The sequence below is a fragment of the Saccopteryx leptura genome, chromosome 9 (assembly GCF_036850995.1).
Source record: "Saccopteryx leptura isolate mSacLep1 chromosome 9, mSacLep1_pri_phased_curated, whole genome shotgun sequence".
Classification (NCBI taxonomy): domain Eukaryota; kingdom Metazoa; phylum Chordata; class Mammalia; order Chiroptera; family Emballonuridae; genus Saccopteryx; species Saccopteryx leptura.
This window is the reverse complement of record NC_089511.1, coordinates 24,229,332-24,372,220: the sequence shown is the minus strand read 5'-3', so window position 1 is coordinate 24,372,220 and position 142,889 is coordinate 24,229,332. Positions and strand designations below refer to the sequence as shown.

Genomic DNA, 142,889 nt, shown 5'->3' with positions numbered 1-142,889 from the left:
AGGGACAGACAGACAAGAACGGAGAGAGATGAGAAGCATCAATCATCAGTTTTTCGTTGCGACACCTTAGTTGTTCATTGATTGCTTTCTCATATGTGCCTTGACCACGGGCCTTCAGCAGACCAAGTAACCCCTTGCTTGAGCCAGCAACCTTGGGTCCAAGCTTATGAACTTTTGCTCAAAGCAGATGAGCCCGCGCTCAAGCTGGCAACCTCAGGGTCTCGAACCTGGGTCCTCGGCATCCCAGTCCAATGCTCTATCCACTGCGCCATCGCTTGGTCAGGCCACATCACTCTGTTTTAATTCTCTGATTGGTGCTTTTTACTTTCTAACTTCTTGTAAGCTTTTGAAGAGAAAGAACTTGCCTGATTTCTTCATTACTATATCCACATCCTCTAGAACATGCCAGGTTTTTCCAAAAATTTTTATATACCTGGTGTTGAGTGATGAGCTGAACATAGGAGTATGTTTGTTAAAAGAAAAATCTTCCTCAGGTGATTTGATATGTGTCCCTCTTTCCCTAGAGAAAGTCATTGCTTTATCTATCATCTGGTAGGGAGAATGACTTACAAGACAGACACAACAAATATGAATGCGGGAAATCAGGGTGGATGTTTGAGCTGGACCCTGAATTATAGACAAAATACCGACTCATAGAAAGAGAAGAGCTGCCAGCCCCAAAGAGGGCGCTCATTTCCACAAATGAGGAAAGTGACAGAGGCAAGACAAGGTGGGGTGTTATTAAAAGTAATAAACCCAGTCGGTCTGCTCCTCTAATATGTGGGCAAGAGTTAGAGATACAGTTGCAAGGTGAATTGAGATCAATGGCAGAGAACATTGGATTCTGGAAGGAGTGTGGGTTGTGGTAAGCGAGCTTTAGGAAAAATGTTTAACTTGGCAATGGTGTGTAGGGAGTACTTAAATGGAAAGAGACTGACAGCGGGAAGGCTTCTAAACTGTTATAATTACACTGGTTTATTACAGACAAATGCAAATGAAGACTACATAATTCCTATCAGATAGGCAAGCAGGTTCTAAAGTTATCAGATTCTAATGTTTGGCTACATGCTCTGTTGACTGTCCTGTGTTACTGGTGGGAGAGCTGAAAGGCACTACCTCAGTGGAGAAGAATTTACCCCTTAACCCAGCAATTTCACTTTTAGGAATTTACCTGGAAGACACTCATCACCATATGAAAATAATGTGCATATGAATACTCATTCTGGAATATTTTGTAAATGCTAAATGCCAGTGATAATCTAAACATACACATGCAGAAAGGAAACTAGTTTAATAAACTATGTTATAGGCACACAGTGGAATACAGTGTGTCTGTAAAGTCATGGTGCACTTTTGACTGGTCACAGGAAAGCAACAAAAGACGATAGAAATGTGAAATCTGCACCAAATAAAAGGAAAACCCTCCCAGTTTCTGTAGGATGATGTGGCAGCATGTGTGCATGCGCAGATGATGACGTAACACCATGTATACAGTGGAGCAGCCCACGGCTATGCCAGTCGAGATGTGGACGGTACAGAGGAAAGTTCATTGTGTTCTGTGGCTCCCTAAATTCGAATCCGTGACCAAAGTGCAACATGAATATCAGCGCGTTTATAACGAACCGCCACCACATAGGAATAACATCACTCGGTGGGATAAGCAGTTGAAGGAAACCGGCAGTTTGGTGGAGAAACCCCGTTCTGGTAGGCCATCAGTCAGTGACAAGTCTGTAGAGGCTATACGAGATAGCTACCTAAGGAGCCCTAAAAAATCTGTGTGTGAGCCCACATCAAACTGCACTGAATAGGTATGAAACTGGGAGAATTTTCCTTTTATTTGGTGCAGATTTCATATTTCTATTGTCTTATGTTGCTTTCCTGTGACCGGTCAAAAGTGCACCATGACTTTACGAACACACTGTACTTTGAAGCTGTATGTAGAAAGAAATGAAGAAAATGAATTGATAGGAAGTGATTTCTAAGCTATGTTGTTAACTAGAAAAAGAAAGGTGCAGACATAAAGAAGTCTATATCAATGGATAAAGAAACTGTAGTATATATACAATGGAATATTACTTGACCATAAAAAGGGAAATCTTGCCATTTATGGCAACATGGGTGGACCTTGAAAGCTAAGTGATATAAACAGAGAAAGACAAATATTTATGATCTCACTTGTATATAGAATCTTTAAAAAAAAGAAAGAAAGAACTCACAGAGAACAGTTTGATGGTTGCCAGAGGTTGGGGGTGGGAAGGTGGGTGAAATGGGTGACACAGTGACTATAGCTAACAATGCAGTATTGTATATTTGAAGGTTGCTAAGAGCAGAGATCTGATCACCAGAAAAAAATTATAATTATATATAGTGGCAGATGTTAACTGAACTTATTGTGGAAATCATTTCACTATATATACAGACATCAAATCATTATGTTGTACACCTAAAACAAATACAATGTTATATGTCAGTTACATCTTTTTTTTTTTTTTTTTTTTGAAGCTGGAAACGGGGAGAGACAGTCAGACAGACTCCCGCATGCACCCCACCGGGATCCACCCGGCACGCCCACCAGGGGCGACGCTCTGCCCACCAGGGGGCGACGCCCTGCCCCTCCGGGGCGTCGCTCTGCCGCGACCAGAGCCACTCTAGCGCCTGGGGCAGAGGCCAAGGAGCCATCCCCAGCGCCCGGGCCATCTTTGCTCCAATGGAGCCTTGGCTGCGGGAGGGGAAGAGAGAGACAGAGAGGAAGGAGGGGGTGGGGGTGGAGAAGCAAATGGGCGCTTCTCCTATGTGCCCTGGCTGGGAATCGAACCCAGGTCCCCCGCACGCCAGGCCGACGCTCTACCACTGAGCCAACCAGCCAGGGCCTGTCAGTTACATCTTAAAAAAAAAAAAAAAAAAAAAAAAGGTGGCCCTGGCTGGTTGGCTCAGCATAGAGTGTCGGCCCAGTGTGTGGGAGTCTGGGGTTCAATTCCCGGTCAGGGCACACAGGAGAAGCACCCATCTGCTTCTCCACCCTTCCCCCTCTCCTTTCTCTCTGTTTCTCTCTTTCCCTCCTGCAGCCAAGGCTCTACTGGAGCAAAGTTGGCCCGGGCACTGAGGATGACTCCATGGCCTCCACCTCAGGCACTAGAATGGCTCCAATTGCAGTGGAGCAACGCCCCAGAGGGGTCGAGCATTGCTCCCTGGTGGATATGCTGGATGGATCCCCATTGGGCGCATGGGGGAGTTTGTCTGTCTGCCTCCCTCCACCCCCTGCTTCTCACTTCGGAAAAATATAAATAAGCCCTGGCTGGTTGGCTCAGTGGTCAAGCGTCAGCCTGGCGTGCAGGAGTCCCGGGTTTGATTCCCGGCCAGGGCACACAGGAGAAGCGCCCATCTGCTTCTCCACCCTTCCCCCTCTCCTTCCTCTCTGTCTCTCTCTTCCCCTCCCGCAGCCAAGGCTCCATTGGAGCAAAGTTGGCACAGGCGCTGAGGATGGCTCTGTGGCCTCTGCCTCAGGCGCTAGAATGGCTCTGGTTGCAGCAGAGCAATGCCCCAGATGGGCAGAGCATCGCTCCCTGGTGGGCGTGCCGGGTGGATCCCGGTCTGGCGCATGCGGGAATCTGTCTGACTGCCTCCCCGTTTCCAACTTCAGGAAAATAAATAAATAAATAAATAAATAAATATAAATAAATATGTATGTGGGGCCGAAGTAAGGGTGTGGATAAAATAGAAGGATATATACCAAACTATGAATAGTGACTACTTCTTGTTCAAGAGGTAGGATTGGGGGACCAGGCTAGGGACATGATGGCTGGGAAAAGTCTGGCCTGACTCACTCTAAATCAATCTATATTATGTAACTCTTTTCTTTAGGTTTGGGTCAGGCTTACTGAGGTATAATATCCATACAGTAAAATTCACCTTGATTAGGTAAACAGTTCTATGAGTTTTGACAAATACTGTACATACAGTCATATTACCACCACCAAAATCAAAATATAGAATATTATCTTTGTCCCCAAAAAGTACCCCCTGCTCCTGGGTAATCAGTCCTCTCCCTCACCCCTAGCCCTTGATCGGATTTTTGTCCTTTGCAGAATTTTTATATAGTTATAACACACCTGTGTACCACTTGTGTAAATAAATATGTTAATCTAAATAAGGTCATTTCCCCCCACCCCATTATCCACACATGCTTGTTTCAGAAAAATGAGTATGAAACATAAATGTGGAAATTGAAGGTAACTTCCAGTAACATTGGCGCCTATTCTTCCACCTGTCTCAAATAGCCGAGCCAGGCATCTCTGCCACGCTTCCCTAATATGTGTGCCTCCTACTTTCCAAACTGACACACAGACTTTACTTTGCCCTAATCACTAAGCCAGCACCCTTTCTTGAATGAAATAACGTGAAGTTCCATGGTCCACGTGAGTGATGTGAGGATCTGTACCCGAAAGGTGAAGGTGAGGTGAAGATGAGAGACATCTCAGGGATAGAACGAACACAATTCAGCGGCTGATTGTTTTGGGGAGTGTGGGAGAGGAGAAATAAAAGGGGGTTCTGAGCTTCCTCTTCGGGAGTATGAAGTTTCAGGATGTCACTGCCGATACAAGAGCAGCTGGTTTTTTGAGCAAGATAAGGGTTTTGGGTTTGGCATGTTGGGCATGTAGGAGGCTCACGTGTGGTCAGAAATACCTCTCTGGACTGAAGAGAGGGTCAGAGATGGAGCTATGGATTCAGAATTCAACAACTTGAAGTGGTTGTTGATGTGAAGGAAGTGATACAGTCACCAACGGAGAATATGGGAAAGAATGAGACAGAGGCCACCTCATGAAATAACTCTACCTCAGAGGTACTGGGGGAAAGATAACATGCCAATGGGGGAATAAAAAAAGGTGCCATAAAAGAGGCTGGCAAAGAATTAGTAGTGTGAAGGAAGGGGCCAGAATCTACAGGGAGGTTGTATTCAGCAGTGAGAATGGAGCGAGAGCTGCCATCATTAAGATGCCGGTAGACATATTTGCTTCTGCGCACTGGGGCCAGCTCAGGTCTTCAGCAAGTGAGTAGAGAGGACTCAACTCTCTATGAGGCCCAAGACTCCATGGCTCCGACTCCCCTAGCTCCTTTTTTTTTTTTTCAATAAGAGAAAGAGAGTGAGAGAGGGAGAAAGGAAGGGAGATGAGAGGCATCAATCTGTAGTTGCATAACTTTAGTTGTTCATTGATTGCTTCTCATACGTTCCATGACCTGGGGGCTCAAGCCGAGCCAATGACCCCTTACTCAAGCAAATGACTTTGGGCTTAAGCCAGTGACCCTGGGCTTCAAGCCAGCAACCTTTGGGCTCAAGCCAGCAACCCTGAAATCATGTTGATGAACCCGTGCTCAAGATGGGGACCCTGTGCTCAAACTGACAACCTCGGGGCTTCAAACCTGGGTCCTCAGTGTCCCCAGGTAGACACTCTATCCACTGCCCCACCACCAGTCAGGATCCCTTGTTCCTTTCCCATCTTTGATCTGGGGAGTGAGCGTGGGAACATGGAGGTGGGTGGTGTGGTTGGTACCATCATCTGGGTGACAGGTAGAAAAACACACACCAACTGTGTCCCAGCAAGTGTGTAGATGTCACAAGGATTGGATGGGGACCCTGACCCCTAAGCCAATACCCTGGGATTGTGAGAGAAATTTATACCAATCTTCTTTCCTTTTCTAAGTCTCCTAAGCACTCTCTGCCCGGAGGCCTTTTCTATTTAATTCCACTGAACTATCATTTCTTTTTGTTTTTCTTTCTTTCTTTCTTTCTTTCTTTTTTTTTTTTTTTTTTTAGTAATTTTTTTTTTTAAGATTCTTTTCTTTTTTTTCAATTTTTTATTTATTCATTTTAGAGAGGAGAGGGAGAGACAGAGAGAGAGAGAAGAGACAGAGAGAGAGAAGGGGGGAGGAGCTGGAAGCATCAACTCCCATATGTGCCTTGACCAGGCAAGCCCAGGGTTTTGAACCGGCGACCTCAGCATTTCCAGGTCGACGCTTTATCCACTGCGCCACTACAGGTCAGGCCTCTTTCTTTCTTTTTTTAGTGAGGGGAGGGGAGATAATGAAGCAGGCTCCCACATGCACCCCAACTTGGATTCATCTGGCAACCCCCATTTGGGAGCAATTCTCGAGTACCAAGCTATTTTTAGTGCCTGAGGCTGATGTGCTCGGACCAACTGAGCCATCCTCAGCACCCAGGGCTGATGCTTGAACCAATCAAGCCACTGGCTACGGGAGGAAAAAAGGGAGAGAAGAGAGATAGGGAGGGGGCAAAAAGCAAATGGTCGCTTCTCCTGTGTGCCCTGACTAGGGATTGAACCTGGGACATTCATATGCTGGGCTGATGCGCTATACATTGAGCCACGGGCCAGGGCCTGAACTATCATTTCTTTTTATTATTATTATTATTATTTGTATTTTTCTGAAGTTAGAAGCAGGGAGGCAGTCAGACAGACTCCTGCATGTGCTGGGATCCACCCAGCATGCCCACCGGGGGTGTTGCTCCGTTGTGGCCAGAGCCATTCTAGCACCTGAGGTGGAGGCCATGGAGCCATCCTCAACGCCCAGGCCAACTTTGCTCCAATGGAGCCTTGCCTGCAGGAGGGGAAGAGAGAGACAGAGAGGAAGGAGAGGAGGAAGGGTGGAGAAGCAGATGGGCACTTCTCCTGTGTGCCCTGACCGGGAATCGAACCCAGGACTTCCACACGCTAGGCTGACGCTCTACCACTGAGCCAACAGGCCAGGGCCTGATCTGTCATTTCTTGATGTATATATATATATATTCTTTCTGCTCTCTGCACTTAGCACCATTGCACTTTAGCCAGGTTTTGTTTTGTTTTGTTTTGTTGTTGTTTTAGTGAGTTGCTTCACAAATACTCTTCAGTTCCACATGTTCTTTTTCCTTTGTGGGGAGCATGTGGATGTTATCTTCCCCTACTTTGCTATCCCACTCAGGAGCATGTGGGTACTTGGCCAAGAGGAAGGCAATGAAGATTACCCTCTGTGCTGCCGTTTGGTCTAGTATCGAGCACAGAGGAGTTTCTCAATGACCCAATCACTCATGCCCATCCTACCTGTCCAGAAGCACCCTGCCCAGGATATTTATTTAGATGTTATTCCACTCACCTGTGAATAACGCAGACCCAATGGTAGCAAGGCCAAATGATGACTCAGAACCCCAAAGCAAGTTATTGTCCTCGTAGATAATTGGCCCTTTTGTCCCGATTGCTTTACCTGAAATGGCCACACATGGACTTCTAGATTCAGTTGTGAGCAGCTAGCCTCCACTAAACCTGGCACTGGGCATCAGGTGGTTAGCTGGCACTGAGGGAGGGGCAGATGAACCTGCCCATAACCATATCCATCATCCTGACCATAGCATAATATTTCACCACCAGCAACTCCCATTACACACATGCATGGGACCGGGCAACTCACAAGGTGCTTTTTCATGTGTTCTCATTTGGGTTACACAACAGCCCTAAGGCAGCCAGGCCAGGGTTTTGTGGGGTTTTTTTTATCTCTTATTTTACATAGAAAGAAGACAACTATTCATAGCAGCTCTATTCACAATAGTCAAAAGATGGAAACAACTCAAATGTCTATCAACTGATGAAGGAATAAAGAAAATGTGCTATATCCACACAGTGGAATATTAATCAGCCTTCAAAAGGAATAAAATACTGCCTGACTGGAGGTGGCACTGTGGATAGAGTATCCACCTGGGATGCTGAGGTCCTAGGTTTGAAACCGCGAGATCGCCTGCCTAAGCGTGGGCTCATCCAGCTTGAGAGTGGGGTTATTGACATGATCCTATGGTCATAGGCTTGAGCCCAAGGTCACTGGCTTGAGTAAGGGTTCACAGGCTCAGCTGGAGCACCCAAGTCAAGGCATGTATGGAAAGCAATCAGTGAACAACTAAAGTGCCGCAACTAGGAGTTGATGCTTCTCATCTCTCTCCCTTCCTGTCTTTTTCTCTCACTAAAAATAATAATATAATAATAGTAGTAATTTTTTTTAAAAGGGAATAAAATACTGATACGTGCTACAACATGGAGGAACCTCAAAAATGGTGCTAAGTAAAAGAAAGCGAACACAAAAGGTCACATGTTTTATGATTCCATTTATATTAAATATTCAGAATAGACCAATCCATAGAGACAGAGAGCAGATCACTGGTTACCAGGGGCTGGGATAGGGATGGGGGTCAGGAGGGAACGGGGAGTGACTGCCCATGGCGGAGTTTCCTTTTGGGGTGATGAAAATGTTTTGTAGAGGTGATAGTTGTGCAACCTTGTGAAAGTACTAAATGCCACTGAATTGTACATGTCAAAATAATTTAAATGATACATTTTATGTTAAAACAAAAATAAACTTATAGATACAGACAACAGAATGGTGGTTACCAAGGCGATGAGGGTGGAAGGAGGGCTAATTGGGCAAAGGGGGTCAAATATATGGTAATGGAAAGAAACTAGACTTTTGGTAGTGAGTACGCAATGGAATATACAGACATAGAATTATACTATTGTACACCTGCAATTTATATACTAGCCAATGTTACCTCAGTTTAGAAACAACTAGATGCTAGGGACACATTTATTCTTTTTAAGTGTTGAACCATGTGAATGCATGACTTATTCATATTACTTGTTTAATAATGAAACAAAAAATAATCTTGAAAAAAAAAAGAAGAAACTCTTGTTCACTAACTTAAGAAATGTGCTCAAGTCACCAGCATCATTGTTAGGACCCACAGTAAGATTTAGGGCTTTGGACTCAAAAATCAATGCTTCCACTTCTGGTCATCTCAAATCTGATCTTTTTTCTATGAGTTTGGGCTTTCTTTAAGATTCCACATGTAAGCGAGATCAAGCAGCCAACAAACAAACAAAAACCCACAAAGAAATAATAAACAGCGCTTGCTTTGGCAACATATACACTAAAATTGGAATGATACAGAGGAAGACTAGCATGGCCCCCGCACAAGAATAACATGCAAATTCGCGGAGCCTTCCATATTATTAGGGGGGCAGAGGCAGTGTAATGGGGGGCATGTTTTGGGGGTGAGGGTGTTATACTGAGCTGGACACTTGAATCCATGTTAACCCAATAAATTAAAAAATTTAATAAGCCTGACCAGGCGGTGGCGCAGTGGATAGAGCATCGGACTGGGATGCAGAGGACCCAGGTTCGAGAGCCCGAGGTCGCCAGCTTGAGCGCGGGCTCATCTGGTTTGAGCAAAAGCTCACCAGCTTGGACCCAAGGTCGCTGGCTCCAGCAAGGGGTTACTCAGTCTGCTGAAGGCCTGCGGTCAAGGCACATATGAGAAAGCAATCAATGAACAACTAAGAAGTCGCAACGCGCAATGAAAAACTAATGATTGATGCTTCTCATCTCTCTCCATTCCTGTCTGTCTGTCCCTGTCTATCTCTGCCTCTGTAAAAAAATAAATAAATAATAATAATAAATAAAAATTTAAAAATAAATAATAAACAATAAACATAGGATTTGTCCCACAATGAATTGAGGTATAGATTCAATAACATGTGGAAAATAGAGATACATTTTACCTTCAGATTTCCTAAGGGGGTCCTCCGGTTATGACAGTCTCGACATAGGATGTTTCAAGTTTACGACACTCACTCCCATAAAAACCTAAAATAATTGAGACAGGAGTGGTTTGGCTTACGCTATTAGCATCATACTTACAGACTACATGGTCAAACTGGTTTGGTTGCACGGCAGAAGAATACGCAATAATGCAAGTATGAGTGAGGGATTTGGTATTCCCCAGTATGTTTACCTATGCCGTTTTAGACTGTTAAAAGTGCAAGTGTTCCATTTGTGTTAGGCTTAACCACGTGTTTCGACTTAAACCAAAATTTGGGTTACATCGCTGTCGTAGGAACGGAACCGTATCATAACCCAAGGACCCCCGTCTATGCAAAATGTTTACTGTTCAAAAGAGTGTTTAAAATATATGCATATATGTGTGTTTTCTGTGTGTGTATGTATGCTAAAGGGGAATTTGTATTTATATTTACTAGTATAATTATTAGTAAATATTTGTCAATTTTCTACTGTGTGCTAAGTGCTAGAGATTCAAACTAATGTGAGAAACACCCTACCCTCAAGCACTTCCAGTCTAGTTAGGGAGTGAGGGTGACAGGATAGGGCACTGTATGCCTAGGGCAATGAGAGTGTTACAGGCAGTAAAGGAATCAGAGAAGATTCTTTGGAGAGGTAGCCCTTGAAACTAGGGGTTAGGCCTGCCAGGCCGAGAGATACAAGAATATTTCCATCTAAAGGCGGGGCAGGGGGAGGGGATGTTGAAGAGGTCGTTAGGGCCTGCATCCCAGGTTTAATTTGGATCTCATTGTTTTTGCAAGCGAGAACATTTGACAGTTTCTGAACAGGGTGATGATGTGCTAAATTGAATTTCAGATCTTCAGTGGTGTTGAAAATGAATTGGAAGAAGTGGAGCTTGAAGGAAGAGAGATTGTTAAGTCACTGCGCTAGTTTAGGCATGAGAGGGACATCTGAATTAGACAGTGGACTTTGATTTCAGTAAATATTTTTTAAGCACCTATTTTATATCACAAGCTCTGTTAGCCTTACCAGATATTAAGATTTATTATAAAGATATAATAATAAAAAGAATGTGGTTTTGGCAAAGGGAGAGACAAACCCTATTTAGACTTAAGGCTAAGGATTTTCATGTATCTTTCATGGAATGTAAAATAGTACAACCACTTAGAAGTTAATTTACATTTTCTTGTAAATAGGAACACTTGCATACCCTATGACCCAGCAACTGCATTCCTAAGTATATAGGCTATAGAAACTCCTACCCTTATGGACAAGAGTGCTTATAACAGGCAAAAAACAAAACAAAACAAAAAAACCCTCGTACCCTATAAGTAAAAGAAAATGAGTAAAATTCATATAATAGAAATGACACCACAATGAAAATTGATGAACTACAGTGACTCTCAACAACATGGATGAATCTGAAAACACTATGGAGTAAAATAAAACATACAATGTCACATAAAGCACAGTACAGTATCATACCGTTTTTATAAAACTCAAAGACAAGCTAATCAAAATAACATATTGCATAGACATAACAGAGATGTAATAAATATATTAAAAATAAAAGCCAGGGAGGGATAAGCCCAAAAGTCAGGACAGTGATCATCTCCTGGGAGGAGGGGAGTGGTGGAAGTTTTGGAGTATAGAAGTAGGTGCATGTTTTTGGTAATGTCCTAGATCTTGCCTGGGGAGGCAGATTCATTGAGTTAATTAGACTATTTTTGCTTTATAACTTACATACACACTTTTGTTCGCATTAAAAATATTTTTAAAGATTAAAGAATTAAAAATAGCAAAATAATTGTTAGCACACTATACACACCATTCTTGTTGGTTTCCACTTACAGTGTCCTGGAGATTATTCCCTATCAGTATACATAAATCTATCTTATTCCTTCTAACGGCTACATAAAGTTTAACTCTCTGAATATACCATTTGGTTAATTAGTCCTCCCTAATGAGGAATATTTGGGTTGTTTTTAGTCTATAAACAAGGTTACAATTAATATTATTATGCATACATCTTTATATAGTGTACCTTTAAAAAAATTTTAAATTGATTTTAGAGAGGAAAGGAAGGGGGAGAGAGAGAAACATTAATTTTGTTTTTCTACTTATTTATGCATTCATTGGTTGATTCTTGTATGAGCCCTGACCGGGGATCAAACCCACAACCTTGGCATATTGGGACGATGTTCTAACCAATCTTTAAGATCAAATTTCTAGAAGTGAAATGAACTATGGCAAGAAATGTGATACAATTCTGACTAGATGGCTAAATTGGTTGTTTGACTTGAGACAATAGGAGTTTAAGGCAATGGTGAGAAATCCAAACTAGGGTGTCCTACAGATATTATCAGCAGAAAGAACCTGAGGACACCTACGAGAGTGTGTTTGATTGCTTTTGCACACGCAAGGTATTTAGAGCAGAGCAGGTGTTGGAAGTGGTGTAAGGGTGACTATGTATTTGCTACTTGAGAGAAGCAACATTAGTGACCTAAGGCCTCCAGGACTGTTGGGCAGTAGTTCCATAGCAGATTCATGGGCTAAGCCCAACTCTTGCCTACTTCCTGAGTGTGAGCCGAGAGAGGCCTGGAAGGCAGAGAAGGAAGAGACAATTCTCTTCCTGCGTCTATTATTGGCAGGCTTCCCCCACAGTGCTTGCCTGGCATGGATGCTCAGCCCAGGGGAGCATAAACAAGGGTGTCCATGAAAATGTCATTTCCTGAGAGAGACTGAGGCCCGCTGCGTGGGGCAGCCTTAGTACCAGGACTCTGGTTACAAATCTTGAGTTCAAAGGAGATCCCCAATTGCTGGGCAAGTAACATTGTGTGCATTTCTTCTCTCTTGTGAATAAAACTGGCAAGCACACTGTTTTCCTTTCTATTTGTCATGGCCAGTGGGCTTTTCTCCTTTAGGTTTCTCTTTCCCCTGTGTAACAGAGACAAGATTCTCTGTTTTCTCTTCGGTGCCACCCTCCCTGCAGGGTGAGACCAGAGTGAGACAAGTGAGGCAGTTGCTCTGGGTGCAAAACCTAAGGACACTCCCAAAAAACTCAGTAATGAGATTAATAATATTTTATTGCAATATTTTAAAAATTCAAAATTATTTTTTAAAACAGAAAAAAAATAAATTCAAAATTAATGCAAAAAAAACCCATGATGAACAAAATCCCAAAACTTTATATATTAAAGACAAGATCCCACCCTTCCCTTTTACCATCCTGCCTACTTACCTAACTAGTCCCGGTTCCAGTAAAACTTTAAAGAAACAGGTGGCTAGGCTGCAGGTTTTGGTTGCCAATATGATTTACTTTAAAGAAATTTTTTATAATATGCATTTTATTATAGTAAAATATGCACAATTTTAAAATTCACAATTTTAACCATTTTAAACTTTACAGTTCAGTGCCATTAAGTACATTCATATTGTTTTGTAATGATATGACTTAAAATATTGCATTAAAATGTTACATTTTGTAATTACTGAGTTTGGCGACTTCTCCTTAAATTTTACTCCGAAGGCCAGTGCCGCACTCGCTTTACTTTAGCCCTCGCCTGCTCCGTCCGCCTGCCACGCCTGAGCCTGAGGATGAAAAACTGCAAGTTACTCCCATAAAGCAACAGCAGATGAGTTATCCCAGTGGTGGTGATCAGGCCACTGAGGATGTCCGTCCGTCCTTTCAGACAGCCACCGAAGACAGAAAGACTAGCTCCGTCTGCATCCGCCCGCCCCATTGGCTTTCCTCCGGCGACGGGACACACCTGGCAGGCGCGCCCTCTACCTGCCCAGGGCCACCTGGTCGGCGGCCGGCAGTACCGGGCCCGCCCCGCTCGGGTCTGTCAAGCTTCCCGCGGGCCAATGGGACGGCGGCCCCTTCAGGCTCGCGCAGTGTCCCGCTGAATGGCCAATGGGAACGCGGTATGCAAATGAGCAGGTGCGGTGGCGGCCGGCCCGTCAAGGCGGCGAGGCTCAGGGGATGTTAGAGGCGCGCTGGGCGGCCGCCGAGCAGACGCCCGGGCTTCGAGCTGCGAGCGTTGGTCTCCCGCCATGGCCCCTGCTCCGCCCCCCGCCGCCTCCTTCTCACCCGCCGAGGTCCAGCAGCGCCTGGCGGCCGGCGCTTGCTGGGTCCGCTGCGGGGCCCGCCTCTACGACCTCACCGGCTTCTTGCGGCAGCACCCGGGGGGCGAGCAGCTGCTGCGTTCACGGGCTGGCCAGGATGTTAGCGCCGACCTGGACGGGCCGCCCCACCGGCACTCGGCCAACGCGCGCCGCTGGCTGGAGCAGTACTACGTGGGAGAGCTGCAAGGAGACCCTCAGGTACAGCGGGACCCGGGGTCACAGACCCCTCCCCCCAATCACCTTCCTCCAACTCTCCACTCCCCACAAGCCCCGTTCACCTGCCCTCTAGGAAGACTCAAGGTGACTGCCTTCGCCCTCACCTCCACTTCTCTCCGGCAGGCAAGTCAATGCCCCCCGACATCGGGAGTTTGCCCTTCTCCAGCCTTAACCCTGACTCTCTGTTATCTGCTATGTCTCCCACCACTCAAGTTACCCCTCCTTCCTATTTGTTCTTTCTGCAGCCTCTGCCATCTGACAACTTGGATCACCTTTTCTCAGCCCCTCATCTGCCCCGTCTTTCCTTCCTCTTCCGTTATTGGCCTTTCCCTCTTTGCCACTGCTCTTTATTTCTGTTGGAATAATAGCTTCCAAACTCACCTGTCCTCCCTTCCCCATCTCACCCTCCCCCTGCTCCTAAAAGGCGCAGCTCAGTTACCCTTCTCAGTAGTCTGGATTTCCTGGTGCTGCTGGATGGAATCTGGCTCTAGGGCTCCTCTGGGTGGGTGGAAAGGTCAGGCAGCTACTTGGGTGGACTCTTTTATTCCTTGTTTTGCCTACTGGCACGGGTGGCCAAAAAGGTGAAATGACAGGGCTAAGCCAGTTTTGCTGGGGAGAAGGGATCAGCACTTTGAGCTGAACGCCGCTATGCAGTATAGGTTCATTATGGCAATCAAGCCTCTAATTGAGCCTGAGATAGGTTTTGTCACCCCCATTTTAGGATGTGGAAACTGAGGCTTCAGGTGGCTCTGTAATTTGTCCAAGGTCAAACAGGTAGTGGAAAAGTTAAGTGTATGATTCCACAATCAATGCTGCCTCCATCCAGAGGATCCTTGGGCGTGGAAGCTAGCTCCCATCCACAGGACTCCAGGCTGGCTCAGGCCAGAGGTCAGAATGATTCCTTGGCTTTCCCCAGGCCTGGCTCTAGGACTGGTGACAGTGAGGCCATCATGCTTGGACATAAACCAATAGTTGTTCTCTCCTTCTAGCTCTCTTTCCAGATGGCTTTAGCAGTGTTATTAGATCTTTGGGTGAAAGGACTTGCCTCTCACTGTTCCAGGTAGCTCCTCACTGGCCTGTGTTGCCTAATTCTTCAATCATTTATTCACACACTCACTTAGTCCCTTAATGGTCAGCAGCACCGAGTTAGGCACTGAGGAGGCACCAACAGATAAAACCTATACCAGTCTGTGTGGCACTAACAGGCTAATGAGGAGAACAAGGAAAATGTACTAATTGCACAGTAATTATTTAATTATCTGGTGCTCTCAGAGAATGGATCTAGAGGAGAAGGGTTCAAGGAGTGGATTTCTAAGAAAGTGACATTTATATCAATGGAGAGGGCTTAATCAGGTGAAGTGTGGTGGGAAAAATCATTTCAGCCAGGAGGAATAGCACATGGGAAGACACTGAAGAGTAAGGCCCTTCAGTGGCATAATCAAGGGACAGAAATAAAACCTATGTGACCACAGGCTGGTGGGCAAGGAAACAGAAGTAGGAGGAGGGCAGAGATCAGGAGGGGCCACGTTCTCCTAGGCTGTGGTCAGGATTTGGAACTTGATTCTAAGAACAATGGGAAACCAGGGAAGGGATTCAAGCATAGGTGTGTCATGGCCAGATTTGCATCTTTGGAAGAACACCCTGGCCGCAGTGCTGAGAAGGAATGGGGGGATCTCAAGTGAGTGTGAGGAGACCAGGCGGGAGGCTACTGCATAGCCCGAGGTGAGGTAACAGCTGCCACTGTGGTGGCTGTGTCTGAGGAGAGAGGGGTTTTGAATTTGGGAAAATTCATAGGTATAGTGCAGGAACTCAGCATTCTTCAATGGGAGCCCCGTTTAATTTTGGAAGTTGACTTTTGGTGTCAGCTCATGCCGAAGGATCAGGTTTAGCCATAGGTATAACTAAAGCTGAGTGCAGGAAATGAGAGGTTGGGGCCAGAATACTAGAGACTTCTAGGATTGTGATGGCACGTGGGAGCTATCCTACGTTGTACTGTGTCCTAGAAACAGGAGCTTTAGGGCGTGGCTTCTCCTCCCTGTGCCATCATGAGCATGATTCCTAGCCAGCTGCCCTAGATGGCTCCACCTCCCGGCTCTGCTGACCAGCCAGCACTGTAGTTTGATTTTGCTTTGCTCTTCAACCCTCAGGGATTGTACTCAGGGAATGCTAAAACCAAACTTGCTTCCAACCCCTGCACTTCCTCCAAGAGTCCCACTGTGGTCATGTTGCAGGCATCTTTATACCTGAGCACCAACCTGAGGATGTGGGAAAAAACCAAAAAGCTAACCTGTGGCCCATACTTGGCCAATACTTGACTCACCCAATGCTCCAGTGGCCTGTCAGCTTCTGTCTACAAATGTCTATTCTAGAAACTAGTATAGGGTTGTCTTTAAATTAAGGGATCGAGGCAGTCAGAGGATATACTTTCAGAGGGAAGCCCTTTTCTTAAGGCCTGAGTGGAGATAAGACATTTCTGTTCTTTTTCGTGTCCTTCTAGACAGTTGCTTCTCCACCTCCCTTCTCTCCTGCTGGAGCAGGAGGTTAGAGCACAGCTCCTGTAATGTGAGGGGTTGATAGCCAACTGGAGTGTTATAAACCACAAGCTACTGAAGTTCGTTTGGGGCTCATTTCTGAATGGCACCCCTCCTAGGGAGGGTCTTTGGAGGGAAGCCTCATGGAGCTCTGCTATGAAATTTCTAGGGAGAAGGCCTTGGCCCCACTGGTTTCCCCTGTCCCCCACTTTGCCACACCCCTCTGGGTACACAACTTACACACACATTCACACTCACACAAAGGCACACACACAAAACAAGTCAAACTCGTTCGAGCCTGCATACTGTGGAGATGAGACAAGGCCCGTTGTTGCCATTGCCTTGGACTTGCAGAAGGGGAGCTGCTCGCCTTGTGCAGTGAGAGAGGAATGACTGAGCAGGGAAGTAAGGCCCTTGTCTCGCCCTGACTCTCAAGGGCCCGTACAGTCAAGCTCCTTACTCTAAGCTCAGGTAAGAGCAATATTCTTCCAACTGCAGCTCACATTGTTAGTGGGGCATGAAGTTCATTTATGGAGCTGAAACCAGCATCTAAAAAGAGAAAAATAGAATAGGAAAGAACTTTGGGTCCTTCCAAGACCATATGTACTGTGTTTCCTAGATTTGGGTCATCTGAATTGGCATACCACTTGAAGTACCCCAAAATCATCTGCATACCCCCTAAATTCATCTTGGGCGCCACCAATGGAGTATATATCACAATCTGGAAAACATATGGAGCAGAGCTTATTTTTTAATTTAATTTTTCTTTTAAGGTTTTTTTTTTTAAGATTTTATTCATTAACTTTAGAAGGAGAAAGAAAGGCAGTAAGGGAGGAGCTAGAAACATCAACTTGCAGTAGTTGCTTCTCATATGTGCCCTGACTGGGGCAAGCCTGGGGTTTTGAACCAGCAACCTCAGCATTTCAGGTCAACATTTTATCTACTGTGCCACCACAAGTCAGGCTGGAGCAGAGCTTCTTAACTCTGGGGTTCATGGATCAGTTTCTGGAATTGATGGAAGAGATAAAGTTGTGTGTGAAAGGGCATGTTGCACATTTTTCTGGTGAGAGAGCTACAGCTTTCATCACGGTCCAACTGGACTCCTTCCCTCACCAGAAACCTGCCACTAAGAGGATAGTACCGGTGAAAGGGCGGCCCCTACTTCCCCATCTCACATGTGGACCTCAAGAGTTCTTCCTGTGGGCAAGCCTCTGACCACACCCCAGATAAAGGCCGCTGCTTGCGAAGACCCTGGAGGAAAGCAAGCCTCGATTCTCCGCCCCTGCTGTCGGTGTCATCCTAATGTCTAAACGTTTCTGGGTGTCATATCCTAATCCCACAGCGTGCATCTATTTCTGAGTGGCAGAGAAGTCCACAGATCCTGCCACGTGTATTTCTGCCACACTTTGGAGTCTGGCCATTCAGAGCTTCAGGGCTTGAGTAACTAAATAGGGATGGATGATAAGGAGGAGATCTAAGTTGCAGGAAGACTTGGATTCCCCACTCCCACCCCCAGGCTCCAGAACATCTTGAGTATAGCCCACCTCAGAAAGCTTGTCTGAGCTGAGAATTCAGATTTAAAAAATGATGCTTGGGTAGCTTACCAACCTGCCGCTGTCTGCAGAGCACTGTGGATGTGAGAAGTCTGCTAATTGAAGGGGGTTGAGGTCTTTTGCACCCCTAAGAGGGCTTCCCAATTGAACCCACCTGGCCAATCAGCAATCACCATCCTTTGGTACCTGCCAGAGACTTCCAAGTTCTGGCCTGATGCAGTGCCAGGCGAGTCTTACCTGGAGGATGAACCTGGGGCCAGTTGGTAGAGCATCCAGAGACCCAGGTCACTGGTTCCATGTGATGCCAGGGTAAACACAGGCTTCAGAAGTGCTCCCTGGTGTCATCCCAGAATTCAGTGGAATAAAGAAGCTTCAAGACCCAAATTGGGAGGAAGATCAGAAATTAGGACTGGGAGAATTAAAAAGAAACAAACAGGAATCCCAGAAAAACACCTGTCATCATCATCTTTGGTAACATGTCCAGGAAAGAACCCAAATTGATACCTAAGCAGCATGCATCATCTTCCTTCTCCATATTTATATTTTTTACGACACAACATTCATTGTTGGTCCACATGCTATGTTCATTCATTCAGACACACAAGTACTAAGCATACTGTTCTCTCCAAAACCTACTATGGTGCTGAAACTGCCATTATCAGGGTCATCAGGATTAAACCTTGTGGTCAGTTCTCACCTTATTTCACCTGGCCAGGCAGCAACTCTTGACATGGTGATCACTGCCCCTCCTTGATACACTTCCTTCACTTGACTCTTGGGTACCACACCTTTTTGGTTTTCTGCCTGCACTAGTTTTCTATTGTTGCTCTAGCAAATTACCACATTCTCAGTGACTTAAAGAACCCAGATGTATTCCCTTACAGCTTTGGAGGTCAAAGGTCAAAAATGAGTTGGCAGGACAGCCTTCCTTCTGGAGGACTTAGGGGAGAATCAGTGTTCTTGCCTTTTTTCAGCTTTGAGAGGTTGCCCATTTTCCTTGGCTCATGGCCCCAGCCAGCAAATGCATTGCTCAGACCTCTGTTCTCATGTCACTTGTTTTTCTCTGACTCTGACTGTCCTTCCTCCATCTTCCACTTGTAAAGACCCTTTGGGTACACTGAGCCCATCCAGATAACCCAGGGTAATCTCCCCACCTCAAGATCCTTAATTTAATCATACCTGCGAAGTTTCTTTTGCTATGTAAGGTGACAATATTCCCAGGTCCCAGGGATTGAGATACAGACTTTAGAGGGTGTGCTTTATTCTATCTACCTCACCTCCTATACCCTGGTCATTACTTCTGTCTCTACCACTAAGTTTATCTTGCACCTCATTTCCCAGAAAAGTGCACAAAGCTTAAATGCAATAATACAGTGTGTACTTTGCTGTTCAGCTTCTTTCACTTGATACTATGTCTGGGAGATTCTTTGTTTTTGTTACTCTTAACAGCAACTGTCTCCACTGCCAGCTCTGTCTAGATCATTCATAGGCTATACAAGAGAGAAATAGGGGATAATAGGAGAAAAAGCAGAGCCTGTGAATTAGTCAGACCACATGCTGATCCTTGTGAGTCTTCTTAGTCTTCCCTCCGAGACATCTCTGCACTCCTACTCTACTTTGCCCAGTGCCCCATTGTGCTCATTATTATAGCAGTGTCCTGGGCAGGTCTCTCCCTGCCAATGTTTCCTGCACCCCATTGCCTTGTGAACTTTTCTTTCTTTTTTTTCCCCCTAAGTTAGAAGCGGGGAGGCAGTCAGACAGACTCCTGCATGCGTCCAACCAGGATCCACCTGGCATGCCCACCAGGGGGCGATGCTCTGCCCATCTGGGGCATTGCTCTATTGCAGCTGGAGCCACTCTAGTGCCTGAGGCGGAGGCCATGGAGGCAGAGGCCATGGAGCCGGCCTCAGTGCCCAGGCCAACTTTGCTCCAGTGGAGCCTTGGCTGCAGAAGGGGAAGAGAGAGATAGAGAGGAAGGGTGGAGAAGCAGATGGGCACTTCTCTTATGTGCCCTGACCAGGAATTGAACCCAGGACTTCCACATGTCAGGCTGACACTCTACCACTGAGCCAACCAGCCAGGGTCACTTGTGAACTTTTCTAACAAGAGCTTGGTTATGTTAACAGCAGTATTCCTAAGTCTTCAGTGGCTCCCCTTGGCCAAATCCAAGTTCAGTTCAAATCCTATTTCTTCCACAGATCCTCTCCTTACCTCCCCATCTAGAGGCAGATAGGTATGTCCTCCTCCCACACTCTCATAGCGCTCTGCCTCTACCTACGTTTCAGTGTTCATAATGTTCTTCCCCAGTTACTGGCTTTCACTATGTGTCTTATCTTCCCTACTAAAATGTAAACTCTCTAAAGACTAGAATTGCCTGATTCATCTGGTTTCTCTAGAACACACTAACACACTGGCGCATGCCAACAGGAACTGATAAATGTTTGAATAGATTAATTAATAAGCTGCTTGGAAAACTGAGATGTGAGCATAACTGGAAAGGAAAATGGTAATATTGACACACACATATAGTTCAAGAATTAAAATGTAAAAAAGTCTCTAGTTTCTTCTTTGTTAACTGAAAGGGTGGGGAGTTGATGGAAAGTAGTGGAAGCTGTCAGTTGATTCACTCACTTCTGCCTTTGCCCTCCATTATTTGCAGCCAGAGAGAGCTGGCAAAACATCTTCCATACCGGAATGCTACTGTTCACTCTTGCCCATGAGCCCCTTGCAAGGGTAGAAGTAAAGTTCATCATAGAAAATGCCAGTCAAGAGCCTTCACTGCTCTCGGAGCTGTAACCGGTCCCTCCATGTGGCTGTATGTGTCTGGGTGACAGGCACAGGCAGGACCCAGGTTGCCTGGATTTCCAGCTCTGTTTCCTGTCTCCTATGTCTTTTCATGAGAATTTCTCTAAAGTGCCTCAGAACAGACCAATCTTCTCTAATTGTCATTTATATAAAATAAGCAGGAGACTTTTCATGTCCGTTCTCCCCACCTGCTCTTGCTCTCCAATGGAAAAAAGAGCTTGGTTAGGAAAATAAAATCAGAGAACAACAAACTTGACGCTAACAATACTTCAGAAAAATACAAAAAACAAACAAAAAACCTCATACTCAGGATTTTTTGTTATAAAGCATTGCCCAAAATATAGTTATCCAAATATTTTGTTTTCTATGTGGCTATAGTATATCGCAAGATATTTTTTTCTTTTCTGAAGTTGGAAACAAGGAGGCAGTCAGACAGACTCCCACATGTGCCTGACCGGGATCCACCCAGCACGCCCACCAGGGGGCAACGCTCTGCCCATCTGGGACATCGCTCCACCGCAACCAGAGCCATTCTAGCGCCTGAGGAGGAGGCCACAGAGCCATCCTCAGCGCCCGGGCCAACTTTGCTCCAATGGAGCCTTGGCTGCGGGAGGGGAAGAGAGAGACAGAGAGGAAGGAGAGGGGGAGGGGTGGAGAAGTAGATGGGAGCCTCTCCTGTGTGCCCTGGCTGGGAATCGAACCCAGGACTCCTGCACGCCAGGCCGACACTCTACCACCGAGCCAACCGGCCAGGGCCAGTATATCACAAGATATTTAAATAGCAGTACCAGATAAGCAAATTAGGGGGGTAGTATTTTATTTATTGATTTTACAGAGAGAAGAGAGAGAAGGGGACAGTGAGAAGTATCAGCTCATAGTTGCTTCACGTTGTTCATTGATTGCTTGTTGTATGTGCATTGACTGGACAAGCCCAGGGTTTCAAACTGGCAACGTCAGCATTCCAGGTCAATGCTTTATCCACGGCACCACCACAGGCCAGGAGGGAGGTATTTGTTTTAATATATTTGAACTATAATACATACAGAATGTCTAAAATCCTGTCATAGGAAAACCAACAGTCAGAAATTATGTTGATGCAAATCCATGTGACTGAACTTAGAGTGGATCACACAGTCTCCACAAACTTGGCTGATAATCACCTAAGTGAATTCGTCATAACTTCTCCTTTAAAAGAAATATAATTCAAAAGGAGTAGAATTCTAGTTCTCTACATTCTTCTGTGCCCAGCAGAACCCTTTAAACATTGCTTAGATGCTCAGATATCCCACTGGAAAATGGAATCAGCGTATTTAGGGATCTCTAGGAATGGCTAGTTTTAGTTTTATAAATTCCAGGTGTTTATAGTCCATCATAACCCACTTAGTTGCAATAAATAGTCCCTATTCTTATGTAATAATGAAAGGCTATGGAGTGGACATCATTTATCCACAGAGATCAAAGAAAGACCTCAAATTTTTAAGTCAATTCAAGGCCCATGTATTAAGACTGGCCACCATGGAGCAATAAGGAACACCTACATCAGGCTGATTAACATAGCTTCCATGATCCCATATCCACCCCTGTAAACCAGGGAAAGGGAAGACCAACCTGAGTTAGTGGTTGCCTTAACTTGTCTCAGGCAAAACCCTTTGGAGTGCCACATGTAATGTCTTGTGCGGGATTTGGAGACAGGTGCCATAAAAAAGTTCAGTCATTCCTTGAATCTAAGTAGGAAAGTCTTTGACTCTTAGGATAAAAGGTCCCTTAAAGTGAATCTGCTTTAAATGAAGACCAAAATGTTATAGAAAATGGGGCAGGGAATTGGGAGAAGGAAATCGATTATCTTTTAAAATGAAACAAAAACGTATTTTTAAAGTTTATTTTAATTTTGACAGCAAAATTCAGACTGCAATTGCATGCCAATGCATAAATTGAGCAAATAATGAATCAAGTAGAGTTGTTTTTGTGCAGGTGTGTGGTTTCTCTGATAAAACTGTATTAAAACACAGTGTGACATTCTTGACTTCTCATTGCCTGTTCATAGCATAATCATAAAGAGGGTCATTTTAAAAAACTTTTTCATTGAATTGATTGGGGTGACAGGTTAATAAAATTATATAGGTTTTGGGTGTGCAATTCTATAATATATCATCTGTCTATTATATTGTGTGTTCACCACCCCAAGTCGAGTCTCCTTTCATCATCATCTTTTTTTTTTTTTTAACAGGGACAGAGAGAGTCAGAGAGAGGGACAGATAGGAACAGAGAGAGATGAGAAGCATCAATCATCAGTTTTTCATTGCGACACCTTAGTTGTTCATTGATTGCTTTCTCATATGTGCCTTGACTGCGGGCCTTCAGCAGACCAAGTAACCCCTTGCTAAGCCAGTGACCTTGGGTCCAGACTGGTGAGCTTTTTCTTTTTTTGCTCAAGCCAGATGAGCCCGAGCCGCCCTCAAGCTGGCAACCTTGGGGTCTCGAACCTGGGTCCTCCACTTCCCAGTCCTATGCTCTATCCACTGCGCCATCACCTGGTCAAGCTCATCATCATCTTTTTAGCAAGAGTATTTAAGGGCTAAGGATCTCTCTAGGTCCTTTGTAAGCAGGCCATTGTCTTTTGAAGGGTTGTTTTTTTGTTTTTTGGGTTTTTTTTTACAGAGACAGAGAGAGATTCAGAGAGAGGGATAGACAGGGACAGACAGACAGGAATGGAGAGATGAGAAGCATCAATCATTAGTTTTTCGTTGTGCATTGCAACACCTTAGTTGTTTATTGATTGCTTTCTCATATGTACCTTGACCGCGGGCCTTCAGTAGACCGAGTAACCCCTTGCTCGAGCCAGCGACCTTGGGTCCAAGCTGGTGAGCTTTTGCTCAAACCAGATGAGCCCGCGCTCAAGCTGGCGACCTCGGGGTCTTGAACCTGGGTCCTTGGCATCCCAGTCTGACGCTCTATCCACTGCACCACCACCTGGTCAGGCTGAAGAGCCTTGTTTTCTGTTGATTGCCTGTATTTTTGAGTTAGCTTTGCCAGATTCTTATTTGGCAATGGAGTTGTGAGTAAAACAGTTTTCTATCACTTCCATTGATGTCATAGAATTTCCTGTATTTTTTCATTGATTTTTCAATTTTACTTTACAATCAGTTTGCATTTTGTTGCATTGATAGCGGCCCTAACCATCACTGTGCCTAAGTAGACTGAGGGGACTTGGGGGTCAGTGTTTGAGTAGGAATGAAGAGTTGCACATTAAAGTGATTTTTGCTGTTCTTTGCAACTTGAATCTTCAGGGAGTCAGATCCGAGAAAACTTGAATAACAATGACCCCTGTACAACTAGTGGTAGCACATTTAAGTTGGTGTACCAGTTTACATTTTTAAAGTGGTATCCTATAGGTTTTCATTTTAAACCCTTAAAGTAGGTAGGGAAGATGTCAGTTCTCCCATTTCACAGATGAGAAAACTGACTCTGGGTGCTCCTGGGGAGGGGTCTCCTGGTGCCCATTATTTCCATTGCACACCCATTAGAGATGAAATTAAACTATGGGGATCATTTTCTTATTGATTTATCATCACTCTTTGTATATAAAGGATATTTTTTTTTAATTTTTATTTATTCATTTTTTAGAGAGGAGAGAGAGAGAGAGGAGAGACAGAGAGAGAGAAGGGGGAGGAGCTAGAATCATCAACTCCCATATGTGCCTTGACCAGGCTAGCCCAGGGTTTTGAACCGGCGACCTCAGCATTTCCAGGTCGACGCTTTATCCACTGTGCCACCACAGGTCAGGCTATAAAGGATATTTTTATATCCTTTTTCCATCATTATATTACTACTTATCCTCTCGTTTTCATTTGTCTTTTGACTTCCTTAATGTTTTTTCTCCATTTAAATCTTTAAATTTTCCATGTAGAAAAAGATACTAAGTCTTATCATCCCTCTATTTTAAGATTTTATACATAAAAAAATATTTTATATCCTGCTAATAATTTTATGCTTAACATTTTGTTGTTTGATTTTACTTAAATGTTTTACTTGCCTATAATTTTTTGGTATAAGGAACAAAATAGAGATTTTTTTAGGTTTGTATTTTTCCAAATGACCAACTGGTTATTCTAGTAGATTTATGGGATAATCTATTTTCCCCACTGATATAAAAAACACTTTCTTGCACATCAATTATTCACAGATATATTTTGGTCTATTTTTTGGATTCTATTCTTTCCCAATGAAATTGCTCATTTTTTATTGGGTTTGTCCATTGGGTATTTTTTCTCCTTCTGTTCCATTCCAGTTAGGGTTCTGCTCTCATCTGCTCCATTAAAGAAAGTAAAGGTCAGGACAGGAGCTGAGTATCATTTCTGGGCCATGTTGCTGGCCTTGGGGAAACACAGTGAGTCTGACTTTCAGGGGCTGAGACTGCCAGGCATGCCTGACCCTGAGGCCGTGTGGCCGGAGCAGGGAGGAAGCAGTTCAGGGAAGCCCACGCAGGCGACAGGCCCAAGTCAGTAAGCTCATGGGAGGGTCTGAAGTGGGTGTCCAGGCGGTCATGGAATGGTAGGGATTTCAGTGGGGAATGCAAGGACGGGAGGGGTGAGGAGGGAGAGTCCTGCAGCAGCCTTGCTGCAGGAACTGAGCATGCGGGTGGGCCCTATGTACCTTTCTTGCCCTATGTCCACAGCCTGTGGTTGGAGGAGAGGCCTGCAGGTCAAGTTCTCTGTGTGTGTGAACTGCTGGAGGCTAAGAGAGCCGGGAAGCAGCCGTGTTTGCTAACGGGGAACCTGTCACCTCCTTGTAAAACCCTGTAAACCTCAAACTTCTTGTCCCTCTGGCCCAAAGGAACTGCATACTTATCCCTTTGCCTTCCTTTCATCATAATTGAGTGAGCAGCTTATTAAAACAGATTCTTGAGAGTTTCTAGGAGGATGAACATGTTCTACATCTTGATTTTGGGCATTGGCTACAAGGAGGCATGTAATTGTCAAAATTTATCAAACTTTATACACTCAAGGCTTAAATTTTTATCTGAATATTATATCCTCTTTTTTTTAAATGGAAGAAAACAAATTTAGTACATATTACTAATCTTAAACATATGACCTCATGATTGCAAGAGTTAGATGTTGGTATATGCAAGTCTTTAAAATTTTCTTTTAAAAAATTAGAATGTGAATGTTAGAATCTAAGTGTTAGGTATACAGGTATTCAAGATGAGTCTTTTACATTGACTGTATGTTTACACTTTTTCATAATAAAATGACAAGCAGTTACACCATGGACATCAGTCACAGATATGTCCTTACAGGATGAGTAGAAAAATAAAATGAAGCAAAGTAGCAGCACGTGAATGGTTGTATACATTGTACAAGGTTGTGTACACTGTAGAAGACATCACATTTCTAGTGATATTGTATTAGTTCCCTAGAGCTGCTGTAACAAAGTACCAGGATCTAGGTGGCTTAAAACAGCAGAAATCTATTCTCTCACAGTTCTAGAGTCTAGAAGTCCAAAATCAAGCTGTCAATAGGGCAGACTCCTCCTGGAGGCTCTGAGGGAAAAATCTGTTCCTTGCTCCTCTCCTTGCTTCTGCGGGGCCAGGAGCCTTGGTTTATACCTACAGCACTTCAGTCTCTGCCCCCATCTTCACAAAGGTGCCCTAGAGAACTGTGTTATATTTTACAAAAATGACTCTAGTAGCTACAGAGATTCCAATATTGAAGGCTTGTGAAAAGTTTGATAGTTTGATGTTTCATCTGCATGAAAAAAAAAAAAAACCTGCATGTGACTAACTCAAAGAATTTAGAATAAAGATTCTATATCATAATTACATGTGTATAAATAGATTTTGGGGAACCTCCCCAAAGCTCTAAAATCAGAATCTCTGGAAGCAGGACCCCAGAAAACTGTATTGTTAATAAGCACTGTGTGTGACTCAGTGGCACCATCAAGTTTACAGCCCACTGTTCCGGAAGGCTAAGAGCAGAGGGAACCTGGAGCTGGAACAGCTGGAGGTGCCGAAAGTGGCTCAGTGGGCAGGTCTCTCGGAATTACTAAAGATCTGCATCCGCAAACTCCCAGTGTGGGCTTGGCAAAGAGCAGGTGCACAATAGGCAATGAACACGTAGCTCACTCTGTCCCCCCTCCATAGAAAGAGGAGGAGCGCCCCTGTTCCCGCACCACCACCCCTGTGAGAGGAGGAGCCTGGGATCCGCAGCCCAGTATAGTGCTCTCGGGGTCTAGCTCTGTATCTCTTGGCTGTGTGAGTCCTAGTTTCCTTCTTCCCTGCAGGGTTTTGTGTGGCCACAGTGAGATCCTGTGAGACCTATAAAACAGAACATGCAGCGTAAACTAAAATGAGATGATAACAAGCCCTTCCAGCCCCAGCGTCTGCTAAGAAAAGGCTGATTCCTGTTAGGTGGTAAGGATGGATGTTTTCAGAACCTGGCTGCAGTGTGCTCAGACCCTCTTGGACAAGTGGTGGATCTGGACAGTGGTAACATTCCAGTCCCTCAGAGTTGCCCCTTCCACCAGTCTGGGCGGGTGGGGTCGCACCACCCTGATTCCATCTTCATCTGGACAAGTGCAGCTCTGGGGCACTGGGCCTGGGCAGGGATGAACAGTCTCCAAAGATGAGGCTGGCAGAGGCCCCAGGTAGTGCCAGGGGCATTCGGGGCTGCCACCTTCTCCCCACCATTCTACCATTCCTCCATTCCTTCCTCCATTCACAAACACAGTGGGTATCTTCTCGTGCCCAGACTGCTCTTGGTGCTGGGGATAAAAAGACAATTGGTCACTGTCCTCCTGGGGGCATAGCTGCCAGGAGAGGGGGTAAGACAGATGGGACAACTACAGGTGGCAGGAAGAGCCACCTGTAACAGAATATTATATATATATATATATATATATATATATATATATATATAGACACATACAGAATAGATTTTATATATATATACACAGAATAGATAACATATTTTGGGCTGTGACAGAGTGGCAGCTGCAGCTTCTGATGAGGGATGTCAGAGAAGCTCCATCTAAGGGAAAAAAGGAGCGGTCATAGGAAGAACTGGGTTAAAAAAAATTCCAGGCAGAGGGAACAGCAAGTGCAAAGGCCCTGGGATATGACATCAGGAACCGTAAAGGAGGCTCTGCTATCATTGGAGCGTTGTGGGTCAGGGTGAGCATGGTGAGGGATACCATGTGGAGGTAAGCAGGAGCCCTGCCTCGGTAGGGTTCATGGGTCATTGTAGGGAGGGGTGTTAGATTTTATTCTGAGAATGGGTTAGAGGATTTTAAATGGAAGTTAATCTGTATTATTTAGTTCATTCTGGCTGCCATGTAGAGGGTGCATTGAAGGGAGCCAAGAGTGGAAGCAGGAAGAAAGCTCAGAGGCTTTTCTGTTGTCCAGCTATAGATTGCCTGGATTGTTGGCTGTAGGGATGGAAAGAAGTGGACTGAAATTGGAAATGTCGCCTGACCTGTGGTGGCGCAGTGGATAAAGCGTCGACCTGGAAATGCTGAGGTCACCGGTTCGAGGCCCTGGACTTGCCCGGTCAAGGCACATATGGGAGTTGATGCTTCCAGCTCCTCCCCCCTTCTCTCTCTCTGTCTCTCTCTCCTCTCTAAAAATGAATAAATAAATAAAAATTTTTTTAAATAATTTCTTTAAAAAAAAAAAAAAAAAAGAAATTGGAAATGTCTTGGAGGTAGAAGCACTGGAACTTGCTCATGGATTAGATGTTGGGAATAAGGAAAAGAAATGTTGAATATGATGCCGGGGTTTTGACGTGAAGAACAGTGTTGTTTGATTTACGGAAATGATGGATACTGGAGTCCAGGTTTGGAATGGGGCAATGTTCACTGGGGCCACATTGGGTCTGAAATACCAAGGGAACACCCAAGTAGAGATTTCAAATAGTATTTGAATATATGAGTCCAGAGCTATGCTTTCCAATAGGGTAGCCACTAGCCACCTGCAGCTATTTAATATAATTAAAATAAATGAAATAAAAGATCAGTTCATCAGTCACACTAGCCACATTCCAAGAGCTCAGTAGACACACATGGCTAGTGGCTATATGTTGAACAGCCCAGATAAAAAAATGTTCGTCATTGTAGAAAGTTCTGTTGGACAGTGATAGTCTAGAGCTGTGGCCCAGAATCACAAAGCATTTCTCTCTGGGATAATGCTTCCTAATTGGGTGGCTCTGGTCCAGGAAGCTAGTGTCCCTGTGTCATTCACGTCATTCACAATGGCTCCTTCTTTTCCTCTCTGCTTGACCACACCAGATTGTGTATTCAGTGATGTCCCTGACCTGTGACCATGTCAGTGAGGCACTGACCACCCAAAAGGACACTTGCCCTGAGGTTGTTCAAGGACGTCAGCCCCTGGAGCTGAAGCACCATTATAGCGACAAGTATAAACATGGTGTTTAATGAGGATAAAACATGGGGTATAGGCAATAGCTCATGAGAGGACAACAGTTCTAGGGCTCACTGTGTAGACTTGGCCAGCTTTAAAAATGTGCAATCGTTTAGAAGTTGTCAGGTTAAATGAGAGTGGAAAAAAAGACACAGGCTTAGAGTCCAGCAGTCTTCTTAAACTAACTGTGCTACTGAGACCAGCCAGTTAACCTCTGTGAATAGAGAAACAGTATCCCCTATTAAAAGGGAGAAGATTCCATGTCTTGGCAGGGGGAGAGGGAATTGAATCTGTATTTCTGAATCAGTACAAAAAACTAGTAGGTGTATGACAGGTTGTTTCTATTGTTATTGTTTTGTTTACAGAATAATTCAAGGAGCTTCTGTTGTTTTTGACTATATAGTCATTTGCCATTTTGTAAACAATGATGAGAACAATTATTTTTCTTTTTTAAAATTATTAGAGTACCAAAAGGAAAATTTTGGAATATTGTTTCTGGAATAGTGATATATAAGGTTATTTGTAACTCAATGAATGCCCTTGTTTTTTCTTAAAACAACAACAACAACAACAACAACAACAAACCGCAGCAAACTACAGTATTTTGAGGATAATTCTTACAAATTGGAGTCTTACGTACTAGATCTGACACTTGTTTTATTATGGAAGTTGAGCCAGTAAGAAGATAATGGATTTTAGGTGGATTAAGCCTGCCTGTGGCACCTTGAGGTCTAAATCCTGAGAGACTTCTATCGGGAAATGTCCCACCAAATCTGCAAAAGGATCGATCTTGAGGAGCTGGCTCCCTGCAGGCTGCAGGTGCTGCTTAGCAGAGTTGAGGCTCTGGTCCCGCCCCTCCTACCACTGTCGCGCCAGGTGGGACTCAGTAAGGCAGGACTGATGGAGGAGGTGAGCCTCAGAGAGGTCCCCTTGTCCACCAGACCAAGCCCAGGACACACCCTCATTCCCGGGCTCCCAGCTGGGATTGGTCCCCCAGGCTGCTCCAAATCCTAGAGTCATGTGTTTTCATTGAAAGGAAACATATGTCCGTGTCCCCTTGACTCTTGGTGCCTTCCTGGCAATGGTGCCCGTGTGTGAGGTCCCCTGTGTGAGGAGAGGGTCTGCCTGGATGCCCAGGTCCACGGCAGCATCTGGGAGAGATCAGGGTAACAGCCTGAAAACATGTGGGTGCACTCTGGTGAATTTTGAGTGATAATTTAGTATTTTCAATCCACTGGCCCCCTTCCCTTTTCCTTTTATTTATTTATATTTTATGTATTGATTTTAGAGAGAGAGGGGTAGGGACAGAGAGAAAAAGAGAGAGAGGAACATTAATTTGCTGTCCCACTGATTTATGCATTTATTAACTGATTCTTGTATTTTCCCTGACCGGGATCGAACCTGCAACCTTTGCGTATTGGGATGACACTCGAACTGACTAAGCCACCCAGCCAGGGCACTGCCCCCTTTTCTGATGTCCTGGATTGCCCACCTCTGCTGGCTTCTGGTAACAAGGTTGCTAGTGTTGTCTTCCACGGGGGCTCATTTCACGAGTAGAAGCAATACCTGTTCTACCACAAACAGATGTCAGGGACCCAGGAGACTGGGACAGACTGTCTTGCCCTGTCCTTGTCCCTCAGCTCCTGAGCAGGAGAAGTGGGTCGCATCTTGGGCACGAGTTTCCTACTCGTTTTCTGTTTTCCTTTCTTCTTCTTACCATGACTACTAGAATGGTGGCTGGCAGAGCTGGTTGCCTTGCAGCGACTGTGGGCAGGCAAGGAGTGGGTGTGCTTTTGGGGTTCTGTGGCTCGTCACTTGCCAGGTTTGATTTTTTTTGTCTTTTGTTTTGTTCCTGCACACAAGGTTTATTTAAAATGTTTCAAGGATAAGGTAGGCCTCTTCTGATTTGAACTTCATCAGGCAGAGGGCGGTTTATTAGAAGCGTAAGCAAGAGGCTCCTGCTGTCTTCATTATTGCCCTAACTTTCTGGCTACTGAACACAGCTAGCTCTGAGGAGACTGCTCCCTGGGGGCCTCAGAGGTGGGCTTAACACAGAGGCTTCTCTCCAAGGAAAACCTGAGGTGCAGCTATGACTCCGGCCCAGTCCTCCCGGCCTGCCCCTTCCCACCTGTCCAGGGCCTGTGCAGGCATGCTGAGACCCCCGGAGCTCCCAGCCTCCTCTGGGTCTCCATGAGCTGGGGGCAACTAGACACAGGGCCTGGGGCACCATCTCATTTCAGAAAAGGGGTTTTCAGGCCAAACCCAGGCTTTGGGATAAAAGGCCATCTGTCCATCCCTCGGTGCCCAGCCCTGGCTTTCCTGAACAACATGCCTTTATGCCGCTCCCCCGCCTCCCGCAGCCCTGCCCCCCAGCACACTGCCTCCTTTCACCGCCTCTGTGGTCGGCTTGTTTGTTTGCCTTGCAGAGGGCAGGCTTTCTGTTGTTCTTCTCTTTTCTCTCCCCCTCATGCAAACCTCCAAGCAGACCTTGCCTGGGGACACAGGGTCCAGGACACTGGAGGAGAATGGGGGTCTAAGGCAGAGTCCACACTGAGGACTTAGAAGCACCCTGGTGGGTCCTTCAGAGGGAGGAGGAGGTGGAGCAAGAGTCTTAGTGGGTTTAGCACTGGAAGGGGGTTCCTGTCTGGCTCTTCCAGAGATCATTTGAGAGTCCTTGAATTAGTGACTTGGTCCCCCTGTGCCTCAGTTTCCCCCACTGGTGGAATACTTCCTGCCAGCCTCTCGGGGAAAATTGTGTTAATATCAGTGAGATGCCATGGTAGTAATGACACTCACCAGGGAGGTGGCATGGTAATGACACTGACCAAGGAGCCACGTGGGTGGGGGCATGCAAAGTAGGCCAAGAAGCTAAAGAGGACTGCCGATTGCCTGACCCCAGTTGAGCCTGCCTCTCACACACAGCGCTTCCCATGGGGAAAGCTGGGGAGTGACTTCTCAGGCCCTGAAGAAAGGGAACAAGGCCACACTGGCTCCTGGAAACACGGACAGCAGTAGGCCAGGCAGGGGGGTACTTGAATGAGCCTCCCCCACCTCCACTCAGGAGCGGGGTGGGCTGCCCCTGCAGGCCTGTTAGGATGGCTGTGTTGATTACCAGATCCTGGTCTCTGATGGCTGTGTTGATTACCAGATCCTGGTCTCTGATGGCTGTGTTGATTACCAGATCCTGGTCTCTGATGGCTGTGTTGATGACCAGATCCTGGTCTCTGATGGCTGTGTTGATGACCAGATCCTGGTCTCTGATGGCTGTGTTGATGACCAGATCCTGGTCTCTGATGGCTGTGTTGATTACCAGATCCTGGTCTCTGATGGCTGTGTTGATTACCAGATCCTGGTCTCTGACACCCCTCAGCCTCAGAGGAGCAGCCGGATCTGGTCTTCACACCTCCCTAGATGCCTCCCTTGGCCATTCTCTCTCCTATATGGCTCTGTCCTGATCCCAGGGGAGGCTGGTTCAGGCCCTGTGTCCATGTGTCAGGGCTGACGTAACCAAGGACCACAAGTGTAACCTGGGCGACAGAAATGTGCTTGCCACAGTCTGGAGGCTGGAAGTCTGAGATCAAGGTGTCGGCAGGGCTGGTTGCTCTGAGGGCCGTGGGGAAGGATCTGTTTCAGGCTCTCCCCCAGCCTCTGGCAGTTTGCTGGCAATCTTTGGCATTGTAGATGCATCACCCGATCTCTGCCTTCATCTCCCCTTGGCATTCTCTGTGTGTGTGTCTCTGTGTCCCAATTTTCCCTTTTTATAAGGACACCAGTCATATTGGATTAGGGCCCCCTGCTTCCCTTGAAGCCAATCCTCTCAGCTAGACTTCATGGAACCATGCTGGGGCCAGCCGGTCACCCCCATTTTTTGTTTCTTGGCTCCTCAAATTTACAAAAAATGAAAGCGAGCATCTTGCCTTGTGGAGAAGACTATTCCTACACGTTTATTATGCAAACAAAATGTACCACACCCTGCCTGCCTCACTCATTGGTGTCACCTGCCCCGCCTCTGAGGACAGAGCAGGAACTTGGGGTGCCCCTGCCAGAGAGAAGCGACCTCTCATTCCAAGAAGACGATTCTTGGGACACACAGCAGACTCATCATGGAGCCTGGTGGAGAACTCTGTCCTGAATTGCAGCGTCCAGCACTAGACGCTGACCTGGATTCTTTCCCCTGCCCCAGGCTGCCCTGAGTGGGGACTATCTCCCCGAGGGACAGGAGTGTTACATGGATTGGATGGGACCTCAGGGAACTGGCAGGGGTCAACTCCTGGGTGCTCTATGAGTTTGGGTCTGAGGGTGCTGAGCTCAGTGTGAGACAGGTGGGCGGAGGATGGAGCCCTGGAGAAGGGGCACTGGTGTCAGCAGGGTGATCTCTGCGAGAGGTGAGCCACGGCTTGGGCCGACATGAGGGGAAATGATGCTTCATAGCAGCCAGGGGTTGGCATTGCTCTGTGAGGCACTGGGGTTGGCGTCCCTATAGCTCTGGCTTCTCTCCCTGTGGCCTCAGGCTGTGGCTGGGGAAATCTAAGGAGATCAGCAAGCCTTCCTCGCTGCCCCCACCGTACTGCTCAGCGTGTCTAGTGGTTCTCAGCTCGGACTGGGCAATGCCTGCTTCCCCAACCTGCCTCTCTCTCTGAGTACACACAGGCTTGGGAGGGCATCGGGCAGCTCTCTTCTGGCCTGTCCTGCCAGCACTGTGCTGGCCTCTCCAGGCCTGGGCCCCCGGAGGTTAAACAGGCCACCTTCTACTCATTAATATGTCATTCAGCAAGCACTGAGTTCTGATATTGTGCAAGCTACTGGGGACCTCGCAGTGAGCAAGACAGCAGGGTCTCTACTCTCATGGAGCTTATGTTCTGGCTTGAAGAACAATCACAGGATAGCAAGCACTATCCTGCTGGACTCACCAGGCTCCTCCCAGACAGCCTCGGGACCACGAAAGTGCTTCTAGCCACATCCCCGCCTTCCTCCCCAGGATGGAGAGGTCAGGAGGGGCCAGGATGAGGGGTGGGTCTTCACCTCCAGTCTTGCTGTCCCAGGACAGTCTTGTGTCTCTCTGGTGGACCCTCTAAGTCAGGGGTCGGGAACCTATGGCTCACAAGCCAGATGTGGCTCTTTTGATGGCTGCATCTGGCTCGCAGACAAATCTTTAATAAAAAAAAATAATAACGTTAAAAATATAAAACATTCTCATGTATTACAATCCATTCATTTCCTACCGCTCATGTTCATGGTTACAGGTGGCTGGAGCCAATCACAGCTGTCCTCCGGGACAACACCAAATTTTTATTGGATAATGCGTAAGATACATGGGTCGTTGTATGGCTCTCACGGAATTACATTTTAAAATATGTGGCATTCATGGCTTTCTCAGCCAAAAAGGTTCCTGACCCCTGCTGTAAGTAAACTGCCACCTGACCCAGATGGCTTGGACACCCCATCTCCAGCCACACCCATTAACCCGTGAGCTGACCGTTCTTGTGAAAGCCAGTGTGTCTGACTACAGAATTATTCACTTCCCCTACCCAAATACTGAAACTTATTTCATCCGAAGGCATCACCCAGGACAGTGTTCAAATTCTGGAAAGAAGCACGCATCTTCTTCCCTTTCTGATGCTTTTTGATTTTTAAAACTCCCTTTGGCCTGACCTGTGGTGGTGCAGTGGATGGGGCGTCGACCTGGAAATGCTGAGGTTGCCAGTTTGAAACCCTGGGCTTACCTGGTCAAGGCACATATGGGAGTTGATGCTTCTTGCTCCTCCCTCTTCTCTCTCTCTCTCCCCTCTCTATAATGAATAAATAAAATCTTAAAAAAAAAAAAAAAAAAAAAAAACAAAAAAAAAAAAAAAAAAAAACCTCCCTTTGGCCTGCTTCCAGGATCAGGAGAGTCTTTTAAATAATGCATTGTGGAAGTTTCCAAGAAAATTTTTTTCAGAGTCTTTTAAAGTTTGAGTAGTACCCTGGCTCCCAGGAATGACCTTTACACACGTTTGATTCATGCATGGTGTTTGCTTGTGGAATTCAAGGGTGAGCCTGGCTCAACTATAAAATAAACACTGCGGCCTGGAAGTCTGGAAAACGTGGCCCATGTGTGGTGCAGCGGCTCCCAGCAGGACTCAGTGCCTGGAACGTGCTCCCCCCGCCCCACCTCCAGGTTCAGATGTGAGCAGCCCCCCCCCACACCCACCCAGTGGGAATAGGAGACCTTCTTCAGGAGGGCCTTCGTCCTGTCTGCATGTAGAGAAAGTTATTAGACCTTTTGAAGTCTCACAACTAGACTCGAGAGAAACAGTCAATGAAAGACACGCCAGAGGACACTTCCTTGTACCCGAGGGCATTGCTGCTACTGGCGGTGCCAGCATGCTGCTTGCTCTGGCTCTCCTTGAAGTCTCCTCCTGTAGGGGAGGTGTATACAGCCTTGTGACTAATAACTTGGGCTTCTGCCAGGGAGGGGTGTGGTCCCAGTGAGGCCACCCAGAAAGCACCTTGTTTGTATGGTCAGTCTGGGGACTTATTTGCCAAAAGCCTATCAGCCATGACATTACTGCCTGGTGGCTACAGAACTTTTAAATTGTGATTAAACTGGGATGGCAGAAGGAGGGAGGAGAAGGACAGGAGAAAATGACCCCTACTTGCCTCTTTTCCTCATCGTCTGTGGGCAGAGTACCCCCAATGATGCTGGTCCACAGATGCTCTTCCACCAATGCACAAAAAATGTTGGTATGAGAATATTTATTTTCACATGTTAATTATAGAGGGGGAAAAAATGAAACACCCTAAATGTTTGTCAGCAGGGGACTTGTTAAATAAATTGTGTGTTCATGCAATGGAATGTTACACCACATTGGAGAAAACGTAGATGGAGATTAATGTGCTGCCACATAGATGAAGTGGGAGAACACACTGGCAAACTGTGTGTGAAGTGGCAAACTGTCCTGAGAGCACCCCCGCCTGCTCCCGGCTGGGGATGCCAGCCTGTGAGCTGACCCCCTGCCTCTCCAACTCTCAGGGAGGGGCAGAGAGCCCCAGGCTACTCCATGTCCCTCGTGTCACCTGGAATATTTCCAGTCGAAGAGGAAACAGTACTCAAAAGTACTGTTTCCATTGTTAGTCGACATTTCTCTGCAAAACTGGATTTTTAGTAATATTAAAAGTAAAACCTTGGGTGACGGAGGACGATCTCTCTTTGGGTGATGGGTATGCAACAGAACTAAATGACAAAATAACCTGGAAATGTTTTCTTTGAATATATGTACCCTGGTTTATTGATGTCACCCCATTTAAATAAAAATTTATTTATTAAAAAAAAAAAAAGTAAGACCTTAGAATTGGAACCAAGTGAACGTTTGACTACTTCCTGTTACTATAGATTAGAGAGCCCGCCTGACCAGGCGGTGGCGCAGTGGATAGAGCATCGGACTGGGATGCAGAGGACCCGGGTTCAGAACCCCGAGGTCGCCAGCTTGAGTGCGGGCTCAACTGGTTTGAGGAAAAGCCCACTAACTTGAACCCAAGGTCGCTGGCTCCAGCAAGGGGTTACTCGGTCTGCTGAAGGCCCACGGTCAAGGCACATATGAGAAAGCAATCAATGAACAACTAAGGTGTTGCAACGCGCAATGAAAAACTAATGTATATGCTTCTCGTCTCTCTCCATTCCTGTCTGTCTGTCCCCGTCTATCCCTCTCTCTGACTCACTCTCTGTATCTGTAAAAAAAAAAAAAAAAAAATTAAAATAGATTAGAGAGCCCCACACCACCACAACAACAAAATATATATATATATATATGTATGATTCATGTTCATGAAAGAAAATTTTAGATTGTAATTTTTTTACATTTATATATTATATTTTTATTAATATTTTATTATATATTCATATATATTTTTAATTAATATATATAATTTTAGTTCTGTTCATGCCTAGCCTGTGTACTCAGGCAAAGGGCACTGCAAATATATGGCCCAAATTATTAGAATTTTGACCTTTGTCTCTGGACACAGCCTTGTCCAGCCCAGAGAGATGTTATAGGATGGTGTGTTCACTGTTCTGGGCCACCTCTCTCATCTAAGCAAATGTGCCCGCCCCATCGGTTTATATTTCCAAGGAGTATGTGCCCTGCAGAGCATCAGGGCTCCATCCCTGTGGCCACGCCCACAGCACTGCGGGAGTCTCTGGAAACCTTGGCTCTTTTGCAAAGATCTAGCACTGAAACATGGTCCACTCAGGAAATATGAATGGAGCATCTCATAGTATCAAGAGCCCCTCCTAGGCACCCCAAGAAAAAGAAACAGTAGTTTGTTGCCTTTTTGGAATCTATAATACCATTGGACAAACAAGCTGCTAACCCACACATACAAAGACAACAAGACACAGGAGATTGTAAACACCAACTGACGCAGTGAGACACATGGAAAGTATGATTTCCTAAAAATTGGAAAATGGAGAGATCCTCTCTGGCTAGAATGGTTAGGGAAAAGTGCATGGTGGTCAAGAAAATATTCTGGAAGGAAGCCAACTGATGGCTCCACCTCTCACTAGCTGTGGGACTCCCCAGGGCCTAGGTCCCCTCATCTGTCAAGTGAGGACAATCATCTTGCCTACTTCATAAAGTTGTGCCGATTTAAGGTCTGAGCACGTAGTAAGCATCCGTGAATATTATCCTCTATCATCATCCTGGACAGGGTGACAATTGAGAAGGAAAATGCAAGGCATGCTTGGGAAATGGAAAATCATCCTTGCTGGCTACAGGAAAACTTTAGGGTTAATCCAAGGGCCTAAGAGAAGAGGAGTTTGGAAATGCAGGAGAAGGACTTTAAAATATAGGGAAGTCAACGATAAGCCGATTTGCAGTTATGTTCACTTTTAGGAATGTAGTGTCGGAGGAGGTGACAGCAGGGCTTTTGGGTCAGACTACGATGTGGGCAGATGGAATCATTCTCCAGGGACAGGGAGTGCGGCCAGGGTCAGAGAGAGATGGAGAGGCTTCTGAACTGCTGCTAGGGCACATCACTGGTGCTCAGACGTGTGTCTTGATGACTGGACGACGGCAGTGGCTGAGGAGGAGATCCTTGTAGGAGGGAAGAATTGAGGAAAGAGGAAGGGGGCCATAGTGATAGTTCACCAAGACCACCAGCTTCTGAAGAGGAGGCTGATATGGAGCCTAGGCTTCCTGGCCCTGCAAACTCCCCTTGATGATCCCATGTCCGGCTTTCTGTGCTTCTCACCACCTACTGCTTCCCATTCATCACTACCCTGGACATTCCGGTCTTCCTCACACATCTTTTGTGGCCATCTGTCTGCCAGTCCAAATCACCTCCTGGACCACACAAGCTGTGCACAGCACGCCAGCAGCAGCAGTCCACAAAATAAGCTACAGGTGGCCATATGCTAAATGAATGAGCCACATAGTATGGCAGCCAAAAGGGCCAATGGGAGTCCAGTTCCCATGTCCTAAGCAGTGTTGTTCCGTCTGAGGGAGGCGCAAGCCCTTCTACCACTGGTCTCATCACACCCGCTTGGAAAGAGGAACATGGACCAACCACTATGCGTAGAGACTGTTATGTTCTAAGATGGTCTTAGGGCATGGCAGGGGGGTGGGGGTACCAGCTGTCCACAAATATGTATAGTCCTGCCAGGTGAAAGAGAAAGGGTTTGTGTAGCCCTAGAAGGGAAGAACCAGGAGTGATCCCTGGAAACTGGAGGCAGCCAGCCAAGCCAAGGACTGGAGCACCAGAAAACAGTCCAGACTGGAGTGAGCGGGAGCATGGGCTGCATCGATGGGCTGTGCCCAGTGCCAGGGCGGCCACCCTTTTCCTGCTGCTGAGATTGTTTAGGTGGATGTGTCCAAAACAGATCTCTCTGCCACCCAGGGATGTCTGAAAAGTGTAGCACAGACAAAACCATTAAAAGATCATATATGTGGGAACCCCCTTTCTTGCTTGGGAAGGGCAGGCTCCAAAATGAGCCTTTTGTTTTGTTGAGACAGATGATGACGGATTGGATCATGCCACTTAAGAAAGGACTTGGGGTGACCAGGAGAAAATAACTATTCAGGAGGGTGGGAGAATCAAGAAGTTGGTGATTAGGGGCACTCTGTGGTATTTTGAGGGTAGAACAGAATTAAGAGGGGCAAGATTATTATATGACATTTCTATTGGATACTTATGGAGTTTCATTGTATGATATACTGTAAAGTCCACTCTGTCCTTAAGAGATCATCAGAGATGCTTATTTTAAAGAATGCAGGTATTAGCATGGTAACATAGACTAAAAATACCGAGATCCTCAAACCAAGACAAGACCACGGAAGCCACTTTTATTTGAGTTACATATGGGTTTTCCCAGAAAATGCCAGCATCACTGTCACCATCAGGTTCTCTTGGTTCATTTGGAAGCAAAAATACAAGAATTGTAACAATAGAAACCCCAACTTGCTGCTCAAATAGTCTTCCTGGGTTCTTGCTGATACCCAGCATCCTCGTCCATGGCAACCAGCACCACGGTGTCCTTTAGTCACAGAGACTCAGAGGGGAGGCCCCCCCACTGGCAAGCGACCTCCCCACCCTTCCTGCAAGGAAGCATGAGTTTTAACTGTGTGTCAACCTTCCCTCTCCAACCTCACCCTGTGTGACGTCAGGGCGAGCTGGGGCCATGCGATTTTCCTTGTACATTCTGTTTCCTTCTGACTGCCTCTTGCTGCTGTGATTTAACCTTGAGCCTATCTGGGCTTTCCTCTGCCAGGTTCACTCTGTGTGGGCCGCAGACCCACACTTGGGAGTTCCTAGAGGGACCGTTTCCCTCACCCTCTGCTGCCTTTCTTTCTTGTGGGCACGTGGACCTCAGTGGCCCAGCCTGTGACCCAGGCAATTATCAGGGAGGGAGGGGAGTGGGGTAGTCATTGGGTGTGGCACAGTGAGCCCACCAGGTGACTTCCTGTGACTGCCTCTGCCTGACAGCAGGGACCGGGAGGGAGGCTGGCGGGGACCTCCTTGCCCAAAGCATTTCCACTAACCATTCCCCTGCCTGCTGCTTTTCTCTCCCAGGGCTTTCTGCCTCTTGTTTTTTACAGAAATTATTTATTTATTTTATTTATTTTTATTTTTATTGATTGATTTGAGAGAGGGAGAGAAAGGGGGAGGGAGAGAAACATCAACTTGTTCCACTCATTCATGCATTCATTGGTTGGCTCTTACATGTGCCCTGACCAGGGATTGAACCTGCAACCTTGGTGTATCAGGGCAATGCTCCAGCCAAGCTGCCCAACCAGGGCCTGCAGAAATTATATTTTTAAGGGAGAAGAAAAAATGCACATCACTGTCTACCTATATTCAAAATGCTCTCAGTGTCCTTGATTTCCACCCAGCCTGCCCCACCATGGGGCTGTCGCCACTCCTGGCCGCCACCGTGCGGGCAGCCCGCGCTCTCTGCCCTCACCCACTGTAAGTGATCGTCTCGCACCTTCTCTCTCCAGGGCTCCATGGACAGTGGGGCTACAGCCTCTTTGAACACTCAGAAGGCAGATCCAGCGATGGAGCCGAGGCTCAAAGCAGTTGATTGGGACAAGGTAACTGGCACTGGGCGGGATGGAATGATGATTGGGGGGCCCCAGGGCCAAGGAGAGGGTGCATGGAACCAAAGGCTGTGGTGTTCGTAACATTTGCCCAGGGAAGATGAAGTTAGGAAGCAGTTGCTCACAGTGTACAAGAATGACATGGTTAGCACACGCGTGACCAAGGCTGTGATAAGTGTGGGAAAATTGTGCACGAGGTTTGTGTAGAGCCAGGCCCTAAACACCCCAAGAGGAGAGTTCGTAAAAGGGCTGCTGAAGCCGAGAAGGACACAATGCAGGCCCAGCAGGTCCAAGTACGCCCAGCTTGACCAGGGCACAAGGCAGAGCTGCCCGGGCATTAGCTTGCAAGGCTCGCCAGCATGGGGGCCTGCTGAGGCCGGCCGGGACAGGGTGAACCCTCTGCAATGTTCGTCTGCGGCAAACATCTCTGTGTTCAGACGCCAGTATCTTGGGGGATTAGGCAGAGTTGGTTAGGGGAGTCCAGAGTGGTCACAGGTGGAAGTGGAGCTGCTCAGTGGGGCAGTGGGATGGGGGGAAGAATCAGTGTGGGTTGGAGGCCGACTCTCCAACCTGGGTCATGCCCCAATGTCATTTTGCCATTTCTTCCTGGAAAAGATGCAAGTGGGTATATTCATAAGTGTCCCCTACCTGTGCTGGACACCAGACAAAAAACAAACGGGACAAGCCCCTGCACCCAGGTAGCTCACAATCTGGTGGGGAGGACAGACCCTCCCCACACTATAACAGAACAACACAGGGAGATGTGAAAAGCATGCCCAAGGAGCACAGGGACCAGAGGAAAGGTGGAGGACTCCATAAAGCTTGTTTGCTGCGTCCCATTGGCCAGGACTCCTGAGACCTTGACTCCAGAAACTTGGGGATGGTGTCTGTCACCTGGGAATTGCCACCACCTTTGGGAGAGCCCGTCAGCCCGTGACAAAGACATGTGCATGTGCTCTACTAGAAAGGCTGGGACAGGTTGTTCTGGGCCCATCCCCTTCGAGAGGCACATAACCAGAAGGGAGATGGAAGACCAGGAGGAGGAGAGGCTAGCGCCCTGGGGACTCACCAGAACTGGGTGTCCTCACTCTTAGCCTGCGATTGCTCACTGCTCAGGCCAGGGGCTGAGGTTGGGGTGTCTTGGTACAAATGGATGGCTTCTCTGAAAGTTTTGGGGACTTGGGCTTGTTCTGCATGTGGACAGGACAGAGAGGGTGACAGCCAGCTTGCATGGGACAAGGACCCCAAAGCTGTGGAGTCAGGACCTCGCCCTGGGAAAAGAGGAGCCTCAGTAGGAGACAAGGAGGGTGTGGGGTGAGTGCAGGACCAGAGAAGGCACTGCAGTGGGTCTGGCTCAGGGCTCAGGGCCCAGGGCTCAGGGCCAGTGGACAGGACTGAAAGGAGCCATGAGGAGAGGTGCTTGGCGCCAGCATCTGAGGGCTTAGAGTAAGAATTGAATATTGGAAAGAAAATACTTTAAAAAGGGAGCTGACCAGGACTAGATAAGCATCCTGTTGTGGAGAAAGATCCTCTCACAGTCTACCTGAACTGTAGGTTCAAGGCTGACCCAGTCCTGGTACTGCACTGGGGGTCGGGTGGGTGGAGATCAAGGCTACCCAGCCCTGTTCCTCCATCACCTGTGCCCCAACCTGAGGAGAAAAGGGGCCTCCTCTCCCCCTCCCCCAGGGCCTGCTCTGGCTCCTTGCCACCACAGTCAGGCAGGCCCGCCTGACTCACCTTCCCCGTCTCTCTGTCATTCTCTCACACATGCCTCTTCCTCCTTTCTGTGCTGAGAGAGGAGCAAGGACTGCCTGAGAGAGGGTGTGGCGCTCTGGCAAGGAGCCCCAGCCCCCCGGGGGATGATGGCGGTGGGCTTGGTGCCTCCCCAGCACCCTGAGAAGATGCATCCTGCGGAGCCCAGCTTCCCAGGGAGAGTGAACAGTGCTTGCTTTTCTCTTTTTTATTCATCTACCGTGTGGTCAGTCCCAGCCCCTTTGGGGGAATGGAGAACTGGGAATGCCCCGAACCCCTTGTCTAACTTAGCCCGGCATCTCTTTTGGGCCCAGGCCAGGGGCTTGGGTGGATCCTCGGGTCTGGACCTTGAGGAGCTGTGGGGAGAGGCCAGGAGGGCAGCAGCCTCTCTGCCGGGCTCCAGGCCTGGGCAGATTTACACACCTGCCCCTGGGGCAGGGGACTTCTCAAAGTTACTGTATTTCCCTATGGATAAGACACTCTGGTGTGTAAGATGCACCTTAGTTTTGGGGCCCGAAATTAAAAAAAAATAAATGCATTACATAAATTTATTAAACTCAAGTTTTATTCATCATAAAATCATATAACTCCTCATCACTGTCAAAAGAGCGGGAAATGCAAGTAAAAAGAAACCTACAGCCTGACCAGGTGGTGGCACAGTGAATAGAGAGTCGGACTGGGATGCGGAAGGACCCAGGTTCAAGACCCCGAGGTCGCCAGTTTGAGCGCAGGCTCATCTGGTTTGAGCAAAAGCTCACCAGCTTGGACCCAAGGTCACTGGCTCAAGCAAGGGGTTACTTGGTCTGCTGAAGGTCTGCGGTCAAGGCACATATGAGGAAGCAATCAATGAACAACTAAGATGTCGCAATGAAAAACTGATGATTGATGCTTCTCATCTCTCTCCATTCCTGTCTGTCTGTCCCTATCTATCCCTCTCTCTGACTCTCTCTCTGTCTCTGTAAAAAAAACCCTACAACCACTGTATAAGATGCACCCAGATTTTAGACCCCAAATTTTTGGGAGAAAATGTGCATCTTATACATGGGGAAATATGGTAACCCTTTGTGTTTTGCATTCAAAGGGAGCTCCTCTGGGTCCCGCTGAGGAGGGGAGCCTTGGGCTCCCTGGCGAGGAGTTCCAGCCCTAGGAGTGGTGGGCACAGTGGCCATGCTGACAATGAGGGGAACTGGGGTGCTGGGGCCAGGAAACCAGGCCAGGGTACCCCACCCATGGTCTGAGTTTTTGGGTTCTGCATGGGAGTTTATTGGAACCATTTCTAAGTCATCCCTCCAGTTACAGTCAGGCAGGACCCAGGCTTTCTTGTGGGACAAGAATCCAGCTTGTAGCCCCTCACCCCACTATCCCCTGCATGTCTCTCTGTGTTCTGGAACCCAGGCCCACCTGGGGCTTACCCCAGGGTAGGAGGCGGGAGCTGCCACTGCTGCTGGCTTCGGGCACACCTGTCCCATCTGTCCCACCACTTCTTTTCACTGCTTTACTGCGTCCGTCCGTTCAGGAGCCCTCCCCTGGCAGCCTCCTCCATTGCCCCCTCTGGGGGCTGCTTCCTGGATCCAGAAGAACCTGGTGTGATGTGAAGGGTTTGCAGTTCCTGCCCAGATCCCTCTGGGCAGCAGAGATAGGGTCACATTAGCCTTTCTTTTCTCGAGCTCTTACCATGTGCCAGACACTGCAGGCCAGCCATGTTAAATGTACCATAATCCCGTGTAATCCTTTCACAACATGGGGAGATAAGATGATCAGATGCTGATTTAACAATGAGAAAGAGCTTAAGTCTCCTGCCCAGAGTCACTCTGCTGGTCCTTAGCACAGCCGGTGGTCACCGCCGAGCCCCCTCCCCTGCCTGACAACCCCTGGTCACCTCTGAAGCCTGTGACCAGGAGAGGGGTTGGCAGAAAGGAGGGATGAGCAGGTCCCAGGAGCAAGGTGTCTCCAAAGCTTTGCACATCCTCTTCCCCATCCTGCCCCTCAGGCTATGCCGGACTCCAGCAGAACTGGCTCTGGCTCACTGGGCGGAGGACACTTTGTTCCCCTAAGAGTCAGTCAGGTTAGAGTCATCGGGCCAGGTGTGTCACCAAGCAAAATGCCCCCCCACGCACACACACACACAGGGCACTCCTTAGCTTCAGGGGCTGCTCTGAGGTCCCCAGGGCCTGGCAGATGTTGATGTTGGCTGCATGGGTTTAATCTTTTGGGACCCTCAGTTAAGTCATTGAAAACTCAGAAAAATAGCCCCTGGGTCTAAGCAAGGGCCCTCTTGGCCAGCCCACGTTCGGGGAGGGCCAACCTCAACCCTGTGGGTGCAGCCCTGGTTCATCTCCTAGCATTCTCTACCGCCCCCATGTCCCCTTGACCCTCCCCAGAGTAGAGGTCTGGAGAGTCTGGCTGCCCACAGGGTCCACAGGGCTTCCGTGTCATTGCTGAACCGGGCCGGGGTATCAAATTCTCTCCCTGCTTTCCCCCTTGCCCAGAGCTCCTAGCCCCTCTTCCAAAGGGTTCAGGAGTGCTCAAAAAATACCCCACCCCAGGCCCTGGCCGGTTGGCTCAGTGGTAGAGCGTCGGCCTGGCGTGCAGAGTCCCGGGTTCAATTCCCGGCCAGGGCACACAGGAGAGGCTCCCATCTGCTTCTCCACCCCTCCCCCTCTCCTTCCTCTCTGTCTCTCTCTTCCCCTCCCGCAGCCGAGGCTCCATTGGAGCAAAGATGGCCTGGGCGCTGGGGATGGCTCCTTGGCCTCTGCCCCAGGCGCTAGAGTAGCTCTGGTCACAATAGAGCAACGCCCCGGAGGGGCAGAGCATCGCCCCCTGGTGGGCAGAACGTCGCCCCCTGGTGGGCATGCCGGGTGGATCCCGGTCGGGTGCATGCGGGAGTCTGTCTGACTGTCTCTCCCCGTTTCCAACTTCAGAAAAATACAAAAAAAAAATATATATACCCCACCCCACCTCCCCGAGGGAGAAACCAGGTAGGTGGGCTGGGCGCTGACCTCGGCGTCCTGCCAGGGCTGTGGACAAGGCAGGAGATGCCGCTTGGTGACCACAGACAGCTTTGTTCTGTTTCTCCCTCAGCAGGATGGAGGAAATTATTCCTGCCCCGTATGGTGTAGGGCTGCCAGAGGGGTCCTGCAGAGCATACAGCAGGGTATCTGCCAGTGAAAGACCAACCTACTCCACTTTAGAATGGGAGGGGCTTTGCTGTTCTTCTGTCCCAGGGACAGAGGTCACACTGGCGTTCTGCATGGGACATGGCTATCCTTTCTCTGTTCCTAGGCTTTGACCCCTTCGCTCCCTGCTTTCGCCGTCCACTCTCATCTCCCTGAACCCTCACAGGGGCAGCCACCCCATCATTGGGGTACAAGGAGGAGGCAGGTGGTGCAGAACTGCCTCTGTGGACTAGACCGGAGCTCCCAGTTAGAGAAGCCACCCATGCCAGGCCACCGAGAACCCGGATGGACCCTCGCACTAAGCATTTCTGCCGGTTCCCTCGCAGCCTCTTCTAGGAAATTCACAGCCACCAGGTTCCTGAACCAGCTGATAGGCCTCATGGTGCTGGGTTAAGATGGTCTGAAGTGCAGTCCCACCTCCAGCATATACAGCTGAGCATCTGCCCTCTGTCTCCTCATCTGTAAAATGAAGCAGTTGCAGGCCCTAGTTCTCAAAATCATGGCTTACAAAGGATAATGGACGTGAAATCTGAGCCCAGGGGCCTGTGACAAGGATGCAGAAACAATACGTCCTGGAATTCTTGTCGAGCTTCTTGTCCTCACTCCTCTCACCACCAGCCCCCACTGGTTGGAAGCCCATCCCCTCCTTCCTGGCTCAGAAAGCTGCCCTGGCGCTGGGAGATCTAGGGTCTGAGTAGACATTTCTTTAAACAATCGCCTTGGCTCTCAGCTGTGCTCGTGGGAAGAGCTGCTGGCACAGAGCAGCTGACCCCTCTCCCCACATTCGTCCCCTAGGGAGAGAAGCAGATTCCAGCTTTCTGCTCCTGAGCTGGGGCTGCCCCTTGAAAGAGTCCTGTGCCACCTGGCTCCTGCCCTGCCCAGGAGGAGGTGGATCTGGCAAGTGGGGAAGGGGGAAGAGCAAAGGAGGCCCCCTGCCCAGCCGGGCAGCGTGCATGCCCTTCTACCCACCCTCTGGGCAGCAGGCAGTGGCTGCCCTTTCCCCTGCCTGGCCCTGCTGCGGCTGCATTCCTGGCATAGCCGGGAGAGGCCAGGCCCTCCCCCTCCCATTGGGGCAGGGGCAGTGCTGGGTGGGGGTGGAGAATGGGACACACACAGTTGGCACTAGGTGCTTTGGCCAAACTCTCCCTGGACTTGCATGTGCTTTTTGGGTCCCAGCCTTTGCTTGGGGTCTTTCAGTTCACCAAAGGGCCCCTCACCCTGATTCATTCAGTCCACTTTAGCTGCGCAACACAGAGTGAATAGGTTGCCCTCTCTGAGCATCAGGTTCCAAAGCTGTAAAAGGAAGATTTGCTCTTGTGAAGGTTGCTATGGAAGCCCTCAGATGATTAAGAACTGGCGGTATGGCCTGTTCCCTACTCCTTTCCCCCACCCAACCTCCTACTGAGGCTGGCAGACCTTTGCCAATGCCTTCCCCGTGTCCCCCGAGCCTAAGGAGGTTGGGGTGGGGTGGGACAGGCACCAGCTTGAGAGGAAGAGAGCCATTTGTGGGAGGGTTAGCTTAGGGGTCCTCTGCCAGGTAAAGTAGAAAGGGAAGTTTATCTTGAGTCCCTTACACCCTATCGTGAAGATAACAGAATAAAAGTACAGTGCGGGTGTGGAGTGCTAAAGCCAGATTGATGCAGAGGTGTTTGTACATAGGTGTGGTAGGAACAAAGCCAGCCCCCCCATCCCTCAGCACCCTTGAACACAAGGGTCTCTCGTTTGATGTCCTGTTGCCCATCTGATGGCTTTGGTTCCTCCCTCATAGACTAGCAGGTAATGGCCACCATACAGATGGAGGACTTGCTGTCTAGACTTGGTATTAAGGATGCCTCTGACCAGCTTGCTGACCTTGGACGGCCTCAAACACAGGCTCCACGTCTAGTGCCCAGTGTATTTCTGTGAGGTAGCCCTTCTTGGTGCTCAGGGAAGGCCACTTTACCCCTGGAGCGAAAGCACCACCCAGGAGGAATCCCAAGAAAGCTCACCTTCTTGCAAGCATTTTCCTCAGTCCTCAAAGGCCAATACCTATATTTTCACCACTAGAGTCCCAGCCCACTATTCCAGGGGGAGAAAAACAAGCCTTCCTATAAGTAAAGAAATCCAGGCCTACTGACCTCTTCCTCATTTTATGGATGAGGACACTGAGGCCCAAGGCGCTTAAGTGATTCTTGAGATGGGGTTGGTTGGTCCTGGAGTAAGAGCCTCCTTTCCCCACTCCCCAGCTTGCTGCTTACCTAGACATTTTTTTCCTGGGTCTCAAGCAAAATAAGTTTATAAATCCTAGGCTCTTTCTACTCTCTTTATAAAATATGAGCAAAATAGATCAGCAGGTGAACATTTGCCCAAGTCACTGCAAGGCTCATAAAAAAAGGCCTGCCTGGGCACACCCTAGCTAAAGCTGGAAATATTCATTGCCTAAGTAGTTAATTAAAATTAAGTGTACAAATGAAAACAGGCATAGAGAGTCATTGTACAACATATGAAAACCAGGGTTTTCATTTGAGAAAGATGGTGATAAGTTAAGGATGCATATTATCACCCTTAAAGTAACAACTGGGGGGGAAATGGTATAACTAAAGTCACTAGAGGAGATAATATAGAGTATTTCTGAAATATTTGATTAATACAAACAGGGCAAAAAAGGAAGAATAAAGAAGACAAACAGAAAACAAATAATAATATGGTGAGACTACAACAACATTAAATATAAATGGACTAAACACTCCAACTAAAAGGCAGGGATTATCTGACAAGATAAAAACAAAAAAGCAAGCCCCAACTATATGCTGTCTGAAAAAGATGCACTTTAAATGTAAAGTTATGCACAGTTTGAAAGTAAAAGGTTGGGAAAAGATAGACCATGCAAATGTCATGCTTAAGGAAACCTGGTGTGACTCTATTAAAGATTCAGAACAAGGAGGATTACCAGGGACCAGTATTTCCCAATGATTAAGGGGCCAATTTATCAAAAAGACATAACTAGGTAACCTTGGGCAAGTTACTCTGCTTTAATTTCCACATCAGCAAGACAACAGTAATAATAGCACTTACCTAGTTAGGGTTATGCTGAAGATCAAATGATTAAGTGTTTAGAACCATGCCTGCATATAACAAATCCTCTGTGAGTGTTAGCTCTCAACGGTGTTGCAATTGGGACAAAGCCTCAAGCTCTCACCATGACCCTGGCCTAGCTTTTTCTGAGGTGGGGCTCTGTAGGCTGCTCAAGATAAGGTGTAAACATAAGCCACTAGCTGGTTCCTCCAGTTTTTTTTCCTGGTGGTTTGTGGTGGTGCTGTGTGTGTGTGTGTGTGCACATGTGCATGTACATACGTGTTTGCGTGCAGAGATCTGAGGCAGAGGGATGGAAGGAATGAGACAGCATGTGCCCAATGACTCGATTTCCTGCTAGACCCAAGGGATAAAGCCAAGGAGATGTGTGGACTGGAGAAAGTCAAGCAACTAGGTAGGGTTTGGATGATTGTCTTGCTTAACTGGTTCTGGATGGGATGACTCCAGGCTGACCTGAGTCACCTCACAGCCTGGGAAGCAGGAGGACAGCCAGCACCTGGGAACTGGCAAGTTCACATAACAGGAAACCACAACCATCTTTGGGCCCTTTCCCCTGGTTGCAGGCACAGAGAGAATGCCCAGTGACCTTCCCTATCTCCTGCCACCGCTACGCCCCTGCTCCAAGGCTATGATGACAGGGCTACTAGCTCCACCTCTGACAGGGCCGGCAGACCTGCTGGGGCCAAGTCAGCTTTGAGGGGGAGGCCTGTGCGAAGGTGAGCTTCCAGCATGTACTAATGTACTTTTGTATTATGTGCATGAGGAAACATTCAAATACAGTTCAAAAATGAAATAAATCTATCAAACAGAGCCTTTAATATCCTCCCCATGCCTCTGGGATCAGCCTGTGAGTACTCATGAGGTATGTGTACATCCCTACCTTGGAGACAGCTGGCCTGGGGGATGAAGCACCAACTCCTGGGCCTGGTAGGGGGTGCTCTATCGTCTAAAACCCTCAGCAGATTTCTCCCTGCTGCCCCGTAGATCAATGTCAAGTTACTAAATGAGCTACAATCACTGTCAACTCCACATCTCTGCCTCTGTCCCCTCCCCCACTTTTCCCTCTCCTGCTTACCAAGGTCTCCATGTTGTGTGAGCTCCAACCCAAACCCTAGGTTCTCTGCAAATCCCTTTTCTTTTACCATGAACCCAGTCATTCTGCCTCCCAGCTTTAGCTTGCCTGTATCCACAGTAAACTATCTTGCCTGGTATGTCTCTTCCTGCTGACCACTTTATGCAGGTACCACTATTATTACTTCCATTTCATAGCTGGAGAAACTGAGGCTCAGAGAGATCAAGTAATTTTCCCAAGGGCACACAGTAAGTGATGGAGCCCAGGATTTGTACCCAGGCCTGACTGCAGAGTCTGAATTCTGACTAAACACTAAACTTTGCAAAGCAAAGATGATCTCTCACATTCTTGTTTATTCTTCCCAGCATCTAGTATAGAAATATATATGAAATATCAAGCACTTTTTTGAATGAATGATTGTTTGGATGGATGAATGCCTCGCCCAGGCCAACACCAAGAAGAAAGCCGATGGTAGAGGAGAAAGGACCCATTTCATTCCTGGTACAGAATGTATTGGCTCTTGTCCCTAAAGAGTCGTGGGCACAACTTCAAGCTTCAGGCATGGATGAATCTGGGTGCTCAGGTGTCATCACCTGGATTCGGTGTCTCTAGATCAGGGGTCTCAAACTCAACTCAGCATGTGGGCCACAGAGCAAGATCACAGCCATTTGGCGGCCGCACTAGGTCTACAAAAGGCAACTGTTACGCAATACTTTTCTCACTGCAGTTGAAAACAAAAAAAAAATCAGTACAATAAGCACTATCGTACATGCAGTTTACTCAGTGTCACAAAACAACCAGAAACTGTAGTTCGCATCACAAGTGCTGTTAACTAAGCTAATATCTAGCTAGGATGCTAGAGAAATGAAAAATACAAGTAGGCCCCTAGGCTTACTTAATTTTATCCAAAATATTTTGAACTTCGTGGATTAGTCTGCGGGCCACACAAAATTGTTCGGCGGGCCACATGAGGCCCGTGGGCCGCGAGTTTGAGACCCCTGCTCTAGATCCTGGCTGGGCCACCCTCTGTGCTGACTGAGTCCTCAGGCAGGCTCTGCTAACCACTCCAGCAGGAAGAAAGAGTGTCTGATGGCTTATTGCACAAGCTTAGGTCATGTACCTGTCCTGGATCCCATTTCTGTGGCCGGGAGCTGAGCTGAGAGGCTTGGTCAGCCCTGAATCACTGAAGTGAGAGGCTAGGTAGCCCCATACAGACCACATGAGATAGAGGGTGGTGACTGGGATACTATAACTAGGAGATAGGAGAATGAATGTGTGCAGGTTTGAACATCAAGTGTCCACTGGCGTTGTCTCTTGCAGGATCTGGTAGACTGGCGGAAGCCCCTGCTGTGGCAGGTAGGCCACTTGGGAGAGAAGTACGATGAGTGGGTCCACCAGCCAGTGATGAGGCCCATCCGCCTCTTCTACTCAGATTTCATCGAGGCCCTCACGAAGACTGCCTGGTGAGCCCTGTGCTGAGCCCATGGTGGGCTGCCCATCTCTACTGATATGGTATCAGTCAGATATACTGGGGATGGAGCATTTGGGTCCTACCCCCAACCCTGAGCCCAGAGCTATACTGTAAGTTCTTGAGGATAATGGAATATTCCACAGGTATAATCCATTCCTATGCATGGTTTGTCCGTTGAGTAAGTGACACCCCAACAGATAGCCAGAAACCACTCTGAATGCTACCCCTGTTCTATTCCACATTCCTATGAAGGGTTTCTAGCCTTTAATGCCCAGGGGGACAGTTTTGCCTGCATTTGGCTCCTTTGCCATAAGGGGTCAGCATCTACCTAGCTGCCCAGAGTCCATAGTCACAGGGACACAGACAGAAAAGTCTGTCAATCACTCATCTCAGAGAATGGCCAAATAGACTCGCAGCCCCACGGCCTTTCTTTTGTTTTCTCCTCCCCGTCCCCCAGCAGTGTCCCTTTGACCCCAGGTCTCCATGTGCTTTCTGCACGTGCTTTGGTATGATGTCATAGCCCTCTAGTCGAGAGGTACGTTTGGGGAAGCCCCTGGGCATGTATGTATCTCACCTGGTGGCCCTCCTGCAGGTACAGCGTCCCCATCGTCTGGATGCCCCTCATGCTGTACCTCAGTTGGTCCCACTACCGAACGCTCGCCCAGGGCAACGTCCGACTCTTCACTTCTTTCACCACAGGTAATGTTGGTTCCTTCCTGACTTGCTCCCATGACTCCTGGAGGTGGGAGACCTTGCTGTTCTTTTTGGCACTGAGTTTCTGAAAAAAACAGAACCCAAAGCCACATAACAAACATTTTTAAGTGAGAACTACCTGTAGAAATAGTCTTCCAAATAAAAATATTGTTCAACTCCCTCAACCTCAACCCCAACCCCAACCCTGAATGAATTGGAAAAAATTAAAAAGTGCCTGACCAGGCAGTGGCACAGTGGATAGAGCATCGGACTGGGATGCGGAGGACCCAGGTACGAAACCCCGAGGTTGCTGGCTTGAGCGTGGGCTCATCTGGTTTGAGCACGGCTCACCAGCTTGAGCCCAAGGTCACTGGCTTGAGCAAGGGGTCACTCAGTCTGCTGTAGCCGCCTGGTCAAGGCACATATGAGAAGGCAATCAATGAACAACTGAAGTGCCACAATGAAGACTTGATGCGGCCCTGGCTGGTTGGCTCAGCGGTAGAGCGTTGGCCTGGCATGCGGGGCCCAGGGTTCGATTCCCGGCCAGGGCACATAGGAGAAGCGCCCATTTGCTTCTCCACCCCCCCCCCTTCCTCTCTGTCTCTCTCTTCCCCTCCCGCAGCCAAGGCTCCATTGGAGCAAAGATGGCCCGGGCACTGGGGATGGCTCCTTGGCCTCTGCCCCAGGTGCTAGAGTGGCTCTGGTCGCTGCAGAGCGACACCCCAGAGGGGCAGAGCATCGCCCCTGGTGGGCGTGCCGGGTGGATCCCGGTCGGGCGCATGCGGGAGTCTGTCTGACTGTCTCTCCCCGTTTCCAGCTTCAGAAAAAAAAAAAAAAAAAGACTTGATGCTTTTCATCTCTCCCTTCCTGTCTGTCTGTCCCTCTCTCTGTCTCTCTCTGTCTCTGTCACAAAAACAAACAAGCAAACAAATAAAATAAAAAAGTAAAAAGGTACAGCAACATATTAGCAGAAACCAAATGGAATAATTTTGTCAGGAGATGTAACAATAAAGAAAGAAGCTTATCACTGAGTCTAATACTAGAAAAAGTATGAGCTAAGATTGTCAAGAAACAAAGTGGAGTCATTCACCAGGTGGCATGGCTGAGAGCTAGACTGAGAACAGTCCATGAACACAGCACAGAGTAGAACCTGAGAGAGAAAGATCTGAGAGTGTCCTAAAGTGTCTGCTGGGCAAAGGTCCAGGTAGCAGAACCCCTGGCTCGGAGTAACAACCCCACTAACCACTACTGAGCACTTCTGTGCCAAACCTGGTGCCTTCCGGGGACCATCTCGGTTAACCCTCCCGACAGCCCCACGAGAAAGGTACTCTCACCATGCCCTTGTAGAAATGAGGAGCCTCAGAGAAGTCAAGCAAGTGATTCAGTGTCATGTGGCTAGGCTGTAGATGCCAGGTGCCCTCAGTTTCAGGGACTGGGGGACAGAGAGAAGGGCTGACATGGGGCAACTTCCAAAGAGCCTGTGCCACCAAGTCTTTCAGGGCACCCATGGGTTTGGGTGCGGGCACTCTGTCAGCCTGCCTCCCGAGCTTACCACCTATCTTGGGCCTCCAGGTACATGCTGCCTGCTCCAGTGGTCTGTTCATCCTGTCACAGCCTGCCTCAGGGACATGCTGGCCCATGGCAGGTGGCTCAGATGGAGGCCAGGTCAGGTGACAGTCAGGAGAGGACTGCTAGGGTAGCTCAGGTGGGCTTTCCTTTCCCAATCACAGGTCCTGTTCCTGACTGTGGGCCTTTGGAGCGCCCCCTCTCTGCCAGGTGCAGGCTCCTTCTCCCCACGTGCTGAGGCTTCTCTCTTGCCCACCTCTCCTGGAAGTGGCAAGTTGAGGACCCGAATGGTTTAAACGAGAGGGGCCACAGCCAGTGATGGGAGCCTCAGTTTTCCCAGCTGGCCCAGGACGTAGCAGGGGAGGAACAAGCTGCGGGAAGTTACCGAGAGCCCAGAACTGCTCCCGGTCCCCAAGGGTTAAGATGCATGCCCCGCGAGCCAAGGTTACCCTTTTCTGCCCACACTGAATAGCTCAGGCACAGCACAGGGCTTGTTGCTCAGAAGGCCGGCTCACTGAATCGTCCACTGTCCACCCGGCGCTCCCCTAACAATCAGCAACAGTGGCAGTGCCTCCAGGGCTGGCGGCCGGAGGGGGAGGGGCTGCTGGAGCTTTGGCCCAGGTCCCTCTGCAGGATTCCTCTAGAGATGCCACTCTGTACCAGGTCCGGGGGTGGATGGGCCAACAGGGGTGATGCTGGGGTGAGGGAGCGGGCAGAGACTTGACCTATCGGAAGGGACTCTTCTGCATGATAGGGAGCGTGATTTGAATGCTTGGTCAGAACCACAGGCATCTGCGGAGCTGAGATACGCTGTTTAATGAAAGTCCAGTGCAGAGCCTGTGACCGTGATGCCAGCAATGGCGCACGGAAGCTATGTCTCCACACGCCTCCCTGACCTCCCAGCTCATCAGGCAAGGCAGAGAAGATAAGAGCCACAGAACAGGGAAAGGGGAGGCTGAGCAGGGTCCCCACACAGCTGCTAGACAAGGGGTGTACAAGAATCCACGCGGAACAGTCAGGGAGCCAAGAAGCAGTGGAAGCTGAGCGGAGACGCCAGCTCAAGGCTGAAATTCCTAGCTGCATGCATGAAAATGTTTTGAAAGCAGAGGGGCTCTGTACATTCAGAATGGCCCCGAGAGCAGCGCCTGGGAGCGGGTGAGAGTGAGTCCCAGGCCGGAACCAGGTGGCATGCTAGGTGGAGATGCAGGCCTCCAAACAGGACTGGGTTGTGGGAGCCCCAGATAAGGTCAAGACAGAGTCTGTGACCAGAAATGCTCCAGAGGGTCCAATCCTTTCCCTGAAGACAAGAGAGCTAAGCAGCAAGGAAGAGCTTCTGCACTCTGGGGGTGGGGGACAGGGGGCTTCTCCCTCAAAGGGGGACCCTCCTGTCCCCTTCAAGGAGAATCAAGAAAAGGGGAGCACAAGTAAGACCACAGGTTAGAACTTCCATGCATTTTGACTCACATGGACAGAAAGGGAAGGGAGCTCTACGGGCCCTCTTTTATAAGGGCGTGAATCCTGTTCATGAGGGCTCTACCTTCATGAGCCAATCACCTCCCAAAGGCCTCACCTCTTAATATCGCCTGGGGGATTATCTTTCAACATAAGAATTTCAAAAGGACACATTCAAACCATGGCACCAGGCAAAAGTCCAGCATCAGCCACAGCTGCTCCTCTTAGTCACCCTAGTGAAGATCTCAGATCTCTGGCCAGTGGTCCCATTGGTCCTTGAGAGGACCCCTCCAAGCCCAGCACAGATCCTCACAGCCTCCTTCCCAAGAGCCCCAGCAGTGTGGCCCGGTCCCATAGCTGCTGGACGGAGGGCAGCAGACCCCAAGGTGAGGGGGTGGTAAGATGGGATGTGTGGAGCCACCAGGCCTTGTTGCTCACTGGAGCCATCTGCCCTGACCTGGCCTCTCTCTTGCCACCCTACAGAGTACTCAGTAGCCATGCCCGAGTTCGTGTTCCCGGGCCTCTTCGTGCTGGGGATGTTCCTCTGGAGCCTGACAGAGTACCTCATCCACCGCTTCCTGTTCCACATGAAGCCCCCCAGCAAGAGCTATTACCTCATCACGCTGCACTTCATCTTGCATGGCCAGCACCACAAGGTGAGCAGGGCGGGCTCCCAGCCGGGGCCCGGCAGCTGCAGCCGCCTCACAGGAGCTGCCAGTCGCTGTGGGAGTCAGGCCGGGAACAGGAGGAAATCAGGGCATTTGAAGATGCTCAGAGGAAGGACCGGGTCCTGATCTGAACTGGGCGTGGACACCGTGAGCACGTGTGTCTGTATGCCATCGTCACTGGCACCAGGCACTCGGCAGGTGCCTCCCATGCACCATCCGTCTTCAATCCTCACAACAGTTCATTCATTCACAATTTCACTGAGTGCTCACTCTGTCCCAGGCACTGTTCTAGATTCCATTGAACAAGAGAGTCAAAAATCACGGCCCTTGTGGAGCTTCCTTCTGCAGATGGTGTTACAGTTCTTCCCATTTCACAGAGCAGCAAACTGAGGCTTGGGGAAATTAAGAAACTCACCCAAGGTCACACCTGTCACAGCCAGGATCTCGTGCCCCATTCTGTGGATTCCAGAGTCTGTGCTCTCAACCACCCACCACCCCGGGGCTCTGAAAGGGCCACGTGAAGATCTCAGTGGCAGGGACTAGCAGCCAGGTCTGCCCAGAGGAAGCTGCATCCCGCTGTCCCTGCACATGCTGCTCTCAGCCTGTCTCAGGCACCCCTGCCCTGCCCGCTCCAGGAGGTGGCTGCCGGCACTCCACTGGTCCTGTTGCCCCTGGCCTGAGGGTGAGAGGCCCTCATCAGAGTATCACTCTATGACTATTGCCTGCTTTCTCTCTTTTCTTCCAGCCCAGAGGAAGGAGGTCCGTCTCTGCTCAGAAATACTCACCAGGCAGTTACTAAAATCTTGCCAGGCCTTTGGCTTTTAAAACTCCAGAGTCTAAGGCCTATTTCTCTTGTTGAATGTCACAGCACCCCCTTGGAACAAAGAAGGGTCCCTGTTAGGACTGGGTGGGGAAAGTATGGTAACACTTCTAGTAGCACCCCAGCAGGTGAAGCCGCATTCACCTCAGTCTGCCCGGTGTTACCCTCCCAGACGACATCAGGCCCTGATCTAAGTGCCCCACCTGGTGGTTGGCTCCTCTCTAGCACCTAATAAATTTCCGAGCCAAAGTGGCCTCTTAAGTATATAAATCAGGGCCCTAAACTAACCCATGAGCATCCTGTCCACATCACATCCACCGCGCTGTTCTTGGACAGTGCTCCAGGTCCCATCCTGACTTGGAAATTAGGAACAGGACTGTGTCGCTAGGGCTTCCAGGCACGGCCCTCCCCAAAGCCACTAAAAGTTCCAAGCCTACCCATGATAAGTCACTGTCGCCTCACTGGGATATCTGGGCCGCTCGGCCCCATCCTCATGGGGAACATCAACGTTGTGACTGTAGGCAGGCCCCTGGCTGCGCTCTGACACATAGCCTCTCCCTCCACAGGCACCCTTCGACGAGTCCCGCCTGGTTTTTCCCCCTGTGCCGGCTTCTCTGGTCATTGCTCTCTTCTACACAATCTTACAGTTCCTCCTGCCCGAGGCAGTGGGGGGCACCGTGTTTGCCGGGGGCCTTCTGGGCTACGTCCTCTATGACATGACCCATTACTACTTGCACTTCGGCTCGCCGCACAAGGGCTCCTACCTGTACAACATGAAGGCCCACCATGTCAAGCATCACTTTGCACATCAGAAGTCAGGTAAGGATCGGCCAGCACCTCCCAATCTCACTCATTTGATCCTGTATTTATCCGACAGCTACCATTAAGCCCCTGCCAAGGGAAGGCACTGTTCTGGCTACTGGGGAAACAGGCAGTAAAGCCAGCCTGGGACCCCCGTCCTACCCTCTGGTGTGGGGGCTGTGCAAAGAGACACAAACAAGGAAATCGGTTGATAGTAAGAGATCGTTTCAGACAGTGGTAAGTGCCACAAAGAGAATAAAGTGAGATTATGTTAGAGGAACTACAGAGTCAGGGTGGGGTCCAGTTCTAATAAAATATGCAAATCACAAATGTGATTTTTTCAATTTTCTAGTGACCACATTAGCCAGTAAAAACAACCAGGTGAAATTAATTTTAATAATATATTATATTTAAGCCAAATATGACCAAAATATTATCAAATCAACATATAATCAATATAAAACAGTATTCTTTTTTTTAGAGACAGAGAGAAAGTCAGAGAGAGGGATAGATAGGGACAGACAGACAGGAATGGAGAGAGATGAGAAGCATCAATCATCAGTTTTTCGTTGCGACACCTTAGTTGTTCATTGATTGCTTTCTCATATGTGCTCTGACTGCGGGCCTTCAGCAGACCGAGTAACCCCTTGCTCGAGCCAGCGACCTTGGGTCCAAGCTGGTAAGCTTTGCTCAAACCAGATGAGCCCACGCTCAAGCTGGCGACCTCAGGGTCTCGAACCTGGGTCCTCCACATCCCAGTCTGATGCTCTATCCACTGCGCCACCGCCTGGTCAGGCAATATATAAAACAGTATTAATGAGATGTTTTACATTCCTGTCCTTATATTATCTTCCTTGTCCGGTGTGTATTTTGTACTTACAGTGCATCTCAATTCAGGTGCTACCTTTTCACTGGAAATATTTCATCTGTATTTCGAGTTTATAAAATTTACAGTATATTAAAAAATCAATTCCTGAATTGCCCCAAATGTGCTTTATAGATTTCCAGCGATTGAATTGAGTATAAGTTTTTAAATGAAATGAAATCAGAAATGTAGTTCCTCTGTAGCTCTAGCCACATTCCCATGCTTAGCTAGTGGCTACCGTGTTGGGTGGCAGAGTGCTAGATAACGTGGTCCAGGAAGAAGTCACTGCAGAGATGCCCTTAGAGCTGAGACCTAAATTAAGAGAAGCCAGTATCCAGCATCTGGGGAAAGAGCATCTCAGGAGCAACAGGTGCAAAGCCTTGAACAGGAACAAACTTGGCATCTTTAAAGAGACAGAAGAGGAAGCGACAGGCAGGGCCAGGTTCTCCCAGGAGTTCAGGCCAGATAAAGAATTTGGCTTTATTCCAGTGGCATCCTTGGGAGACTGGAAACACAAGTACCCTGCTCTTAACTTCTGCCAGGATGGCCCTGAGAGTTGGGAAGGCCAGTGGGGACAGGTGTTAGAATCTTCCCGAATGCTGGCCCTGCCCTGAGTGCCTTTCCAAGCAGATTTATCCCCTTCCTTGGACAGTGTCTCACCTTCTCCCTATTCATCTCCTTCTCCAGGATTTGGCATCAGCACTAAGCTTTGGGATTACTTTTTCCACACCCTTATGCCAGAAGAACCCCGCCTGAAGATGCAGTGACAACTCCCAGCCCTTCTATGGCCCCTGCCCTTCCCCCGCCCCATCCAGACCCTGCAAAGAAGGTTTGCTTGGCCAGGCAGGATGGGCTTGGTGAATGGTGCTGGGAGATCCTGAAGACTGAGACTGACCCTGAGACTGCCCCCCTGACCCACCACAGGAAGGTCACATCCACTTGGTGGCCAAAGGGCCCTCAGGGACGAGGTCTTTCCTGCAGCATCCCAGCCTCTCCATCAGTGTCTCTGCCCAGAGCCTTTGCCCACAGGACTGCTTTAGGAACTGGCCAACATTATCAGCTCAAGGGGAATGAAGGAAACGGACCCCTGTGACTTCCTGACAGGCCTATGATCCACTTGTGTCTTAGTACCTTGGGCTCCCTGGGAGCCACACTCTGTGGCAAAGAATGGGGTCTGCAGGGCCTCTGGCCCTGATCCTCCCCACCTTCCCTTCCTGGGGACGGTTTAATAGCTCTGGCTTTCTCCTGATGAGTGGTGAAGACTGAGGTGGATGAAGGGCTCTCACCAGAAGAGATAGCATGATGCCTCCCAAAGGCCATCCCAGCTCCCAGGGCAGGGCCTTTGTCCACTGCCAATCACCAATGCCAGCTGTACTACCAGATGCCTCAGGCTGAGACACATGCCCGGTCCTCACCTGCCTGTGCAGCCGGGCCAGGGCCAGCTGGCATTGACATCGAGGCTGGCAGGAGCCCAGGCCCCTTTCTTTAGGAACCACCAGCTGCTCTAGCTATCTCTACCCTGCCTCCAATCACAAAGCTTTTCTCCAAGGGAGGCTAAGGAGGCCTCTCTGTGGGTGGGAGCCCCACCCCATTCCCGGCCATTCTTGACCTCCGCCTGGCACAGGTGGGCCCCTGCCCCCCTCACTCAGGACCCTTCCAGCCAGTGCCTCCTTAGGCCAAGAAGGAGCCTTTATTTGGTGCCTTATATTCCTCCCCATTTGTTTCCCTACCCCCTCCCAGCCGATGAGGTTCCATCCCCTTCTTCCTCATAACCAAAACCCTCACTGCTCACTAGAGGGTCTTATTTATAAACATGTAAATGCTCCAGTAGCTGCTCTGATTGCCTTTCTAATCTTATGTGTTGAGCTTACGTAAACCTGTTGTCCTATTTTTGTTCCCTTCTTACCCACAAAACATTACTACTTGAAACTTGTAAAAAAAAAACAAAGAAAAAAAAAACAGTAAAAGAAAAATCCCGATGACCATAAAGGCTAAAGAGAAGCAGTTTGATCCTGTGATTTGTACTGTTTACTGTGGAGATATTTAAAGATTTTGGAATAAATATACAAACTATGGTTGTGACATAAATGTGTAAATAAATTGTATATTTTGAAAAATAAAAACATTTTAAAAGAAACCGATAAAGATTAGCTGCTACTTCTTGATGTGGATTCACTGGACTTTATCATGTAGGGTGAGGGCTGGAGGTGGCCGTCCAGCAGGGAGGATGCCTGTCACTGACCAGCTTGTGTAGACTTGCTGGGGCGTGGTAATAATAAAAAGCTGACCAACTGTTATTTTCTGACCTGGTTTTATTACTGTTTTAAAAGTCTCTGCAGACAGCATTTCCCCTCACTGCCTGAATGTGGGGGTGGGAGAATGGGGGGAGAGATATGGGATGTCACTCCTATCAACCACCTTGGCACACCACTGGGGAGATGTTCTCTCTGGAATTTGTCAGACCCCAACTGAGATTCCAGTTGGCTTTCCTAAAACAAAGGCGGAAGATTTTCAAACACCACTAGTAGGAACTAGAACATCTGGCCAGCTCAGTCTAGGTGAAACAGCTTCTTAGGATGTCTTCTCAGCCACCACAACAGAACTACCCAAGGAAGCTGGCAAGATACAGATCCCAAGTTTGCCATTCTCAGCATCTAGTTCAGCAAGCCCGGCGGAGGTGGGATCTGGATTTGTCGACCCAAGGATGCGGATGTGGATGCGGATGTGGATGCGGATGCGGATGCGGATGCGGATGCGGATGCGGAAGCGGAAGCGGATGCGGATGCGGAAGCGGAAGCGGGTGCAGATGCGGAAGCGGGAGCAGGCCTGAGGCAGACGCAGAAGCAGCCATAAACTAATGTTGGCAAGGTTCAGGCAACATGGAGGGAACCGTGCCCTTGCTGCCTCTCCCTGCTCCAGCAGTTAGGTGGTGGCTTATCCCTGCAGCTCCCAGCCTAGGGATAAGTGCCGCATGTCTGAGCCACCTATCCCTCAAGTGCCTGGAATCTGTCCCTCGAATCAGGCTGCTCTAAGCAGCAGAAATCACAAGCCCCATTTCCTAGATGGCACTGGAAATCTGACCATGGAGCATCCAGCCCAAGGGGAAGGAAGAAACAAAAAGGAGCAAAGGAAGGGATCGACTAGTTGTAAATATATATGCAAGTCCACCAGACAAAAGTCTTAAGTTGAGCAAGTCTGAGCAAAATATTAATTGAAAAAAAACTCTTTTTAAAAGATTGAGCCTGACCAGTGGTGGTGAAGTGGATACAGTGTTGGCCTAGAACGCTGAGGTCGCCCGTTGGAAGCCCTGAGGTCACTGGCTCTGAGCATGGGCTCATCAGCACAGGGTAGCTGGCTTGAGCAGGGCAATCGTCCATGCAATCCCAAAGCTGTCCAGCTTGAGCCCAAAGGTCATTGGCATGAGAAGCCCAAGGTACTGGCTTGAGCAATGGGACACTGGCTTGGCCCCAGTCAAGGCACGTAAGGGAAGCTCAATGCACAACTAAAGTGAAAGCAACTACAAGTTGATGTTTCTTACCCACTCTTTTCCATCCTGTCTTCCTGTCTCTCTCTCAAAAAAATTTTTTTTGAAAAAGAACTAGTAAGAAACGCCACAATCTAAGTGAGTTTATAGCATGGTGATGAGAAAATTTTGGGGTGGAAGAGAAATAGTAGGAAAAACTCCTTGCAAAACTAAGCCAACCTATTAATGAAAAGAATCACTCAGTGCACATTGGATATATTCCCCCAGGGCTTCATGGTGAACCCACTATAACTTTCCAGGAGGTTAGGAATTTCCAGAAGGCCTTTGAAAAAAGAGTAAACTCCACCTGACAGGAAAGAAGAATATAGGAAGAGCTACAAAACCCTTACTCTTCAGCCAGTTGGCAATCATCGTGCAGTCCATACTCAGTGACCATCTGGTAGAGTTGGAGAATTTATCATCAAGTGCAAGAGATATAAGAATCAAATATTAGATGCAAAAGCAAGCATGGGATATTGTCAAAATGCCAACACATCTAACTGGATGAGAAAGCCTGAAACTTACCGCACGTGATTATGCTTTTTTTCTGTAGTGGGAGAAGACACAAAAATCACCAAGAAAGTTTAATGTTCACTCAGGCAAAAGCCATTTAAACTCTGATCTATGTAAAGGAAATACGCAGGTTGACTGATTCTCAGTGATTCTAGCAATTTACCCTACCTGACTCTCCAGCACAAGCTGGCTGCCCTGGCAGAGGACAGGCCCATAGCCATTACACATGTTTATTTCTGGCATTGTGCTTCCAGACATGCTTGCTGTCTTTGGGCATTTCCTGGCTAACCTGAAGAACTGCTCACTTCACTGGACTTTGTTCCACTTCTGCATTGGTTCTAACCTCTGATCTCTGCCTTTGAACTTAGTATGATTTCTTATTGTGCCAGCACAATGCCCAACTTTTTACAGTCCCCCAAAATTGCTAGTCTTTCCTCTTTCAGATCTCTGGCAGTTGACATGATTTGATCTTTGCTTCTCCACCTGTTCCCTGGCTTCTGCTGCCCTCTGGTGACAGCATGAGGCTGTGCCCCCTCATTACTGCCCTCATAATAGCTGTTTTGGAATCAGATGGCTACGATTATAAAATTCCAGCACTTTTCCACCTTACCAATAAGTCTCCTGACTTACTGTTCTGTCTCATTTACTCTTTTTGAAAGGAAGCTGGAACTATGTAGATGAACTTTCCAGTTCTAATTTTCTGTAAAGATATGCTGGCTGTAAAAAAACTGACTGGATCTTCTTTACAGTTAGGCGATAGCAGCACAGTGAATAAAATTAACCTATTAAACATGCTACAGGATAGATATGAAATTTGGAAAATTCTAGGACTGTCATCTTTACTCCATCTCATGTACATTACAAGCTTGTAGCAGGAAAAAAAGAAGAAACAATAAGAAAAAGAAGACAAAATTTTGTTTTGTCCAAAGCATAAAGGAGGGATCGTGTCTTCATTTAGATTCCCTAAAAAGCAAAACCTAAAGCAGAAACATGGATGCAGGTAGTTTATTTGGGAGGTGATTGCAGAAATAAGGAGTGAGAGATTAGGAAGGATTAAGAAGGGGAAGTTGGGGAGCCACATAAGAATGAGAATGTGACCTGACCAAGTGGTGGCGCAGTGGATAGAGCATTGGACTGGGATGTGGAGGACCCAGGTTCGAGACCCCGAGGTTGCCAGCTTGGGTGCCGGCTCATCTGGTTTGAGCAAAAAGCTCACCAGCTTGAGCCCAAGGTCGCTGGCTTGAGCAAGGGGTTACTCGGTCTGCTGAAGGCCCGCGGTCAAGGCACATATGAGAAAGCAATCAATGAACAACTAAGGTGTTGCAATGCGCTACAAAAAACTAATAATTGATGCTTCTCATCTCTCTCCATTCCTGTCTGTCTGTTCCTGTCTATCCCCCACTCTGACTTTCTCTCTGTCTCTGAAAAAAAAAAAAAAAAAAAGAATGAGAATGTGAGGTTCTCATACAGATTCTTCATGACAGGTCTCATATCTGTCATGCAGAATCCATCATCTTCCTCATCTATTGGTTGAGAGCTATCAACTTCCTCCTCACTTATGGGCTGTCCTGGCTTGCAAGCTAACCAAATTCCTTGACATTGACAGAGGTCCTGAAGCAAGAGCAGAAAGATGGATGTGTACACTTGAAGTGGGATACAGTCAGTACAAGTTGCTTGTGACCATCTAGGAACTATCCACCAGCACTATGGCTGAAATCAAAGCTGACAGTGTTCATGCAGAACCTTCCACCGCAATTGAGGTTTAAACCAGAGATGGACAGAAAGGAAATGACAAGGATCATCAAATGTGTCTGTTACAGACCCCACAGTTCTATATTCTCAATGTATGACTGAACCAGAAATAAACCCACCTTCCAGGTCTTGCAAAAAAAAAAAAAGAGAGCCCTGGCCGGTTGGCTCAGCGGTAGAGCGTCGGCCTAGCGTGCGGAGGACCCAGGTTCGATTCCCAGCCAGGGCACACAGGAGAAGCGCCCATTTGCTTCTCCACCCCTCCGCCGCGCCTTCCTCTCTGTCTCTCTCTTCCCCTCCCGCAGCCAAGGCTCCACTGGAGCAAAGATGGCCCGGGCGCTGGAGATGGCTCTGTGGCCTCTGCCCCAGGCGCTAGAGTGGCTCTGGTCGCAACATGGCGACGCCCAGGATGGGCAGAGCATCGCCCCCTGGTGGGCAGAGCGTCGCCCCTGGTGGGCGTGCCGGGTGGATCCCGGTCGGGCGCATGCGGGAGTCTGTCTGACTGTCTCTCCGTTTCCAGCTTCAGAAAAATGCAAAAAAAAAAAAAAAAAAAAAAAAAAAGAGAGATAATTTTATACTCCCCTTTCCCATTTGAATACATTTTATTTCTTTTTCTTGCCTAATTACTCTGGCTAGGACTCCTATTACTATGTTGAATAGATGTGGGAAGCATGGACATACTTGCCTTATTCTTGATCTTGGGGAAAAGTTTGCAATTTTTCACGATTGAGTATGATGTTAGCTGTAGGCTTGTTATATATCAGGGGTCCCCAAACTTTTTACACAGGGGGCCAGTTCACTGTCCCTCAGACCGTTGGAGGGCCGGACTATAAAAAAAACTAAGAACAAATCCCTATGCACACTGCACATATCTTATTTTAAAGTAAAAAAACAAAACGGGAACAAATACAATATTTAAAATAAAGAACTAGTAAATTTAAATCAACAAACTGACCAGTATTTCAATGGGAACTATGCTCCTCTCACTGACCACCAATGAAAGAGGTGCCCCTTCCGGAAGTGCGGCGGGGGCCGGATAAATGGCCTCAGGGGGCTGCATGCGGCCCGCGGGTCGTAGTTTGGGGACCCCTGTTATATATGGTCTTTATTATGTTTAGACAGTTTCCTCCTACTTCTATTTTGTTGAGAGTTATGTCATGAAAGAATGTTGAGTTTTGTGAAATTTTTTTTCCACATCTATTGAAATGGTTGTGTGTTTTATACTTTATTTTGTTAATATAGTGTATCACATTAATTTTCATATTTAATTTTTTTATTTACTAAACTAAACTTAATGGGTGACACTGATTAATAAGAGTATGTAGGTTTCAGGTAAATATTTCTATAGCATTTGAACTGTTGATTTGTATATTTGTTCCTCTTTACTCTCCTCCCCTACATCCCCCTCCCTCTATTAACCACTTCACTTTTATTTATGTCCATGAGTCTCATTTTTATATCCCACCTATATGTGGAATCATATAGTTCTTAGCTTTTTCTGATTTACTTATTTCACTCAGTATAATGTTCTCAAAGTCCATCCATGTTGTTATAATTGGAAATATCTCATAATCTCTTATGGCTGAGTAGTATTTCATTGTATATGTGTACCACATCTTTATACAGTCCTCTATCAAGGGACACTTTGGTTTCCATGTCTTGGCCACCATGAATACCTGTAAATGCTGTAATGAACATGGGGATGCACGTGTCTTTGCATACCAATGTTTTCCAGTTTGGGGAGTAGATACCCAGTAGAGGGATTCTATTCTTAATTTTTTTTATTTATATTTAAGTCTGAATGATGTTTTATTTTTTAATCCTTTTAAATTAATTTTAATGGGGTGACATTGATAAATCAGGGTACATATGTTCAGAGAAAACATTTCTAGGTTATTTTGACATTTGATTATGCTGCATTCCTATCACTCAAAGTCCAACTGTCTTCCGTCACCTTCTAACTGGTTTTCTTTGTGCCCCTCCCCTCCCCCAACCCCCTCCTTCTCCCCCCACCCCATAACACCCACACTCTTGTCCATGTCTCTGAGTCTCATTTTTATGTCCCACCTATATATGGAATCATATAGTTCTTAGTTTTTTTCTGATTTACTTATTTTGCTCAGTATAATGTTATCAAGGTCCATCCATGTTGTTGTAAATGATCCGATGTCGTCATTTCTTATGGCTGAGTAGTATTCCATAGTATATATGTACCAAAGCTTTTTAATCCACTCGTCCACTGACAGACACTTGGGCTGTTTCCAGATCTTCGCTATTGTGAACAATGCTGCCGCAAACATGGGGGTACATTTCTTCTTTTGAAACAGTGCTATGGTGTTCTTGGGGAATATTCCTAAAAGTGGTATAGCTGGGTCAAAAGGCAGTTTGATTTTTAATTTCTTGAGGAATCTCCATACTGTTTTCCACAGTGGCTGCACCAGTCTGCATTCCCACAAGCAGTGCAGGAGGGTTCCCTTTCTCCACATCCTCGCCAGCACTTATTCTGTGTTGTTTTATTGATGAGCACCATTCTGACTGGTGTGAGGTGATATCTCATTGTGGTTTTAATTTGCATTTCTCTAATGATTAGTGATGTTGAGCATTTTTTCATATGCCTATTGGCCATCTGTATGTCCTCTTTGGAGAAGTGTCTATTAATCTCTTTCACCCATTTTTTGATTGGATTGTTTGTCTTCCTGGTATTGAGTTTTACAAGTTCTTTATAAATTTTGGTTATTAACCCCTTATCAGACATATTGTCAAATATATTCTCCCATTGTGTAGTTTGTCTTTTTATTCTGTTCTTATTGTCTTTAGCTGTGCAGAAGCTTTTTAGTTTGATATAGTCCCATTTGTTTATCCTGTCTTTTATTTCACTTGCCCGTGGAGATAAATCAGCAAATATATTGCTGCGAGAGATGTCGGAGAGCTTACTGCCTATGTTTTCTTCTAAGATGCTTATGGTTTTACGGCTTACATTTAAGTCTTTTATCCATTTTGAGTTTATGTTTTTGAGTGGTGTAAGTTGGTGGTCTAGTTTCATTTTTTTGCAGGTAGCTGTCCAATTTTCCCAACACCATTTGTTGAAGAGGCTGTCTTTACTCCAATGTATGCTCTTATCTCCTCTGTCAAATATCAGTTGTCCATAAAGGGGTGGGTTTATTTCTGGGTTCTCAGTTCTGTTCCATTGATCTATATGCCTGTTCTTATGCCAGTAGCAGGCTGTTTTGAGTACAATGGCCTTGTAGTATAACTTGATATCTGGAAGTGTGATACTTCCCACTTTAATCTTCCTTTTTAAGATTGCTGAGGCTATTTGTGTTCTCTTTTGGTTCCATACAAATTTTTGTAATATGTGTTCTATATCTTTGAAGTAAGTCATTGGTATTTTAATTGGTATTGCATTGAATTTATAAATTGCTTTGGATAATATAGACATTTTAATGCTGTTTATTCTTCCTAACCATGAGTCTTAATTTTTTGAGGAACCACTATACTTTCTTACATAATGGTTGTACGAGTTTACATTCCCACCAGCTATGAATGAGGGCTCCTTTTTCTCCATGGCCTTTCCAACACTTGTTATTAACTGTCTTGTTGATAATAGCCAATCTCCTGACCTGTGGTGATGCAGAGGATAAAGTGTCAACATGGAATGCTAAGGTCACTGGTTCAAATCTCTGGGCTTTTCCAGTCAAGCACATACAAGAGGCAACTACTATGAGTAGATGCTTCCTGCTTCTCCCCCCCTCCCCTCTACCCAAAAATCAATAAATAAAATATAAAAAAATAATAATAATAGGCAATCTAACAGGTGTGAGGTGGTATCTCATTGCAGTTTTGATATGCATTTCTCTAATAGCTAGCAAGGATGATCATCTTTTCATATTATTTATTGGCAATTTGTATGTCTTCTTGGAAGAAGTGTCTGTTTAGGTCCTCTCCCCATTTTTTTTTTATTAAGTGAGAGGGGAAGCAGAGACAAAGTCCCGTATGCACCCCAACCAGGATCCACCTAGCAAGCCCCCTACTGGGCAATGCTCTGCCCATCTGGGGCGGGCTGCTCTGTTGCTCAGCAACCAAGCTATTTTAGCACCTGAGGCAAGACCATGGAGCCACCCTCAGCACCTGGGGCCAACTTGCTCCAATGGAACCATGGCTGTGGGAGAGGGAGAGAGAGAGAGAGGAACAGAGAGAGAGAGAGAAAAGGGGGGTGGAGAAGCAGATGGTCACTTCTCTTGTGTGCCCTGACCAGGAATTGAACCTGGGTCTTCCACATGCCGGGCCAATGTTCTACTGCTGAGCCAACTGGCTAGGGCCCCTCTCCCCATTTTTTAATTGGATTGTTTGCTTTTTTGTTGCTGAGCTTTGTGAGTTCTTTAATTTTCATATGTTGAACCATTCTTGCATCCCAGAAATAAATCCTATTTGGTTATGTGTATGATCCTTTAATGTGCTGTTGGATTTGGTTTGCTAGTATTTTGTTGAGGACTTTTTGCATTTATATACATTAGGGATATTGGCCTATAATTTTCTTTTCTTGCAGTATCTTTGTCTGGCTTTGGTATCAGGGTAATGCTGGCCTTATAAAATGAGTTTGGAAGTGTTCTCTATTCTTCTATTTTTTTGCTAGATTTGAGAAGAATTGATATAATTCTTCTTTTAGTGTTTGATAGAATTCACCAATGAAGTCATCTGGCTCTTGTTGGGAGGTTTTTGATTACTGATTCAATATCCATACTAATTATAGGTCTGTTAGACTTCCTGTATCTTCATGATTTAGTCTTTGTAGGAATTTACCCATATTTTATAGGTTATCCCATTTGTGGGCATATAATTGTTCATAATAGTCTCTTATGATGCTTTTTATTTATGATATCAATTGTAATGTCTTTCAATTATGGTTGTATTTATTTGAATCCTCTTTAATATTTTTGTTAGTTCAACTAAGGGCTTATCAATTTTGTTTGTTTTTCTTTAAAAAACTCTTAGTTTTATTAATTTTTTCTATTGTTCTTTTTATATCATTTATTTCTGCTCTAATATTTGTTATATTTTTCTTCTGCTAACTTAGGCTTAGTTTGTTTTTCTTTTTCTAGTTTCTTGGGTAATAAATTTAGTTACAAAGTTATTTATTTGAGATCTTTCTTCCTCCTTAATGTAGATATTTCTTAGTACTACCTCCCTCTTAGTACTGCTTTTGCTGCATCCTGTCAGTTTGGGTGTGTTGTGTTTCATTTTCATATGTCTTGAGGTATTCTCCAATTTTCTTTTGATTTCTTCTTTGACACAATGGTTGTTTGAGAGTTCTTTAATTTCCACATATTTGTTTCCTTTCCAATTTTCCTTCTGCTATTGAGTTCTAGTTTTATTCTATGTTATCAGAAAAGATATTTGATGTGATTTTAATCTTCTTAAATTTGCTAAGATTTTGTGAGATCACATGTGATCTATCCTGACTGGAATGGAAGCTGGTTCCCACTCCAGAGCTTTATGCTGCAAATCTCCCCATGGAATCTAGCTGAAGCTAGTTTCCACTAGGACCATATCCTTGCTTAGCTATTGTATTTCCCTGTTATATCCTACTCTTTGTCCTGAGAGCTTTTCTTCAGTAAAGCTCATGTACCTGAATCTCTTTCTCAGACTCTGTCTTTAGGGAATCTGACCTAAGATAAGAGGAAAATTGATGATGCAGTAGATTGAGAACAAAGGCAGGGTCAAAAAAATTAATAACCTAACATTCAAGGTATGCTCCACCCCTGCCTTTCCAACCCAAAATGTCTTCTAATACAATCCAGTGGTGTCCTTTCATGGGTGTGCTGGCATGCCAGCCCATGATGGGGAGGACTCCTGACCCAATTTAGCTTATAGCTACAGCTAAAGTAGAAAATTCTTATGAGTCTCAACAGTTAGGCTCAAATCTAATCTTGCTAGCAGAGGCAGGATGCGTCCCTTATGTGTCAGTCCTGCAGATATTGCAGGAAAGTGGTTTACTGAGGACCTCTTCTTAATTAGACTTTAGGGAGGGAAGGAAACTAAGGTAAAAGGAAAGCCAGAACAAGTTGTCTTATGAGTTAATACATGTACTGCTATGAGTCATACAGAAGGGAAGTATAAGTCCCTTGGCTAGAAGGGAAGCTACAAGGTAGTGAAATATATATATATGTACTTATACTTAACCTATAAATACTAGCTTCTTAGAGGGAGGACACCTCCAAAAGGAAGTTAACTTTAAAGAAAATTACTTATTACCAGCTTGGTTGTCACTATAGGTTAAGACTTTTAAAATGAAAAGTTCTGACTAGAAAGAATTTGTATGGTTTTGAAAATATAAGGTATAGAAATACTTTTAAACAAAAAAGGAAGAAAGTAAGTTGTTATGAAAGCCAGTTATTTCTAAATAGATAAGAAAGTTCATAAAAATTGAGGGTTATGTAAGTTGCAGAAGGTTTGTGCAGGTTGTAGGAGGTTAGTACAGAAAAGAAAAATGCAAGGCAGAGAGAATTCAAGCCATAAAACTTCTAGTACTAAGGACACACTATCAGCCCGTTTATACCGATGAGGAGGAAACAATGATTTGATTCCCTGATAAAACCAGTGGGGACTGTACTGGTGTGCCAGCCCATGCTGGGGAGGACCCCTGATCCAATTTAGCTTATAGCTACAGCTAAAGTAGAAAATTCTCATGAGCTTCAACAGTTAGGCTCAAATTCAATTTTGCTAGCAGAAGCAGGATGCGTTCCTTGTGCGTCAGCCCTGCAGATATTGCAGGAAGGCAGTTTATTATCTTAGAACAGTGTGTGCTTTTGCAAAGATATTGTACAAATGTGCTGAAGTAACTGTAACCTTGACATTTTTGCCTATATATACCCCTCCCCCCCCCCCCCCGAGCTCATTGCTGTCCTTTGCTTCCCGGTGCAATGGACAGACCACTGGCCAGTGAATAAAGTTTCCAAATTGATTGCATCAATTTGGGCTCTGGTTCCGTTCAGTTGCGGTTGAACCGTAACAATGGGAAAATAGGCTGGTGAGTAAATGAATGACATCACTTAGACCTTCTTCTAGCTGAAGACACAGCTAACTTTATTTATTTATTTATTTAAGTGAGAGGAGGGGAGATAGTGAGACAGATTCCTGCATACGTCCCAGCCAAGATCCGCCCAACAACCCCATCTTGGGCTGATGCTAGAGTACCGAGTTATTTTTAGTGCCTTAGGTGATACACTCCAACAGAGCTATCCTCAGTGCCTTGGGCCATGCTTGAACCAATTGAGCCACTGGCTGCAGGAGAGGAAGAGGAGAAAGAGGGAGGGGGTAGAGAAGCAGACAATTGTTTCTTCTGTGTGCCCTGACTGGGAATCAAACCTGGGACATCCATGCACCAGGCTGAGGTTCTATCCACTGAGCCATCAGCCAAGGCCAACTTTTTTTTCTAAGATTTTATTTATTGATTTTAGAGAGAGCTTGAGAGGGAGAGAGAAAGAAAAAGGCGGGGTATATTGGCATGCAGAGAAAGGAGCAGGAAGCATCAATACATAGTTGCTTCTTGTATGTGCCTTGATGGAGCAAGCCTGGGGCTTTGATCCAGCAACCTCAGGGTTTCAGATCAATGCTTCACCCATTGTGCCGCCACAGGTCAGGTGACACAGCTAACTTTGATAAAACATGTTTCACACTATAACAATGTACGGCTAGTGCTCAACTTACGACCACGATTGGTTCCAACAGACCAGTCGTAACACGATTTGGTCGTAAGTTGAGTAGGCTATATGTACAGTACTGTGAAATGATGTTATAAAAATCTTTAAGTCATATATATATATATATTTTTTTTTTTTTTTCTGAAGCTGGAAACCGGGAGGCAGTCAGACAGACTCCCGCATGCGCCCAACTGGGATCCACCTGGCATGCCCACCAGTGGGTGATGCTCTGCCCATCTTGGGGCGTCGCTCTGCTGCAACCAGAGCCACTCTAGCGCCTGAGGCAAAGGCCACAGAGCCATCCTCAGTGCCCAGGCAAACTTTGCTCCAGTGGAGCCTTGGCTGCGGGAGGGGAAGAGAGAGACAGAGAGGAAGGAGAGGGGGAGGGGTAGAGAAGCAGATGGGCGCTTCTCCTATGTGCCCTGGCCAGGAATCGAACCCAGGACTCCTGCATGCCAGGCCAACGCTCTACCACTGAGCCAACCAGCCAGGGCCTAAGTCATATTTTATCATAATTTTCTTTCATTATTGTTATATATCATAATTTTCTTTGTTCATTTTATGCCATTTGTATCATCTCTACACCATTTTGTTTCTTATTTTTACATTTGTCAGGTTTAAGTAAAACACTGCATTACCAGTACAACTGGTTTAATATTTGCAAAACATACAAAATTACAAAATACAGGTGCATACAAAAATACAAAATACAGGTATAAAAAATACCATAGGAAACATTTTCTCAATTGCAAAACATATCAAAATATATAAACATGTACGAAACATTTTATTGGCTGTGGATCATTGATGTTGTCATCTGAGGCAGCAGTTGGGGTTACCGGAGTTGGTATTTTCATAAACATGTGCGATCACATTCACTTTCTTTCCTCCTTCGTACTTGTTCATTGATTGCTTTCTCATATGTGCCTTGACCAGGGGGTTACAGCAGAGCGAGTGGCTCAAGCCAGTGACCTTGGGCTCAAATCAGTGACCATGGGGTCATGTCTATGATCCCATGCTCAAGCCAGCGCCCCTGCACTCAAGCCAGTGAACCCATGCTCAAGTCGGATGAGCCCGCGCTCATTTTCGTGTCAAGATCGATGACCTTTCCTTCCTTCTTGGCAGGCTGAGGTGTAGACAAAGACAATTGCATCTTGGTAGACATCTTGGGAGGGGTTTGATGAAAAATATCCAAGACACAAAACACAGATTGCTGTACTGAGTCTGGGATAACAGTTGAAATGGTACATGTGGAGATGGTAGTGCTGCCAGAAGCTGGTCCGCACTGTCATACACCCAGCTGGGCAACACTTGCGCTGCCAGACGTGGAGCAGTCGTGCCTAGCAATTGTGGTTGTAAAGTCAAATGGTCGTAAGTTGCATAGGTCATAAGTTGATCAATATCTGTGCTATAATGACCTTAGAGGAGGAAGTAATATTTTCCCCTCTTCGGTGTGTCTATTTTCTTACTACCTGCCAATATTCTCAAACACAGAGAAGCAGACACAAGCACCTTCTCTTTGGCTCACCCCCGAGCTTTCTTTCTTTCTTTCTTTCTTTCTTTCTTTCTTTCTTTCTTTATTTATTTATTTATTTATTTTTTATTTATTTATTTTACAGAGACAGAGAGAGAGTCAGAGTGAGGGAGAGACAGGGACAGACAGACAGGAACGGAGAGATGAGAAGCATTAATCATTAGTTTTCCTTTGTGTATTGTGACACCTTAGCTGTTCATTGATTGCTTTCTCATATGTGCCTTGACCGTGGGCCTTCAGCAGACGGAGTAACCCCTTGCTTGAGCCAGCGACCTTGGGTCCGAGTTGGTGAGCTATTGCTCAAACCAGATGAGCCCACGCTCAAGCTGGCGACCTCGGGGTCTCGAACCTGGGTCCTCAGCCTCCCAGTCCGACGCTTTATCCACTGCACCACCGCCTGGTCAGGCTCACCCCTGAGCTTTGCTCATCAAGTCCTTCTCATTCTGTGTCCTAGTTATAGTACTTCTCTGGGATGTTATATTGTTTTCTGAATCCCCAGCCCCAAGCAGAGGACCTGGCACCAGTAAGTACAGCAGATCCTAAAATAACATAGATTTGTTCAATGTGGTTTTGTTATAACCTTGATATGGGGGGTGGAGCACTTCATTGCCAGGGCCACTGTCTGTGTGGGTTCTCTCTGGGGACTCTAGCTTTCTCTTACATCCCAAAGATGTGTACTTGAGGTACGCTGGCATGTCTACACTGTCCTAGTCTGAGTGAGTGTGGTGTGCATGTGAGTGTGCCCTGGTATGAAAAGGCGTCCTGTTGGGGTGAGTCCCACTTTGCACCCTGAGCTGCAAGGATAGGCTGCAGCCACCTGACCCTGAACTGGAGTAAGCATATTGGAAAATAATGATCTTATTTGTTTTTATTAATGTTTCTTACATGTGGGTAGAGTTCATATTTTTTCCCCAATTTTTAATACTTGAAGTGTTTTAGGTGTTTATTTAACAGTGGGTGATGTTTTTGTGGCCAGAAATATGCTGTAGAAACTTAACTCTTGTTCATATCATTGCTATGGTAAAATTGATTTCCTTAGACCCGGTTTCCCTCAGAGTCGCAGTTCCCAAGAACCTACAGAGAGATGTTAAGTGAGGACTTGCTGTGCTCTATAAATACAATATGTAGTTACTGAGTGAATGTGGGAAGGTGGGGAGAGTGTGGGAAGGGGAGGAAGAAAATACCAGGAGGAAGAAAGGAGACTTCGCTCAGAACTGCCTAAAAGGGGCTTCTAGAGAGCCAGGGCACCTGAGCGGTTGGCAACAAGCCCCTTGTGAGTAGCTCCCAGGCGTGTCAGACTTCCTTGTCCACGCCCAACCCTGGGCGGGATGCATCCAGGCAAAGGACCCATCCGGTTTTTACTTCGAGTTGAAACGGGAACCCAGTCACAGCTCAAGTTCTGGCGAGTCCCACGTGGGAGCGCAGAGCGCGGGGCACCGGAGGGAAGGAGGCGCAGGGTCTGGGAATCCGCAGACGTCTCCACTGGGCAAGAGGCAGTCGTCTGATTAGCCCGAGTGGTCTTGCAGGATCTGTGCACAGGGCAAATTGGACGCTCGCAGGACCGACAAGGGTGAGCCTGGGGGTCGTCGCGGGGCGCGGTCCCAGGAGGTGGCGGGGCAGAGGGTCTGCAGTGGGTTCCCTGGGCTGGGAGGGGAAATGGAGGTACGGGATAAGGGTGAGGGAGTGATTTCCTGGAACTCAGCACCAAGTTAGTTTCGTTTACTCCGCTCTGATTGTTGAGGCTGCCTGCTCTGGTCTCTGACTGCCTTCTGCTGAAGAAGCGGTTTAATGGAGATGGTCATGGGATGGGGTCAGAAGGGCTTCAAGAATCAGTTCAAAGCGTCCAGGAAGCCTAGACAGATGAACTCTAGGTTGTCTGTGCCAAGATATATGATAACAGTACTTAATGACAATACCCTCTTCCTTTTTTGACACAAGGAGAAAGAATAGTGTCTCATCAGAAAAGGAAAGCCTGATAACCTTTTTTTTTTTTTTGAGGAGTAGAGGAAATTGTATTAGATATTTTTTTAATTTATACTGTCAGTACTGTTTAAAGATTTTTCACTTTTAAAAATAGTAAGTTTTCCCATTTTAGCAGCTTTACTGCTAAAGCTTTACATATTATAAATAACACTGGAATGAACATCTTAGTATTCATCTATCTATACACATACAAGCTTTTCTACAGCATACAGTTCTAGAAATTCACATTGTTGAGTCAAAAAATATATATGTATTTATATTCCCTTTCACCCTTTTGCTATCTTATTAATACTGAATAAACCCTAAGCAAGTTCAGTTATTACAATTTTTAATGTATTTTAATCTTGTAGGTAAGTCCTCTTATTTATGTATTTATTTATATTTTAAAATCCTGGTTATCCCTATTAATTTCCTCTTTGAAATTAACTTTAAGACTATGTAGTTTCAATACCAAAATATACCATTGGGAGTTTTTTTTGAATTGCATTAAACTGGGTTTAAATTTAGGGAGGATCGTCAGGTTTAAATTTAAACTGGGAGGTTTGTCGTTTTTAATCTTCCCAGCCAGAAATATAACAGTCCTCTTCATTTCTTCATGCTTTGTTTTGTGTGGTTTTCTTCATACCACATCATCATTTCCTGTAAAATTGTCACTTTTATGAGTGGGGTGTTTTCCCCCATTATCTTTTCTGATTTGGTATTGCTGAGATGCAGCTTTTCGATGAAACTGGTAAAAATATAATCGGAGCTTGAAGCTATAAAGCTGAAACCTACAAGATTGCGTGAGCAACACTTTCACATCTGCTTTCCTCTTCTGTGGACTAGAGAGAAGTATGAAGCCTTTTGCCCTCATGGGTCCCAAGAAATGGCCCTGAAGGCATCTACTTAGCAACTGGGAATAACTGGGTAGCCTGAGATCCATTGAATCTTTTCAGGCGTGCCTTAATACCTGTTACTTCCTTTGCCAGATCCATGTAACTTTAAGACAAGAAAAACAGAGGTGTATTAACTGGTTGCTTAGTTGGTTTCACTTCTGCTGGTTTCTAACTCATAGTTTAAAGCAGGGGTCCCCAAACTATGGCCCGCGGGCCGCATGCAGCCCCCTGAGGCCATTTATCCGGCCCCCACGGCACTTCCGGAAGGGGCACCTCTTTCATTGGTGGTCAGTGAGAGGAGCACATTGACTATCTCATTAGCCAAAAGCAGGCCCATAGTTCCCATTGAAATACTGGTCAGTTTGTTGATTTAAATTTACTTGTTCTTTATTTTAAATACTGTATTTGTTCCCGTTTTGTTTTTTCACTTTAAAATAAGATATGTGCAGTGTGCATAGGGATTTGTTCATAGTTGTTTTTATAGTCCGGCCCTCCACCGGTCTGAGGGACAGTGAACTGGCCACCTGTGTAAAAAGTTTGGGGACCCTTGGTTTAAAGCCAGATTTGGGTTTCAGGACAATGCCGTCTCTACACTGTTATCTGTAAAATGGCAATAATAATAGGTGTCCTACCTATTTCATTGAGCTGTTGAGATTAACTCTGTTTAAAAGTACTTTGGAAACTGTTTCCATGGCCTTGCCCCTGTTGAAATGCCACTTTCCTGAGCCTCAGTATCTCCATCTGTGAGACAGTGAGCCCATGGTTCCAAAGCACTTAGCATATAGTTAAATGAGTAAAGAAATTTGTGATCATTGTTATTATCATCATTCATTACTGAACCCTGTGGCCTTTTGTTATAAGTACATAATTTAAATAATAAAAAATATTGGTTTAAATAATAAAAAGGTTATTGGTTCATGAAACATGTCATTGAGACATGGGTTAGACTTCAGGGTCAAGGACTCAGACTCTTTCCTTTCCTTTTCATTCTACAGGTTGTAGGTTGTCTCATCCCAAAACTTTAGGATCAGGGCTCCATGCTTTCCCTCATATTCAGATAAAAGAGAGAGAGAATTAGAAGCTGACTTTTTGTACTGTCTTAGGGAATCCAGGAATCTTCACAACAAACATTCCCCTTCACTCAAGTTAGACTAGGTGCCCACTTTTGAATCGACCACTGATAGGCTCTAAGGACTTGTCTGATGGCTGAGAACAAGTCTTCTTAACCCCTACATACACTATTGACATTTGGGGCTGGACAATTCTTTATTGTGAAGAGACTGCCCTTTGCACTGTAGTAACCCGACATCTACCCACTAGATGTAAATAGCACCCATCTCCCAGTTGTGGCAATCAAAAATGTCTCTATACATTGCCACAAGTCCTCTGGAGGGCAAAATAACCTTAAGTTGAGAACCACTGGTTTAGATGCATCAAGTTTTACCCCTAGAAACAGACATGGGGCCAGCTCCCTACAAACCCATTGCTAATCTGGACAGTAATAGGAAGTAGAGAAATGGGTACTGTGAAGGCAATACAAATGTCCACAATTCTTCTGGGCCTGGAAAATCCCTGAGTCTTTAGTGCAAAGGCCTCTGAGGGGGGCAGCACTTATAACATGAAGTCTTATTGATGTGTAGGCCAATGTGTAGGCTAAAACAAATTTACAGCTTGCTAAAAACACAACAGAGAGAGCTGGGGCAAAGACTCAGGAGACAGGGATGCTTAAGCATTGGGAAAAGAAGTAAAAAAGAAAAATTAAGATTGTCAAAAGCCAATTTATTTTCTTTTTCTTTTTTTTATTAAGTGAGAGGCAAGGAGGCAGAGAGACAGACTTCTGCATGTGCCCCGACAAGGATCCACCTGGAAAGCTCCTTATGGGACAATGCTCTGCCCATCTGGGACCATTGCTCCATTGCTTAGCAACTGAGCTATTTTAGTGCCTGTGGCAAAGCCATGGTGCCATTCTCAAAGCGAACTGACAGGACCAAAAGACAATTTCTACTACAATCCTGAATATCTTGCCCAACTGTGGCCAAGGTTGCAAATTGGGGCTCCATGAGCAATGTCCATTTGTCAGACATGTTTTATTTGACCCACACAGTGTTGGACTGCACAGATATTTTTTGTCTTTTGTTTTGTTTTTAAATGAGAGGAAGGAAGACAGTGAGACTGACTCCCGCATGTGCCCCGACCAGGATCCACCTGGCATCTCCTGTCTGGGGCTGATGTTCGAATCACCTGAGCTACTTTTAGTGCCTGAGGCTGAGGTGCTCAGACTAACCGAGCCATCCTCAGTGCCTGGGCCCACACTCAAACCAATTGAGCCATTGCCTGTGGTAGGGGAAGAGAGGGAGAAGAGAGAGAAAAGGAAGAGAGGGCAGGGAAGAGAAGCAGATGGTCACTGCTCTTGTGTGCCCTGACTGGGAATTGAACCCAGGACATCCATACACCAGGCCAATGTTCTATCCGCAGAGCCAGCCAGCCAAGGCTGGATGAACTACACCATTTTTAAAACATTTTATTACGTAGTTACAAGATTTTAAATTGAGAAATTTAACATAAAAATCCAGACTTCTGCCCTGGCCGGTTGGCTCAGCGGTACAGCGTCGGCCTGGCGTGCAGGGGACCCGGGTTCGATTCCCAGCCAGGACACATAGGAGAAGCACCCATTTGCTTCTCCACCCCCCCCCCTCCTTCCTCTCTGTCTCTCTCTTCCCCTCCTGCAGCCAAGGCTCCATTGGAGCAAAGATGGCCCAGGCGCTGGGGATGGCTCCTTGGCCTCTGCCCCAGGCGCTAGAGTGGCTCTTGTCACGGCAGAGCGACGCCCAAGAGGGGCAGAGCATCACCCCCTGGTGGGCAGAGCGTCACCCCTGGTGGGCGTGCCAGGTGGATCCCAGTCGGGCGCATGCGGGAGTCTGTCTGACTGTCTCTCCCCGTTTCTAGCTTCAGAAAAATACAAAAAAAAAAAAAATCCAGACTTCTGATTGCTGTCAAAACTGGAAGATCTGCCTGACCAGACGGTGGCTCAGTGGATAGAGCGTCAGACTAGGATGCAGAGGACCCAGGTTCGAGACCCCGAGGTCACCAGCTTGAGCATGGGCTCATCTGGTTTGAGCAAAAAGCTCACCAGGTTGGACCCAAAGTCGCTGGCTTGAGCAAGGGGTTACTCGTTCTGCTGAAGGCCTACGGTCAAGGCACGTATGAGAAAGCAATCAATGAACAACTAAGGCAGGGGTCGGGAACCTGTGGCTCACAAGCCAGATGTGGCTCTTTTGATGGCTACATCTGGCTCGCAGACAAATCTTTAATAAAAAAAATAATAATGTTAAAAATATAAAACATTCTCATGTATTACAATCCATTCATTTCCTACCGCTCTTGTTCATGGTTGCGGGTGACTGGAGCCAATCACAGCTGTCCTCCAGGACAACACCGAACTTTTATTGGATAATGCGTAATGTACATGGGTCGTTGTATGGCTCTCATGGAATTACATTTTAAAATATGTGACGTTCATGGCTCTCTCAGCCAAAAAGGTTCCCAACCCCTGAACTAAGGTGTTGCAACGAAAAATTGATAATTGATGCTTCTCATCTCACTCTGTTCCTGTCTGTCTGTTCCTACCTATCCCTTTCTCTGACTCTCTCTCTGTCTCTGTAAAAAAACAAACAAAAGAAAAACAAAACAAAAAAACCCTGGAAGATCTTCCACCACTGGGCCCTTTTTCCTTGTTGGGTAAACTTTGCCTTCTTTACATAGGGCCTGAGCTTTCCGATCCACCATCCCCTTTGACAGGATATATTTGTTAGAATTGGCTAAACTGATAATGAATAGACCTCAAAATATAATGGCTCAAATACAATAGAAGTTTATTCCTCATCCAAGTAACAATTCATGGCAGATGGTCCAGGTCTGTAAGCAGCTCTCCTCTAAGTGATGATTCAGGGATCCAGGATTCTTCCTTCTTGAGACTCCACCTTCCTTCTTGGAGCTTCACTACCCCTCAGGCTGTGTCATCCTGTGCATCCAACTGATAGTGTGTAGAAGAAACAAACTTGGCTCAGCCCATAGCATGTGTCATATCCACTCACACCTCATTAGTGAGAACTAGTCACATGGCCGCATCAAGCCTCAGGGAAGGCTGGGAGATAGAATCCTAGGTGGGCCAACACTTCCCAGCCACAACTCTGTTATTATGGAATGGCAGAACAGATTCTGATGTACAGCAAGCCATCTCTACCTTACATGAAATTGTGGGGAGACCTCTTCAACCATTTAAATCAGACACCCTTAAGATTCCCTTAGCCCTATAGTAAATATGCAGGAGATTCTGGGACAAATTCCATTAGTTTCTTCCAGGTATGGATATATTGAAGAACGTCATCACCTTAGGCCAGTATGTGTACAAAAAATGTGAAGAGCAGGAATGCTGCAAGGACCAGCACCAGCGTCTAGGGAAACGCATCAAGGGCTTCCTGCAGCCACTGCAAAAGCTCCAGGCCCAAGGAGAAAGCAACCTGCCCACTGATATCACCACTGCCCTGAACAATTTCGAGGCTGTCCTAGAGGAAGCTAAGAAGAGATTAGATAAATTTAGCAATAAATCTGACATCCATAAGTTTCTAACATCAGGGAAGGACAAAAGACTCTTTAAAAATGTAAACAAAAGGCTGACAGATGTCTGGGAGGAGCTTTCACTGCTGCTTCAGGTGAATCGGTCAGTGCCTCCTTCATGCATCACCCAAGAAGCAGGCTGGGAACAAGAAGATGAGCAGGATGCAGAGGAGGATTGGCAGGATGCAGAGGAGGATTGGCAAGTCTTCCAAAGGCTAATTGGTAAGTGTTATTATTTTTTTGGCCCGGGAGTAAATAGGGGCATTTTAGTTTCATTTTGATTTACCAAAGGAGCAGGAAAGCTGAAGAGGTTTGACCAGGTGTTCCTTTGTGTATCTCAGAACTCCTTACATCCCTGGGCCCAGATAGGGTGGGGGCTGGTGAAATGTGGACAAGCCAGAGTGGGGGAGAGGGCAAGGGTGTTGATACTAATAAGTCTTCTTTGCCTCTCTATTCTCTCTTTGACAAGATATCTGGAATTACAGAAGCTAATTCCTTCCAGCCTTAGTTTTTCCAGGACCTTCTGTTAATATGTAAATTACCCAGGAGGAAGAATTAACTAATCAACTAAGCAAACATGAATTAAGTACAGTCATGTGCCGCTTAATGACAGGGCTACAGTCTAAGAAATGTGTCATTAGGCTATTTCGTTGTTGTGTGAACATCACAGAGGACACTTACACAAACCTAGATGGTTTAGCCTACTACATACCTGGGCTATATGGTGTAGCCTATTGCTCCTAGGCCATAAGCCTGAACAACATGCCACACTGTACAAACCAATATAAGATTGAGTCAAGCACAAGAGAATATGATGCAATCAAGAGACACAGTAAGGCCCTGGCCAGTTGGCTCAGTGGTAGAGCGTCGGCCTGGCGTGCAGAAGTCCTGGGTTCGACTCCCAGCCAGGACACACAGGAGAAGCGCCCATCTGCTTCTCCACCCCTCCCCCTCTCCTTCCTCTCTGTCTCTCTTCCCCTCCCACAGTGAGGCTCCATTGGAGCAAAGATGGCCCGGGCGCTGGGGATGGCTCCTCGGCCTCTGCCCCAGGCGCTAGAGTGGCTCTGGTCGCAACAGAGCGACCCCCCCCCCCCGAGGGGCAGAGCATCGCCCCCTGGTGGGCAGAGCATCGCCCACTGGTGGGCGTGCCGGGTGGATCCCGGTCGGGCGCATGCGGGAGTCTGTCTGTCTCTCCCCGTTTCCAGCTTTAGAAAAAATACAAAAAAAAAAAAATACAAAAAAAAAAAAAGAGAGACACAGTAAGCCTGACCAGGTGGTGGTGCAGTGGATAGGCATCAGACTAGAATGCCGAGGACCCAGGTTCGAGACCCCAAGGTCGCCAGCTTAAGCGTGGGCTCATCTGGCTTGAGCAAAAAAGAAAGCTCACTAACTTGGACCCACAGTCACTCGAGCAAGGGATTACTCGGTCTGCTGTAGCCCACAGTCAAGGCACATATGAGAAATCAATCAATGAACAACTAAAGTGCCACAAAAAAAACTGATGATTGATGCTTTTCATCTCTCTTCATTCCTGTCTCTGTCTGTCCCTATCTATCCCTCTCTCTGACTCTCTCTCTCTGTCCCTGTAAAAAAAAAAAAAAAAAAGAGAGAGAGAGAGACAGTAAGCACAGGTATATGAGGCTGCTGCTGGCATAACACAGCATCCTATTTAACAGTAAACTTTTTTTTTAAAGTAGAGTACACTCTAAAACAACTATGAATAGTATAGTAAATACAGAAACCAGTAACCTAGTCATTTATGATCAAGTATTACCTACTGAACATAATTGTATGTGCTATATGTTTATACCACTGTCAATGCAGTAAGTTTGCTTACACCAGCATCTGTGCTTACACCACATGCAAGGGATGTGCTGTGTTACATCATTAGTTGACAGGAATTTCTCATCTCCGTTATAATATCACGGAACACCATCATAGATGCAGTCCATCATTGACCAAAATGTTATGAGGCGTGTGACTGTATCGCCTGCATGCCTGGTACTATATTCTAAGTGTTTGAGATACAGCACAGAGCAAAATAGACAAGACCTCTGTCCTCATGAAACATAAAGTTTGCAGATAGAGGACTAAGTCATTTTATCCAAAATCAGTGGAACTCATAAGCAGGACAATGAAATAGAAAGTGACAGTGGGTACAGACTGAGTGTTTAGGGAAAGCCTCTCTGACTGGGTGACATTGAAATGGACACCTTGAATAATGATCTCTGGTCTAATGCTCTCCCAACTGAGCTATTTTGGCAGCTCCTAACCTTGAATAATGAGAAGGAGTGAGCCACGTGAAGATGAGGGAAAAGAGCCTTCCCAGCAGAGAAAAGCGGATGTAAAGGTCCTGAGAAGGGAATAAATGTGACAAGTGCAAGGAACAACCAGAAGGTCCGGATGGCATCAGTGTGGTTGGCTTGGAAGAGAGAGTAGAGATGAACGCGGAGAAGTAGGCCAGAAGATAGAGGAGCAAGGTCCCCTACCAGTTTATTTCTTTTTTAGCGAAAGAGAGAGAAGGAAGGAGAATAGACAGGGACAGAGAGGAAGGGAGAGAGATGAGAAGCATCAATTCTTTGTTGCAGCACCTTAGTTTTCACTGATTGCTTTCTCATATGTGTCTTGACCCAGGGGCTGCAGCCAAGCCAGTGTCCCCTTGTTCAAGCCAGCAACCTTTGGCTCAAGCCAGCGATCATGGGGTCATGTCTGTGATCCCATGCTTAAGCTAGCAACCCCACACTCAAGCTGATGAGCCCACGCTCAAGCCGGCAACCTTGGGGTTTCAAACCTGGGTCCTTAGTGTCCCAAGCCAATGCTCTGCCCACTGCTCCAACTGCCTGGTCAAGCCCCTCACCAGTTTCTTGAATAGCCTTTCAGATATTTAAGTATATAGATTTTGTTGTCGTTGTTACAGTCAGCAGCATCCTAAACACAATTCTACTTGCTTTTCTCATTAAACCTTGAATATTCTTCCATATAAATTTCCATAGAGTTTTCTAGTATTCCTTGGTATACATGGGCCAAATATATTTAAGCAGCACCTTGTTGATGGACATTTGTGTCCACTTTTTTGCAATTGTAAATAGTCCTGCCTTAAGCCTCTTTTTATATATTTCAGGATATCTTTGAGAACAATTTGTCTAAGTGGGTCTAATTGCTGGGTCAAAGAATATGGCCGTTTAATTTTTTTATTTATTGATTTTAGTGAGAGAGGAAAGGAGGGAGAGAGAGAGAGAGAGAGAAGGGAACTACAATCTGTTCCTGTATGTGCTCTAACTGAGGATCGAACCATCAACCTCTGCACTTTGGGACTATGCTCTAACCAACAAAGCTACCTGGCCAGGGCAAAGAATATTGGCATTTTAAATTTTTATAGAGATTGCCAGGTTGTCTTCTGCAGAGGTTATACAAATATCATTCATACCAACGATGTATGAGAGTGTCTGTTCCTCCACACTGTCTCCGTTAGAGACTTTCCTGGCTTTAGCACTGAAAGTCCCATCCTTCAGTCCTGGGGAAACAGGATGATTGGCCACCTTACGCAGAGTTTTCATCAATTTTTAAACATATTTGAGTATATAAATAAGGCTAGATTAGATTATGCTATGGTTAAAAAAACAAAAACAAAACACCTCAGTAAGTGTCTTACAGAAAAAAGCATTTATTTCTCATTCAGGAAGAGTCCAGGAAACTCTCTAAGATAGCTGTTCTTTCCAGGAACTTTTATGTTGACAGCAATGTTCCCGACATTCCTTTCACTTCATTTTTTCATCAAAGCAAGTCACGCTGCCATGTGTCAAGGCACTTCCTGCGTGCTTGTGTAGAAAGCTAAGTATTTGTGAGCAACAGTAGTGATTCCTATTGCAATGAATATGATAGGTAAAAAAAGGGGGGAGGTTGGGGGACCTGAGTGTGCTTTTAATTAGCATTTCTATTTTGAGTATTTGCTACTCTTTTTCTAGAGGAAAGTGAAATGATCGAAGCTTCACTGGAACAATTGAAAACTGACACAGAAAAAATCCTGGAGATTGTGAGGAACTGAGAGTTACTTTGCACTCTGCTGCACTTGACAGCCCCCAAACCAAAAGCCATTTGTTAACTAGGAACTCCAGTCTGCGCCCCCCCCCACTGCCCATTCCACCACTGCCCATTTTCTGGCCTGGATGGCTGGACACAGCCCACAGGTTTTGGATGTGCTCATGACTAGCCCAGGCTTCTGTTCTTGGAGTAGCATTTAAAGGGAACTTCTTGACCCACAAGATATCTTACAGCACCTATCCAACTGCTGACAGCTTCCTCCAGGTAGCATCAAAGCTTCATTTGCTGAATTTCCAAGAACAAATTCAAATCAAGTTTAAAATACTCACTCATCACTCATTTGACAAATCTGTATCTGCATTATGCCAGAGCCTCCTACATAGAAGACAGTGAGATACAGAGAAAGACTTGCCTTTCGGGTGCTCACAGCTGCAGGGTGGAGGAAGGGCTACGAAAGAGAGACATGTTAGCACACACCAACAATGGAATTACTGAGCTTGAACTATGTATCTGTTAGAACTGAAATGACTAGACAAGATACTAAATGTTCAAGTGCCAAGCTCAAGCAGTAGTAGGACTAGGGGGAACTCCAAAATGAGCGAGAGGGATGGAGTTGGAGGTTTGGGCTGGAGAGACAGACAATTTGAAGAGGAGGGAAAGGAAGTGCATGACACATTTTTGTTAGCCATCCAGCTGTGTGTCTACTGGCCACTCAGAGGCACTGGAACCACTCCCCCAGCATGAATCATTCAGAGCCTCCAGCCAGGGCCAGTTTGGTTTGTGAAATAGGGCTTCTTCCCACTCACATATTTACTGACACCTCTCCCCTTAGGATACCTTTTTTAGTTCATTGACTCTTTATTTCCTTCTGTCCTATGGTCAGCCTTACAGAAATCCTTGAAGATCCCACAATATCAAATCAAGGAGATTAAGAAGGAGGAGCTTTCAGAACCTAATTGGATCCTGCTAAGGGAAAATGAATTCAGCAAACTTTTTAAAGGAAAATACCATCAATTTTCAGTGGCCATAAAAGTATTCAACAATGTCCAGGCCAGAAACATCGGGTAGGTCATTTTGTATAGTTCTCTCATGTGTCATTCCACTTACTCTCTATAACTCCCCAAGGAGACAGGCATATTGTCTCCATTTTTAGGTGGGGGAATCCAGGCCCCAAAGGGTTATGTTATGTGCCCTCTACTCTTAAGGAGCAGAGCCTAGACTCAAATGCATGTCTTCCAACCTCAACACTAGAAACTTCTTTCTTTTATTCATATATTTAGTTATTTTAAAAAGTTAATTCCCTTCCATTTCTGGTTCTCAGTTCCCCACCCCTCCATAGACAATAATGTATATTTCATTTGTATGTACCCTTACAAAATGTATGTTGCTAATTATGTCACTTGCATTTCTAATTTTCAGAACTGGTAGTGTTGCCTACTATTACCTTTCTCACTCAGCATCATGAAACATGTACTGTTCTTGTAGACCTTTCCTTCTGACTGCTGTCCACGGTGTCCAATGTGTAAAATTCACATTTTACCCGTTTTCAACCTTCACCCACCAAAAATAATGCCACCATAAGTATCTCTTTATAGACCTGTATGAGAATTTCTTTTGGGCTATGTTGCCAAGAGAGGAATCAGTGGGTCATAGGATATGCATATATGAAATTGACTAAGTACTTCCAGATTCTTTTTCCGAATGGGTTGTGTACACTTATACTCCCTCCAGCAACGTGGGAGGGCTCTAAAGTTTCATATCTCCACCAACCCTTGGTATTATCCAGCCTTCCAATTTTTCTCATCCTTATGGTTATAAAGTAACATCTTCTGATTATTTTAAATTGCATTTCTGCTTACTAACGTTAGAATTCAAACATTTATTCATATGACTTTTAGCTATTTGGGTTTCCACGTCTCTATTGCTTGCTTGTATCCTCTGCCCTTTATTCTATCACAGTTGCTGTTTTTGTCTCATCGATTTGTAGATCCTTGTATATTGTAGAAATCAATCATTTCTAAGCTTTAGGTATTGCAGAGGTCTCTCTCATCACAAAATTTTCTATAATTTTGTCAGTGGTGTCCATCAACAGACATCTTGAATTTTGATTTTATCAATTCTTACCAAACTTTTACATTATTGTTTGTGCTCTTGAGGTGCTCTTCCACACTCCTAGGTATTCTAGATCAGTGGTCCCCAACCCCCAGGCCATGGACCGGTACCGGTCCATGGGCCATTTGGTACCAGTCCGCAGAGAAAGAATAAATAACTTACATTATTTCCGTTTTATTTATATTTAAGTCTGAACAATGTTTATTTTTTTTAAATGACCAGATTCCCTCTGTTACATCTGTCTAAGACTCACTCTTGACGCTTGTCTCGGTCACGTGATACATTTATCCGTCCCACCCTAAAGGCCGGTCCGTGAAAATATTTTCTGACATTAAGCCGTTTTGTGGCCCAAAAAAGGTTGGGGACCACTGTTCTAGATTTCTTCTATTAACTTTGTGGTTTTATTTTTCACATTTAGGCTTTAATACTCCTAGAATCCACCTTTGTATTTGATATTATATAGGGCCTACTTTTATTCTTACCCACACGGTGAGTCCGTTTTCTCTACACCATCTATTAAATGGTTTTCCCCGTTGGTTTGTGGTGCCCTGTTGATTTATTGCATGTTAAGTTTCTATTTAGACATGGATCTGGCTATGACCTCTCTATTCTGTTCCACTTGTCAATTTGTCTTTGCACTGGTAACATTCTGTTTTGTTTTGTTTTTTATTATGATTTTGTAGTAATTTTTAATATCTAGTAAGGTATCTCCCTCCTCTTAATTCTTCTTTCTCAGATTGACTAAGCTAAATAAGTATCACATTCCTCAATACACACATTGAGATTTTGATTAGGATGGTATTTTTTAATAGCTATATTGAAATATCATTCACATACTTTAAGACGCACCCATTTACAGTATATAATGTAATGGTTTTTAATATATTTACAGAGTTGTACAACCATTGCCATAAAGGGATTTTAGAACATTACCATCAGCCCAGAAAGAAACCCTATACCCAGTAGTAGTCACCCCCATATACTCCCACCCCCACCATCTCCAGCCCCAGGCACCTACTAATCTATTGTCTGTCTCTATGGATTTGTGTGTTCCAGCTATTTCATATAAATGGAATAATGCGGTATGTGGCCTTTTGTGTCTGTCTCCTTTCACTTAGCATGATATTATCAAGGTAAATCTATGTTGTCGCATATGTTTCATACATGCTAATTCTGCTGCCAAACTTCTGAGCGGTTCCACACTCTGCCATTAGTAGCCGAGCTCATTGTAGCAACAGTTCTCACCCCGGGAGACACTGACAATCCTCACATCCCCCACATACAAAGATGGCCCCTACACTAAATGTTCTCAGAGGGCCCTTCCAGTCCTGAAATCCTAATTGTCCCTTTTATCCTCATAGAACAGCAAGGCACACTTTCAATAATGAGATCAGAAACATGAAGAAATTTAGTTCTCCTAACATCCTGCGTATTTTTGGGATTTGCATTGATGAAGCAGGTAAGGCATGCTCATTATTCTTTCTTTTGGTGATCTATCATAGATCTCCGTCATAACACATTGTATTTTTAAAGAACAACTGAAAGGGTGGAATCTACAGGGTGTTATTATCATCAGTGTTAATGTGTTAAGTTTTTTACATCCCAAGATGTAGCTTCTCATTTCCTTTCAAGAAAGGAGGGCTTGAATTTGGCTTCAGCCCGAGGGCTGGTTTGCACTAATGTGGCCACATCCTCTCTACCAGTCCTCTGCGAACCCAGGGGGTCTTGTTCAGATGCTGGTCTGAGTGATGGGCACATTTTTTTGCAATAAAACATCGTCAAGCTGAGTGACTAGCATAAGGAATCTATCTACCCTTGATCATTATCAGTGTAGATCAAACCTAAAAACTCAATTAACCTGTCGCTTTACCAAGAACCTTATGCATTAGGTTCTTTTTCATTGTTATGTTTTAATGTGGTTGCTTTTTCTCTCCTAGCATGGCCTTTTCTGTGGGTTATGTTTTTATTGCTCTTGCCTACAGAGGACAGAGCAACTCCTGTCTTATCACTCTAGAAGTTTCTCCACAGCCTCAGGGGCTTAAAGAAAACTTTCAGTGGCTCATTCTTTGTCAGTTCTTGCATCTCAGGCCCACGACCCAGAGCGCCCCTCACCAGCCGCTGTGGTCTGTGCATCATTCATTCCTTCTGCACGTATTTACTAAGCTCCTGTGAGCACTGTGTGAACACAACAACTCTGCCCTCTGGGGCCTTCCTTCGCTTGAGTGGGGGAGATATTACTCAGATATCTATGAGAAATGTATAATTACAACACGTCAAATTCCACAGAGAAGAAGTACGGGAGCTTGGTGGGGATTTGACCCACTCAGTGAGGTCAAGATGCACACTGGTGAGATGGGGATAGAGGGTGGGGGAGAAGCAGTGCCGAGCTGAGTCTGCTCTGTAGACACGTGGGAAATGGGCTGCAGAGGAGAGCCTCTGAGTGGGGCTGATCTTCTCTCCATCAGTGACTGTGCCTCGATTCTCCATTGTCACGGAATACTGTGAGCTCGGGACCCTGAGGGAACTGCTGAATCAGAAAAAGGACCTCAAATTAGCTGAGCGCATCGTCCTGGTCTTGGGGGCAGCCAGAGGCTTGCACAGGTACCATATGGGTTGAAAGGGTGCTAGGAAGAATAAAATGAGTCTGGCTCCTCTACTGATAATCCCAGAGATGATGAGAGAACAAGCCAGAGCCCCAGAGAGTCTCCCTTCCTTACCCTTTTATTACTTACTCTGCTTATAATACCTTAGACAGGAAGGGGAAAGGACGCTTAACCTAGTGAGCACCAGATCACACAATTAAAGGTCCAGTTTCATGTCCCGGTTGCTTTTACAGAGTTGGACAAGCCTTATTCTTAAGGTAGCCAGATTTAGAAAATAAAAATACAAGATACCCAGTTAAACTTGAATTTCAGAAAAAGCAATAATGATGTTTTAATGTAAATATATGCCAAACTTTTACTAACTTTTACAAACTTTTACTTTTACATAACACATACTTTTACTAAAAATGTCAGATACACAGAATTTCATATAACAATAAATAATTTTTTAGTGGAAGAATATCCCATGCAATTTTGGGACATACTTATGCCAAAAAAAAAATTCATTGATTATTGAAAATTCAAAATCAACTGGATGTCTTGTATTTTATCTGGCCACTCTCCCTACTCTCACATGCAGATTTGATGGTTTCTTTAGTCCAAGGGCCCCCAAAGGGCAGTCATTCACAGGCCACTTGCATGATCTTTACCCTGCCCACTGTGCTGCCAGTATTATTTACTTAATACTGTTCTTTAAATTAGCTCACTTTAAAAAACAAAAAAAACCTAAATAAAGTAAAAGGACCCTGTCTATTACTATCATACATCCAAAACCAGAATCACCTGTCACAAATAGGTGACCATAAATAAAACCAAAACATTATTATTAAATTCTGCCTGGATGATACTGCCTGCCAAAAGGTCTGTAATTCAGACCCACATTCTCTTTGTACAAAGGAGATATTCGCAGGTTTAGAGAGGTATGAAAGAACCTGACACCAAGTTGAGACTTTCTCCTCCTTGATGTCATCAGAAGTTGAAAGAACAAATTTTTTACTGTGTCAACTTGCATTCCATTTATCCCATACTTTCAGAAATACTGCCTCAGCTACTCATTTTATATACATTAGAATTAATTATAAATGCTAACTCTCCGTACTAGTGAGTTTTAGAAGTAATTTTGGATTGTAGGGGATGCTGTAAGTGCCCCATGCAGATGGTCTCTGATCCTTTTAGCAGCCCTGCATACTCATTCCCCATTCCGCATACTTCACTGTTCACACTCCCGGCTGCCATCTACAGAGTAATATCTGTGGGCGCTGGAGCCCCTTTGCCCTGGTAGATAGCTAAAAGTGTCCACCCGTTCCTGTCCCCACGAGGAAGGCATGGTACTGACAGGCCTCGTTGTCCCGATAATAACTGTCACTACCCCTGGGAAGGTCTGAGCAAACGTCACTAATGCTTCCTGCCTTTGGTCATGTCAGGCTGCACCATTCAGAAAGCCCCGAACTCCACAGAAACATCAGCAGCAGGAGCTTCCTGGTAGCTAACCACTATCAAGTGAAGGTGAGTGTGGCCTTCCAGGGGGCTCCTTGAGTTGACCTTAGTGACTGTTTGGAACTGAGTAACAGACACCTGTTTCCCAGAAAAGCTGTGCCTGCTTGTTTTTCTGCCTTACCTTAGAACTGAACTCAGCTCTTTCCCTGACTGGGCAGCTTTCCATGTGCCTGACATGGGACAGACTCAGTCCGCCCTGTTACCATGATGTCTGGCTTCTCTCGTTGCCCCCTTACCAGAGATGGCCTAAGCATTATTTCCCTTTATATGTCTGAAACCACTTCTAAGTACCACCAGGGGGTCTTCTCAGGTCCAACTAGGCGTTTGGACCCACAAGACTGACACAGGCATGCCACTTATAAGTCACCACAAAGCCCAGCAACCCTATCAGCTCTTTATTGTCCCCATACCCCCTGTCCATAAGCATTTACCAGTGAGAATATTTTGTCACAAACAATATTTCATGTAAGCATAGGTGACAGTCTGCTTATATCAGGTTCCCAGGAGAATGTAGCTAAAAAGTCAGATTCTTATATGGAAGAGGAAAGGGTTTAACTCCACAATCCCCAAATGCTAAAAGAGTATTTTCTTTGTCATCCATAGATGGCTTTCTTTCTTCCAGCCTTATGAATGTCAGGGATAGCCCTCAAAAAGCAGAAGACAGGTCTATTCTGCTTTTCCTCCTTGCTGGTGCAATATAAGTGCTCCCAAAGCACTATGTCTACATCACTTGTGGTCCTCATCCTGCCAGACTGTAACAGGTGCTATTCAGCATTTCGTCTCTAGTATCTAGCATAGTGCCAGATGTTTGTGCTTAGTAGACGTGTAATGGAAAGGGGATGAGCCCTCAAAATGTCTTATCCTTTTCCTGCCCTTGCCCCTAGATTTGCATATCTGGCCAAGTTTGGGGCTGGCAGACCTCTGCACATGGTGCCTATGACAGGTGCTAATGACAGGTGTGCATGGACCAAAGGAGAACATGTGCTCCCATTTAATTGTGCTGTGGTTTCTTTAAGAGCATGGTGTTGACTGTGCAGAATCAATGGGAGCAACACAGTTGTCATGTAAAATCCAAAAAAACAGGCTGGCTGTTCTATAAGGTCAAATAGAACAGAAGGGAGGCGCCTATGTCATTTAATCATTGGCTTATGAGAGAAAGCAAGCCATGTGGTGGCTCTCTGCACCTCTGTCCACCCTCACTTAGTGGAGTTGAGCCTTCAACTGAGAAAGCCCTGTATCTAACAAAGTAATAGTAGAACAACTGCAGCTTACCAAGTCTTACAGGTATTCCTCATCGCCCCATTTTACAGAGAAGGAACTTCTTTGTGTTTCTCTTGGTCAGTGCATCACAAGAAATTAAACCCACAATGCCAGCCTGTAGGGTAGCCACACAGGCAGAAGACACCACAGGAAATACATCCCAAAGGCAAAAGGTCATCCCCTTGCCAGGTGTAGCACCAACCCACACCCACTACTCCCAACCCAAGATCATGTTGTTTCCTTCTGTCTCTAATTCACTTCTCTATCTAGCTTTCAGGATTTGAGTTGAGCAAAATACAGAATTCCATCAGTAGAGAAATTAAGAGAAAAGAAGCAGAGAGAGTCAGTTCCATAGCATATATTTCACCTCAAAGACTGGAAAATGTATATAATAAATATGACATGAAAGCTGAAATATACAGGTAGGTATGTTCATGTTCTTAAGCAGCCTCTAACTCAGATGAATGGGGCAGTAAAACCCAAGTCAAACTTCATATCAAGAACCATCATAACTACTCTATTGAGTAGAATTGGATGGCAATCAGAAAATTCACTGAAGTTTCTAGAAATGGCTAAGGGGTGTGGGAAAAATGGAACATTATGACTGTTCTGTTTCTTGGTTTTCTCTCAGCTTTGGAATTGTCCTCTGGGAAATCACCACTGGGAAGATCCCGTTTGAAGGTAACCAGCACGAAGGCTAGCTCAGATGGTTCTGGGATTGGGCCCCTTTCCAAAAGACTAGAAAATCCCTATCAGTGTGTCCTTCTCCTATGTGGGCACTGCCTGGGCTGGTCAATGAAGTCATTACAAGCTCTTGTTTTATCAGTACATAAAGTCCTTTGGTCTGATGCCAGCCATCATTATCCAGAAAGATGTGAGTGCCAGAGCAATTTTTAAGCTTCCCATCCTATTGTTTCCCTGCCAGGCTGTAATTCTAAGAAGGTGTACCAGCTGGTGGCTGTGAACCGGCACCAGGAGCCACTGGGTGAAGATTGCCCTTCACAGTTGCGGGAGATCATTGATGATTGCCGGGCATATGAGCCCTCCAGGCGGCCTTCTGTTAATGGTACGGTCCTCTCTGATCTAAAGAATGTGTGCCACACGTGTTATTTCACATTTGTGAAAGATTTCTTTGTGGTTCATAAGCAGAGGTGATTTTTTGCATCAGGAGACAGCTGGCAATGTCTAGAGACATTTTTGGTTGTCACAACTCAGGGAAGATGGGGTGGGCAGGGCACACTGCTGGCATCTAGTAGATAAATGCTACTCAACATCCTACAGTGCACAGGGCATACAACAAAGACTTCTACAGCTCAAATATCAATACTGCAGGACTTCAGAAACTGTGCTAAGTGACGTTGTTTAGTCTAAAGTGGGTTAGGAAGGTAGATTACTCCAGCCTATATTCTCTCTTTCTCTCCTTCTCTCCCCCCACCCCACTCCACTCTCTTCCTCTCTCTTTGTTCATCTCCCTCCCTCCCTCCCTCTCTCCTTTCCTTCCTTCCTCTTCTAGGCTCCCTTACAACCCATGCTCCGCCTGGTATTAGAGAATCCAATACCCGAGACTTATTCACACTAAGATGTGAGTTTACTTCTCCTTTGTATTTGAGAAGCTGCTTGTATTTGAGAAGTAGATCAAGTAAGAGGTAACGTCATATCACAAAGGCATGAATGCAGATGGTGGTTTAGGCTCCAGCCAGACCAAAGGTAGTGCGGTTTCTATACTATTGTACAGTATAGAAACATCTTTGTGCTTCTGGCTTGTCTTTCAGCTTCCTTTTCTTATCTAATTTTCTGTTCATTCATTCACAGAAATCTTAGAAAAACTGGACGTCTTTTTAAAAGCTTTGGATTGAAACTGAAACTAAGGAGCCCCTGGACAAGAAGCTGGAAGTATCTATACCTCTTGGCCCTGTGACTATGTAGCTCCTCACATCACAAAGCAGAGTCTACACATAAAACTAAAATATTATTGTATGTCAATCACCCTTCAAATGAAGAGAAAGGAATACTCTCTTCTATAAACTTCAATGTTTATAGATGATGAAATTATATACCTGGGATTTCTTTCTTTTTTTTTTTCTTTATTCATTTTTAGAGAGGAGAGAGAGAGACAGAGAGAGAGAAGGGGGGAGGAGCTGGAAGCATCAATTCCCATATGTGCCTTGACCAGGCAAACCCAGGGTTTTGAACCGGCGACCTCAGCATTTCCAGGTCGACGCTTTATCCACTGCGCCACCACAGGTCAGGCCATATACCTGGGATTTCATTCAAAATAATCCAAGGGGAGGGAAATAATTATAAAGCAAAAGGTAAAATAAGATTATCTCTGAGTTGCTAATTCTTGAATCTGGATGATGAGTACATAGGGGTTTATATGCTCTCTTCTCTTCTGAATATGCTCAATATTTTCCACAATGAAATGATTTTTTAAAAGGAAAATAAAGAGGAGTCTACTTTTCCACCATTTGAATCTGGGCTTTCATTGTGACTGGCTTTGGCCAGTAAAATATATAAGGGATGGTGTGCTCATTCCAAGTCTAGGCTTCAAAGGAGGGGGGAGGGGACGAAGAACACAGTGAAGAAGGGAGGGGCCACCGGCCAGCAGGGGAGGAGAAAGAGAGTGTGGTATTTGCAGGTGAATGAGAAACAGGTTTCTGCAAAGGGAGGGGGCTCTTGGAGGGAAGAGACTCAAGCAAAAGAGATTTGCAGAGGGATCAGAGAGGGGTCCCGAGAGAGGAGTGCCCCCGGGGGGGTCAGGCAGGAGGGGGAGAGAGTTGGGAGTCTGCGGAGAAGGAAAGATTAGGTGAGGTTTCTTTGGCCAAAACGATCTGCGTATAGAACAGAAGGCACAGAAATTAAGGACAGAAGCGAAAGTAAAAGGAAGCCTGCCTGCACGTAAGGCACTTCTGATGCCCTCCCTGTCTGGTGGCAAAAGTTGTCAAGGTCTCTCAGAATATTGTAACCAAATGTCCCGTTTTCAGGCCAATGGGAGTCATTGTCTAATTTGTATTAGGGCCACACCGTGTTACAGAAGAAAATGAGGTTTTTTTGGCTTAAGGACAGAGAGGCTCAACTTAGTGAGGTTTTTTATGAGACATCCTAGGGGGGTCTGGTCAGAAGGCTTAGACTCTGAAGACCCCATAGTGGAGACAGGTGAGCAAGAGGGGGCGTCTCTGCCTTTTGTCACTGTCCCAAGAAGAGAGAATCTCTGTGTCATCCTGGGAGTCGTCCCTGATAGAGGTCGTCATCACCTGTCAGGGAGCTCTGAGGACGAGAAGTCTGAGAGAGTGGAGAGGTTTGGCTAGGTGCCTAGTGTGACATTCGAATCAAAGCCATAAAATACATTAATGGGCTTTAGAAATAACTTCAAAGGAACTAGTCCAGTAAACAGATGAGCCCAGACTCCCAGGATGGCTAGGAGCTGAGGAGTCCTTGAGATAGAGAAGTCGTTAGACTCCCAGGATGGCTAGGAGCTGAGGAGTCCTTGAGATAAGGAAGTCGTAAAAACTCCTAAGATAGTAAATGTAACCACATCCTAGGGGATAGATAGGGACATTTCTAGCTGGGGCTTTCAACTGTATGACTGGTTACTAAGGCACGTGACTAAAATTTAATTTGGGGGAGCCAATTGCTAAACGCCAAATTCGCTTCTGTATGAACTGCTTGCTTGCTACGCTATAAAAACCCCTAGACTGTAGGCGCTCGGTGTGGCTCTTGTGACTACCACCTGAGCTCACCCCTGCGCAGGTTTGTTTTGTTTTGTTTTGTTTTGTTTTTCTCTTGGCCATAAAACTTTGTCTGAAACTCTCCAAACGTCTCCAGTGTTTGTTTTACCCGGCGAGTGCAACACCTAGTCTTTTGTGCAGTCTACTGAGACTGAAAGTCAAACCCCTCAAAACGTGAGGCGTGTCAGAGAAAACCATCCGACCAGAGAAAATTTTGTGAAAAAGAGAAGCCGACCGGGGAAGAGGAAGGGAGAAACTCCTTACATTTCTCTGGTCCGGCAGGGGTTCAGGACAGGGTTAGACTGCCGGCCAATCGACCTACAATTAATTACACGTCCAAACAGAATCAGGGAGTAAGCCCGGGACGAGCTGCTGCTGCCCATTGCTTCCCTGGTTGTAAGTTTGGAAGGCAAAGAGGGATCGTCCAGGCAGTTAGTACCCTGTCCCGGGTTTTGGCACCAAATGTTGGAATCCGAAAAGACCAGAGTAACAAGCTTTTATTGAAAGGAAGACAGGAACCCTGCCGGGCACTTCTCCTGGGGAGAAGAGCACCGGTTACAGACTAGGGGCGAATTATATACTGTTTGGGAGCGCCTGAGAGGATACTGAGGCAAAAGTTCTGTTATGTTCTCTTTTACGGTTTTAGAATTTCAGCTTTCTGGAATGCTCCCTCTCGGGGCAGGTTGACCAGCTTCCTGGAATTCCTCTGCCCCAGGAGCAATAGTCCAGTAAGGGTGAGGTCAGGCAGCCAAGCAGAACAGCAAAAGGGCAGTTTGGAATTCATGTATCTATCAAAATCAATCTCTCTCTTTCTATTATCAATAAATACAATTTTTTTCTAATTGTTTTTGCATTGAACATGCAATACTTACGTAACAGTGAGAATCACTCAAACACCTTTTACACTCTAGTCCAGGGGTCGGGAACCATTTTGGCTGAGAAAGCCATGAACGCCACATATTTTAAAATGTTATTCCATGAGAGCCATACAACGACCTGTGTACGTTATGCATTATCCAATAAAAATTTGGTGTTGTCCCGGAGGACAGCTGTGATTGGCTCCAGCCACCCGCAACCATGAACATGAGCGGTAGGAAATGAATGGATTGTAATACATGAGAATGTTTTATATTTTTAACATTTTTTTTTTTATTAAAGATTTGTCTGCGAGCCAGATGCAACCATCAAAAGAGCCACATCTGGCTGCGAGCCATAGGTTCCTGACCCCTGCTCTAGTGCATATGATGTGTTTTCAAAAGGAAATTCCTTTCTCCTCACATTAGCCATGCTAAAACTCAATAGCCATAACAAGAAAGGGAAAAAAGTTTAAATGCCAATGTTGTGCGTGGTGGATTTTGGAGGAGAAAAGTCATTATTTGGACTATACATGATTTTCAATTATTTATGCTCCTCTGCTACCTTTTCCATTGAAATAAAATTTTGACAATGTGCAGTCTGTGCTGAGGTTTTGATTTTAGAGAGATTTCATCTTTCAGGGAGATACCTGAAAAATATTTGCTGTTAAGTGACATGACAATGGTTTAGCAGCAAGCAGTTTATTGCAGTGGTTTGGGACTTAAGAGATCGTATAAGCAAATTCTTTTGCCATGTGCTTTTCAACCCTAAGAGTATATATACCAACGGGATTGTCCCAGGCCTCTTTACGGACTCCAATTTCTGGGGGCAATATTTTAAAATTATTGGATTAGCTACCCTCCTGTGGATAGATAAGTTTCTTTACCTAACAGGAAGAAGCAGCAGGAGCCACAGTTGTTTATTATTATTATTATTGTTATTGATTTTTAGAGTGAGAAAAAAGGGGAGGGGAGAAAGCGACAAGCCAAACATCCATTTGTTGTTCCACTTATTGATGCATTCGTTGGTTGAGTCCTGTATGTGTCCTGATCCACATCAACCCGCAACCCTCGGTAAAGATGGGGCGCTCCACCAACTGAGCTACTGGGCCAGCGAAGGAGCCACCGTTTTAGTATTTGCATCTTCTTTTCCAATTGTACAGAGAAATCTTAAACCTTCCTTCCGCCAGAAATTCAAATCAAGAGCGGTAAAACCCTTCCTCCGCTCTTCCGTTTGAGGGCTGAACTTAACCAATTGGAGAGGGCTCCTCACCCTGGTCCCGCCTAGTCTGTTTGCAAAGGACCAGCCAATGAGAGCGCCCCTCTTTCAGCAAACGGCGACCAAAGGAAGAAGAAGAGAGGCTATTGGTCAACGGCTGGGACAGCTGCCCAGTGAGAGCAAGCTGCGCGCGCTACTCAGGCGGTCCGCTTGAGCTGCAGGGGAAGTGCGGCTGAATCTGTGGGGCGGTACGGTCGTACAGAAGAGACGGACGCTTTGTTCGGCGGTCTCGGTACCCCCAACGTGTCAGTCCAGCTTTAGGTAAGGACGGCGCTTACATCTCTCCACGTCTCGCGCTTCTGGCTCCAGGATACCTTCCCGGGCTTGGTCCATGAACGCGGGTCCTAGGGACGCCCTAATGGAACCTTGCGGCCAGAGAAGATTCGGCCTCTCTGGACAGCCCCAGCCGTCAGGGCTGAGAAGTCCGAACCCGGCTTTTTTCGGGGGTTTTTAAGGGGCGTGAGGTCGGGGTGGGGGCAGGGAAGACAGGAAGTTCGGGTGACCCCGGAAGTTGATGAGTTCGGAGTTGAGTTCACTGCAGGCCGGAGCTTCGTGGTCCCCCAGCCGCTCTCCAGGAAGCCGACCCTAAGACTCTTCATTTACAAGTAATTGCTTTCCCCTTGAGCGCCCGTTAATTGCATCACTAACTAAAGAACCTAATTTTTAGTTTTATCCTCAAATTTGACCTCCTAACACTGCGACGTGCGTACTTTTATTATCCCCATTTTACAGGTGAACTATATAGTTGAGCAGAGAAAGTAGGAAACCCGCCCGATGTCCCACAGGCAGTAATGAAGCAAGAATTGGAGCCGAGCCCTGGCCGGTTGGCTCAGCGGTAGAGCGTCGGCCTGGCGTGCGGGGGACCCGGGTTCGATTCCCGGCCAGGGCACATAGGAGAAGCGCCCATTTGCTTCTCCACCCCCACCCTCCCTCCTTCCTCTCTGTCTCTCTCTTCCCCTCCCGCAGCCAAGGCTCCATTGGAGCAAAGTTGGCCCGGGCGCTGGGGATGGCTCCTTGGCCTCTGCCCCAGGCGCTAGAGTGGCTCTGGTCGCGGCAGAGCGACGTCGGGGTGGGGGTGGGGGGCAGAGCGTCGCCCCCTGGTGGGCGTGCCGGGTGGATCCCGGTCGGGTGCATGCGGGAGTCTGTCTGACTGTCTCTCCCCGTTTCCAGATTCAGAAAAATACAAAAAAAAAAAAAAAGAATTGGAGCCGAGGTGGGCTCGACCTGCTGGTACCGCATTTTACTTTGTTAATTGGGTGCCGTGGCGTCCCAGCCCATTGATGGCGTCTGAGTAACAAAGCTTGGTAGGATGACTTGTGGGAGGTTAACATTTGAAGTTCCAGCTCGCATGGCTCAAACAAAATCAGGGACAAGGTCGCTCAAGGCTTGAGGTGACTGGCCAAAGGTCATTTTGAACGGTTTTCCCGCTGGTGTGCTGCAAGACTGTATTGTAACTACCAATTTGTACTTTTTTTTTTTTTTTTTTTTTGTATTTTTCTGAAACTGGAAACGGGGAGAGACAGTCAGTCAGACTCCCGCATGCGCCCATCCACCCGGCACGCCCACCAGGGGCGATGCTCTGCCCACCAGGGGGCGATGCTCTGCCCACCAGGGGGCGACGCTCTGCCCCTCCGGGGCGTTGCTCTGCCTCGACCAGAGCCACTCCAGCGCCTGGGGCAGAGGCCAAGGAGCCATCCCCAGCGCCCGGGGCCATCTTTGCTCCAATGGAGCCTTGGCTGCAGAAGGCGAAGAGAGAGACAGAGAGGAAGGAGAAGCAAATGGGCGCTTCTCCTATGTGCCCTGGCCGGGAATTGAATCCGGGTCCCCCGCACGCCAGGCCAACGCTCTACCGCCGAGCCAACCGGCCAGGGCCCCAAATTGTACTTCTTAATCGCTTCACCTCTTTTACACAGTACCGCAATCCCTCCCCTGTGGTAACCATTAGTCTCTTCTCTATATCTATGATTCTGTTTCAGTTTTGTTCATTTATTTTGTTCTTTAGATTTTACATGTAAGTGAAATCATATGGTATTTGTCTTTCTCTGGTTTCACTTAGCATAACACCCCTTAGGTCCATCCATACTTTCCCAAATGGTAAGATTTCATTATTTTTTTATGCCCCAGTAACATTTCATTGAATATAGGGCAGCTTTTGTGTGTGTGTGTATTTTTCTGAAGTGAGAAGCGGGGAGGCAGGCAGCCGGACTCCCGTATGCGCCCAAGATCCACCAGGCATGCCCACCAGGGGGCGATGCTGTTGCAACCGGAGCCATTTTAGCACCTGAGGTGAGGCCATGTTGCCATCTTAAGCACCAGGGCCAAGTCGCTCCTATGGAGCCATGGCTGCCGGAGGGGAAGAGAGAGACGTAGAGGGGGAAGGGTGGAGAAGCAGAAGGTCGCTTCTTTTGTGTGCTATGGACAGGAAACAAATCCAGAACATCCACACGCGGGGTCGATGCTCTGCCACTGAGCCAACCAGCCAGCGCTTGTACCACAGCTTTTTTTATCCACTTGTCTATTGATAGGCAGTTACTTTCATATCTTGGCTATTGTAAATAATGCTGCAGTGAACATAGTGTGCACTTATTCTTTTGAATTAGTGTTTTGAAATTCTTCAGATATGTTCTCATAAGTGGAATCCTTGAGTAATAAGGCAGTTCCATTTTTAATTTTTTGAGGACCCACCATACTGTTCCACAGTGGTTGTACCTATCTACCCCTATGCTGATCTTAAGCCTGTCTGGTTTAAACCTACAGATTTCCTACCGCACAGGGTGAGGAGGTTTTGTTTGTTTGAGCTGGGAACAGGTTAATTACATATACAGGCTTTCAACCAATCCTTTTCAGCTCCATCTTTCAACACTTGTCTTCTGCGATACCTGGTTTCTACGCTGCCTTCAGTGGCGGTTAGCTTGTGTCTCAAGAGTGCACAGCCCTCCCTCTTTGCAGGTACTTGAGTTTCATCTTTTCATCTCTACCACATAGTTACCAGTTAACAGTAAAAAAAAATTGATTTACATATCTCATATTCTGTTTTTTTCCTGTCTTGGTTATTTATCCTTTTTTTAATGCCTTTTCTTTTGAGGAGAGGGAAGTTGTGTTCGTGAACCCATCACTTTGGGAAAACTTCTTTTCAGGTTATCTGTCATTTCGTCATTGCTAAACCTAATGGTCATTCTTTCCCTTCAGTAGCAATTAACATACTTGACCATTCTCTCTCTCCTTGAAACATTCTTTCAGGATACCCTGTTCTCCCAGGTTTGCTACTACTGTATAATCTTGTTTCTGGGTTCTCTTTCTTACCCTTTTAATGTTAGTGTCTCCAGTTTTAATCCTTGGCCTGTTTGTTTTTCTTCTGGTTCAAAGCTGCTTATTCCTTTCCATCTCCACTGCTGTGCTCTTGTCCAAGCCTCTGTGACCACTAGTTTACATTTTCACAGTAGCCTATAAGCCGGGTACTGTGCTTGCGCTGTTGCTCCCTTTATCTATTTCTAACATGAACGAAACTGCTTACTGAGGCCTTCAGTAATAGTGTCCTGCCTTATCAACCCCAGCCCATGCTGTTCGCTCTTCCTTACTGTACTCATTACACTGGTCTGCCTGGTTTCTCTAATGTACCCAATACATGCTTGCCAGGGCCCTGTGTATTGATCTCCCTTTGAAACTCTTTCTGGCCTCTCATATGTCCAGCTTATTTTAATCCTTCACTCCTGGGCTCAGTTTTATTTCCGAGAGACCTTCCATCACTATTGTGTCTGAAATGGTGCTTCTTGCCTTCCACTCCCAAAACCAGATATCAAATGTCTAATTTTCATGTTTATTTGTGTTTTCTCCCGTTTGCTAGAATGTAAACTCTTGTTATGCAGGGTCTTAATCCATCTCATCTCTGGGGTACCTGACTTATAACTGTGCTTAATAAATATTTGTTAATTGGAATTAGAGATTGGCCTGACTAGGTGGTTGTGCAGTGGATAGAGCATTGAACTGGGATGCAGAGGACTTGGGTTCGAAATCCTGGGGTTGCCAGCTTGAGCGCAGGCTCGCTGGCTTGAGCCTAATGTCACTGGCTTGTGCAAGGGGTCACTCGCTCTGCTGTAGGTTCCCCCCATCAAGGCACATATGAGAAAGCAATCAAAGAACAAGCCACAATGAAGAATTGAAGCTTCTCATCTCTCCCTTCCAGCCTATCTCTCCTTATCTGTACCCCTTCTCTCCGTCTCTTTCTGTCTCTGTCACAAAAAAAAAGAAATTACAATTAGAGATGGGAAACAAATAATGAAAAGGATGGGTAAATAAAGGTTGTTCACCCTTTTTGAGATTAGGTTTCTATTTTATTTTAGTAATTGAATTAATTTTGCAAATGTCCTTTCTCTTTTATCCTCTGTAACTTGGTGCTGTGAAAGAATATTGTTTACTAAAATTAAATACAGCATTATATGCATTTGTTTTGGTGAATGTTAATATTCAGATCATGACAAAGAACTGCAACAGATCTGGGTGATTAGTTTCAGACCCAATAGTTCAAACCCCTTATTTCTATTTTAGAAGATAGTACTGTGGTTACATGACAATGTTTTTGTTTTTGTTTTTGGTGGGGTTTTTTGTTTTGTTTTTTGTATTTTTTCAAAGTTAGAAGCAGGGAGACAGTCGGACAGATTCCTGCATGCACCTAACCTGGATCCACCTGGCTTGCCCACCAGAGGGCGATGCTCTGCCCATCTGGGGCGGTGCTCTGTTTGCTACCTGAGCCATTCTAGGGCCTGAGGTTAAGGCCATGGAGCTGTCTTCAGTGCCCGGGCCAACTTTGCTCCAGTGGAGCCTTGGCTGCGGGAGGGTAAGAGAGAGATAGAGAGGAAGGAGAGGGGGAAGGGTGGAGAAGCAGATGAGTGCTTCTCCTGTGTGCCCTGACTAGGAATCAAACCTCAGACTTCCAAACGCTGGGCTGATGCTCTACCACTGAGCTAGCCGGCCAGGGCCTGACTTAATGTTTTCATAGGGCAAACTGGACAAGTGGTTGTAAGTGCTTGTTATGGAGAAAAAGGTATATAATTACCAGAACAGTAAAATAACTAAAATCTTCTCAGCTTTGCCAAGAATGAACTTAAACAGAAATTCTAAAAATCTAGATGTGATTTTATCAGCTACACGACATGTTTTATCTATTTTACTGATGCTTTTTACAAATATTGCTTCCTCAGTGATGGCTGATGAAGCAATGGAGTATGATCTTCAGGTGCAGTTAGCTCATAATGCTGCTGAACAGCATGTTCCGTTTGAAGTCTTCAGCGAAGGGGAACTACCCCTGCTTCAGTCTGCTTCCGCTGAAGTGGCTGGCACCCAAGGCAGACTACTCCTGTTCCAGCCTGCTCCTGCTGAAGTTCTCAACAGCCAAGACGGCCCAGACTCCCTGGCACCTGCTCCACAGGTGTTCATTGACCTGACAGAGGAATTAGAGCCCTTCAGAGAAGAGAATGTGGAGAACATCAATCCAGGAGCTTCAGAGGAGCATCAGCAGGAATCTGGTGCTAACCACACCATCCGAGTATCTTCATTTGAGTCAGTAAACTACATTACTGGGCTACAGAGTCTGCATGGCATACTAGAATTCCTGAGACCACCTTCAGACCACAACGTGGGGCCAGTGAGAGCCAGAAGGAGGAGAGTGACTGCTTCACGCAGAACTAGAAGAACTACAGGGTCTCAGAGAACTGACAGTGCCAGGTAAATAATAATGAAAGGTTGTGTGATTAGTACCAGTTTGGGAATTAAGTACGTTAGGCTCTAGTCACATCTCTAGTTGTATATTGATGATAGTATAGGCATTGTGACTTTTGACAAGTCAGGTAACTTTTCTGAACCCCCAATTCCTCACAGGTCATATGGAAATAAAAGTGCATAACAAAGTAATTGAGGGGAGAAGTTATACTGAGGTACTTTGAAAACTGGGTGGTAGTTTATTGGCAATGGCTTCTGTAGAGGCTGGCTCTTTAGATCATTTGCACCTCTTATATCAAAAAAATGTTTCTTAACTTGCAGATTCACTCCACTAACAATAAGACCCATTGTTCATTGGCATACCCCATAGTGGTATAGGCTGGATTTAGAGAACCCTTGTGAAAAGTAGAATGTGAATTGAGAGTTGATCTAAGTAGGAAGCATTCCAGTCCTCACGTGAGAATGTGTTCAAGAATTGAAATGTTACTTTCATAGTTTTTGGTTTGAGTGTACCTTTTTTTTAAATTCATTTTTATTAGAGAGAGAGGAGAGAGAGAGAGAGAGAGAGAGAGAGAGAGAGAGAGGGGAAAGCAATAGAGAGAACAGAGGGAGGAGCAGGAAGCATCAACTCCCATATGTGCCTTGACCAGGCAAGCCTGGGGTTTCAAACCAACAACCTCAGCGTTTCCAGGTCAATGCTTTTACCCAGTGCACCACCACAGGTCAGGCCTTGAGTGTACCTCTGAAGAGTGTAGTTGTCAAGCTTTGACAGGGTTATTATAAAGAATAACAGTTGTCTAGGTCTTGTCTGTTTTTAACTTCTTCCTGTTTTGTTTGCAGTACCTGGCACTGGCCGCTTGATGGCTCAGTGGTAGAATGTCGGCCAATGTGTGGATATCCTGGGTTCAATTCCTGGTTAGGACACACAGGAGAAGCAACCATCTGCTTCTCCACCTGGCCCTCCTCTCTCTCCTCTCTCTTTCTCTTTCTCTCTCTCTCTCTCTCTCTCTCTCTCTCTTCCCCTCCCATAGCTGTGGCTATATTGGCTCAAGCAAGTTGGCCTCAGGTGCTGAGATGGCTCCATGGCCTCCACCTCAGGTGATTAAAAAAAAAAAAGGCTCAGTTGCTGAGCAACAGAGCAACAGCCTCGGATGGGCAGAGCATCGCCCCCTAGTGGGCTTGCTGGGTGGATTCCAGTCTAGTACATGCGGGAGCCTATCTCTCTGCCTCCCCTCCTTTCACTAAAATAAAAAAATATTATTTCACATTTGGCCTTTTAAATATTTTTAGGTTTAAAGAGGTTGAATTCATTTTATGGAACCCCAAGAGTGTGTTTTATTCAGGGTCTCAAAGCTACTGCACAGAGGAAGTGAAGCTGGCAGACTCACTTTCTACATAGATACATAGCGGGAGCTTCAAGCAAATTTGTTTGAACACTAAGAATAGTGAGACCATACTAAAAAACAGTAGCTAGGTTATCTATTTACCTGTTTTGCAAATGAAGAAGCCAGTGGGTTAATTTGTGCTTTAACTGGGATAACTCTGGGATTGGGATTGTGCCTTAAATCTCAAGATTCAGCCTGACCAGGCGGTGGCACAGTGGATAGAGCGTCGGACTGGGATGCGGAGGGCCCAGGTTTGAGACCCCGAGGTCGCCAGCTTGAGCGCAGGCTCATCTGGTTTGAGCAAGGGGTCAATCTGCTGTCACCCCCACCCCCACCCCCAAGGCACATATGAGAAAGCAGTCAGTGAACAACTCAGGTGCTGTAACAAAGAATTGATGCTTCTCATCACTCTCCCTTTCTGTCTGTTTGTCCCTATGTGTTCCTCTCTCTGTCTCACACACAAAAAAAAGTCTCAGGATTCAGCATCCTTTTCCATGGATCCTGGTGATTACAGTGACCACATTACTTTGTCTCCAGTCTCTATAGTGCCTGCTCACTTCTGGATGTGACTGATCAAAGATGGTGGGTTCCTAGTTCTGTGGTGAATAAGAATTGCAAATGCATGTTACTCAGTTACTTTAAAGTGTCATTACCTCTGATTAGGAAGGCAAAATAAGATTTCACACATTTGTGTGATAGGTGAAGATAGCTTGCAGTCCAGTTTGGGGGCTCTGTTGAAGTGAGTTAAGTGGGCTGAGAGTGAAAATGGTGTCATTAGGGGCTAGTTGACACCATGAGACCTTTCATAGTATTCCTCAGCCTTGGTTGTTCATCTACTCAGTTGAGGGGGGTTGACTGCTCTGGTGGGGGACACTTAACTTGTGTTCACCAACTCACAGGAGAATGACACTTAAAAATCATATGCTGGCCTGACCAGGCGGTGGCACAGTGGATTGAGCGCCAGACTGGGATGCGGAGGATCCAGGTTTGAGACCCCGAGGTCGCCAGCTTAAGCGCGGGCTCATCTGGTTGGGCAAAGCTCACCAGCTTGGACCCAAGGTTGCTGGCTCAAGCAAAGGGTTACTCGGTCTGCTGAAGGCCCATGGTCAAGGCACATATGAGAAAGCAATCAATGAACAACTAAGGTGTCGCAATGAAAAACTAATGATTGATGCTTCTCATCTCTCTCTGTTCCTGTCTGTCTGTCCCTGCCTGTCCCTCTCTCTGACTCTCTTTCTGTCCCTGTAAAAAAAAAAAAAAAGTGAGCTTTTCCAGGTCTGATTGCTTATACCTTCTGATTTTCTTTTTCACATCAGATAGGTAGTGTGCCGATACCATAATAAGATTTGAGGAAGGCACATCTTACTCAAGAGTGTGAACGCCCAGTCATGCTTATGAACTACAAATTGTTCTTTCTGAATTTTTGTTGCTATTGTTGAATTTAGAAAGAGAGAGAAGCATTGATTTGTTGTTCCACTCATTGATGCATTCATTGGTTGATTCTTGTATGTGCCCTGACCGGAGGTCAAACCTGTAACATTGACATTATTAGCCAACTGAGCTACTGGGCATTGTCTACAGCCATGCCACCTTGACGTGCCCGATCTACTGGGAAGGGCCTTCCTGGATTAGGGTACCTGTTCTCCTGGAGTTCAAGTAATCCAGGACTATGGAGGTTAGGCAGGGGCAAGAGCTTACCCCATACTGTTGAATAATTCAAAAATGATAAGGGACATTGTCATCCAAATAATACAGGGAAAGAGGAGGATTTCTTCCAGGCCTTGCCGGTTGGCTCAGTGGTAGAGCGTCAGCCCAACATGTAGAGTCCTGTGTTTGATTCCTGGCCAGGGTTCACAAGAGAAACACCCATCTATTTCTTCACTCTTCCTTCTTTTCTTTTTCTTTTTTTTTAAATTTTTTATTAATTTTAATGGGGTGACATTGATCAATCAGAGATTCCTCTCCTTTTTCTATCTCTCTCTTCCCCTCCCGCAGCCAAGGCTCCATTGGAGCAAAGTTGGCCTGGACACTAGAATGGCTCCAATTGCAATAGAGCATCGCCCCTGATGGGCAGAGCATCAACCCCTAGTGGGATTGCTGGGTGGATCCTGGTCGGGCGCATGCGGGAGTCTGCTTGGCCTCCCTGCTTCTCACTTCAGAAAAATACACACACAAAAAAAGAGAGGAGGATTTCTTGGGTTTCAAGGTTGCACTCCCAAAGAGAAACTCCTACTACCACTGCCTCTTGTTCCTTTTCATATCTCTCCTTTCCCATGTCCCCACCAGACCTTGGAAATGCCTGTTTTACTATGTAAAAGCAATAATAATGAGTAATTTTTAAAAAACAAGTCTAATTTCTTCTAGCTAGACCAAAAAATAGAAGACTCAAAGTACTAGAATAGAAATAAAAGGGGAAACATTATTACTATCAACCTTACAGAAGAAAACAGTATTATAAGGGACTACTGTGAACATTTTTATACGAAGAAATTAGATAACCTAGGTGAAATTGACAAATTTTTAAAAAGCATATCTATCAGTGCTCTCAAGAAAAAGAAAATCTGTGACTTGGAATGCTGAGGTCGCTGGTTTTGAAACCCTGGGCTTGCCTGGTCAAGGCATATACGGGAGTTGATGCTTCCTGCTCCTTCTCCCTCTTCCTTCTCTCTCTCTCCTCTCTAAAATGAATAAATTAAATCTTTAAAAAAAAAAAAAAATCTGAATAAACCAATAACAAATCAAATTAGTAATTAAAAAATATTTCCACAAAGAGCCCAGAACTAGATGGTGACCATGGTGAATTCTACCAAACATTTTAAAACAAAAATAATAGCAGTACTTCATAAACTTTTCTAAAAAATAGAAGTGGGAACACATTCCAACTGATCATCTCAGGCCATTATTACCCAAAACCATACAAAGACATTACAAGATAACTAGAGACCACTATCCTTTATGAATCTAGATGCAAGAATACTCAATAAAATACTACCAAATTGAATTCAACAACATATAGAAAGGATTATGTACCATAACCAAATAGGATTTGTTTCAGGAAAGTAAAATGGATTCGACATACAGAAAAAAATTAGCAATATGTACCATATTAATACAATAAAGGGGAGGAAATGAACATTTCAACTGATGCAGAAATACCATTTGACAAAACCCCTTCATGATGATAAAAAGAAATATTCAACAAACTAGGAATGGAAGGGAACTTCCTCACCCTGTACAGGGCATCATGAAAAACTCACAGCTAACATACTAAGGACAAAGACTGAAAACTTTACCCCTAATACAGAAACAAAGCAAGGATGTCTGCTTTTGCCACTTCCTCTATTTGCCATTGTATTGGAGGTTTCAGCCAGGCCAATCAGATAAAAGAGAGATAGAAGGCATTTCAATTAGGAAGAAATAATAGTAACTATTTGCAGGTGACATAATCCTTGTATTTATCAAGTTTTGAAAAAGCCAGGCCCAAGAGGCCACATTTGATCCCATTCATGAAATGTCCAGTATAGACAAATCTATAGAGACAAAGTAAATTAGTGGTGTTAGGGGATGGGGGAAAGAGGGAGAGAAGGGTAGGGTTCATTTTAGGTGTGGTGAAGATGTTTTGGCATAAAGTGATTATGGTTGCATAACCTTGTGGTTGTGCAAAACACTGAATTGTACACTTTGAATCAGAAAGGATTCATCCACTACATCTCCTTTTAATTCACTTTATTTTAAAAGGATGAATCTTCTATTGAATTGGATACCAGATGTTTACTTTGTTCCATTTAATCATCTATTTTTTAATAGAAAGCCCTGGTTTGCCATAAATGTTAGTTTTCCTATAAGAAAACAAAATTTTTCTTTGTTGTTGCTGGCTTGAGCAAGGAGTCACTTGCTCTGCTGCAACCTCTCCTCCCGACATCCCCTCACCCCCCGTCAAGGCACATATGAGAAAGCAATCAATGAACAATTAAGGTGCTATAATGAAGAGTTGAAGCTTCTCATCTCTTTCCCTTCCTGTCTGTCTGTCCCTATCTGTCTCTCTCGTCTGTCACAAAAAATAATAATAATTTTCTTTGTGAATGATCTCCAACAATGTTTCTGGTAATGTCATATAAACAGTTATTAAAACAAAGTAGGTCACCTTTCAGTAACACTTTGACTATTAGTTCAGTAATATGTTCCAAGGTTCAGAATACCTTTTTGGTTTTTAATATTGAGTGTCATTAATTCTGGGTTATAAATTGAATATGGTTTGTTACCTTGGAAATGAGGGAAACTGGGAAATAGTAGTGGTTATAGTTAAAACTCAGCTAGTCAGAATTATTAGAATGTTAAATCTGTTCCCAACTCTCCTCGTCTTGAGTTCTTTTTTGCTATCATGCTGTTTTTGACCTTAACTTTATATTAAACTTCAAAGGAAAAATAATGTCTTAAATTAAGAGGTGAAACAGTGAAGACTGAAGCCAGACTTCGTACTGTATCCCAAAAGACCTTGGTCTTCCTAGCTGCAGTAGCAGAATCCCATGAGACCATATTTAACCAAGAGGACCCATTTTCTTCTTGCCCACTTTCTTTCCAACCCCTTTATACTAACAGACAGATTGCTAAGTTGTGTCCTTTAAAACATATGGATACATGCCCAAAGGCCAATAAAGTAAAAATTAGCTTTCAGCAGAAAGGTCAAGCTCCAAGGTAGACCTTTTTCTACTGTTGAGTAGAAAAGAGAGTATACATACCAGCCAACATCTGCCTAAATCTACTATTCCTGCTTCAGTGCTCAAAGGCAGCATTTAATGGTCTGGAGATGGGTTGAAATGACTAGGATTTACTTCCAGATTACCCTGGGTTGTTTTTGTGGTGTTATTCCATTGTACTATAATACTGTTGTCTTTCTCCATAAATAGGTCCAGAGCGCCAATGGATGCTTACTTAGTACTGAGCAGGAGTCAGCTTCATTTGCCAACTACCTCTCATGATTCAGGGGCTAGCAATCCTGTCTCTGAAGACGTGCAGGTATCAAGCAGTTCTGATTCTGACACTGATGTGGAGGATGGAGAGGTTGTCCAGGCAGAGGAACCTGGAGCTGTCATTACAGAAGGTGAGTGTTTTATCCAGGTTTGAATTCACAAGGCTAACTTCTAGAAGCTTAGATTCCAAAAGGCTAGGAACTCTAGATACATGTTTTAATACCTTCCCTTTTCCCCCCAAAATGTTATAGATTACTGCTTTATATTATAGTTTTCACTGGCCATAATTATATAGAGAGAATTTGCTGACTTGCAGTATTGTATGATTTGGGACCCAGTGAATCATTTACTTGGTAATGACATTTTACATTCCCCTTTATTTTCTTGGACATTTGAGAAGGAAGTAGATTTATTTTGTTTAAAGAAAAGCTTTTGTAAATTCAGCACCCTCTCTAGTCTTCCACTTTTTAAGTCCTAGTATAATGTTATGTATTGTGCAAGTGGAATTTATTTAACAGTTGGTGGGCAGAGACCCCTAAAGTGTATGTCCTGCTTACATTAAAAATCTTCTGATACCCCAGACTGTGGGCTTTTCCCACTAAGTGGAACCAGGCCTTTTCGAGAAATGACTTTCCAGGTCCAGGATAGGAAATCTAAAAGATGAGCCTAGGCATTTATTAGGCTAGAAAGCAGGGAAACCATCTAAGTCTCATGGAGTTACATCAGTAAACACAGGAGCAACCCAGAAAGGGCTCTTAGTGACCTAAGATGGGATAGTTAGAGCATCAAAAAGAATAGTGAGTGTGTACTTGGATTATAGATTGAAATAATGTCGATATAAATCAAATCTATGAAAATCTGTAAATTCATATTTATACATTTTTAAAAACCTGTTTATCAAACATTGTAATTTATTAGAGCTGTTAACTTATTACTCTGAAAGCTGGAAAATCAAATAGTTGAACAAAGAAGATTTTGGGGTTTGTTTGTATTTTTTTAAGACTTTTTTTTTTTAATGTTCAAAGCTTATTTATTTATTTATTTATTTATTTATTTTGTGACAGAGTCAGAGAGAAGGACAGATAGGGACAGACAGACAGGAAGAGAGAGAGATGAGAAACATCAATTCTTTGTTGTGGCTCCTTAGTTGTTCATTGATTGCTTTCTCATATGTGCCTTGACTAGGGGGCTACAGCAGAGTGAGTGACTTCTTGCTCGAGCCAGTGACCTTGGGCTCAAGTTTGTTAGCCTTGCTCAAACCAGATGAGCCTGTGCTCAAGCTGGCGACCTCGGGGTCTTGAACCTGGGTCCTCCGCGTCCCAGTCCGACGCTCTATCCACTGCGCCACTGCCTGGTCAGTCTAAGCCTTTTTTTTTTTTTTTTTAGAATAGTTTAAGGTTCACAACAAACTGGAAAGTAAGATACCGAGATTTCTCATACAACCTCTGTCCCCACACACACATTACCTGCCTCTCACTCACCAGAATGGTGCGTTTGTTACATATTGTCATCACTAGAAATCTATAGTTTACTTATGGTTCACTCTTGGTGTTATATGTTCTATGGGTTTGGACAACCAGCATCATAATTTGCAGAGCATTTTCACTGCCCTAAAAATGCTCTGTGCTCTGCCTATTTATCCCTCCTACCCACTCCCAAGGCATTTTTTTTTCTTTTTTTTGTATTTTTTTTTTCTGAAGCTGGAAACGGGGAGAGACAGTCAGACAGACTCCCGCATGCACCCGACCGGGATCCACCCGGCACGCCCACCAGGGGCGCGCTCTGCCCACCAGGGGGCGATGCTCTGCCGCGACCAGAGCCACTCTAGCGCCTGGGGCAGAGGCCAAGAAGCCATCCCCAGCGCCCGGGCCATCTTTGCTCCAATGGAGCCTTGGCTGTGGGAGGGGAAGGGAGAGACAGAGAGGAAGCGGGGGGGGGGGGGGGGGGGAGGGTGAGTGGAGAAGCAAATGGGCACCTCTCCTATGTCTATGTGCCCCGGCCGGGAATCGAACCCGGGTCCCCCGCATGCCAGGCCGACACTCTACCGCTGAGCCAACCGGCCAGGGCCCCAAGGCATTTTTTTAAGTAGAAGAATTCCAGATAATGGGGCAGAAATGATAGGGGAAAAATCATTTTGTGACTCATAATGAAATAATGTATCTAGGCAAAGATCATCAATGGATCCTAAAATCATTAGGCTGAAAGGTTAGTAGAATTCTTTTTAATAAAGGGACCAGGCTGATACCTCCAGACCTTATGTGTCTCTTAATGTACTACTATAATCAGAAGTATCCACACCACTTAGGAAGTACTTTTGCAGAAAAACAAAACACAGAACAAACAAATTGAATCTATTTAAGACTCTAGATATAATTACTAGTTTGCATAATTTACAGGAAGGAAGTAGAGGAATATAGTAAAAAATATCTCAAAAGATGCAGTCACTCAAATCTAAAATATAGGATTTTGGAACATCTAGAGAAATACCTAAAAGTATAAGGAAATTCTAGTTTTTTTAAGGGGTAAATCTCAAATCATTGGGGAAAAGAGACTTTAAATTTGTATTGTTAAAACTGGATAACTAACTGAAAACAATTAAATTGGATTTATTCCTTATTCTATGAACCAGGATATAATAAGTGGATCAGAGATCTAATTTGAAAAAATGAAACTATTTTGGTATTGGAAGAATGCATGAGTGATAAAACCGAATAGTAAAGAGTACTTCAAAATCTAGAAGCAAAGTAAGAAAATGACATGCCTGACTGACTGGTGGTGGCGCAGTAAGGCCTGGAACACCGATATCTCTAGTTCGAAGCCCTGAGGTTGTTCTCTCTGAGCATGGGAATCATCCACACTATCCTAAATCTCGCCAGTTTGAGCCTAAAGGTCACTGGCATGAAAAGCCCACGGGTGTGAGCTTGAGCAAGGGGACATTCGTACAGCCCTGGTCAAGGCAGATACAAGAAGTTTAATGTGTAACTAAGGTGAGAGCAATTATGGGTTGATGCTTCTCACTCTCTTTCTCCCTTCCTGTCTTTCTCTCACGCTCTCAAAAAAAAAAAAATAATAATAATAAATAAATAAATAATAAAAGGGTGGGGGAAATTACATAAAAATTTGAGCCTCAAAAAGAAAAATGAGCCCTGGCCGGTTGGCTCAGTGGTAGAGCGTCGGCCTGGCGTGCAGAGGTCCCGGGTTCGATTCCCGGCCAGGGTACACAGGAGAAGCGCCCATCTGCTTCTCCACCCCTCCCCCTCTCCTTCCTGTCTCTTCCCCTCCCGCAGCCGAGGCTCCATTGGAGCAAGGATAGCCTGGGCGCTGGGGATGGCTCCTTGGCCTCTGCCCCAGGCGCTAGAGTGGCTCTGGTCGCGGCAGAGCGACGCCCCGGAGGGGCAGAGCGTCGCCCCCCTGGTGGGCGTGCCGGGTGGATCCCGGTCAGGCACATGCGGGAGTCTGTCTGACTGTCTCTCCCCGTTTCCAGCTTCAGAAAAATACAAAAAAAATAAATAAATAAGAAAGAAAAATGACTAGCTTGGCCTGTGCTGGTGCAGTTGATAAAGCATTGACCGGGAATGCTGAGGTTGCTGGTTCTAGACCCTGGGCTTGCCTGGTCAAGACACGTATATCAAGCAATGTGTCTTGACCAGGCATATGCTACAATCAGAAGTGTATAATCTTAAGAAGTATTTGCTATCCCTCCTCTTCCCAAAAAACAGTTGAATCTACTGAAGCCTCTAGATGTAACTGCCAGTTTATAGGAAATGTAGATGATAGAGCAACTCTGCAAGCGATACCACAAGGAAGCAGTCAGATCCAGGATGTAGGACTTTTAATAAAACAAATGACAAAATCCCCCCAACAAATCAGTGCCCGAGATAAACATGGGTAAAGGAAAAAGACTTAAGAGACATAACAGTCAAGGTTATTGTGGAGACCTTGTTTAGATTCTGATTGGAATAAATCTTCTGTAAAGAGTAACTTTAACACAACTGGGAAAATTTGAAGTGAACTGGGTGCCTAAGTATTAGATAGTATTAGAGGATTATTGTTCATTTTATAAAATATTAGGTATAATAGTAGTGTTTATGTAAAAATAAATCCTTATCAGTTAATGTTACAAGTTTTTACAAGTGAAAATGCTATTTTAGGGTTTGAAATGGGGTGATGGGTACCTTGGGTGAGTTATACTATTCTGTCTACTTTCATGTGTTTGAAATTATCTAAAATAAGTGGGGGGAAAAACTTACTGATGCTACTTGGGGAAATTGTCATCCCTTTTACAGTATCACTACCAATTAGTGGTGAATGAGTCAGGTTCTGCTAGCCTCTGATACCTTACAACTTGTGTCTTCTTTTGTAATTGCCTATCCTGTCATTTCTGGAAACAACTTCACAGAACAATCAGAAAGTATTTCATCAGAGCAAGAAGTTACATGTATTGGTGGAAGAGAGACTCTCCTCAAGCAGGTAATATGAATGAACATCCTTTTAAATGAAAGGTTTGGATTTTCATTTTAAAAGGAGGCTGCAGGCTAAAATGGAAAACTTTGTAGGCTTTGTAGGCAGGAGGTCTAGGAGTCCGATCTTGTCAAAATTAGTCATTTGTGTGACTTCTTTCTCTTAGGTTTAAAAAGGTTGGGGGTTGGGGGGGAGTGAGAATAACTTGTCCTGTCTTTAACTAATAACGTTAAATGTCAACTAAAATAGTACATATGAATGTAGTTTATGAACTCGCTGACAGAATGTGATTGCTATGTGATAAATATTTTTTATTTACAAAAATAACATACTGTTGTCCTTAATATGAAAATTATTTACATTAATTGTGGACTCTGCCAATCCCAAAACATTTATCTACTTTTTTGCAAGTTTCTACATGGTCCTCCTGTTTTTATTTCTTCCCTCTAGAAAAATTTTATGTACCTGTAAATTTATGTGTATAAATGTTCTATTTTTAAACTTATACAAATGGGATTATATTATACCTTGTTTAATATATTATTATACCTTGTTTATTCCTTTTCCCTCTGACTTAACTACATTTTGGAGAGCTTCCTATTATCAGTACATTAAGTTTAATCTCATTTTTATTAATAGCTTAAAAATAGCATTTCATCATATAAATAAAATTTTCGTTACCTCTTGTCATGTATGCTATGGTCGTTCCCCTTTCTTTTTCATTTTTTCCTAATATAAATTGTGGCACACTGAGCGTCCTTGTACAAATAAATATGTTGGCAAATTTTGTGCCTTTCTTCATAGTATATATTCCTAGCAGAGAGATTGCTATGTCAAAGGAGAGATATGTATTTTAGTTTTAATAGATATGTCAGACTGCCCTCTGTAAAATTTGTGCTGCTTTCTGCTTGCAACAACAGTATGTAAGCATACCTGTTTCTCCCTCACTCTCATCAGACATCAATTTATACCAACTAATAGATGAAAAATGGCATCTTTAATTTGCATTTATTTACTTATAAGAACAATTATTGACCATTTGTATTTTTTTGTAAGCTGTTTATATTTGTTTTTGTGGTATTTTTCTTTGATTCACATGAGCCAAGTATTTTATAGCTACTTGAGTTGATTATGAACTGAATTTTAGATGAGTAACAAACCTGCTGTTCCCTGTTGTTAGTTGACTGGGTAACTGCTAGTTTTATTATATATCTTAAAGATAGCTCTTTTTCTTCATTTGAATGAAAAAAAATCTAAGCGTTTCATAAGATCAAACAGCAGTAATATTTTCATAGCTTGTATTACATTTGACTGGATTGCGTTCTAGAAAGAATGACAAGTGATTTATAGGTGTTAATAGTTTTTCTATACTGTTTTTGTATCATTTTTATGAGGTTTTGTTAATTTGGTAGTTATGAGTCCTCTTCAAGACTGATTTTGCATTTTCTCTAATGTGTTCTGGTTTCCATCCAGCAGTCTCCCCAGAAGTCCAGCTCTCCTGTACCTTCAGCTCCTACGAATGAGGAAGAAGGGGACACTTGTACAATATGTTTAGAGCAATGGACAAATGCTGGGGACCACAGGCTTTCTGCATTACGCTGTGGGCACCTCTTTGGGTTTAGTTGCATTTCTAAGTGGCTCAAAGGACCAACACGAAAATGTCCCCAGGTAAGGGCTGTACATAGGGACTGCGCATATGCACAGTCATGTTAAGTCAGGAGGATTCCTAGACGCCTACTAATTGTATCCTATTGGGCTTTTTAGTGCAACAAGAAAGCCAAGCACAGTGACATTGTTGTACTTTATGCCCGAACCCTGAGAGCTTTGGACACTAGTGAACATGAGCGCATGAAAAGGTAGGTAGAAAGAGTTTGCCTAGCTGGAAAAGGATATATGGGTCACTCTTTGTGTAGTTCTGAGGCTTTACTTGGTCTGTGACTGAGGATCTCTAGAGATTGCTATCTCTCTCATATTGTGACTTACTATATATATCCAATCATCTTCTGGAAGAAGTCTGCCTGGTTTATTCTCCAGACAGCATTAAAAATGGGAATCTGGGGTAACAAATAATTGTAATTTCAGTTATGACTGAGTTAAACTTCAGTGGATTTCTCAGTTACAAGTCAGTGCAATCGTTTTCCATTGTAGTTTGCCGGTTTAAATTCTGTTGTAATGTCCGGAGTACTCACCAGTGTTGCAGAAAGACATGAAAGAAAGAAGGGCAACAGGAGGAGGACTGCCACTTGTTCTTTCTATGTGCTCAGCACCTCTCATGAGCCTCTATTTACAGAGCCTGAGTGTTGTGTGCTGATTGGAACAAGTAGGTTCAGAAGGAATGGAGCAGCACTGATTCTTGGCCTTTTGACTACTAAGGTTAAGTATTGAAGGAATGTGCTTTCTTCTGTAGAAGCACTTGAGGCTTTCCCATGAAATTGGAATTGGCTTTAAGACTTAAGCCTTCGGGCCTGACTAGGTGGTGGCGCAGTGGATAGAGCGTCAGACTGGGACATGGAGGACCCAGATTCGAAACCCTGAGGTCACCGGCTTGAGTGTGGGATCATAGACATGACCCCATGGTGCTGACTTGAAGCCCAAGGTCGCTGGCTTGAGCAAGGGGTCACTCGCTCTGCTGCAACCCCCCTCCCAAGCACATTTGAGAAAGCAGTCAGTAAACAACTAAGGACACTAAAGAGCCACAACAAAGAAATTATGCTTCTTATCTCTCTCCCTTCCTGTCTGTCCCTATCTGTCCCTCTCTCTGTCTCTGTCACACACACACACAAAAAGACTATAAGCCTTTGGTAAGTATGACCTGGGGAGATCAAGACCACGGTGTTTTAAGCCCTCCTAAAATCAGAAGTTATTTTTTTTTACAGAGAAAAAGAGAGAGTCAGAGATAGGGACAGACAGACAGAAACAGGGAGATGAGAAGCATCAATCATCAGTTTTTCGATGCGACACCTTGTTCATGGATTCCTTTCTCATGTGCCTTGACCGCGAGCCTTCAGCAGGCCGAGTAACCCCTTGCTTGAGCTAGGGACCTTGGGTCCAAGCTGGTGAGCTTTGCTCAAGCCAGATGAGCCTGTGCTCAAGCTAGCGACCTTGGGGTCTCGAGCCTGGATCCTCTGCATCCCAATCCGACGCTCTATCCACTGCGCCACCGCCTGGCCAGGCTAAAGTCAGATGTTCTGAGAAACCTATAGCCCTACTTTAATAACTTACACCTGGCCTGGGCAACCAGAAAAGATATTGTGGGGCTTTTGTTGTAGCCTGTCCAGCTTCTAACCTAAGGATTAAATTTACTCATTTACCGCCTGCCTCTGCTGCTAAATACTATGAAAACTGAACCCAAGATTCCCGTCTCATACTCTCTGTAAGCCAGTTCGTGGCCATCTGAAACACTTTCCAAGTCTTAGACTCCTCTTCGCTAGAATATCTGGCCAAGAAGCTCAGTTAGAGCATTGTCCCAGTATGCCAAGGTTGCAGATTTGATCCCAATCAGGGCATATACAGGAATCAACCAGTGAATGCATAAATGAGTAGAACAACAATTCTCTGTCTCTCCCTCCTCCTCTTCCTCCTCTCTTCTCTCTCTCTCTCTTTCTCCCTCTCCACTCCCCTACTCCCCCCTTTTTTCCTCTCCCTCCTCTCCTTGCCCCTCACCCCATTCCTCATGCTCTCTAAAATAAAATAAAGAAATTTAAAAAACAGGATCTGGCCTGACCAGGCAGTGGCGCAGTAGATAGAGCGTCGGACTGGGATGCAGAAGACCTAGTTCGAGACCCTGAGGTCGCCAGCTTGAGCATGGGCTCATCTGGTTTGAGCAAAAGCTCACCAGCTTGGACCCAAGGTCGCTGGCTCGAGCAAGGGATTACTCGGTCTGCTGAAGGCCCATGGTCAAGGCACATATGAGAAAGCAGTCAATGAACAACTAAGGTGCTGCAACGAATTGATGCTTCTCATCTCTCTGTTCCTGTCTGTCTGTCCCTCTCTCTGTCTCTTTCTCTGTCTTTGTCACATACACACACAAAAACAAACAGGATCTGGCACATTACTTAAATGATGCCATTTTTGCTGATGGTGTTCCTAAACTCCGCTACAATAGCACTCTATACAAAAGACTCACAAGTGAAGCTTTGCACATATAGTGCAGTGTAAGAAATCAGGATTTTGGCCTGACCTGTGGTGGCGCAGTGGATAAAGCGTCGACCTGGAATGCTGAGGTCGCCGGTTCAAAACTCTGGGCTTGCCTGGTCAAGGCACATATGGGAGTTGATGCTTCCTGCTCCTCCCTCCTCCTTCTCTCTCTCTCTCTCTCTCTCTCTCTCTCTCATTCTCCTTTCTAAAAATTAATAAAAAAATTAAAGCAAAGAATTAAAAAAAAAAAAATCTTTAAAAAAAAAAAAGAAGAAATCAGGATTTTGGAAGCCCAAGAACAATTGCTAATAGCTGTACTTAAAATATGCTTTAAGAATATTAAAGAATAGAGATACCACTGAGAGACTTCAGGGAAATGGGTTCTCTGATGCACTACTTCTAACAAAGTACACATGCACACTATTTATTTGTTTATTTATTTATTTTTACTTTTTTTTTTTTACAGGGACAGAGAGTCAGAGAGAGGGATAGATAGGGACAGACAGACAGGAACGGAGAGAGATGAGAAGCATCAATCATCAGTTTTTTGTTTTAACACTTTAGTTGTTCATTGATTGCTTTCTCATATGTGCCTTGACTGTGGGCCTTCAGCAGACCGAGTAACCCCTTGCTTGAGCTAGCGACCTTGGGTCTAAACTGGTGAGCTTTTTTTTTTTTAATTTATATCTTTTTTGTTTTGCTCAAGCCAGATGAGCCCGCGCTCAAGCTGGCAACCTCGGGGTGTCGAACCTGGGTCCTCGGCATCCCAGTCCAATGCTCTATTGACTGCGCCACCACCTGGTCAGGCCACATGCACACCATTTAGAGAAGCCCTTCGCAGCATGCTTCTACAACCTTTATTTATTTATTTACTTATTTATCTATTTTTATTTGTTTTCAAGAGAGAGGCAGGGGCGGGGGGAGAGAGACAAGAACATGGAGTTGCTCCTGTATGTGCCCTAACTGAGGAGTCAAACTGGCAACCTCTGTGCTTGGGATGGTGCTGCCAGGGCTTAATTTTTATTGATTTTTAGAGAGAGAGGAAGGAGGAAGCGAAGCATTTATTTGTTCATTTTTTCCACTCAGGCGTGCTTTCTTTTGTTGCTTCCCATGTGTACCCTGCCCAGGGATCAAACCCACACCTTGTTTTAGGACGATTCTCTTAACTGAGTTAACTGGGTAGGGCCTGCTTCACAACCTCTAAAAGTAATTCTACTTCAGGCATTTATTTTAAAGAAATAATCAAGGATGTATGGAAAGATTTACTTGAATCTTTTTATTTAGCATTGGTAATCCAAGAGAATTAATTGGTTGAGTAATTTCTGGAATATCTATGTGATGGAATATTGTACATTCATTAAAACTACTGTTGAAGTGCACATAATATATATGTTGTCATGTGAAAGCACTTTTTTTTTTTTTTAACAGAGAGAGAGACAGGGACAGACAGACAGGAACAGAAAGATGAGAAGCATCAATCATTAATTTTTCGTTGCGCATTGCACCACCTTAGTTCATTGATTGCTTTCTCATATGTGCCTTGAACGCGGGCCTTCAGCAGACCAAGTAACCCCTTGTTGGAGCCAGAGACCTTGGGTCCAAGCTGGTGAGCTTTTACTCAAACCAGATGAGCCTGCACTCAAGCTGGTGACCTCAGGGTCTCGAACCTGGGTCCTCAGCATCCTAGTCCGACGCTCTATTCACTGCGCCACCGCCTGGTCTGGTGAAAGCACATTATTAATGTGATTATATGTGAACTAGCAAAAGAAAAGTAGTTACTGAGGACTGGTAATACGGATGGTCTTAATTTTCTTTGTTTTTTCTCATATGCTCTAACAAATACATACTTTGTAGCATTTTAAAATTTTAGTTGTATTATAGATACAATAGAAACTGTGAACTAAATTCTCTTTAATTCCATCTCTTTATCCAGAGGATCTATGTATATTGTGAATCAGGATATTTTTACACTTTATGCAGGTGTTACTGGATTATAATATTTTCCTTCTGTAGCTTCATTTTTTTCAAAAAGTTTTTGCTTTTGTTCAGGGCATTTAGCTCTAGTTTATTCATTTCAATTTCTGAATAATATTCTAGTTCTCTAATTAGAATTTACTTATGTATATTTTTTGCTGATGGACAGTTAAGGTGGTTTTCAATTTTTGTAAATATAAGTCTTAATTTTTTTTGAGTCTTTCCAGCATTAACATGATATAATATCCTTTTAGTTACTTAATGTTTTCTTGGTTCTTTTACAAGTGTACTTTGCTTCATAAAGTTCTTACATATCCTTTAACTTTCTTCCTAGGTTGCTGTTATGAATGAATTTTTTTTTTTTGTTAACTTACTAATCACTTATAGGGTGTTTGGGGAATGTGATGAATCTAATTTTCTTGATCTTGAACCAAGAGCCTTTCTGAACTCTAGCAGTTTTTTAAGTTCTCCAATTTTCCATGAGGTAAATGGGGCAGCTTTATTCCTTTACAGTTTTTTTTCCTATAATGTCTCCAAGTGAAAATCTCTATTTTACATTTCATATTTTCAAATTGTCTTCAGGTACATGCAGATTTATGATTTTTATTCTTGGTGAATGTGCCCTTTCATTATGCATTGTTTCTCTTGATGCTTATTCATGCTTTTTAATTCTAATCATTCTTTTGTTAGCATTTTCCTGTTAAATACTTCCTATGTTTTTAACTTCGCGCTTTTCTTGTAGTATTATTTGAGTATCTGATGAACAACTGGTAACTTGTTATATTCTTTTAATCGAATAGATAACCTTAGTTTTTTAACGTGTCATTTTAATTTTATTTTTTTATAATTTGGCCCTACCTTAAATAGTGAGCCTAGCTCTGATTTCTCATTTTGCATTTTTAGTCCCCATTGCTTACGGAACTATACTCCTGGTCACCCCTTCTTTAACACCAAAGTCTAGTAGGCTTATGAGTTGCGCCCTGCATGCTACAGTTCTGTATTGTTTCTAGACATGAGATATTTTTCTTGTTATATTTTATTCACTGTCATGACATTTGCAGCAAAGTGTATCATGCCATGAACTTACTATGTCATCTTGATGGGAAGTCTTCTGTGGCCTTTCTAATCCCTACCTGTTGCTGGCTTTCCCCTTCTAGTTTCTTACTACAAGAGCAGATGCTAAGGAAGGAGACCGAGTTAGAAATGGCACAGTGCCGGCTCCGACTCCAAGTCCTCACTGAGGATTGCACTAAGCTTCATAATCGTGTCCAGGTACGTTTGCCCTTTCTAATTCAAGGAACTTTTGGGGTAGGAATTGGAAAGGAATTTAAAATTACTAAAGTTCATCTCAGATACAAATAGGATTTATCAAGCAAGTAAACAGCACTATTTCTGGGTAGGGTATTTGTTTAAAGCTTGTATGCTTTATGGTGAATTCTACTGGAGTTTTTTAAAAATTAAACTAGAAAATTCAAAACTTAAGTCATTTCACCTTCCTGAGTCTACAAATAAAATGAAGGTTTTAAACAAAAATGACTTTTAACCCTCCTGTTTATGATTCTCTGTTCTCCTTATTTTATTTACTTGTTGGAATACTGTAAAAACTGCAGCAGTTCTATAGGATTTGTGTTAATTTTTTATGTAATGGATAATAAAACTTGTATTCAAGCAATTTTTTATGAGGGGAATAACAAACGAAAAGCTTCACATTTATAAAATCGTTTTCGTTTAGGACTTGCAAAAACTTATTCTGCAACATCGGGATCAGCTGTTACGGAATCCCAGGGGCGCTCAAGCAGATTTCCTAAGCGGCTTGCCTTCCAGCCAGGTTAAGCACAAGTATTATTTCCAAAAGACCTTCCCAGTGTCTCAGAGTGGAAGCTGCCGAATTATGACATATTGTGATGCTCTGAGCTGCCTGGCGGTGTCACAACCTTCTCCTCAGGCCACCATCCTTCCAGGTGAACAGTCTAGAACCTCAGCTTTAGTGTTCATTATTGGACTCCCATTTATGTCTCTTCTCCCTTTTTGGAGAATCTAGGACTCACTTGTAGGTAAACATTGTCCACAGCCCACCAAATAATCTTTTCTTAGTAAATTTTCTGTTCATGCAGATTCTTCAGGGTGCTAAAAATATCTTTACTGTGTGTTTACTTCATTCTGTAAATTTATTCACCAAGAGGGTAGGAATACTGAAAACCCATTATAAAATAAAAGAAGATGAGGTACTTGGAAATGTGTGTTGCTGGTGTAGTCCCAAGAAGGATTATATGTCACACTGAAGTTACAGATTCATTTTAGACTGGAAATATTTGGGGGAAAAACACTACCCTGAGGGCTAATTCAAATTAAAATTTAATAATTATTTTTAGGAGTGTTCCAATTCCAATAAAATAATTTGGGAATACATTATAATTTTATTAATACTTGACTAATTTTTTCATATTTTGTGCTTTTTAAGTTTAATTTTACAATATCTTAAGGTTCACAGGTAAATCTCACATGTCCAATTAAGTCATTCCTAAATGTTTCTTTCTTCTGTCTTTAGCATATGATTCTTATCAACTGTCAGGTCTCTTTGCTTCAGCCTGATATCTTCTGTCTCCCCACTTACAAGTTTCATCAAATGCTTCAAAACTATGTCCCAAAACTTGGGTATATACAGGATAAGGAGTGGGATTCCTACATTTTCTTTTAATTTATTTATTTATTTTATTCACTGATATTAGCTATGAGTTGAGAGGCTGTCAGGATGCTTCAATTGAGGGGTCATTAAAAGGATTGTTTATAGTATATTCCATCCAGACTTTTCATTAAAAGATATATCATAAATTAAAACTTTCCCCATATGTTGAGGAAATACTAATTGTTCTCCAAATTAGGTATAATCTCTTTTATCTTTTTTTTTTTTAATTTTATTTATTTATTTTTTACAGAGACAGAGAGTAAGTCAGAGAGAGGGATAGACAGGGACAGACAGACAGGAACAGAGAGAGATGAGAAGCATCAATCGAAGTTTTTCATTGTGCGTTGCAACACCTTAGTTGTTCATTGATTGCTCTCTCATACATGCCCCGACCGTGGGCCTTCAGCAGACCGAGTAACCCCCTTGCTGGAGCCAGCAACCTTGGGTCCAAGCTGGCGAGTTTTTGCTCAAACCAGATGAGCCCGCGCTCAAGCTGGCAACCTCGGAGTCTCGAACCTGGGTCCTCTGCATCCCAGTCTGACGCTCCATCCACTGCACCACCGCCTAGTCAGGCAATCTCTTTTTTCTTGCTGCATCTATTCCACTCTATAGAAGTAGCTTTGCTTACCTTTTTTTTTTTTAATTTTATTGATTGATTGGTTGATTTGTGCATTCATTGATTGATTCTTGTATGTGCTCTGACCAGGGGTTGAACCCACAACCATGACATATTGGGATGATGTTCTTAACCAGGGGTCCCCAAACTTTTTACACAGGGGACCAGTTCACTGTCCTTCAGACAGTTGGAGGGCTGGACTATAAAAAAACTATGGCCTGACCTGTGGTGGTGCAGTGGATAAAGGTCGACCTGGAACACTGAGGTCACCGGTTCAAAACCCTAGGATTGCCCAGTCAAGGCACATATGGAAGTTGAAGCTTCCTGCTTCTCCCGCTCTTCTCTCTCTCTCTCTCTCTCTCTCTCTCTCCTCTAAAATGAATATAAATAAAAATAATTTTTAAAAAAATGAACAAATTCCTTTGCACACTGCACATATTTTAAAGTAAAAAAAAAGGGTGAACAAATACAATATTAAAAATAAAGAACAAGTAAATTTAAATCAACAAACTGACCAGTATTTCAGTGGGAACTATGGCTGCTTTTGGCTAATGAGATGGTCAATGTGCTCCTCTCACTGACCACCAATGATAGAGCTGCCCCTACAGGAAGTGTTGTGGGGGCCAGATAAATGGCCTTGGGGCCGCATGTGGCCCGCGGGCCATAGTTTGGGGACCCCTGCTCTTAACCAGCTGAGCTACCTGGCTAGGGCTCTAGCTAGCGCTTCCTGATATCCTGCTGGTACTAACTTCTTGTTTCTCTTGATGATTCACTTGACAAGTATTCACTTTCCCTTGTTAACTTAAATCCTATACTTTCTCTGTTTGTCTTTCTGGTCTCCTAATTATCTTTTCAGGAGCAAATACAAAATTTTCTTTTTTTCTTAAGTGAGAAGCGGGAGACAGAGAAACAGACTCCTGCATGCATCCCAATTGGCAAGCCCCTTATGGGGCAATGCTGTGTCCATCTGGGGCTGTTGCTCCATTGCTTGGCAACCAAGCTATACATTAGTGCTTGAGGCGAGGCTATGGAGCTATCCTCAGTGCCCAGGGCCAACTTGCTCCAACCTAGCCATGGCTGCGGGAGGGGTGGAGAGCAGATGGTCTCTTCTCCTGTATGCCCTGATTGGGAATTGAATCCAGGACAACCACATGCTGGACTGATGCTCTACCACTGAGCCAACTGGACAGGGCACAAAATATCTTCTATATGGTTCCTTAGAGAAGCTGAATTGTCTAGGATTTGACAAATTCTGTTAGCATAGAACTCAACAAAAGACAGCTAGTGCTGCGCTTTCCCTCTTGGGAGCACACTCATGCCTTTCCCTTTCCCCTCTTTTACCTAGGCCTGTTACCTTTGCCTTCTCTTTCGGGCCCTTTTTCTGCCTTGTAACTTGTTTCCTGAAGCCTTATGCAACCCAGCTGGTTCACTTCTTCTGCCCCTGTTACTTTCTAAACAAACTTTCTCTTACAATTAAAAATAATATAATAGTACTTAGTAAAAATAGATATGATAACCTAGAAAGAGAACAGAGTAACAAATTTTTTTTTTTTTCTATTTTTCTGAAATTGGAAATGGGGAGGCAGTCAGACAGATTCCCGCATGCGCCCGACCGGGATCCACCCGGCACGCCCACCAGGGGGCAATGCTCTGCCCATCTGGGGCATCACTCTGTTGCAACCAGAGCCATTCTAGTGCCTGAGGCAGAGGCCACAGAGCCATCCTCAGTGCCCGGGCCAACTTTGCTCCAATGGAGCCTTGGCTGGGGAGGGGAAAAGAGAGAAAGGAAGGAGAGGGGGAGGGGTGGAGAAGCAGATGGGCGCTTATCCTGTGTGCCCTGGCCGGGAATCGAACCCGGGACTCTTGCACGCCAGGCCGACGCTCTACCACTGAGCCAACCGGCCAGGGCCAACAAATAAATTTAAAAGGACAAGTTTTTTATTTTATTTTTCACTGCTAGAATGGTATGCATTAATTGGGACACTATTTTCATTCTATTTTAGACTAATGTAGCCTATCTTGACCACCTGACACCAAAATTACTTATTGCCATTCCTTTTTGTTTATTTTTTAGTGACAGTTTACATTCAGTATTATTTTGTGTTAGTTTCAGGTGTACAGCATAATTGTTAGACATACTGTGATGTACTTTCCAAAGTGCTCCCCCTCAATCTTTATTTTTGTGTGGTGGCAGAGAGAGGAACAGATAGGGACAGACAGACAGGAAGGGAGAGAGATGAGAAACATCAATTCTTTGTTGCGGTTCCTTAGTTGTTCAGTGATTGATTTCTCATATGTGCCTTGACGGGGTGGGGGGGGGTTAGAGCAGACCAAATGACCCCTTGCTTGAGCCAGCGACCTTGGGCTCAAGCTGGTGAGCCTTTATCAAACCAGATGAGCCTTCGCTCAAACTGGCGACCTCGGGGTCTCGAACCTGGGTCCTCCACATCCCAGTCTGACAGTTCATCCACTGTGCCACTGCCTGGTCAGGCGCTCCCCATCCATATTTTGAGTACCTACTTGACACCATACATATTGTAGTTATTATTGACTATATTCCCCATGCTGCACTTTACATCTCTGTGACTATTTGTAACCACCGAATCCCTTCACTTTTTTTATCCAGTTGCCTGACCTTTCTACTCTCTTGTACCCATCATTCTATTCTCTGTATCTATCTATGAATTTATTTCACTTTTATTTGTCTGTTTATTTTCTATAGCTTCTGCATGTAAGTGAAGTCATGTGGGATCTGTCTTTCTCTGACTGACTTATTTCACTTAGCATACCATATATCCCCATGTATAAGACACCATTTTTCAAAAAATTTTGGGTCTAAAAACTGGGTGCGTCTTAAACAGTGGTTGTCATCAAGTCATTTAAGAAGTGTGGCATTTCAAATGCTGTAAATGGAACTGAGGACAAGGCTATATATGAAGACAGTGATTTGTCATCAGACACAGATGAGTACAAGCTAATGAATGGGAGTTTTGACAGTGATGAGTTGTATGAATTTAATGATTAATAAAACTTGAGTTCCAATAACTTTATGTAATACATTTTTTTCCAAATTTTGGGCCCCCAAAATAAGGTATGTCTATACATGTGGAAATATGATAATACCTTCTAGGTCCATCCATGCTATTGCTAATGGTAAGATTTCATTCATTTATGGTCAAGTAATACTCTATTGTACATGTACCACAACTTTTCCACCCACTCCTCTATTCGCATTAGAGTTGTTTCCATATCTTGGCTATTGTAAATAACATTCCAATGAATATTGCAGATATTCTTGCAAATTAGTGTTTTGGTTTTTCTTTTGCTGTATACCCAAAGAATTACTGGGTCATAAGGCAATGCCATTTTTAATTTTTTGAGGACCCTCTGTATTGTTTTTCATAATGGTTACACCAATCTGCATTCTCAACAGTAGTGCACAAGAGGTCTCTTTTCTTCACATCCTTACCAACATTGTGGTTTGTTTGTTTGTTTATTGATTTTCAAGAGAGAGGGAAGGAGAGAGAAAGAGTAAAAAACATCAGTTTGTTATTTCACTTATTCATGCATTCATTGGTTGATTCTTGTATGTGCCCTCACCTGGGATCAAATCCACAAACTTGATGTATTGGGATGATGCTCTACTAGTGGTCAGCAAAGTCATTAGTCAACAGGGCCAAATATAAACAGGACAACGATTAAATTTCTTTTTTTTTCTTTATTTTGTGGCAGAGACAGAGAGGGACAGATAGGGACAGACAGACAGGAAGGGAGAGAGATGAGAAACATCAATTCTTCATTGCAATTCCTTAGTTGTTCATTGATTAATTTCTCATATGTGCCTTGATGGGGGGGGACTATAGCAGACTGAGTGACCCCTTGCTCGAGCCAGCAACCTTGAGCTCAAGCTGGTGAGCCTTGCTCAAACCCGATGAGCCTGCGCTCAAGCTGATGACCTTGGGGTCTCGAACCTGGGTCCTCTGCGTCCCAGTCCAACGCTCTATCCATTGTGCCGCCGCCTGGTCAGGCAACGATTGAAATTTCTTCTGAGAGCCTTTTTTTTTTTTTTTGTATTTTTCTGAAGCTGGAAACGGGGAGAGACAGTCAGACAGACTCCCGCATGCGCCCGACCAGGATCCACCCGGCACGCCCCTCTGGGGTGTCGCTCTGCCCCGACCAGAGCCACTCTAGCGCCTGGGGCAGAGGCCAAGGAACCATCCCCAGCGCCCGGGCCATCTTTGCTCCAATGGAGCCTCGGCTGCGGGAGGGGAATAGAGAGAGAGGAAGGCACGGCAGAGGGTTGGAGAAGCAAATGGGCGCTTCTCCTGTGTGCCCTGGCCGGGAATCGAACCCGGGTCCCCCGCACGCCAGGCCGACGCTCTACTGCTGAGCCAACCGGCCAGGGCCGAGAGCCAAATTTTTTTTAACTTAAACTATATAGGTAGGTACATTCCTTATCAAGGTAGCGCCCGCACATGGTATTTTTTGGAAGAGCTACACTCAAGGGGCCAAAGAGCCGCATGTGGCTCATGAGCTGCAGTTTGCTGACCAGGGCTCTAACCAGTTGAGCTACCCTGGCCAGGGAGAAGCAGGAAGCATCAACTCATAGTAGTTGCTTCTCAGATGTGCCTTGAACAGGCAAGCCTGGGGCTTCGAACTGGTGACCTCAGCATTCCAAGTTGATGGTCTGTCTACTGTGCCACCACAGGTCAGGCAAGATAATATCTCATTGTGGTTTTCATTTGCATTTGTCTTAAGATTGGTGACATTGAGCATCTTTTCATATGTCTATTGACTGTTTCCTTTGAAGAAGTGTCCATTCAGATCCTCAGCCCATTTTTTAACTGGATTGTTTTTTTGGTGTTTATTTGTATACTTTTTTTGGTTTAGTTATCTTATTTTTCCATTGATTTGAGAGAGAGAAACATCACTTAGTTGTTCCATTTCGTTGTATACTCATTGATTGCTTCTCATACATGCCATGACCAAGGGTTGAACCCACAACCACTGCCACACCAGGTCAACACCTTATCCACTGAACCACCTGGCCATTCCCTGTATGAGTTATTTATAAATTTTGGGTATTAACCCCTTATTAGACGTATCATTGGCAAATATGTCCTCCCATGAGTTATGTTGTCTTTTGTTGATGGTTTCCTTTGCTCTGCAAAAACTTTTCAGTTTGATGTAGTCCTACTACATTTGATGTTGAGCTACTTTATTTTTTTAATCTCCATTCTTTATTGTTTACTATCTCTTCTGCATGTTGAGTATTTGTTTCTGGTGAAATAGATGTTCGTGCCCTGTCTCTTTTAACAGCTCTATTAAAGTATAATTGACATACAGTAGACTGTACATACTTAAAGTATATCATTGGTTGAGTTTTGATATATGTATACACCCCTGAAACCATCACCACAATCGAGATAATGAACATATCTATCACCCCAAAAGTTTTCTCCTCTTTGTAATTCATCTTCCACTTGTCCCTTTCTCTTCCCATCTCCACTCAACCCCTGAGAGACTTTCTGTCACTATAGATTAGTGTACACGTTCTAGAATTTTACATAAATAGAATCATAAATAGTATTGCTATTTTGGTGGGGGGGGTGGTCTGGCTTCATTCAGCCTAAGTTTTTTGAGCTTTATGCATATTGTGTATATTCGTTTATTCCTGGGTATATAAATTGCTGGGTAATATTCCATTGTGTATATATACAGTGGTTTATCATGTACCTGTCAATGGATTTTTTTTATATAGATTTATTATTTTTTATTTATTTTTTTACAGAGACAGAGAGTGAGTCAGAGAGAGGGATAGACAGACAGGAACAGAGAGAGATGAGAAGCATCAATCATTAGTTTGTTTGTTTTGGGGGGGTTTTTTTGTATTTCTCTGAAGCTGGAAACGGGGAGAGACAGACAGACTCCCACATGCACCCGACGGATCCACCCGGCACGCCCACCAGGGGGCGACGCTCTGCCCCTCTGGGGCATCGCTCTGTTGCGACCAGAGCCACTCTAGCGCCTGGGGCAGAGGCCAAGGAGCCATCCCCAGCGCCCGGGCCATCTTTGCTCCAATGGAGCCTCGGCTGCGGGAGGGGAAGAGAGAGACAGAGAGGAAGGCACGGCGGAGGGGTGGAGAAGCAAATGGGCGCTTCTCCTGTGTGCCCTGGCCGGGAATCGAACCCGGGACTCCTGCACACCAGGCCGATGCTCTACCACTCAGCCAACCGGCCAGGGCTAATCATTAGTTTTTTGTTGCGCGTTGCAACACCTTAGTTGTTCATTGATTGCTTTCTCAGATGTGCCTTGACCACGGGCCTTCAGCAGACCGAGTAACCCCTTGCTGGAGCCAGCAATCTTGGGTTCAAGCTGGTGGACTTTTTGCTCAAACCAGATGAGCCTGCACTCAAGCTGGCAACCTCGGGGTCACGAACCCGGGTCCTCTGCATCCCAGTCAGACGCTCTATGGATATTTGAAATGAAATATACTTTTTGTAATAAATTATAACCCCATGGAGTTTTCATTTTCTTTGATTAGCTTTTTTTCTAGGAATTTACATGTCAAGAAAGGTGGTCAAAGGAGCTACTTATAAAGATAGTTTGCTTTGCCCTAAGCTGACTATTGGTAACATATCTCACGCTTATCTTTGACAGGCTTTGGTGTTAAGGTGTTGAGTACTGCCAACATGAAAAGCAGCTATTACATTCCCATGCATGGCAAACAGATTCGTGGACTGGCTTTCAGCAGTCGATCCAGAGGCTTACTTCTCTCTGCTTCCCTAGACAACACTATCAAACTGACGTGGTGAGGGCTTTGGGGAGAAAGATGGGACCTAGGCTGTTTAATGTTGAATAGCATGGAAATTAATATTCATGTTATGATGACCATCTTAGCTTAGGGGTTTCTTGTTGGGGGTGTCTAAGGCATTGACTTCTGAGCTCTAGGTTTATTGAATTTAAAAGACACAGCAGGTTACAAAACAGTATGTGTAGTGTCCCATTTTTTAAGAATTATATATCTTAAACCATGCAGGTAAGAGGAACAATCTGAGATGGCAAAGTGGTTATATGGAAGCAGCCTTGGTACCTGACACTGTGGAGTCACTCTAGCAGCTTAGGAATTGTTATTCCTGGTCTGTTACCTGGATCATTCTGCCTAACAGAAATGTTTACTGGGAGCTCATTGTCTTTTGGTGCCATGTTGAATTCTCTCATCAGTAACCCTGAGTTACTGCATTTTATCTTTCACATGCTTTCTGAGTGCCATGAAACAAAACTGAGCTCTGTTCCTTTATCTTTTAGAAAGTACTTCTGATTAGATGTCTAATATTTGGCTTCCTGTTTAATTTCTGCAGCTAAATCTGAGAGACATTGTGAAAGCATTTATAAATAAGCCTTATGACTTTTCAAGAATGCTTCAACTTAATTTTGCCCCAAAACTCAATGACCATTATGTTTTATATATATGTATATGCTGTGATTCTTTTTTTTCCCCTAGTACTGTTAAAAAAATGAGAGGGGAGGGTTTAATACCAAAGCATCACTAATGACTGCCTCAGGATGATTGGATTACAGTGAATTCTTATATTTTTAATTGGAATAGGATCTCCTATGTAATAAGTAACTATGGAGGAAATAATGGAAGTAGGGTGGGAATGTACTGAGTCTCTGTTCCTTTTAGTCTTATTTCCTTAGACCTCAAGAGAAAAGCCTATATCCCTCCCCCCAAAAATATTTTGGAATTAAAAGGAGTTATCGGGGCAATCCTTAAAGGAAATTAGAAATCCAGATGGTTTGGGTGTGTGGGTATATGCTTAATGATCAGCATTGAAATAGTAATCTTTATATCTTTGTTATATATTTGGTTTGCTTAATGCATAGTTGTAAAAAAGTCTCTTATAACTTCACAGCCTGGAGACAAATGCGGTGGTCCATAGTTACAATGCTGGACGTGCTGTCTGGAGCTGCTGCTGGTGTCTTGATGAAAACAACTATTTCTATGCTGGACTGGTCAATGGTTCAGTTCTGGTATATGACCTTCGAAACACGAATGGTTATGTCCAGGAATTAGTACCTCAGAAAGCAAGGTAGGGAGCCACTCACTTTTTTCCTGTAGGTAGAATCTTTCTTTTGAACAGTTACTGTATTAATCTTTCTATGATTTTTTTTTATTTTTAATTTTTATTTATTGATTTTACAGAGAGAGGAAGGGAGAGAACAAGAAGTATCAAGTCATAGTTGCTTCACTTTATTTTTTTATTTTTTTATTCATTTTAGAAAGGAGAGGGAGAGGCAGAGAGAGAGAGAGAGAAGGGGGGGAGGAGCAGGAAGCATCAACTCCCATATGTGCCTTGACCAGGCAAGCCCAGGGTTTCGAACCGGCAACCTCAGCATTTCCAGGTCGACGTTTTATCCACTGCGCCACCACAGGTCAGGCCTTTTTCTAAGATGTTTTACAGTTGGTCAGAATTGCTCACAGAGGGCAGTCCTCTATGAATCCACTAATCTATTCTCGCTTCATCAGTACAATCCTGCCTGACCAGGCGGTGGCACAGTAGATAAAACGTCACCCTGGGACACTGAGGACCCAAGTTAAAAACCCCAAGGTCATCAGCTTGAGTGCAGGCTCACCAGCTTGAGTATAGAGTCGCTGGCTTGAGCATGGGATCATAGACATGACCTCATGGTCTCTGTCTTGAGTCCAAAGGTCACTGGCTTGAAGCCTAAGATCGTTGGCTTGAGCAAGGGGTCACTGGCTTATCTGGAGAGCCCTCCCCTGTCAAAGCATGTATGAGAAAGCAGTCAATGAACAGCTAAAGTGATGCAACTATGAGTTGATGCTTCTCATCTCTCCGTTCCTGTCTGTCTCTCTAAAAAAACAAAAAAAAACCAGTATGACCCTTAAGAGATTGTGTTCATGATATTTCATGTGGTTGAAAGCTCTGATACCAAGTATAACCAGGTTCACAGAATCACTCATCACCCAAATCGGCAAAATAAACTCAGGTCTACATTCAACACCCAGCTTCACTACATATGAGCTGTGTGATCTTGGTGTATTGTAATTTCATATGTAAAATATGGTTAGCACATACTTGCTTTTATAGCCACAAGTCTAACACACAGGAAGAAACTAGTGAAAGGTAGCCCAATAAAAAGTGATTTAAAACTTCCCTAATCTACCTGACCTGTGGTGGCGCAGTAGATAAAGTGTTGACCTAGAATGCTGAGCTCACTGGTTCAAAACCCTAGGCTTGCCTGGTCAAGGCACATGTGGGAGTTGATGCTTCCTGCTCCTCACCCCCTTTTTTCTTTCTTATCTCTCTTTCTCCCCCTCTCCCCTACCACTGCCTCTCTAAAATGAATAAAATTTTTTTAAAAACCTTCCCTAATCTATAGCTAAACCAGCTTGGTCTAAAGCTTCATAGTACTATGATTTATCCTTTATAATCTAGTTAGAGAGTTGGCAGGTTTGTGAAGTCAGCTCAGGTTTTGAGGGTAGGTTGTCACCAGTACCACTGTGGCACTTCAGAATGTGTTGAGTACCGTTTGAGCATAATACTCTCCTGGAGGCATAAAGTTCTCAAGAAGAGAGTAGGGTTTGTGACCTAAGCTAAAATAAGAAATTTCCTAAGAGAGAATTTTTACTTCCAATTTGAACATATGTATATGAAAAGAGGGTAACAGGATCTAAATATAAAGATGTCCCTACAGTAATAATTATTTACTGAAACCTAGGTTCAGTACTTTGGGGTTTTCATTTGGATGAAGTAGAATTATGCTTCAGTGATGTGGGCTGAAGACGATTCATGTAAACTTATATATAATTATGAATTTAGGCAGAGAAGGCAAATGCCATTGATTTAGAGAAACCTGCCTAGAGTAAGCAATAAAATGCAGCAAATAGCAAGGAAAGAATATGTGTATTGTTTATTTTTCTTTTAGTTTGCTTTAGTTAACTTCATTGTGACAGGGAAATGAAATAAGGTAGGCAAAGTGATCACTTTGTGGTAACTTTAGCAGAAACGAGTTCATAGGAAAATAGTCTGTAGGCTAATATTTCTGAGATAATTTTTGGCATAGTCCTGTTTATATGCTTGCAAAAAGAGATTTAGAAAATCTCTAAAGAAACTATTCTGTTGCCTGACCAGGCGGTGGCACAGTAGATAGAGTGTCGGACTGGGATGCGGAGGATCAGGTTCGAGACCCTGAAGTCGCCAGCTTGAGTGCGGGCTCATCTAGTTTGAGCTAAGCTCACCAGCTTGGACCCAAGGTCGCTGGCTCAAGCAAGGGGTTATTTGGTCTGCTGAAGGCCCACGGTTAAGGCACATATAAGAAAGCAATCAATGAACAACTCAGGTGTCGCAACGAAAAACTAACAATTGATTCTTCTCAGCTCTCTCCGTTCCTGTCTGTCCCTATCTATCCCTCTGTCTGACTCTCTGTCTCTGTTTTAAAAAAAGAAAGAAACTATCCTGTTTATGAATTAAAATGTTGCTTTAGGCTATATTTTAACTTAGGGTCTGTCAATTACAGCTTGGAAGCTTTATTTTTTAATTTTTTTTATTTTTTACAGAGAGAGAGAGTCAGAGAGAGGGATAGACAGGGACAGACACATAGGAATGGAAAGATGAGGAGCATCAATCATTAGTTATTTGTTCCGCATTGCGACACCCTAGTTGTTCATTGATTGCTTTTTCATATATGCCTTGACTGCAGGCCTTCAGTAGACCGAGTAACCCTTTGCTTGAGCCAGTGACCCTGGGTCCAAGCTGGTGAGGTTTTTGCTCAAACCAGATGAGCCCACGCTCAAGCTGGCGACCTCGGGGTCTCGAACCTGGGTCCTCGGCATCCCAGTTCAATGTTCTATCCACTGCGCCACTGCCTGGTCAGGTGGAAGCTTTATTTTATTTAGGTGTATAATTAGTGTTACTTTTCTAATTTTTCTTATGTATGTGACTAATTCTGTTTCTAGAAGTTCGTACTAGTCTTGTAATTGTGATCTTATACTATTTAATTTCTTAGTTCATTTTTTTTTTTTTCATTGCCTTTAGAGCATGTGGTATCTTCTGAAACTGGGTATAGAATATTATATATATGTCCTTTTATTTCTAGAGTGGACTGGTAGTTTTTTGTTTGTTTTTTTTTTTCTTTTTCTGAAGCTGGAAACGGGGAGAGACAGTCAGACAGACTCTCGCATGCACCCGACCGGGATCCACCCGGCACGCCCACCAGGGGCGAGGCTCTGCCCACCATGGGGCGATGACCTGCCCCTCTGGGGCTTCGCGCTGCCGCGACCAGAGCCACTCTAGCGCCTGGGGCAGAGGCCAAGGAGCCATCCCCAACACCCGGGCCATCTTTGCTCCAATGGAGCCTCGCTGTGGGAGGGGAAGAGAGAGACAGAGAGGAAGGAGGGGGGGGGGTGGAGAAGCAAATGGGCACTTCTTCTATGTGCCCTGGCCGGGAATCGAACCCGGGTCCCCCACACGCCAGGCCGACGCTCTACCGCTGAGCCAACCAGCCAGGGCCTGGACTGGTAGTTTTTATCAGCTGTCAGGGGGTAGTGACTCACAGAGGTTTTTAACACATTACAGGTAGAAATGTGCTTGAGGGAGGGCTTCTGGTAGTGAGATCTGGACTAGTCCAAGTATTAGAATATGAGGCATTGGTTTCCTTTCTTTCCCTTCAGATGCCCGCTGGTGTCCCTGTCATACATGCCCAAAGCTGCATCAGCTGTATTTCCATATGGTGGAGTGTTGGCTGGAACCCTGGAGAATGCTTCCTTCTGGGAGCTAAAAACGGACTCTTCTTATAAGCCTCATGTGATGCCCCTGGAACCAGGGAGCTGCATAGACTTTCAGACAGAAAGCAGCACCCGACACTGTCTTGTAACCTATAGGCCTGGTGAGTGTTGGGATGCCCCCTTGGGACTTCCTGTGACTTGTTTAGTAGCACATTTGTGGAAGAGAGGAGAGGAGAGTTCTCTCTACCTTTCGTAATACTACTGGTAAGCCTCTCAAAGACTCATACGGTGAGGATGATGGTACCAAGTTTCTGCATAGAGCCTGCCTTCCTGCTCCACACTTGTGTGATCGAGGATAGGTTCTGCCAGGTACTTTCTGGAAGTAAATTAGCCACTTTACTATGACTTAACACAGTAATGGAATGAGGAGGCCTGCTTTTTGAGGCCGTTGAGCCACCCTCAGATCAGTTTCATGTCTTCCGCCTGCCCCTCACTTCACTTAAGAGAAAGGCCCAGATGAAGGCAGCCATGTAGGGCCCAGACTAGGACATTATTAGCTCTTCCTTCTTACTTGGGCCCAACAAAGTTAAGTGGAGAGTGGATGGACAACCATGGTTGTGTGGGCCTAGCTAGCTGAACCTCTCACGGCCCCCAGAACAACTATGCTTAAATTTATAGGTTTTTTATAGCCTGGAAGATAGGAATCTACATTTTGATGGAGCTATACTGATGGTCAGACAGATGTTTCATCAGAGGTAGTAATTAAAGTGCCATACTTCTGCTAGTTTGGGTAGATTTAATCATTTAAATTTTTGTTTGAGTTGAGAAGTTGCCTCAGCAGAATCTTCTGACCCTTTCAGTTCATAGTCATCTCAGGTCCTCTGTCTCCAAGACTTATTGGCTATGTATAGAAAACTTGGGGCTTCTGTTTTGTTTGCCTCCCAGCAGAACTGCAGATATGTTTCTCCTTCTATAGTAGCACACTTACATTTTATAAAAATGTACAGTTCTGGGGCTACTAGGGTCCTCTCAGGTAAGGGGGAATAATGTAGTCAGAACTGTTATGAAAGATACAAACCCAAGCAGAGATCTGGCAGGATACAGTGATTTTACTTCAAAGGCTAGCTCATTCTCAGGTTGTTTCCCTCATACACAAAACCTATTGTAGATAACTTGCTTCATCTTAGACTAGGGTTCTGAGTTCCGTTTGTGCTGTATTATTTTGCTCTTGTTATTATGTTTGCTTTATAGCTATTCTTGATGGTTTAATAAATTGTGGCATTTCTACTCAACTAGGTTGTAAGTGTCTGAGGTACTTGGTTAATTTCTTTGGACCATCTCCATGGAGTGCAACACATTTTTCTGTCCCGTAGATAAAAATAACAGTACCTTACGAAGTGTGCTGATGGAGATGTCCTACAAGCTGGATGACTCTGGAGAGCCAGTCTGCTCCTGCCATCCTGTTCAGACATTCCTCGCGGGGCACACTTGGACACTACTGACCAAAAATGCTGTTTTCCAAAATCCAGAGAAGAATGACAGCCTCCTGGTGTGTACTGGAGATGAGGCATCACATTCTGCCATGGTGAGCCAATTCTTTTTTATACAGAAATGTATAAGGCAAAAAGCCAAAATTTTGCTTTATGGTTACACATCTGCATATGTGTATGTAGGTGTATCTGCTTACTTTCCTTTTTACACAAGTCTCACTTTACATGCTGTTCTATGGTTTGATCTTTTACCATTTAACATCCTATCTTGGGTATCTTTCCATTTCATTATCTGTAGATTCACTTCATTCTTTTTACATAAGCTCAAGTGTTCCATGGGACTGTACTTTGAACCTTAAAAATGAAGACACTGCCTGTCTGGGCGGTGGCGCAGTGGATAGAGCATCGGACTGGGATGCAGAGGACCCAGGTTCGAGACCCCAAGGTCGCCAACTTGAGCACGGGCTCATCTGGTTTGAGCAAACATTCCACCAGCTTGAGCCCAAGATTGCTGGCTCCAGCAAGGGGTTACTCGGTCTGCTGAAGGCCCGCGCTCAAGGCACATATGAGAAAGCAATCAATGAACAACTAAGGTGTTACAACGAAAAACTGATGATTGATGCTTCTCATCTCTCTCCTTTCCTGTCTGTCTGTCCCTGTCTATCCCTCTCTCTGACTCACTCTCTGTCTCTATAAAAAAAAAAAAAATGAAGAGACTACTGAAATCTCTATAAAATAATGTTTCAAGCTTTGGTTTTATCAATTCTGGGTGAAACCAGTAGATGAAAAATTGGTGGGGAATTTCACAATGAAGGGGTCAACCTCTATAAAATAATGATTCAGGCTTCTATTTTATTAATTCTGGGTGAAACCAGTAGGTGAAAAATTGGTGGGGAATTTCACAATAGAGGGGTCAGCCTGTTACTACCTGAACATGTAAGTGGGCTTACCAGAAATAATTTGCCTTTTTTAAAAATTCATTTTTATTAGAGAGAAGGGAGAGAGAGAGAGAAAGAGAGAACAGGGGGAGGAGCTGGAAGCATCAACTCCCACATGTGCCTTGACCAGGCAAGCCCGGGGTTTCAAACTGGCAACCTCAGCATTCCAGGGTGACGCTCCATCCACTGCGCCACCACAGGTCAGGTGAAATAATTTGCCTTTTAAAAAAATTTAACTTATGACCTGTCCTGTGGTGGTGCGGTGGATAAAGCGTCAACCTGAAACTCTGAGGTTACCAGTTTGAAACCCTGGGCTTGCCCAGTCAAGGCACTTAGGGGAGAGAGAGAAGAAGAAGGAGATAGAGAGAAACATGAATTTGTTGTTCCACTTACTTATTCATTCACTGGTTGATTGTATGTGCTCTGACTGGGGATCAAACCTGCAACTTTGGCTAATTGAGACGACGCTCTAACCAACTGAGTTACCGGGCCAGTCATTTTTGTCTCCTAATGTAAGACAATATGAAGCACAAGGCACCTTTTATGAGATGTCCTTGAACCTTAATTCAAGCCTTAAACTTAAGTATATGTGGGTAAAATGACATGAAAGAAGCAAAGAAAAAATAGAGTTGAGCCTGACCAGGCGATGGCACAGTGGATAGAGCGTCGGACTAGAATGCAGAGGACCCAGGTTCAAGACTCCGAGGTCGCCGGCTTGAGTGAGGGCTCACCTGGTTTGAGCAAAGGCTCATCAGCTTGAACCCAAGGTCGCTGGCTCCAGCAAGGGGTTACTCGGTCTACTGAAGGCCCACGGTCAGGGCACATATGAGAAAGCAATCAATGAAAACTAAGGTATGCCAATGAAAAACTGATGATTGATGCTTCTCATCTCTCTCTGTTCCTGTCTGTCTGTCCCTGTCTGTCCCTCTCTCTCTGACTCACTCTCTGTCTCTAAAAAATAAATAGATAAATAAATAAAATAGAGTTGATAAAGCAGATGTAGTAAGACTTTAATTAGCTGGGTAATGGTTCGCTCATTGTACTGTTCTCCTTTTTAATACTTTAATTTTTTTTTTTTTTTGACAGAGACAGAGAGAAGGACAGACAGGAACAGACAGACAGGAAGGGAGAGAGATGAGAAGCATCAATTCTGCATTGCGGCACCTTAGTTGATTGATTGCTTTTTCATATGTGCCTTGACGGGGGGGGGGGGGGAGGGGGGGGTCTACAGCAGACCAAGTGACCCCTTGCTTAAGCCAGCAACCTTGAGCTCAAGCTGGTGAACCTTGCTCAAACCAGATGAGCCCTCACTCAAGCCGGCGACCTCGGGGTTTCAAACCTGGGTCCTCTGCATTCCAGTCCGACGCTCTATCCACTGCGCCACCGCCTGGTCAGGCTTTAATATTTTCCATAAAAAGTTTTTAAAAGAAAAAGCATAGGTTTCATAAAGCCAGGGACAGGTACTTTGTCATAGTGTCCCTTCCATCCTTAGAAGACTACCCAGCACATAGATTGAAAGGACAAATGCTAGCTGGGCTTTGTTTTCAGATCTATCCACAGGTAAACTGATCATTGACTACATTAGGTGAGGCCATATGTCAGGTGTGCTGATTTTATGCAGTGTTGTGACAGGGGCTTTGCTCCCCAGGCAGTGCTCTCTCTGCATCTCTTTCAAAGTTGATGAGAAAGAAAGCAAGGCCCCAGCTGAACTGAATGACTTTTTACCTTTTGTCTTTGTCTTTAGCTGTGGGATGCTGGCAGTGGCTCCTTGCTGCAGAACCTGCCAGCTGATCAGCCTGTCTTGGACATCTGCCCATTTGAGGTGAACCAGAGCAGCTACTTGGCTACCTTAACAGAGAAAACGGTCCAGATTTATAAGTGGGAGTGACTACAGTCTTGAAATTTACAAGGCATGCCACTATTTAATGTTAAATGTTGTTTGCTAGCACCTAACAGTTTTGAGCAAGATCCCTGCTTATTGTCTGTGGCCTAGAACTATTGAGAACGTGGTTACTTTGGATTAGTATGATTCTAAAACTCCAGGTCCCTGAAACACTACAGATTGTGTATTTGCTGTGTCTGTCAAAATAAGTGACTGTTACTCATTTCTTGGGTTAAAGCCTTCATGAGTCTTTGTTGAGACTATACTTCCATTCAGGTCGTCTGCTGGACCACAGAGAATATCCTCCCAGCAGTCATTTAGGATATGAATGTGCACCAACCATTGTCTAAGACCTGCTTGAGTCTCTTGTCACAAGGGCTATTTGGATTGAGAGTGTTTATGTCCCTGATGGGACTCTTAACTATTGGATGCTGCTTGATGAAGTCTTCAGTTGAACACAAGAGGGCACTAGAGAACCTTGTGTGTTGGGGGGGATCTATTTCTCACCTTGTGGGCTGACAACCTTTTAGTAGTTTGGTCTCATCCCCACAGGCATGTGTGGTAGAGCACCTCTGGTCTACTTTGTGGCAGCCCCAGTTATGTTCCAGTTGTGCAGTGCTAGGATATTGGCAAGCCTCCTGATAGAGGCAGCTGATGTGCTATAGACAGTTTTGCTAATGTTGAGTGCACTAAGTTCATTGCATTGTGAGCCAAGGAAGGAGACCAGTTGTTTGAGGAGTGAGGAAGACACTTTTTTCTAGCCAGCCTAGGATCTCAGGAGTATTTTTATAGAAGCTAATGCTTTGAAGACCATTCCTTTCCCTCTCACTAGGAAAAGATGAGCAATATGTTAAAGCTCTTACTTGAATTTCCTAGTAACAACAGCAGGGCAATGGGCTACCAAAATGAGTCTTGCAAAAGAGAAGCTGCTCAGACTGCTGCTGAAAAGAGAAGAAGGGCTGTCTTCTATTCTGAAAGTGTTCTCATCTGAATAAAGACACCTCTTCAGAGTGAGAGCTGTTCTTCAGCATGTAAAGCCTTCCCCATGTGAAAATGATGTTTGATTCCAAGTTCCTTTGACTTGCCTCCCTTTCTGATCTTTTCAAAGAGTTTTAATAAAGTGGTTATTCTCAAGAAGATAATAGTGGTTGGAGAGCTGTGGATTGCTCTGTACTTTTCTCCAGTAGAGGCCTCAGGAGTGTGGTTTTCTTAAATAATTGTTGAAGAAATGTTATTATTTTTATTTTAAAACCGTTCTTGACCTGTCAACTCCTGAGCCATTTCCAGTGTTTGTCACCAGCAAGGGGTTATTGCAGTAGATTTCCCCAGAGTTCTAAGTTCCACTTGTGCCTTTTAAAGAGTGGTTTCCTTCTATTTTAGAATATTTTTCAAAAAACCGTTTCCAGGACCTGGAAAAGAGCCCCCTTTTCTCAGAGGAGATATTCCTTTTGGTATATTGATTAATTGCTCAGGCCTCGAGCATCAGAGGCAGAATGGGGTTTGAATTAAAAAGCAGAGCACATGTGGTTTCAGTAGAGTATCACAGAGAGGGATGCAGATGGTCAGACTCTGGCTGGCAGGGTTAGGATTTGACTAGCCTTGAAGTCCACTCAAGGGATGCTGGTTGATATGCCTAAGCATAGGAAACCAAGGGACTTATTACCAGGGAAGTTGGATGAGTCTCTTGCCAATCCTTGCATTCCTCCAGTAAATTTGTATGTTTTAGAAACAAATTCATGGAATTGTGACTGATTTCTCCAAAGGAAAAAAACTTCACTCTTAGCCACACATACACACACCCCATACATACACACATCTGGCAAGAGATTGCATTTGTAGACCCAGGCTCTGCCCTACCATATCTTTTTATTCCTGTCTCTAAAGTTGTTTTTCCACTTGAGCATTTAGAGTTAAGTAAACTCAAAATATTTTGTATATATTCTTCTATCTGCTTTGAAAACAGAGCAATGGGATTTCTTCTTATTGTTTGTGTTTTGTATTTTAATGTTATGAAAATAAAGAATTTGCCCTGTTTAACAGCTTCTGGTGTCTTTTGTCTCTTTGACTGCTAGAGCTTAATCTCAGCCTGGTAGATTTCTCCATTTCATGTAGTATTAGATCTGAGCTACACAGTTACCCTTGATTTGAAGTAAACATCTTATTTAAATTGAGGAGGTGGTTGAAGCTTTAGCTAGCAGTTCTATTTTATTGTTGCTAATGGGAAAACTGTACGTTTGCCTCTTAAGAACCCCCTTCACTGGTCATTTGTTTATTCTGCAATCTAAGTCTAAATCCTGCAAATTACATTGTAAGACTTTGTCTGCTAACTTCCTGTTTCTTTGAGTCCGGGAGACTACTGTGGGAGGATGCAGAAGAGGAGAGGACTTAATCTTTGTTTCTTTTCTTCTTTGGCCGCTCTTCTGATGGTGTCAGCACTGGGCAAGTGTGGGCTCCTAGGTTCCTGCTCAGCACAGTTCTGGCTGCTTGCCTCAGTTTCTTTGTTCTGTTCAGGAATTTATATTGCAGTAAAGGATAGTGTTCAGGGAGTAGACTGCAAAGGCTGGAAATGCCTTTAAGCTGAATAGTAAATGGAAGATACTAGAATCCAGGAGGACTAAATCCATAGTTAAAGTTTACTGTTGTCATGGGGCCTGGTATTCCAACAGAGGTCCTGAGTTAGAAGTAAACTCCAAATTACCAAGAAAACCCAATTTTATTATCTTCTCTTCCACTGGTTTTTTTTGTTGTTTTTTTTTTTTTTTTTTTGGTTGGTTCTTTT

At 45.0% G+C, this 142,889-nt stretch overlaps 3 protein-coding genes and 2 non-coding genes across 7 annotated transcripts; 4 read left to right on the top strand and 1 right to left on the bottom strand.

Moving 5' to 3' along the window:
• The first annotated feature begins 8,939 nt into the window (after window positions 1-8,939).
• LOC136381619 (U6 spliceosomal RNA) lies at window positions 8,940-9,043 on the top strand. Its single transcript, XR_010747111.1, has one exon. It is a non-coding gene; the product is annotated as a U6 spliceosomal RNA (small nuclear RNA).
• A 4,542-nt stretch (window positions 9,044-13,585) lies between these two features.
• Window positions 13,586-60,540, top strand: FA2H (fatty acid 2-hydroxylase). Its single transcript, XM_066349649.1, has 7 exons — window positions 13,586-13,935; window positions 40,733-40,825; window positions 51,224-51,366; window positions 51,967-52,073; window positions 55,569-55,741; window positions 57,140-57,392; window positions 58,927-60,540. The coding sequence occupies exons 1-7, from the start codon at window positions 13,666-13,668 to the stop codon at window positions 59,004-59,006; spliced, it is 1,119 nt and encodes a 372-aa protein (XP_066205746.1). The 5' UTR covers window positions 13,586-13,665; the 3' UTR covers window positions 59,007-60,540.
• A 14,098-nt stretch (window positions 60,541-74,638) lies between these two features.
• Window positions 74,639-94,814, top strand: MLKL (mixed lineage kinase domain like pseudokinase). Of its 2 annotated transcripts, none has more exons than XM_066348628.1 (10): window positions 74,639-74,828; window positions 80,469-80,955; window positions 85,658-85,838; window positions 88,248-88,345; window positions 89,352-89,487; window positions 90,914-90,995; window positions 92,517-92,668; window positions 92,878-92,927; window positions 93,172-93,312; window positions 94,059-94,814. In XM_066348628.1, the coding sequence occupies exons 2-10, from the start codon at window positions 80,481-80,483 to the stop codon at window positions 94,100-94,102; spliced, it is 1,359 nt and encodes a 452-aa protein (XP_066204725.1). In that variant the 5' UTR covers window positions 74,639-74,828; window positions 80,469-80,480; the 3' UTR covers window positions 94,103-94,814. The 2 variants fall into 2 exon arrangements, with proteins under 2 accessions (XP_066204725.1, XP_066204724.1); XM_066348627.1 differs by having other exon boundaries at window positions 74,696-74,828; window positions 80,479-80,955.
• A 3,433-nt stretch (window positions 94,815-98,247) lies between these two features.
• On the top strand, window positions 98,248-142,142 carry RFWD3 (ring finger and WD repeat domain 3). 2 transcript variants are annotated; one of them, XM_066349422.1, is made up of 13 exons: window positions 98,248-98,368; window positions 103,306-103,828; window positions 110,115-110,308; window positions 114,577-114,647; window positions 116,115-116,306; window positions 116,403-116,494; window positions 121,907-122,021; window positions 122,482-122,710; window positions 130,712-130,862; window positions 131,968-132,144; window positions 135,747-135,961; window positions 137,174-137,385; window positions 139,973-142,142. In XM_066349422.1, exons 2-13 carry the CDS (start codon window positions 103,308-103,310, stop codon window positions 140,114-140,116), a joined length of 2,313 nt encoding a protein of 770 aa, XP_066205519.1. In that variant the 5' UTR covers window positions 98,248-98,368; window positions 103,306-103,307; the 3' UTR covers window positions 140,117-142,142. The 2 variants fall into 2 exon arrangements, with proteins under 2 accessions (XP_066205519.1, XP_066205518.1); XM_066349421.1 differs by having other exon boundaries at window positions 116,112-116,306.
• On the bottom strand, window positions 106,518-106,618 carry LOC136381686 (small nucleolar RNA U13). The gene has a single exon (XR_010747161.1). It is a non-coding gene; the product is annotated as a small nucleolar RNA U13 (small nucleolar RNA).
• Window positions 142,143-142,889: the final 747 nt, after the last annotated feature.

What these genes read in the sequence shown, in the direction of transcription:
- FA2H (XM_066349649.1), top strand. Translation starts at nt 13,666, where the DNA reads ATGGCCCCTGCTCCGCCCCCCGCCGCCTCCTTCTCACCCGCCGAGGTC. An exon ending in AGCTGCAAGGAGACCCTCAG is followed by an intron (nt 13,936 to 40,732) that starts GTACAGCGGGAC and finishes TTCTCTCTCCAG; the next exon opens with GGCTCCATGGACAGTGGGGC. An exon ending in AAGCAGTTGATTGGGACAAG is followed by an intron (nt 40,826 to 51,223) that starts GTAACTGGCACT and finishes TGTCTCTTGCAG; the next exon opens with GATCTGGTAGACTGGCGGAA.
- MLKL (XM_066348628.1), top strand. Translation starts at nt 80,481, where the DNA reads ATGGATATATTGAAGAACGTCATCACCTTAGGCCAGTATGTGTACAAA. An exon ending in CTAACCACTATCAAGTGAAG is followed by an intron (nt 90,996 to 92,516) that starts GTGAGTGTGGCC and finishes TTCTCTATCTAG; the next exon opens with CTTTCAGGATTTGAGTTGAG. An exon ending in TGGGAAGATCCCGTTTGAAG is followed by an intron (nt 92,928 to 93,171) that starts GTAACCAGCACG and finishes TTTCCCTGCCAG; the next exon opens with GCTGTAATTCTAAGAAGGTG.
- RFWD3 (XM_066349421.1), top strand. Translation starts at nt 103,308, where the DNA reads ATGGCTGATGAAGCAATGGAGTATGATCTTCAGGTGCAGTTAGCTCAT. An exon ending in CAGAGAACTGACAGTGCCAG is followed by an intron (nt 103,829 to 110,114) that starts GTAAATAATAAT and finishes CTCCATAAATAG; the next exon opens with GTCCAGAGCGCCAATGGATG. An exon ending in CAACACGAAAATGTCCCCAG is followed by an intron (nt 116,307 to 116,402) that starts GTAAGGGCTGTA and finishes TGGGCTTTTTAG; the next exon opens with TGCAACAAGAAAGCCAAGCA.